The sequence below is a fragment of the Gallinula chloropus genome, assembly GCF_964237585.1.
Source record: "Gallinula chloropus genome assembly, chromosome: 1".
Lineage (NCBI taxonomy): Eukaryota > Metazoa > Chordata > Aves > Gruiformes > Rallidae > Gallinula > Gallinula chloropus.
In genome coordinates, this window is record NC_140085.1 from 1383698 (window position 1) to 1522684 (window position 138987).

Below are 138987 nucleotides of genomic sequence, written 5' to 3' on the forward strand. Positions count from 1 at the left end.
GGGCTGAGTCCCCAGCCCTGGGGGTGTTGAACAGCAGGGGAGATGTTAAACTCAGATGTTTAACAGCTCAGGAATCTGGTTCAGCAGAGGATGGATTGGTTGGACTTGATGCTCCTAAAGGTCTTTTCCAACCTTGTGATTCGGTGATGCTGTAAGAGCAAACTATTGTCTGAGTCTGAGAACCAGGGAGTGCCTTTTGTCTGGAGCAGCCTCACCACTCCTGCTGTCCCTTTGGAGTAGATACCTCTGACCTCCAGGCTTTAAATGTCCTCTAATCACTGCCAGCCACTGTCTTGTCTGCCATCTCCATCTCTCATGAAACGTGCTATTCGTAAGCTGTGATCAGCTTGTACAGTCGAGCACAACCTAGAGCAGGGGTTCCCAAAATAGGGGAAGCAAACAAGCTACAGAGTGAGTGGTGAGGGGCTGGAAGGGGCTGCCCAGAGAGGGGGTGGGTGCCCCATCCCTGGGGGTGTTCAGGGCCAGGTTGGCTGGGGCCCTGGGCAACCTTGTGTAGCTCCAGGCCTGGAGGTTGGTGTTCCTGCCTGTGGCAGGGGGTTGGAGCTCTGTGATCCTTGGGGTCCCTTCCAATCCAGCCCAGTCTGGGATTCTTTGATTCTACAGCTCAGAATCACAAATGCCATCACAATTAAAACCTTGTGTGTGTACGTGGACACAGAGCAGTGCCACAGCCAATGGTTGGTGCACCAGGATCAGACTTTCCTACCATGATCTCTTGAGTTTTTAAACAACAACCCACCAGGACATCTGAACATTCTTCAGAAGTACTGGGAAGCCCCTGTTTGTGTGGTGGTTTTGCTCTCCCACAAGCAAGGAGATCTGAAGCTTTCTAAGATGTGTGCAGAATTTCACAGCCAAAAGCCTCAAGCGTGGTTTACCATGGCTATGTCCTTTTAGTGAGCAGAGGGACTCCACATCAAGCACTGAAGATGGACCCTGCAAGAGAGAGTCAGGCAGTGAGTTCCACACTTCAAGAGGCATTAGTATCATTCCCTCCCAAAACTCTACAGTTTAAGGGGAAGAAGAATAATTAAACCTATGCCCTTATGAAAACAAGTCAAGGTGTGCCATACCTCAGAACATTTCTTTGCAGACAATCACCTATGAAGTCAGGTCCTAACTCTGCCAGATTCCAGGAATCTGGGCTTTTCTGTAAAGCCCTCAAGGTTTCACTGAATCACCAGGTTGGGAAAGACCTTTGAGATCATTGAGTCCAACCATCCCTGTCCTGTGCTAAACCAGCTCCCTGAGCACCTCATCTCCCCTCAGTTAAACACCCCCAGGGCTGGGGACTCAGCCCCCTCCCTGGGCAGCCTGTGCCACAGCCCCACAACTCTGCCAGGGAAGAACTTTGCCCTCCCAGCTGAGCTGACCCTGCCCTGGGGCAGCTTGAGCCCATTGCCCCTTGGCCCAGCTCCTGGCCCCTGGCTGAGGACAGGGGCAGCTTCAAAGATGAATGCCTTGAATATTTAATGGAATCAATGAATTTGTTGGTTGAGAAGAGACCTTTAAGGGTCATCTAGTCCCACCCTGCAGTGAGCAGGGACATCTTCACTAGAGCAGGGTGCTCAGAGCCCCATCCACCCTGACCTTGGATGTCTCCAGGGATGGGGCTTCCACCACCTCTCTGGGCAACCTGGGCCAGGGATCCACCCTCCTCAGAGGGAAGAACTTTTTCTTAATGCCCAACCTAAATCTCCCCTTTTCCAGTTTAAACCATCACCCCTCATCCTACCACTCCCTGCCCTCTGGAGCAGTTCTTCCCCAGCTTCCTACAGGCACCTCTCAGGGACTGGAAGGGGCTGTAAGGTCCCCCCAGAGCCTTCTCTTCTCCAGGCTGACCCAGCCCAGCTCTCCCAGCCTGGCTTCACAGCAGAGCTGCTCCAGCCCTTGGGTCATGTTTGTGGCTCCTCTGGATGTGCCCAAACAGCTCCATGTCCTTCTTGTGCTGAGGGCTCCAGAGCTGGACCCAGCACTGCAGGTGGGGTCTCCCCAGAGCAGAGCAGAGGGCAGAATCCCCTCTCCATCTGCTGCCCACACTCCTTGGGATGCAGCCCAGGATGGGGTTGCCCTTCTGGGCTGTGAGAGCTCATTGGTGACTCCTGTCCAGCTTCTCCCCCATGAGTCCCCCTAAGTCCCTTCCCTCAGGGCTTCTTTCCAGCCCCTCATCTCCTGCCCTGGATGGATAACGGGGGTTGGCGGTATCCCCGGCCCCGGCTCCCCTCAGGCTCCGCCACCCATCGCCCTTATCCCCTCACTCACCTCCCGCGCCGCGTTACCATGACACCCTCCCCAGCCCGCGCATGCTCAGTGCGAGCCCAGCCCGCCCTGGAAGGGGCGTGGTCTGCCGACGCACCTCTCCTCGTCCAATCCGCTGCCAGAGAGCGGTGCGCGCCCCGCGCGGCCGGCGACCGTTACGACCGCCGTTCGCCTGAGGCGCGGAACGGCTTTTCCCGCCTTTATCCTGAGGCGACCGTTGCGCGGTCGCCCCGCGCAACGGTCGCCTCAGGATAAAGGCGGGAAAAGCCGTTCCGCGCCTCAGGCGAGCTGCCACCTTCCTGCCCTGCCGGGTCATGGGCAAGACCGGCCTTCGGTGGGCTGGCTGTTTATGGGCTGAACCCCTCGGGCTGGGAGATGTTCAGTCTCGGCTTCCAGCCCGTGGTGGGGGAGCTGAAGCACACGCCTTCCTCCTCTGTGACAGCAGTTGTGGAAAGCAGAGGGGTTTCTCTTTGTCCCACCAGCTGAGCCTGTGTCCCGCACTGTAGAAAGGCTAAGAAAAAACTCAGACCCTCTGCTTCTGGCTCCACCAAGAGCCACAGCTTTGCACAACAGGCATGGAAAACTTGTGTGTCACAGTTCTCAAGGTGACTCACAGAATTGTAGGGGTTGGAAGGGACCTCCAGAGATCATCAGGTCCAACCCCCTGCCAAAGCAGGGTCCCTAGGACAGGTCACACAGGTCGGTGTCCAGATGGGGCTGGAATCTCTCCAGAGAAGGAGACTCCACACCCCCTGGGCAGCCTGTCCCAGGGCTTCCTCACCCTCACTGGGAAGAAGTTCTGCCCCACATTGGGGGGGAACTCCCTGTGCTCCAACTTGAGCCCATCGCCCCTTGTCCTGTCCCCACAGACACTGAGCAGAGGCTGCCCATGGCCCCCTGGGTCCCACCCCACAGCTATTGAGAGCCATTGATCAGATCCCCTCTCAGGCTTCTTTTCTCACATGGAAATTTGTGTTTGTAACAAACCAAACGATCTCTGTAGCTGCCAGGAAGAGCAGGAAAGCACCTTCCAGTCCCTGAAGGGGCTACAAGGAAGCTGGAGAGGGACTTTTCAGGCCGGCCTGGAGTGACAGGATGAGGGGGAATGGGTTTAAATTGGAAGGGGGGAGATTTAGGTTGGATATTAGGAAGAAATTCTTCCCTCTGAGGGTGGTGAGGCCCTGGCACAGGGTGCCCAGGGAGGGACATGGTGGCTGCCCCCTCCCTGGAGGTGTCCAAGGCCGGGTTGGATGGGGCCTTGAGCAGCCTGGACCGGTGAGAGGTGTCCCTGCCCATGGCAGGGGGTGGGACTGGATGAGCTTTAAGGTCCCTTCCAACCCAAACCATTCCATGATTCTACGATTCTGTGAACCAAGACCCACATTTTCTGTCTCGACAGAAGAAACTGTCACTGAACACGGTGCATTGTCTTTGTGATGAGTCTTGGATGAGCCACAAACAGTTAAACCGTGTATCTTTCCCCAGGTGCTTTTTTTACACAGAGGTTACACAGAGAAGCATATCTCGGAAGTATAACTTGTGGTGGGAGTAAATAGTATTCAAAGATAACAGTTTTACCACCCTCTGCCACTCAGACATGCAAGGGAAGAATTTGTATTCCTGTTCTCTACCACAGTGAAAATAAAAGGCACTGAAAAGCCATGGGAGCCTTATAGTGTTGTGAGCTTGCATGGCAAGGTTTTGGGGGTGCTGGTGGGGCTGAGGGGTGGCTTCTGCAAGAAGCAGCGAGAAGTTTCCCCAGGCCCAACAGAGTCAGCACCAGCCGGCTCAAGGCCGGACCCACCACTGACCAAGGCTGAGCCCATCAACGATGGCCACAGCACCTCTGGGAATCACAGTGAGGAGAAAAAAACCCACAAGCAGCCGATTTTTGCCCCAGAGAAGGGAGTGAGATGTGAGAAACTGTGCAGGCACCAGGGCCAGGGAAGAAGGGAGAGAGGAGGCGCCCCAGGTGCCGGATGAGAGATTCTCCTGCAGCCCATAGAGAAGCCCATGGTGAAGCAGCCTGTCCCCCTGCAGCCCATGGAAGAGGATGGGGAGCAGAGATCCCACCTGCAGCTCATGGAAAGGCCCCACTCTGGAGTTGGGGGAGACATATGAAAGACACTGTGACTGTGGGGGACCAGGCTGGAGCAGTCTGGGCCTGAGAGATTGAGAGACATTCTATGACGTTCCATAACAGTGACCCACACTGGGGCAGCTGGGGAAATGCTGAAGCCCTGTGGGAAAGGACTCATTTTGGAGAAGTTCATGGAGGACTGTATCCCCTTGGGTGGGACCCCACAGTGCAGCAGGGGAAGGGTGTGAGGAGTACCACCCCCTAAGAAGGAACACCCAGCAGAGACAAGTCATGATGAACTGACCAAAACCCCCATGCCCATCTCTCCCTGTGCCACTGGGGATGAGGAAGAGAGAGGAAACTATGGATGAAGTTGAGCCTGGGAAGCAGGGAGAGGTGGGGGGAGGTTTAAGATCTGGTTTTATTTCTCATTATCTGACCCTGGTTTCACTGGAACTGGGAAATGGAAATGGAATGAAAGGAAAGGGGAAAGGAAAAGGAAAAGGAAGAGAAAGGAAAGAGAAGGGGAGGGGAGGCAAGGCGAGGAGGAAAGGGAGAGACAGTGCTGGCGAGCTGTCCCCTGTGTCAGGGTACATGGCTCCACACAGGAGTACAGCTCAGTTCCCAGACCCTGGCTTGAGGGGGAAATTTGGTAGGAAAACACAAATCACAGAACCCCCCTGAGGTTTCCAGCCAGTCCTGGGCTCTAGACCCTGGTGCCCACTGGAAATGGCAGTATTGATACAGCATTTCTGCTGCTTAAATACTTCCCAGCCCTTTCAGACGCCTGTTGTCTCTGGTTGGGGGTTGTTCGTTTATTTGTGTTTATTTAAGTGCCACTTCATGTAGCACCAGTAGGCTCTGGGGAGCGTGGGGACATGCTAGGTGCCACTTTCAGAAAGCACTGAAGTCCAGCTGCTGAAACATCTGGAGCTGCAGAGCAGTCCCAGTTCTGGGATCCCTAAAGACATCACCATGCGTCCATTGCAGATCGTCTGTCTATCTGTCTGTCATGCCTTCCTGCTTGGAGAGGCTCTGTTTATTTTTAAATAACTTTTTAACAGGCACAAACACTGTGAAGACATCTACATCCCATAATTCTGTTTTTCTTTCTGAGGTTCCTCCAGATACATCCAAATAAACATCCAATGCATCAGATAGAAGGCCTGTCCCTCAGCAGCAAGAGAGATGGACAAAAATAGTGTGGCCAGTAAGTCTGGGAGATGATTGTGCCCCTGGACTGGGCACTGGGGAGGCTGCAGCTGGAGTGCTGGGTCCAGTTCTGGGCTCCTCAGCACCAGAAGGACATGGGGGTCCTGGAGCGAGTGCAGAGAAGGGCAACCAGGCTGGGGAAGGGGCTGGAGGGCAAATCCTGTGAGGAGCAGCTGAGGGAGCTGGGGGAGTTCAGCATGGCTAATTTCAGTTACATCCCCACACTCAGGGGTATCCTCCCCAAGAGAAACACTCCTGGGAAAATTCAAGTTGGTTTCTGCTCGTTTTCTACCTAAACTGGTCTCCCATGAGGCCACTGGCCAGTCTGCTAGAGGAATGCAATGAGGCACAGCTCCCAAACTGGGGGCCAGACCCTACTGGGAAAAGGGAACTGGGGATATTTTGTACCCAGCAGGTTCAGGCTTGTGCAGCCACAAAGCTTAAGTGTGAGCGTTAAGGATTAGCATGAGCCATGGGAACGCTCAGTGACGTGTCGCTAGATGTCCCCATCGGGCCAGGATCAAGACATGACACATCGCAGGTGTCACCATCGCACTGGGATCAGGACATCACAGGTCACAGATCTCCCCATCAGGCCAGGACTGGGACATGGCACATCACAAATGTCCCCATCACACCAGGATTGGGGATGTCACACATCGCAGATGTCCCCATCACACCCAGCCTGGCCAGGACACCCAACCTTTGGTTAAGTAGCCCATGGGCCAGCACAAAACACAAGCCTGATGCTGCTGATGAGGAAGGTGGTGATGTCCAGGAGCAGGAACCCAAAAGGAGGTGAAAAGTGCTGGTGGAAAGGCACAGGACGGTGGCAGAGGACCAAGACAGCACAGCAGCCACGTGGGATGATCCCAGACTCACCCACACATGCTCCAGAGCAGGGGTTTTATATTCATTTGATCTGGCATAATCAACTCACAGCAGAAAGTGGTACCAGAAATGTGCTGGACCACAGCTTTAGAGGGGTTCATGAGCAGCTTCAGCTCAGAAAAAGTAGGGGAAATCTACCACAGAATGTGTTGGATGGAAAATGACCTTCAAACTCAAAGCCCACCTAGTCCCCCCCTGCAGTGAGCAGGGACATCTTCACTAGAGCAGGGTGCTCAGAGCCCCATCCACCCTGACCTTGGATGTCTCCAGGGATGGAGCCTCCATCACCTCTCTGGGCACCCTGGGCCAGGGATCCACCCCCCTCAGAGGGAAGAACTTTTTCCTAATCCCCAACCTAAATCTCCCTTTTTGAGTTTAATTCCTCAGCAACAACAAGTCAGAAGAGCAAGGGCAGGAATTTTCAGGGCTGGAGGAATGCACAACACACTACTGGGGACAGGGCCCCCCTCTCTGCTGCTTACCAGGCTTTCAGCAGTGAGCCCGGGCAGATCACTGACCGTACAGTGCAGATAATCCAGGACAGAGATGCTGTGGAGAGGCAGGAGAGAGAAGGGACTTGTTAAACCCCAGGGAAACCCAAAAGCAGTTTTTAAAGCCACTCTCATAGAATCCCAGACTGGTCTGAGTTGGAAGGGACCCCAAGGGTCCCAGAGCTCCAACCCCCCTGACACAGGCAGGGACACCAACCTCCAGGCCTGGAGCTACACAAGGTTGCCCAGGGCCCCAGCCAACCTGGCCTGGAACACCCCCAGGGATGGGGCACCCATCCCCTCTCTGGGCAGCCCCTTCCAGCCCCTCACCACTCTCTCTGCAAAGAACTTCCCCCCAGTATCTCAACTCCCCCTTCCCTCCTCCAGCTTCACTCCAGCCCCCTTGTCCTGCCAGTTTCTGCCCTTTAACAAGCCCATTCCCCTCCTGTTCCTCTGCTCCCTTCAGGGACTGGAAGATGCAATGAGGTCCCCCCACAGCCTTCTCTTTTAAGGAGGAAGAAAACAGAAGCAGCTACATTTTTCCCCCAGAGAAGGGCGTGAGAAGGTGTAAGAAACTGTGCAGGGTTCAACAAGGCCAAGTGCCAAGACCTGCACATGGGTCAGAACAACCCCCAGCAGCGCTACAGGCTGGGCGAGACTGGCTGGAGAGCTGCTGGGAGAAGGACCTGGGGGTGTGGGGTGAGCTCAGCCTGCCCAGGAGCCAGCAGTGTGCCCGGGGGGCCAGGAAGGCCAAGGGCAGCCTGGCTTGTGTCAGAGCCAGCATGGCCAGGAGGGCTGGGGAGGGGATTGTGCCCCTGGGCTGGGCACTGGGGAGGCTGCAGCTGGAGTGCTGGGTCCAGTTCTGGGCTCCTCAGCACCAGAAGGACATGGGGGTCCTGGAGCGAGTGCAGAGAAGGGCAACCAGGCTGGGGAAGGGGCTGGAGGGCAAATCCTGTGAGGAGCAGCTGAGGGAGCTGGGGGTGCTGAGCCTGGAGAAGAGGAGGCTGAGGGGAGCCCTTCTCCCCACCTCCCCTGCCCTGCCAGGAGGGTGCAGAGATGTCGGGCTCAGTCTCTTCTCTCAGGTGACCAGACAGGACGAGAGGGAACGGTTTCAACTCCTGTCCCTCACAACAGGTATTTTCTCCCCTGCCCAGCTGCAAAGGGGAGCGATGGAGAGGCTCTGGTGGGCGTCTGGCCTCCAGCCGGGGTCCCACCACCGCACCCGGGCACCCCCAGGCCCCGCAGAGCGCTGCCTTCGCCCCGCACCTCTCCCCCGAGCTCGGGAGGGCCCCGCGGGTCAGCCCCTCACTGCCGCCAGCACCGGCCCCAGCCTGCAGGAGGCCGCGGGCGGGAGCCTGGGCAGCCGCCCCGGGGGTGCGGGCCGGACAGGGGCGCAGGGTCCCGGCCGCCCTGCGGGACGCGGGACACCGGCCCCGGCCCCGGCATCTCAGCTCCCGGCCCGGGGCGACGAGCGCGGGACCTCCGGTCCGCCGGGGGGCGCGGCGCGGCGGGGCGGGGCCGGGCCGGGGGCGGTGGGGCCGGGCCGGGCCGGGCCGGGCGGAGCGGGCGCTGCCATGGACGCGCTGTGCCGGGCCGAGCCCCGGCCCCGCCGGCCCGCTGCCGCCGCTGCTTCTTCCCCGCTGCCCTGGGTCCGCTTCTCCGCCTGGCTCGACTGTGTCTGCGTGGTCACCTTCGACCTGGAGCTGGGCCAGGCTATGGAGGTGCGGACAGGGCCGAGGGGCGCGGGCCGGGCAGGGCTGGGTTGGGCTGTTGCGGGGGGGCGGAGCTGGGGAGGGGTCAGGGGCTGGGGGCGTTTGGGCCTGGGGCTGGGGGGAAATCTGAGCTGGAGGGGGTCTGAGCTCGGGGGGCTGGGGGTCTTTGGATACGGGGGCTGAGGAGGGGTATGGGCTTTGAGAGTCTGACCAGTGGGAGGGGGTCGGGGGCAGTCTTAGCTGGGGGCTGAGGGGGTGGTTCTGAGCCCGGCGGCTGGGGAGTATGAGCTGAGGGGGTCTCGGCTGCGGGAGGGGGTCTCGCCCGGGGACTGTGGGGTCTGTGCCCCAGCAGGGCCGCGGAGAGGGTGGGGAGAGGCAGGGTGTGGGGGAGAAGGCCTCTGAGTGGAGCAGCGAGCAGGCGCGGGGGGCAGAGCAGAGCTGGGGGTGCGGACTGGTGGAGCCAGGGCTGAGTGGGAGGTTGGGAGTGAGCAGGGGGTGCGGGCAGGCAACGAGGATGCTGGGGTAGGGGCGGAGAAGGGCCCTGTGTGGAGGGAGAGCAAGGGAGCAGCAGGGTTGAGTCCCAGGCTCAGGTAGTGGGGGTTGTGCTGGGGGTGTGGGACAGGGCTGAAGGAGCAGGAGGTCCGGAGTGCCCGGCAAGCAGCCAAGCAGGGGGCCAGGCTGCAAGGGCGGAGGCAGTGCCGGCCAGGGAGGCAGGAAGGCCTGGGGAAGGGGTGTGGGGAGAATCCTGCTCTGAAATGATGATGTGTGGAGTCGGCGGGTGCAAGGGAGGGAAGGAGTGGGGAGCTGGGCGGGAAGTGGGGGAGCGATGGGGCGATAATGGGGTGCAGTAGAGCGGGGGGGCTGAGTGGGATCTGTCAGCCTGAGCACCTGCAGGTCGGAGGCTTTGTGGAAGTCTCAGATGCCAGGGGGAGCAGAGGGGATGAACTGGAAGCAGAAAGACTGGGATGGTTTTTCCCTACTCCCTGGAAGGGGGTTCAGGGGGAGTTGGATACCCAAGGCTGGTAACGGGGCTGCAGGCAGGAGCTGGCTGCTGGGCCTGCAGCAGAGCACAGCCCCAGGGGGCCGGATCCCTCTGGGTTATGCTGAGCCTGGGCATCAGCTCAGAGTCCTCAGCACTCGCTGTGTAACTGTGGGCAGAGCTGCTCCCTTCGCCTGTCTGTAAGGAGCTTGGTGCTGGGTTTCAGAGAATGGAGACACCCCGGGTTTAAAGTCATGCTGAGGCAGCTGGCTGGGATGGAGAGTGGCAGAGATCCAGTTGCTGCTCTGTGTTCTGAAGTACTCCACTGTTTCTTTCACAAAGCCTGAAAATAAATTTACAGATCTGCTGGAGACCAACGTTTCACATGCTATTCACTCTTTGCTGCAAAACCAGACCTGATGTACCCTGGTGAGGATGTGAATGCTGGGGGAATAATGTCTTCATTGAGGACCTTGCTGAGGGAACAGCATCCACCCTCAGCAAGTGCTGATGATCCAGAGCTGGGAGGAGTGGGTGCCACACAGGACACTGTGCTGCCATCCAGAGAGACCTGGCCAGGCTGCAGAGCTGGGCAGGGAGAAACCAGATGAGGTTCAACAAGAGCAAGTGGAGAGTCTGGCACCTGGGAAGGAATAAGGGCTGGAATCAGGACAGGCTGGGGGGAGCTGCTGGAGAGGAGCTCTGAGGAGAAGGACCTGGGGGTCCTGGTGGGTGACAGGGTGGCCATGAGCCAGCAGTGTGCCCTGGGGGCTGAGAGAGACAATGGGATCCTGGGGGGCATCAGGAGGAGTGTGGGCAGCAGGTGACAGGAGGGGATCCTCCCCCTCTGCTCTGCCCTGGTCAGGCCCCACCTGGAGTGTTGTGTCCAGTGCTGGGCTCCCTGGGATAAAAAAGCCAGGGATCTCCTGGAGAGAGTCCAGAGGAGGGACAGAGATGCTGAAAGGCCTGGAGCATCTCCCCTGTGAGGAAAGGCTGGGGGAGCTGGGGCTGTTCAGCCTGGAGAGAAGAAGCCTGAGAGGGGATCTGATCACTGGTTCTCAAGAGCTGAAGGGTGGGACCCAGGGGGCCATGGGCAGCCTCTGCTCAGTGTCTGTGGGGACAGGACAAGGGGCAATGGGCTCAAGTTGGAGCACAGGGAGTTCCCCCAATGTGGGGCAGAACTTCTTCCCAGTGAGGGTGAGGGAGCCCTGGGACAGGCTGCCCAGGGGGTGTGGAGTCTCCTTCTCTGGAGAGATTCCAGCCCCATCTGGACACCAACCTGTGCGACCTGGATATGCAGTAATATCCTTTCTTAATCCCTGGAGAGGATTTGTTCTTTTTCTCCCTTTCCTCCCTCTCCCTCCTTTGCCTGTGTGAGTATTGAGGGGAAAAAACATGGCACAAACAACCAGGAATCCTGGGAACATCTCAGTATCTGGATGGAGCACAGATTGTGGCTGGATGACACAACCCCACCGTGGCTTTTCCTTTGGTCTTCTGTCTCTGAGCAGAGGGTTTGGGCAAGAAACAAGGGTCTGTGTTGGGCAGGAGGCCAGGAAAGGATGGGAGGCAGAGGAGAAGCTGCATGATAAAGACCCATCTTTCATTCTTGGTGGGCTGGGTAAATAATAAAGCTCAAGTTGTTACTGTCTTCCAGGGGAATTCCAAGTGGAAAAGGGGAGATGTCACCATTACCAGTAGTCAGGTGGTCCTGTTGCCTTCCTGCTTACTCCCCATTTCCATCTGTCACCGTGGTTGGTGTCGACTGGGCTCAGCTCCTGCAGTTTATCCCCAAGCAGGCTGGTTTCTGCAGCTGAGAGGAGGGAGCTTCATGCTTCAGACTGCGAGTTTTGGGGTTAAATAATTGTCCCTGTGGCACCCAGCCCTGTGGGACTGAAGTCCTGGCTGGGTCTGCGTGGGAGCTTTGCTGTGCATGTTACCAGATCAGAGTAGATCTTGCCAGAGCTCTCTGTGGTTTTGTGGGTGTCTGTATATCCCCCTCAAGAGTTCCTGACACACCCCCAGGGATTGCACGTGGTGGCAGGATGCAGAGACTTGGAGTAGGTTGTGCTGTGATTCGGTGGTGCCTCACGTGCTGGCAGCAGGGTGAGTGGGAAGGAGGGGAAACCCCTCCTCGCTTTGGAGGTTGCACTGTGGTTTTGCATCATCTCTTCTGAAACAGTAAAAGGCATAGCTGAACCTTAGGGTGTCCCTTGCAGTTCAGCTTTAGCTCTGGCCCACAGGGTTTCTGAGCTGGGACCTCAGCATCCTTTCCTGAACATTCATGGAATCATAGACTGGTCTGGGTTGGAAGGGACCCCAAGGGCCACCAACCTCCAGGCCTGAAGCTACACAAGACTGCCCAGGGCCCCAGCCAACCTGGCCTTGAACACCCCCAGGGATGGAGCACCCACCCCCTCTCTGGGCAGCCCCTTCCAGCCCCTCACCACTCTCTCTGCAAAGAACTTCCCCCTGATATCTCATCTCCCCCTTCCCTCCTCCAGCTTCACTCCAGCCCCCTTGTCCTGCCAGTCTCTGCCCTTTAACAAGCCCATTCCCCTCCTGTTCCTGGGGTCCCTTCAGGGACTGGAAGGTGCAATGAGGTCCCCCCACAGCCTTCTCTTCTCCAGGCTGACCCAGCCCAGCTCCCTCAGCCTCTCTCCGTAGGGGAGCTGCTCCAGCCCCCTGACCATCTCTGTGGCTCCTCTGACCCCTCTCCAACAGTCCCACATCTTTCTTGTCCTGGGGCCCCAGCTCTGGCCACAGGACTCCAGCTGGGGCCTGACAGGGCAGAGCAGAGAGGGACAATCCCCTCCCTGTCCCTGCTGCCACCCCTCTGCTGATGGAGCCCAGGATCCCATCGCCCTTCCCAGCTGCCAGAGCCACTGCTGGCTCAGGGGAAGCTTCTCCCCCACCAGACCCCCCAGGTCCTTCTCAGCAGGGCTGCTCTCCAGGAGCTCTTCTCCCAGGCTGGATCTATGGCTGGGATTCCCCCCAGTACAAGATTTGCTCTGGATAAAACATCTCTTCCCTTGCTGCCCCAATCTGCACAGAACCCACGCTGCTGGAGGTGACATCTTCAAACACCCCATTACAGATGGCAGAAACACCAGGGAAGAGGGAAATCATGTTTCTGAGCCCATCCTCTCTGGCTAACGGGTGGTATCCTCTGGGAACATCCTCCCCACCAGCCCTTCACCATCCCACTCCGGAGGAACTCGGATGTCTTTGCTGCTGCTGTCATAGAAACACAGAAAATTCATCCTGGTGGCTCCAAAATATCCCTGTTCAGGGAAATATCCCTGTTCAGCACGACACCAGCTCCTCCCTCCCCAGCAGAGATGCTTTGTGAAGCCAGGTTACTTCAGAGCCACCAGCAGTCATCTTCTGGGCTGTCCATGTCTCTGCTGAGTCCTTGGCACCAGTGCTGGTATCAACAGCAAAGCTTTAGCATGAGGATCTGCTTTCAGCACCATGTATGCATCAAAAGGAGCGAGGCCAGCACATCCCCCCCCTCTGCTCTGCCCTGGTCAGGCCCCACCTGGAGTGCTGGGTCCAGTTCTGGGCTCCTCAGCATCAGAAGGACATGGGGGTCCTGGAGCGAGTGCAGAGAAGGGCAACCAGGCTGGGGGAAGGGGCTGGAGGGCAAATCCTGTGAGGAGCAGCTGAGGGAGCTGGGGGTGTTGAGCCTGGAGAAGAGGAGGCTGAGGGGAGCCCTTCTCCCCACCTCCCCTGCCCTGCCAGGAGGGTGCAGAGAGGTGGGCGATGGTCTCTGCAGCCAGGGGCCAGGAGATGGGACAAGGGGCAATGGGCTCAAGCTGCCCCAGGGCAGGGTCAGCTCAGCTGGGAGGGCAAAGTTCTTCCCTGGCAGAGTTGTGGGGCTGTGGCACAGGCTGCCCAGGGAGGGGGCTGAGTCCCCAGCCCTGGGGGTGTTGAACAGAGGGGAGATGAGGTGCTCAGGGAGCTGGGGCAGCACAGGATGGGATTGGTTGGACTTGATGATGTTAAAGGTCTTTTCCAACCTTGTGATTCTAAACTCAGACCCCAAGAGCAGCTGGGAGCCGCCAGCATCCCCTCCCACTCTCTATTTACCAGCAGAAAGACCCCCCAACAAGGCAGCAGGAGAGTGAGAAGCCCATCCTGCCTCTCATGAGGCCACTATGGCAAACACCATGCTGGGAGATTCCCCAGCTTCTTGATGCCTCCAGACCAGATGCCCAGGTTCCTGCTCTGCTCATCACCACGTGGGAATGAACCTCCCAGGTGTCTGTAGGAGCTTTAAACTCCTCAGCACCACACGAATCCATCGGTCACCTCACTCAGGGAGCAGAGTGGTTCATTCCCTCACCCAGCCTTCACGCTGCTGCCTTGGTAATTCTGCTCCCATCCTGTGGAGAAGCCTTAGCCAGCTGCTAATCAGCAGGATGTTTAATTGTTAATTTGCCTGGCTCTCTGAAGCTGAGGAGCTGCCCTTGCTGGGCAGTCAGGGAAGGGAGCCTGCTGGGTGAGCTCTGGCATGGAGCCACCCTGGCTATTTATAGATGTGAAAGAAGAGCTGGGTGCTGGGGAGAGCTCCTGATTGGAAGCCCTGCTGACTCCAGCAGCAGACCTGCAGAAGCCTGATGGGCAGAGCTCTGTTTTTTGAGCCTTTCCCTTTCTCACCCACCTACCTGCTGCCACCTCCCTGCATCTCCCGGTGCCGTGATGCTGGCTGAGCGATTTCATAGATGGATTTGTAAGTATTTTGGTTTCCATCCTCTGCCTGCTGACCCAGGAGGCTCCTTATTGCTGTGGCTGTGTCATTCCTCACCTCTCTGTGGGACCTTCCTGTCCTGGATCTTGCTGGTGGCTCTGCCCTCCACCCTGACCCCACCATTCTTGCCTTGAGGACTCTTCAGTCAGGTTACAGAAGGGGCATGATCAGCAGTTACAGAGTCCCTCTGCCAAGCCAGAGTCCTTCACTGGAGGCTTTGAGATTCCTGACACCTCTCTTACCTGCTGGGTGGTACGTTGGGCTGTCCCCTGTGTGCTGACAAAGCAGGAATCCTCAAGCCTGTGCCAGACCCACCTCTTCCTGTGCAAAATAACCCCCAGCTTGTCTTTCCAACAACAGATCTCAAGCTGGGGAGGCTCAAACACAGCTCTCAACCCCCTCAGGCTTCTCCTGCTGCCTGTGTTCTGCTTGTTGGCTGCTGTGAACAGCATCTCTTGCTCACCACTTGCTTGAGACCACTCAAGGAATGTTTCTGCCCTGGGGAGGTGGGATATGTGGTACATACCCAAGCCTGGGTCAGACTTTGTATCGTTGCACCTGATGTGTTGGGTTTTAATCCCTTTGTGCAGCTGGAGTCTGTGTCCAGGCTCTTACTATCTTGCTTTCAGTTGGTGCTACATCCTTCCCCCTGCCCCTGAGGACAGTGGATTGCTCTGCTGGTATCCCTGCAGATCCCTGCAGAAGGCTGTGTCTTTCCATGCCCCCCATCTTTCCATACCCCCTCACATGCACTCAGTGCTTCTGGATTTACCTCTCAGCAGCTCGTGGTGCTTTCCAAGCTCCTTCAGGGTCTTTGGTGGCTCTGGTGAATGATAACAGATTTTAGCAGGATTTAAAAGTCAAAATAAAGTCACCCCCCTCCAAAGAACAATTAGAAACACACAAAGCCCCAAACTTCCCACTGAGGATGTTGTTTGGGGCAGTTTGCTGACCTGTGTTTAGGTGCAGAGTTGAGTAGGAATGCTTCCCAGGCTGGGAGGGTGAGCCTGTGTTAAGGTGATTTTGGGCAGTGCTGGAATGACCCTTTCCTGCCCCCTTGGAGGAAACAGCCCTGTGCACATCCTCAGTCTGTCTGGAGAAGCCTCCAGCTGGCTCCTGCAGCTGTTCTGTTGCTGTTCTGTCTCAGAACCTCCATACAGACTTTGGGACAGAGCCCTGGGACAGGCTGCCCAGGGGGTGTGGAGTCTCCTTCTCTGGAGAGATTCCAGCCCCATCTGGACACCGACCTGTGTGACCTGTCCTAGGGACCCTGCTTTGGCAGGGGGTTGGACCTGATGAGGTGATTTTCCCTCTCTGCTCTGCCCTGTGAGGCGCCAGCTGGAGTCCTGTGTCCAGAGCTGGGGCCCCAGTACAAGGAAGATGTGGGGCTGTTGGAGAGGGGTCAGAGGAGCCATGAACATGCTCAGGGGGCTGGAGCAGCTCCCCTGTGGAGAGAGGCAGAGGGAGCTGGGCTGGGTCAGCCTGGAGAAGAGAAGGCTGTGGGGGGACCTCATTGCACCTTCCAGTCCCTGAAGGGAGCAGAGGAACAGGAGGGGAATGGGCTTGTTAAAGGGCAGAGACTGGCAGGACAAGGGGCTGGAGTGAAGCTGGAGGAGGGAAGGGGGAGATGAGATATCAGGGGGAAGATCTTTGCAGAGAGAGTGGTGAGGGGCTGGAAGGGGCTGCCCAGAGAGGGGGTGGGTGCCCCATCCCTGGGGGTGTTCAAGGCCAGGTTGGCTGGGGCCCTGGGCACCCCTGTGTAGCTCCAGGCCTGGAGGTTGGTGTCCCTGCCTGTGTCAGGGGGGTTGGAGCTCTGTGACCCTTGGGGTCCCTTCCAACCCAGACCAGGCTGGGATTCTCTGATTCTATGATCTCTGCAGGTCCCTTCCAACCCTTGCAATTCTGTGAGTCTGTGATTCAGAGCAGCAGGCTGACCACGGTCAGATTTTAACTGGGGAGATGCCCAGTTTATCCCAGTAGGATAAAGTTTGGGGAGGGCACAGCATCGGTGTGGAGGCAGTACTTGCAGTCACAGGGCAGTGGAGTGTCTCACTGGCTCTTCTCTCTTTTGCAGTTGGTGTATCCCTACGACTTCAGGCTGACAGAGAAGGAGGTAACAACTGGCTTTGGTGGTTTGCTTTGGTTTTCCCAGTTGTAAAGATACTGGGCTGTGGCCAGGGTGGGTTTCTTACTGTGTGGTTTTTGTTTCTTGCAGAAAACGAGTATCTGCTACTTGTCCTTCCCAGACTCCTACTCAGGTAGGTCACATCCCTGCCCCTGTCTGCAGGGCAGCTTCTTGCAGCAGGCTCAGGATGGAAAGAGTGAGTCATCATCTCCGCTGCAGCAGAGACTGACCGGCTGCACCTTCTAGAAGCATCACATCATCATCAAAAGGATGATGCATCAAAAGGAGTGTGGCCAGCAGGTCACAGGAGGGGATCCTCCCCCTCTGCTCTGCCCTGGTCAGGCCCCACCTGGAGTGTTGTGTCCAGTTCTGGGCTCAATGGGGTAAAAGAGACAGGGATCTCCTGGAGAGAGTCCAGAGGAGGGCAACCAGGCTGGGGAAGGGGCTGGAGGGCAAATCCTCTGAGGAGCAGCTGAGGGAGCTGGGGGTGCTGAGCCTGGAGAAGAGGAGGCTGAGGGGAGCCCTTCTCCCCACCTCCCCTGCCCTGCCAGGAGGGTGCAGAGAGGTGGGCGATGGTCTCTGCAGCCAGGGGCCAGGAGCTGGGCCAAGGGGCAATGGGCTGAAGCTGCCCCAGGGCAGGGTCAGCTCAGCTGGGAGGGCAAAGTTCTTCCCTGGCAGAGTTGTGGGGCTGTGGCACAGGCTGCCCAGGGAGGGGGCTGAGTCCCCAGCCCTGGGGGTGTTGAACAGAGGGGAGATGAGGTGCTCAGGGAGCTGAGTCAGCACAGGATGGGATTGGTTGGACTCAATGTCAAAGGGCTTCTCCAGCCTGGTGATTCTGTGAATTCATCCCAGTACCTGTTTCTTTAGGACTCATTTCTGGGGTTTCACAGCTTTGCCTGGTCAGTTTGAGTTTTCAGGATGAGCTTCCTCTGGTTTCTCAGAGCTCCATGAACACCCAAGCGAAACATCCCTTTTGTTACAGTGAATTATTTACTATTAGTAGTATCTTCTAGCCCAACCCAACAGTCTTTGCTTCTCTTTGGAGCACAGCACCTGCAGGCACTGGAAAGGGTGGGTGTCCTCTCACCCTCAGAGCACCTTAACCCTGCTCCTGGTGAGCTCAACACCTTGAACCCTCCTCATAACCCACCTCTTTGTACATACCCAACCCTGCTCCTTCTGCCCACCCCATCCAACTGATGGGCACTCCTGAGGGCTTCCTGCCCCTTGGTTTTCTGCTCTGCAGAGTAGGCTTGGTGATGGTCACCTGGAGCTGCCTGGCCATGGGGTTGGCCTCAGTCCTTTGCTAAGACTATGCTGGGGAGATCAGCCTTAAAACAAGTGTTGTGTGTGCTTGGATAAGGCTCTTCACAGGTTTCTAGGAAGGTGGATAAGAAGCAGTGGCTGCAGCTGCTCAGGGCAGGTGATGCTGGCTGATGTCTCCTCAGCTTCCCAGCAGCACCCTGCCAAGGTTTGGCTCGGTGTGCTTGGCTGTGGGGTCTCTCTGTTTTGCACTGGGCTTGGGAGGGGGGGTTATGCAGTTCCCCAGCAGGTTTGGGGTGGGTAAATCACCATCTCTGCCTTTGCCAAGGTTTCTGGCTGAAGGAATTCCCAGCTTGCTTGTTCCTGAAGCTTCCTGCTAAGTGTTTGTGCCCTTCCCTGTCTCAGGTGGGCTGGGGGATACCCAGTTCAGCTTCCGCCTTCGCCAGTCTGGGGGACAGAGGGCTGCTCACTACGAGGACGACGGCGAGTACAACAGAGAAGCTCCCCTGACCCTGCAGGTCAGTGGCATTTCACTCTGCTGCTTCTGCTTCCCAAGCCAACGGTGTGGTGGTGGGTTGGGAGCCAAATGGGCTCCTCATCTGGTTACTCCACGTGAAGATTCCATCATCTCCCAGTGATCCTGGCAGAATGGGGAAGTTCCACTGAACTGGAGGCTGGTAGATGTTACACCCAGATATAAGAAGGGTTGGAAGGAGGATCCAGGGAACTTCAGGCCTGTCAGTCTGACCTCAGTCCTGGAGAAGATCATGGAGAGGGTCATGTTGGGAGCTGTCATGCAGCACGTGCATGATGGCCAGGGGATCAGGCCCAGTCAACATGGGTTTACAAAAGGTAGATCCTTCTGGATTGGGGTTGGACCCAATGATCTCTTGAGGTCCCTTCCAACCCCTATGATTCTATGATTCTGTGATCCTGTCAAACTAACCTGATCACCTTCTATGACAAGGTGACAGGGTGGTCATGAGCCAGCAGTGTGACCTGGGGGCTGAGAGAGCCAGTGGGATCCTGGGGGCATCAGGAGGAGTGTGGGCAGCAGGTCACAGGAGGGGATCCTCCCCCTCTGCTCTGCCCTGCTCAGGCCCCACCTGGAGTGTTGTGTCCAATTCTGGGCTCCCTGGGATCAAAAAGCCAGGGATCTGCTGGAGAGAGTCCAGAGGAGGGACAGAGATGCTGAAAGGCCTGGAGCATCTCCCCTGGGAGGAAAGGCTGAGGGAGCTGGGGCTGTTCAGCCTGGAGAGAAGAAGCCTGAGAGGGGATCTGATCACTGGTTCTCAAGAGCTGAAGGGTGGGACCCAGGGGGCCATGGGCAGCCTCTGCTCAGTGTCTGTGGGGACAGGACGAGGGTGATGGGCTCAAGTTGGAGCACAGGGAGTTCCCCCCCAATCTGGGGCAGAACTTCTTCCCAGTGAGGGTGAGGGAGCCCTGGGACAGGCTGCCCAGGGGGGTGTGGAGTCTCCTTCTCTGGAGAGATTCCAGCCCCATCTGGACACCGACGTGTGTGACCTGTCCTAGGGACCCTGCTTTGGCAGGAGGGTTGGACCCCATGATCTCTGGAGGTCCCTTCCAGCCCCTACAGCTCTGTGAGTCTGTGATTGCCTCATGGCAGCAGGGAGGTGTGGTGCTGGGGCAGCATCCAGAGGAGGTTGGTGCTGGTGGCTGTTGATTGCTCAGTAGCTCTGGGTCTCTCTTGCAGCGGGAGTCGGCTCATTACTTCGGGTACGTGTACTTCAGGCAGGTGAAGGACAGCTCCATGAAGAGGGGCTATTTTCAGAAGGTGAGTCCCCCCCCAGCCCCCCTCACAGCTCTCAGCTGTACAAAGGCACCAACCCACAGCTGTGGAACACTCTCCCTACCTGACACCCACAGGGAACAGCAGAGGTCCCAGAGAACAGGGCTGTGTGGGAAGTGTCATTCCAAACTGACCTGGATGCAGTTGCCATGCTGTGGGAATCCCATGAGAGGTGACCTGCTGCCTGAAGCACAAGATCCCAATGATCCCAAGTGCTCCAACATTGGCTCCAGTATGGACACTGGTGTCACTGGCAGGGAGAGGCTGTCACTGTGGTCTGTGCTGGCTGGGTTGTAGCCCTGCCCTTGGGATTGTGTTCATCTTCCTAGCAGCCATCAGGGAGGGGAATCCCTTCTGACTTACTGGTGTTGCTGGTGCCCTGTCTCCTATCAGGAACTGCTTTGACACTGACAGTGGAGAGGAATGTGGGTTGATGGACATCATCTTTATTTCAGCAGAAGGACACAAAGCTCCTTGTGGTACCCAGATGGACAGGTCCAGTCACTGCCTGACCATTGGGGTCTGCAGGTGTCGAGCAGAGCGTGGCTGGGAGGTCCAGGAGTGGGGTCTGTTCTCTGCTCACCCTGCTGAGCCACAGCTAGGGCTGGGATCCCAGTTCAGGACAGACTGGGAGCTGCTGGAGAGAGTCCAGGGAGGGTATGAGGATGAGGAGTGGCTGGAGCATCTCTAGGGGGTGGGAAGGCTGAGAAAACCGGGGCTGTTCAGCCTGAGGAAGAGAAGACTGGGAGGGGATCCCATCAACACCCACCCATATCTAAAGGGGGGGTCAGGGGAGGGGCCAGACTCTGCCCAGTGTGGCCCAGCGACAGGACAAGGGGCAACAGGCACAAACTGGAGCAGGGGAAGGTCCATCCCAGCAGGAGGAAGAACTTCTTCCCTCTGCCTAGGGTGCCTGAGCCAGGCTACCTGGAGAGGATGGGGAGTCTCCTTCTCCAGGGAGATCCCACTCCAGGGTCCTGGGTGCCATCCTGTGCACCTGGCTCCAGGTGACCCTGCTTGGGCAAGGGTCAGGCTGGGGTCTGGGATCTTGTGGTAACAGAGATCTCTCAGACTTCGAGGGAAGGAAAATACTTGACTTGGCCCCCATTTTCCTCCCTGCATCCATGGGGTTGCCCTTTCAGTAGTGTTCTCTCATGTCAGAAGATAAAATGCCATCCTCTCAGCCAAAGGAACTTCCAACCCCTGCTCTTCAGAGAGCAGTGCTTCATGGTAGATCCAACTGGTAACCCTTGGAAAATGGGGGGAAATGGGGACACCGTTCTGTCCCAGCAGTACCCTTGTTGTCCCTCTCCCCTCCCACAGCAGTGACATGGAGTTTCCTTCAAAGAGAGGTGCTACTACAGCAGTGAGGTCCTTCATCTCCACTAAAGCAGTGGGTTGATCACTCAGAAGAGTTGGAGGAGAGAAGAGATACGGGACAGTGCAGGGAGCTGCTGCACCCATAGTTTATCCCAGTTACCCCAGAAGGACCTGGGGGTGTTGGGTGACTGCAGACTGACCATGAGCCAGCAGTGTGCCCAGGTGGGCAGGAAGGCCAAGGGCAGCCTGGCTTGTGTCAGAGCCAGCGTGGCCAGGAGGGCTGGGGAGGGGATTGTGCCCCTGGGCTGGGCACTGGGGAGGCTGCAGCTGGAGTGCTGGGTCCAGTTCTGGGCTCCTCAGCACCAGAAGGACATGGGGGTCCTGGAGCGAGTGCAGAGAAGGGCAACCAGGCTGGGGAAGGGGCTGGAGGGCAAATCCTCTGAGGAGCAGCTGGGGGTGCTGAGCCTGGAGAAGAGGAGGCTGAGGGGAGCCCTTCTCCCCACCTCCCCTGCCCTGCCAGGAGGGTGCAGAGAGGTGGGCGATGGTCTCTGCAGCCAGGGGCCAGGAGCTGGGCCAAGGGGCAATGGGCTGAAGCTGCCCCAGGGCAGGGTCAGCTCAGCTGGGAGCGCAAAGTTCTTCCCTGGCAGAGTTGTGGGGCTGTGGCACAGGCTGCCCAGGGAGGGGGCTGAGTCCCCAGCCCTGGGGGTGTTGAACAGAGGGGAGATGAGGTGCTCAGGGAGCTGGTTTAGCACAGGATGGGATTGGTTGGACTTGATGATCTTAAAGGTCTTTTCCAACCTGGTGATTCTGTGACTCTCTGATGCTCCTGGGTGAACTCACCAAAGGAGTGGGGCCCTGGGACTCTTCAGCAAAGCACCTTCTCACCCTTGGGTGGGCTTTTTTAAACTCCAGGTCACAAGGTTTTGGGCTGGAAAGGAGGTGTTTGGATGGCTTCTGCTGAACTCACTGGATCCTGATTAACATGTTCACTAATCATTAGAGGAAGGGAATAATCAGCAGTGATGAAAGCCTCTGGTGGGATTGAGTTGGAGAAGTTGTAAAGGACGTTTTAGGAAGTGATAGAAAGAAGCTGAGACAACAACAAAAAGGCCTCTCTGGGAGCCACCCAGCAGGATTCTGAGTTACTTTGCTGCTTCTACCCCAGAATTCCTTCTCTGCCTGATTTCCATTTGGGTGGCCAGCTCCTTCACACTTCTCCATCTGACATCCTTGGGTTGGGAGCTTGGAACCTGGCAGTAATTCCTTCTTCTTTTTCCCCCCAAGCTGATGTTTTCCTGGGTCACAATCTCATCCCTGGTGCTTGCTGTGGTTCCCTGGTAGAAGTTGCCAACTTCATTAACCAAAAAGCTCCACATCTGTGTGGACACCCAGGGTCTCCCAAAGCCTGAAGGCTCAACAGCTCACAAAATTTCCACCCCTAGAAGTGCTGCTTTTGAGCTCTTCTGAGGTTTTCTGAGCAGAGCCCTCTAGGAAGCAGTGCCAATAGGAGCAGCTCAAGGAATGATGGTGCCAGGGGGCTCTGGCTTCTAAATGTACCTTCTTTTTTCAGTCTCTGGTGCTGGTGTCACGCCTTCCCTATGTGAACTTGTTCCAGTCCCTGCTGCAGCTCATCGCTCCAGAGTACTTTGACAAGCTGGAGCCCTGCCTGGAGGCAGGTGAGCACCCACATCTGGGGAGGAGGGTTCCCTTTCTGAACCTTTCTTTGGTTTTCCCAACCTCTCCTCTGAAGCCAGGCTGGGAGAGTTGGGGTTGGTCAGCCTGGAGAAGAGAAAGCTCTGGGGAGAACTTACAGCACCTTCCAGTCCCTGAAGGGGCTACTGGAAAGCTGCAGAGGGGGTTTTTAGGGTGGGCCTGGAGTGACAGGACAAGGGGGAATGGAAGGGGGGGGTGGATTTAGGATGTTAGGAAGAAATTCTTCACTCTGAGGATGGTGAGGCTGAGACCCTGCCCCTGGGGGTGTTTAACAGGGGGGAGATGAGGTGCTCAGGGATCTGGGTCAGCACAGGACAGGGACAGTTGGACTGGATGATCTTAAAGGGCTTTTCCAACCTGGGGATTGTGATTCTGTGACAAAGTGTTTGTTTGGAACTGGCTGGGGGGACGTGGGAGCTGGGAATGAGCAGTAGTTATGTTGGCTGGATTTAGGACCAGCCAAATTATCCATACTGACCTTGTGATGAACCTCTTCTCTTTCCCCCTGTCCCTGCAGTGTGCAATGAGATCGATCAGTGGCCACCTCCCCTGCCAGGACAGACTCTGAACCTGCCTGTGATGGGAGTTGTCATTCAGGTACACCTTGCTGCTGGTCAGCAGGCTGAGCAGATTGGGGGCTGGAATGTGTATTCCCTTGTCTCCTGGCTGTTGAAACTGCTCTTTGCCTGGGTTCTTCCCCTTTGTTATCCCTGTCTGCTGTTCCATTGGAATGGGTGATTGAGGGACCTTCCTCACCTGGATGGTTTAGGGAGGAAAGCAAAGGGTGTGGGTGTGGGTGTGGGGGTGGGTGTGCTGCCTCCATCTCCCTGGATAATCCCTCTGTTCATATTTGGATCCAGGTGAGAATCCCCTCAAGGGTGGACAAGCCAGGATCCAGCCCAGTGAAGCAGTTCAATCAAGAGGTGAGGTGACGCGCGGCGTGACACGCGACACACGTGTCCTTGTGAGTCCTGTGACAGGGAGGGGATTGTCCCTCTCTGCTCTGCCCTGTGAGGCCCCAGCTGGAGTCCTGTGGCCAGAGCTGGGGCCCCAGGACAAGAAAGATGTGGGGCTGTTGGAGAGGGGTCAGAGGAGCCACAGAGATGCTCAGGGGGCTGGAGCAGCTCCCCTATGGAGAGAGGCTGAGGGAGCTGGGCTGGGTCAGCCTGGAGAAGAGAAGGCTGTGGGGGGACCTCACTGCACCTTCCAGTCCCTGAAGGGACCCCAGGAACAGGAGGGGAATGGGCTTGTTAAAGGGCAGAGACTGGCAGGACAAGGGGGCTGGAGTGAAGCTGGAGGAGGGAAGGGGGAGATGAGATACTGGGGGGAAGTTCTTTGCAGAGAGAGTGGTGAGGGGCTGGAAGGGGCTGCCCAGAGAGGGGGTGGGTGCCCCATCCCTGGGGGTGTTCAAGGCCAGGTTGGCTGGGGCCCTGGGCAACCTTGTGTAGCTCCAGGCCTGGAGGTTGGTGTCCCTGCCTGTGTCAGGGGGGTTGGAGCTCTGTGACCCTTGGGGTCCCTTCCAACCCAGACCAGGCTGGGATTCTATGATTCTATGACACAAGTTGGTGATGAGCAGAATCTAGTCTAGTAGGGAAGGGGAGGCTGCAGCTGGAGTGCTGGGTCCAGTTCTGGGCTCCTCAGCACCAGAAGGACATGGGGGTCCTGGAGCGAGTGCAGAGAAGGGCAACCAGGCTGGGGAAGGGGCTGGAGGGCAAATCCTCTGAGGAGCAGCTGAGGGAGCTGGGGGTGTTGAGCCTGGAGAAGAGGAGGCTGACGGGAGCCCTTCTCCCCACCTCCCCTGCCCTGCCAGGAGGGTGCAGAGAGGTGGGTGATGGTCTCTGCAGCCAGGGGCCAGGAGCTGGGCCAAGGGGCAATGGGCTCAAGCTGCCCCAGGGCAGGGTCAGCTCAGCTGGGAGGGCAAAGTTCTTCCCTGGCAGAGTTGTGGGGCTGTGGCACAGGCTGCCCAGGGAGGGGGCTGAGTCCCCAGCCCTGGGGGTGTTGAACAGGGGGGAGATGAGGTGCTCAGGGAGCTGGTTCAGCACAGGACAGGGATGGTTGGACTTGATGGTCTCAAAGTGCTTTTCCAACCTTGTGATTGTGTGACTCTGTATTCCCAGCCCTTCTTGTTTGTAGTTGTTTCCCAAACTCTGCCTTACACCAGGGGAAACTCTAGAAAATGAAGGACTGGACACAGGGAATCTTTCCCATCTTGCAGAGGAGGGATCCTTGGGTGTCTTTTACCAAAGGAAATGCATTTACACCTTGAATGCTCAATCCTGATCTGTTCCTGGCTCATTTCTCCAAGCTTTAGCCCCTTTACTGTAGAAGCAGCTACTTTGTGATTGATGTGGTCAGTTCAGATGGCATTTCAGTCAGGATCCTTCCCTTCACTAACACTTCTGGGTTTCTTTGGTGTTTTTCTTCCCCTCCTTGTTTAGAATCTGTTACCAGCCCCACTGGTTCTCCCCAGTATTCATGAACTGGATCTTTTCAGGTGAGAGCCACCATCCCTGCAACCCTCTCTCCATCCTCTTTCCCCTCTCCCTGCTCAGACCATCCTCTAAACCATAGCAAAAGTGTCCAATGAGCAATCAACCCTGGCTTGTGCAGTGCTTAAACCTGGGTGTGCTGCCCTTATCCCCCTCATGGTGTGCTGGTTAGAGGAGGGGGTTCTTGCCTTGACCTCCTCTCCTGGTCTTCTGAAGTGCAGGCACAGTGTCTGAACCAACCCTGGTGCTGTTGTACCAGCCCCACATCTGCTGGGGAGTGGTGTGGGTGGGGGGGTGTATGGAGAGTGGTGGGATCAGTCAGCTGCTCCACATCCCCATGAGTGTTTCCTTTGACCATGGTTAAACCAGCTGAGCAACAGCACATGCAAAGACATGTGGGGCTCTGTGGTGGGATGCTCAGGCTCCATCCTACAGCTCAGACACCCAGGGACAAGCCTGGGTGGGTGGGTGGGCTTGCAGGGCATCACCCTATCTGCATTCCTGACCTTGGCTTGTTGCTCTTCCTTTCCCTGCCAGGTGTTTCCAGCCAGTGCTGATTCACATCCAGATGTTGTGGGAGCTGATGCTGCTGGGAGAGCCGGTGGTTGTCATGGCACCATCCCCTACAGTCTCCTCAGAAATGGTCCTGGCTCTGACCAGGTAATGCCTTCAGACTCTGAGGTGCAGGTAATGGTAGGAACAAACTCCCACAGGTTTCCACACCTGCTCTCATGCTGGGTTAGGTTTCCTTTCCCAATGAAAGCCAAAGAGCAGAGCAAGAGAGTCTTGCTCAGCTTCCACCAGTGATGAAGTAAAAGTGAATCTCCTGTGAATCTCCTTTTTTTACTGAAAGAGTTGTCAGGGGCTGGAACAGGCTGCCCAGGGAGGGGGTTGAGTCACCTTTCCTGGGAGTGTTCAAAAAAAGGGTTGATGAGGTCCTTAGGGATCTGGTTTAGCTCAGGATGGGAATGGTTGGACTTGATGATCTTCAAAGGTCTCTTCCAACCTTGTGATATGTGATTCTGTGTTGGGAGACCTGATGGTTGGGAGACCTGATGGCTGGGAGACCTGATGGTTAGTCCCCCCAAGGAACTTTGCCTCCCCAGCTCTGACCCCTGCTTTAGTGTAGGGGAAAAAAAAACAAACCTGGAACTCCTGGAGAGTGTTACCTCTGGTAGGATGAAACCCTGCAGTAGGGCACGAGCCTGGTGTCACCTCTGCTGGGTGTACAGGGCAGCTGTTGTGCCTGTTGTTGCAGCTGCCTTGCTCCTCTGAGGTACTGCTGTGACTACCGGCCCTACTTCACGATCCACGACAGCGAGTTCAAGGAGTACACCACCCGCACTCAGGCTCCGTAAGTGCCCCCCACACCCCTGCCACCCTCTTGCCACAGGCTGTGGGAAGGTAAATCCTGAGGGTCAGCCTTGTTTTACCTCTTCCTTCCTCCTCTTTCCAGGCCCAACATCGTGGTGGGAGTCACAAACCCTTTCTTTATCAAAACTCTCCAGCACTGGCCACACATCCTTCGGGTTGGGGAGCTCAGAATGTCAGGTAAGGGTGGAACCAAAGCTCTGTTGTGTTGGTTGAGCTCGTTGGGGGCTGGTGGTGAGCTCCCAGTTGTGGTGGTGGCCATTGTTTCACACATCTTCATTCCCAGGAGAGCTGGGAAGCCAAAGGGAGGTCTAGACTCTGACTGGGTTGATGTGCAGGATGAGCACAAGCCGTGCTGCAGGCAAATTGTTGGGAGGATAACTTGCTGTGGGTTTTTTTTTCTGGAGTATTAAGGAGAGTCCTTCCTAGGCAGGAAAGAGAAAATTGCCTAGAGAAGAGAGAGGTGGAGAAGGGAGATGGATTCTGATCTATGAAACCATGAGAACCTCTAGGTTGGGGAGCTGGGTCTTGGCAGTGCCTCCTTAACACATTCCTGGCCTGGAATTCTAGCAGGGAAGTTCACAGACCTGAAGGTTCCTGTGAGGGTGGGGTTAAGGTGTATGGGGGGAGACTATTTCAGGTGTCCAAGTGTAGGATGGGGTGTTCTCAGGGGGACATTCAGAGCCTGAACATTTGATGTCTTCCCACAGGAGACCTGCCCAAGCAGGTGAAGGTGAAGAAGCTAGCTAAGCTGAAAACCCTGGACACAAAGCCAGGTAATGTTTGGTGTTGGACATCATTTGATTTAGCTTTTCCCTTCCACAGGGGGGGCTTTGCAGGCAGGAAGTGAATGGTGCATGTGGTGTTCTCTGCTTGGTTTGGTGTTGCCATCTTCTTGCCCTCGAGCTGCCACACAGTAGCAGCAACCCCCAGCTCAGACAAAAACCATCATCCTTCTTCCAAGGAGGAAAAAACTCATAGATATTAACAGAATAAGTTATTTAGTGTTGGGAGAACAGCTCCAAAGTTCCTTGAGCCAGTTGAGTGTCCTCTGATCCCACTCTGATTCCTTGAGCCAGTTCAGGGTCCTCTGATCCCAGTCTGATTCCTTGAGCCAGTTGAGTGTCCTCTGATCCCACTCTGATTCCTTGAGCCAGTTCGGGGTCCTTTGATCCCACTCTGATTCCTTGAGCCAGTTCAGGGTCCTCTGATCCCACCCTGAGCACTGGCTGCCTTAACAATTTCACCATTTTTGCAATTATTTTAAATTAATTGTTGTAATTACCTTCCCTCCATCTGCCAGGGCTTGTGTTAGGACCTTCAGCCCCACTGTCCCTGCGCCATGGGATGGATCCTCCATCTCCCCAGGCAGGGATTTGTTTCTAACTCCTGGGTTGGGTTTTTTCTACATTTGGGCTTCTTTTTCCTCTCTAGGAATCTACACTTCCTACAAAACATTTCTGCACAAAGACAAGACCCTGATAAAAAGATTGCTGAAGGTAAGGGCTGCCAACTCCATCCTCCATCCTCTGTGTCCTTGTGGCAGCACATGGAGTTCCCCCCCAATCTGGGGCAGAACTTCTTCCCAGTGAGGGTGAGGGAGTCCTGGGACAGGCTGCCCAGGGGGTGTGGAGTCTCCTTCTCTGGAGAGATTCCAGCCCCATCTGGACACCGACCTGTGTGACCTGTCCTAGGGACCCTGCTTTGGCAGGGGGTTGGACCTGATGATCTCTGGAGGTCCCTTCCAACCCCTGTGATTCTGTGAAACCTCCACTAACAGCTTGGATTAAGCACACAGAATGTTCCAGAAGGAACAGGCTCTTCACAGTGTGCAATGATTGAGACAAGTTAACTTGATGAATGTGCCCAATGTCAGTGTTTCTGTTGAGTATCACAGATCATGTAGAGAAGGACCTGGGGGTGTTGGGTGACTGCAGGATGAATACGAGCCAGCAGTGTGCCCAGGTGGCCAGGAAGGCCAAGGGCAGCCTGGCTTGTGTCAGAGCCAGCGTGGCCAGGAGGGCTGGGGAGGGGATTGTGCCCCTGGGCTGGGCACTGGGGAGGCTGCAGCTGGAGTGCTGGGTCCAGTTCTGGGCTCCACAGCACCAGAAGGACATGGGGGTCCTGGAGCGAGTGCAGAGAAGGGCAACCAGGCTGGGGAAGGGGCTGGAGGGCAAATCCTCTGAGGAGCAGCTGAGGGAGCTGGGGGTGTTGAGCCTGGAGAAGAGGAGGCTGAGGGGAGCCCTTCTCCCCACCTCCCCTGCCCTGCCAGGAGGGTGCAGAGAGGTGGGTGATGGTCTCTGCAGCCAGGGGCCAGGAGCTGGGCCAAGGGGCAATGGGCTCAAGCTGCCCCAGGGCAGGGTCAGCTCAGCTGGGAGGGCAAAGTTCTTCCCTGGCAGAGTTGTGGGGCTGTGGCACAGGCTGCCCAGGGAGGGGGCTGAGTCCCCAGCCCTGGGGGTGTTGAACAGGGGGGAGATGAGGTGCTCAGGGAGCTGGGGCAGCACAGGATGGGATTGGTTGGACTTGATGATTTTAAAGGTCTTTTCTAACCCTGTGATCCTGTGACTCTGTGATCAGTGCTGGTGCTAATGACGACCTAACTGAGACCGATCCCTACCAGAAAAAACGAGCCTGGAAGAGCAGAGTCCATGTGGTGGAACATGAGCAATGTGCTGAGCTGAAGGGGGGGGTGCCTGGTTTGGGTGGTGAGGTTTGCCAGCCTCCTCTGGGCTGGTTGCTTATGGCTGAGGTGTCTGTGAGCTCTGGCTCTGGCTCTGGCTCTGCCGGTGCAGCCGGCGGTGAGGGCGCTGCCTGTGCTTGCAGGGCATCCAGAGGAAGCGCCCGTCCGAAGTCCAGAGCGCCCTTCTGAGGAGGCACCTCCTGGAGCTCACCCAGAGCTTCATCATCCCCCTGGTGAGTTGGGCTGTGGTGGGGTGGTGTGAAGGGGTGGGTGGGGGGGAGCGGGGGGTGCTTGCAAACCGGCTGATGTTAGGAAATCGATGGGAACCCCAGGCATTCCCTATGGAATCACTGGATGTGTTGGGTGGGAAGGGATCTGCCAAGGCCATCTAGTCCCACCCTGCAGTGAGCAGGGACATCTTCACTATAGCAGGGTGCTCAGAGCACCATCAAGCCCAACCTTGAATGTCTCCAGGGATGGGGCTTCTACCACCTCTCTGGGCACCCTGGGCCAGGGATCCACCCCCCTCAGAGGGAAGAACTTTTCCCTAATCCCCAACCTAAATGTCCCCTTTCCCAGTTTAAACAATCACCCCTCATCCCACCACTCCCTGCCCTGGGAACAGTTCTTCCCCAGCTTCCTACAGGCACCTCTCAGGGACTGGAAGGGGCTGTAAGGTCCCCCCAGAGCCTTCTCTTCTCCAGGCTGACCCAGCCCAGCTCTCCCAGCCTGGCTTCACAGCAGAGCTGCTCCAGCCCTTGGGTCATGTTTGTGGCTCCTCTGGACACACTCCAACAGGTCCCTGTCCTTCTTGTGCTGAGGGCTCCAGAGCTGGACCCTAACCCATCCCCTCTAATGCTGGAGCCAAACCCCTTGCCAGGGAGGTCTCCCCTCTGGCTCTGGGAAGCTTTGCTGGAGAGCATGAGGCCTGTCAGCATGGTGATCACCACCACTTTAAGCCAACACTTGTCAAGGCCCTCTAGTCCTGCCAAAAAGCTGCTGGTGCTTTCTGGTGACCAACCCATTGGCCCAGTTTGGCTCCTCTCTCCTTCCTACATCAGCTCTGGAGGTGATGTCCTCCCCTTATATGTGGGGACAGTGCATCTTCTCAGAATCCAGCCCCTCCTGCCAGCACCTTGTTGGTACTGGTACTTGGTACTGGGAAAACTGCCCCTTTCCCACAAGGAATGTTTGGGATTCATGTGGTGGTGGGAAACCACGGGGAACACTCAGGCTCCTGCAAAATGCAACCACCAAGGGGAAAACCAGAGGGTGGGAGGCTGTGGGATTGTGCCTGGGGTGCACTGGGGCAGGCTGTCCCACTCAGGGACCACACAGGAGGCTCCTTGATCCTTGTAACCTCCTTTTCTTTATTGAATTCTCATTTATTTTTTAAAACTTTCCTCTTAGGAGCATTACATGGCAAGCCTGATGCCTCTGCAGAGGGCCATCACGCCGTGGAAGGTACGTACGATGTGCTGGGGGACGGGGAAGGGTTGTGCCATATGCTGATCCTCTGTCCTCATCCTCTGGGTGAACTTCCCTGGCTGAAGGAGGAGGGTTATTACACCCTTATTACTCCCTTATTACTCTGTTATTTAAAAAGAAGCCTGGGCCACCAATGTGGGACTGTTGGAGAGGGGTCAGAGGAGCCATGAAGATGCTCAGGGGGCTGGAGCAGCTCCCCTATGAAGAGAGGCTGAGGGAGCTGGGCTGGGTCAGCCTGGAGAAGAGGAGGCTGTGGGGGGACCTCATTGCACCTTCCAGTCCCTGAAGGGACCCCAGGAACAGGAGGGGAATGGGCTTGTTAAAGGGCAGAGACTGGCAGGACAAGGGGGCTGGAGTGAAGCTGGAGGAGGGAAGGGTGAGATGAGATATCAGGGGGAAGTTCTTTGCAGAGAGAGTGGTGAGGGGCTGGAAGGGGCTGCCCAGAGAGGGGGTGGGTGCCCTGTGTCTGGGGGTGTTCAAGGCCAGGTTGGCTGGGGCCCTGGGCACCCTTGTGTAGCTCCAGGCCTGGAGGTTGGTGTCCCTGCCTGTGGCAGGGGGGTTGGAGCTCTGTGACCCTTGGGGTCCCTCCCAACCCAGCCCAGTCTGTGATGATTCTGAGCCCCAGCAAATTTGAATGTCACTAATGAGGCTGGTTAAGAAGTTCACCCATCTTTATTCTCATCACTCCTGAGGCCGCCCTGGGCAGCCTCTCCCATCCAGCCCCCTGGTTGTTTCAGGAGCTGGGTAACAGGCTCTGTCTCTTGTGCAGAACCCTCCTCAGATCCGGCCTTTCCGGCAGGAAGACTTCATGAAGACCCTGGAGCACGCTGGTCCCCAGCTCACCTGTGTGCTTAAGGGCGACTGGTTGGGCCTCTACAGGTAAGAGCTTCCTCCTGCCTATCCCCAGATAAGAGCTTCCTCCTGCCTATCCCCAGGTAAGAGCTTCCTCCTGTCTATCCCCAGGTAAGAGCTTCCTCCTGCTTATCCCTATAGCAGCAGGTGCAGGTTATGATGGACATCAAATCCCGGCAGGATTGGGAGGGAAAAAGGAATTTCAGGACAGAGACTGGTCAGCTGAACAGTTCATAGAATCCCAGACTGCACTGGGTGGGAAGGGACCTGCCAAGGCCATCTAGTCCCACCCTGCAGTGAGCAGGGACATCTTCACTAGAGCAGGGTGCTCAGAGCCCCAGCCACCCTGACCTTGGATGTCTCCAGGGATGGGGCCTCCACCACCTCTCTGGGCACCCTGGGCCAGTGACCCACCCCCCCTCAGGGGGAAGAACTTTTCCCTAATCCCCAATCTCAATCTCCCCTTTCCCAGTTTAAACCATCACCCCTTGTCCCATCACTCCCTGCCCTGGGAACAGTTCTTCTAAGCTGCCCCAGGGCAGGGTCAGCTCAGCTGGGAGGGCAAAGTTCTTCCCTGGCAGAGTTGTGGGGCTGTGGCACAGGCTGCCCAGGGAGGGGGCTGAGTCCCCAGCCCTGGGGGTGTTGAACAGAGGGGAGATGAGGTGCTCAGGGAGCTGGGGCAGCACAGGACAGGGATGGTTGGACTCAATGGTCTTCTCCATCCTGGTGCCTCTGGGATTCCATGGTTTGGAGGGGTGAAGCATGGCTTCTTGCCTTGGCAGAGGTGGGAGTCTGGCAGGATTACCCCTCTCATCAGTGACCATCTCATGCCACTTAGAGAAGCCACTGGAGAGGACAGGATGCCTGTTAGCTCGTAATCATCTTGTCTTCACCTCTCCCATCTGTGTCTGTGGTGGTGGGAAGGGGACTCTGTGTGGAACAGAGCCAGTGTGTGGCTCTGCATCCCCCTCTGCCCCTTCCCAACCCACCTCACTGTCTGCAGGCGCTTCTTCAAGTCCCCCAACTTCGATGGGTGGTACCGGCAGAGGCACAAGGAGATGACCCAGAAGCTGGAGGCCCTTCACCTGGAGGCCATCTGTGAGGCGGTACGTTCCTGCTGCTGTGAAGGGGAACCCTCCCTGAAGCTGCACAGGGACTTCCACACCAGTATGGGGAGAACTTCTGCCCAGTGAGGGTGAGGGAGCCCTGGGACAGGCTGCCCAGGGGGTGTGGAGTCTCCTTCTCTGGAGAGATTCCAGCCCCATCTGGACACCGACCTGTGTGACCTGTCCTAGGGACCCTGCTTTGGCAGGGGGTTGGACCCCATGATCTCTGGAGGTCCCTTCCCACCCCTGTGATTCTGTGAGTCTGTGAAAGCTGTTCCCTCTCTTTAGAACATTGTGGCCTGGATGAAGGACAAGTCAGAGGTGGAGATTGTAGACCTGGTGCTAAAACTTCGCGAGAAGCTGGTGAGTTTTCCTCCCTTAGAATCCCAGAACCACAGACTGGTCTGGGTTGGAAGGGACCCCAAGGGTCACAGAGCTCCAATGCCCCTGCCACAGGCAGGGACACCAACCTCCAGGCCTGGAGCTACACAAGGTTGCCCAGGGCCCCAGCCAACCTGGCCTTGAACACCCCCAGGGATGGGGCACCCACCCCCTCTCTGGGCAGCCCCTTCCAGCCCCTCACCCCTCTCTCTGCAAAGAACTTCCCCCCAATATCTCATCTCCCCCTTCCCTCCTCCAGCTTTAGGCCTGGAGCATCTCCCCTGTGAGGAAAGGCTGAGGGAGCTGGGGCTGTTCAGCCTGGAGAGAAGAAGCCTGAGAGGGGATCAGATCACTGATTCTCAAGAGCTGAAGGGTGGGACCCAGGGGGCCATGGGCAGCCTCTGCTCAGTGTCTGTGGGGACAGGACAAGGGGTGATGGGCTCAAGTTGGAGCACAGGGCGTTCCCCCCCAATCTCTCCCTTCTCTGGAGAGATTCCAGCCCCATCTGGACCCCGACCTGTGTGACCTGTCCTAGGGACCCTGCTTGGGCAGGGGGTTGGACCCCATGATCTCTGGAGGTCCCTCCCAACCCCTACAGCTCTGTGACTCTGTGCCAGTTTCCTGTCGTCCTGTACCCTGAACACCAAGTCTCCTCTATCATTGGTGAATAGGAGGAGGAACTCCAGAGCCATTATTAACCCCCTGTTCCCTCTCCTCTCCCCGTGCAGGTCAGGGCCAGGTGCCAGCACCTCCCTGTGAAGGAGGAGACTCTGCAGCGCATCAGCTTGTACATCGAGACCATCATCGGCTCCTTGCCCGAGGATCTCCAGGCTGTGCTGCACCACCACTGAGCGCGGCCAGGGGGCTCCCTGGGAGAAGGACTCCTGCTCCCCTCTCCTCCTCTGGGCAGTGGGCAGCCACAGTTGTGTTTGGAAAGGAAGGTTCTTCCCTGCTCCAGCCAACGCGACCCGAGCTGGACCTGGCTCACAACTGGGAGTGATGCTGAGCACGGGGTCAGCACGGCAGCAGAGCCAGGGGACTGTTGTTTCACCATCCTCATCCTCCTTTGAGGGGCTGTTTTGGGGGACTGGACCCCAGGAGCTGTTCCCTGTCTGGCTGGTGGTAGGTCAGCAAGCCCCAGCTGGGCTTCCAGCAGCATGTGATGAGTTGTGCAAGGCGTGTTGCCCTCTACACACCCAGTTTCATCTGGCTCTCAGGCTGGGGGGGGGGGTTGTCACCCTGCCTGGCAGAAGCAGGACCAGCACCCTTGCAGAGCAGCTCCTGATGGTCACACCAGGGATGCTCCTGTGTCCCTCCCCAAGAAATGATGGGAGAGAATCATTGCTGCCTGTTCAGCCACCTCTGAGAGCTCTGGCTGGGATGGGAGTGGGAGGATGCTGCTGGATGTGTCTCCAAGGAGGAGGAGGAGGAGGGGCTGGTGTGTCTGTGAGGAGCAGGACTCCAGTGATCACAGTGGGGTGCTACTGGAGCTCCAGGAGAGGAGCTGGCCTCCAACTGTCACTTGTCCTCCTGGAAACCCCGAGTTTGTGTGCTGGGATGGAGAGCTGGAGCTCTGCCTGGGGCTGTGTCTGCTGCCCTCAGCCTGCACCCTGGGAGAACATGTCCCAGAATCAGATCCTGCCTGTGCCACCCCTGCCTGGGGAGCCTGGAGCTCAGCACTGGCTCACTGAGGGGCTGTGTGCTCACCCTGTGCTGGGATCCACGGGCTCCAACCCCTCCAGCTCTCACCACAGCTGCTTCTGACTGCAGCCCCGCTGCCAGCACCTCCTGTTCACCTCCTGGGAAAGAGAGAGGGGTGGGGACAGAGCCAGGGGTGTGGACAGACAGAGCCAGGGGTGTGCTGCTGGGCTGGGGGGCAGAGTCATGGGGGTGCTGCTGGGCTGGGGGGGAAGGATGGGAGCTCTGCTGCTGCCTTGGTGCCTGTTCTGTAAGAGGCCCCAGAACCCCTGAGAGCCCTGAGAGGCTCCAGAGCATCTGGGACCCCTAAGAGGCCCTAGAGCCCTAAGAGGCCCCAGAGCCCCTGGAAGCTTTAAGAGGTTCCAGAGGCCATGGGAGCCCTAAGAGGCCCCGGAGCCCCTCGGAGTCCTAAGAGACCCTGGAGCCCTGAGAGGCTCAGGAGCCCCTGGGAGCCCTGAGAGGCCCTGGAGCCCTGAGAGGCTCTGGAGCCCCTGGGAGCCCTAAGAGGCTCAGGAGCCCCTGGGTGCTGTGCCATTTCACCACCAGGCTCTGCCCTCACTGCCTTGCCTCTGGGGAGATGGCAGCAGGTCTTGGAGGCACCCAAACCCTTCTGGTCTTTTCCCCTCCAGAGCCAGGCAGGGACAGCCCTGGAGCAGCAGGCAGCAGCTCCCTGTCCCATCACCTCCACCCTGGGAGCAGCTGAGCGAGGAGCTGTGTCCCCAGTCTGTGTGAGGCACGTGGCACCCCCCCTGTACAGTGTATAGTGTGTACATAGAGCTCTGTGTGTGCCTGGGGAGCAGCTCCAGGGTGGCTGGGGGACCCAAAGCACTGGTGTATAGTGGGAGAGAATAGTTTAAAAGAAAAAAATTAAGCCAAACTGTGTCTTGTTTTGGGCTCCCAGGAGATTCACTGGGGATGGTGGGGCTCTGGGGAGCTGCTGCTGAGCCTGGCTGGCTGCTGGTGGCCCTCAGCGTGGGGGGTTCTCCAATCTGTGGAAGAACAGGGCTTTAAATGAGGGAGGAAGGGGGAAGGGGGGATAATGAGGCTTAGCTGGGGTACAGCAAGTAGCCTCGAGCTTTGTACTAGATTCAAAGGGGGGAGAGGGTAAAATTCAAGGAGATACAGAGGGATCATCTGTCATCTAAGGGCTTGGGGATGCTGAAATTCTATAAGACTGTAGGGAAAGACCCCTGAAGTGTCCCATAGGAACTTCTGGGGACTCCTCAGAGGGAGGTAGTAGTGCTGATCCCACTTCCAGAACTTTCTAATGTCCCTCTAGGAAGCACTGGAGGGAAAACTTCAGGTTCCTCCCAGAGGTTTGAGAAGGGGGGAGCTCCTCAGGAAGGGTGGTGAGTGAAAAAGCCCAGCTGAAGTGTCTTTACACCAACACACACAGCTTGGGTAACGAGCAGGAGGAGCTGGAACCGGTGATGTTACTGGAAAATAGTGAGCCAGCTGCTACCACAGAAACATGGTGGGATGAGTCCCACAGCTGGAGCACCCCTCTGGAAGGGGATCACCTTTTTTGGAGGGACAGGCTGGGTAGGAAGGGTGGAGGAGTTCACAGGATTGGAAAAGCCCTTTAAGATCATCGAGTCCAACCATCCCTGTCCTGTGCTGCCCCAGCTCCCTGAGCACCTCATCTCCCCCCTGTTAAACACCCCCAGGGCTGGGGACTCAGCCCCCTCCCTGGGCAGCCTGTGCCACAGCCCCACAACTCTGCCAGGGAAGAACTTTGCCCTCCCAGCTGAGCTGACCCTGCCCTGGGGCAGCTTCAGCCCATTGCCCCTTGGCCCAGCTCCTGGCCCCTGGCTGCAGAGACCATCGCCCACCTCTCTGCACCCTCCTGGCAGGGCAGGGGAGGTGGGGAGAAGGGCTCCCCTCAGCCTCCTCTTCTCCAGGCTCAGCACCCCCAGCTCCCTCAGCTGCTCCTCACAGGATTTGCCCTCCAGCCCCTTCCCCAGCCTGGTTGCCCTTCTCTGCACTCGCTCCAGGACCCCCATGTCCTTCTGGTGCTGAGGAGCCCAGAACTGGACCCAGCACTCCAGCTGCAGCCTCCCCAGTGCCCAGCCCAGGGGCACAAGCCCCTCCCCAGCCCTCCTGGCCACGCTGGCTCTGACACAAGCCAGGCTGCCCTTGGCCTTCCTGGCCCCCCGGGCACACTGCTGGCTCCTGCTCAGGCTGAGCTCACCCCACACCCCCAGGTCCTTCCCCCAGCAGCTCTCCAGCCGCTCTGCCCCAGCCTGGAGCTCTGCTGGGGGTTGTTGTGTCCCATGGGCAGGACTCTGCCCTTGGCCCTATTGAACCTCATCCCCTTGGGCTCAGCCCATGGCTCCAGCCTGGCCAGACCCCTCTGAAGACCCTCCCCACCCTCAGGCAGACCCACACATCCTCCCAGCTCAGTGTCACCCCCAAACTGACTGAGGGAACATCCAATCCCTTCACCCAGGTCACTGATAAAGATGTTGAACAGAACTGGCCCCAGGACTGAGCCCTGGGGGTGCCCCTGGTGAGCAGCCTCCAGCTGGGGTTTGGAGTTGCCCTCTGTGTTAACAAGTGGCTGGACTCAGGAGCTCCCTCTGGGAAGGGGCCAGGAGCAGGGTGAGAGCCTGTGGGTGAGAATTAGGGATGGGACTGACAAAGGACAGGTGGTGAGAGGGGTCTGCTACAGCCCACCTGATCCAGGAGAGATGCTGCAGAGGCTTTACCTCCTTCAGCTGCAGGAGGCATCGAGTTCCCAGACACTGATCCTGATGGAGGGACTTTAACCACCTGGATATCTGCTGGGACAACCCCACAGGGAGCTGCAAGAGACCCAGGAGCCTCCTGGAGTCTGCAGATGACAACTGTCTGGTTCAGGTATCAGACAGACAGCCCAGAGGTGATGCTGGACCTGGTGCTCACCAACGTGGGGGAGACTATTCAAGGTGTTAAGGTTGGAGACAGCCTGGGCTGCAGTGACCATGCCCTGGCTGAGTTTGTGATCTCAAGGAAGATGGGCCTGGCAAAGGGTGGGATCAGGACCCTGAACTCCAGGAGAGCAAACTTGAGGCTGTTTAAGGACTTGTTGGCCAAGATCTCCTGGGAGGTGGTCCTCAGAGACAGAAATGTTGAGGACAGGTGGCTGCTCTTTAAGGATGCCTTTCTGAGAGCTCAAGAGCTCTCTGTCCCTCTGAGTAAGAAAGGGGGCAGGAGACCAGCATGGCTGGGCAAGGACCTGCTGGCCAAACTGAGGGAAAAGAAAGGCAAATACAAGCTCTGGAAACAAGGGGGTGTTGCCTGGAAAGAAGCCAGGGATGCTGGATTCCCAGCTTACATACAGTTTTGGCTCTGCCCTCCAAAAAACACCAAGTCAGGAGTCCAAAAAGCACACAAAAATCCATCAAGAGGCTGGGAAAGTACAGCCAGCTCTTCCTTTGATGCTCTGGATTCAGAAGATCTCAAACAACTTGGACTGGTTTTGTCCATCCATTAGAGGATGAGGGTTTCACACCCCCTCCCAGAGCAGTCAGGGGGTTTGGATCCATCTCCCAGAGCTGGAGAGGAAAATTAGGACTTTAAACCAACACAGCCACTGTTAATCTCACCTCTGTTTCCAGAGGGGTGTGATTTAGAGACTTCCAAGAGCTCACAGAGCTGAAGCAGCTCCTGCTCATGGGATCACACGTGCTGTGCTGGTGCAAACACGTACTAAAGGGGTGCTCAGAGCTCCCCTCTCCTGCTGAACCAAGGGGGGAGGATCGATTTTCAGGCTCCCAAGTGCATGAGGCAGGAGCCATCGCTCTGCACAATGTTCTTCTTTCATGGAGAGGTAAAGAGTGGGGATGGGGACAAGGAGGAGAGGACTTGGGCCACCAAGAGCCGACCACAGGGCTGTGTGAGCCACGTGTGAAGCTGAAGGTGGCACTTGGAATCAGAGAATCCCAGACTGAGCTGGGGGACCCCACGGGTCCCAGAGCTCCAACCCCCCTGCCACAGGCAGGGACACCAACCTCCAGGCCTGGAGCTACACAAGGGTGCCCAGGGCCCCAGCCAACCTGGCCTTGAACACCCCCAGGGATGGGGCACCCACCCCCTCTCTGGGCAGCCCCTTCCAGCCCCTCACCACTCTCTCTGCAAAGAACTTCCCCCTGATATCTCCTCTTCCTCTTCCCTCCTCCAGCTTCACTCCAGCCCCTTGTCCTGCCAGTCTCTGCCCTTTAACAAGCCCATTCCCCTCCTGTTCCTGGGGTCCCTTCAGGGACTGGAAGGTGCAATGAGGTCCCCCCACAGCCTTCTCTTCTCCAGGCTGACCCAGCCCAGCTCCCTCAGCCTCTCTCCATAGGGGAGCTGCTCCAGCCCTCTGAGCATCCCCATGGCTCCTCTGACCCCTCTCCAACAGTCCCACATCTTTCTTGTACTGCATTTCCATGATGCTGCCACACCAAACTCCCTTCCAAGTTGTGTTTATCTTGTATTTAGTTTATCTGGCCACCAACCAGCAGCACCCCTTGGTATCTACAGCCCCAAGAGGCAGGTCAGCTTCCCAAGGGTGCAAGGGAAGAAGAGCAGGGACAAAAAGGAGGCCCCTATAGCTCCCACTTTAGCCTCAGGCCACCCAAAGAAATACTGTCCCCCTTGAGAAGTGGTGCTGCTGTTCCACAGAAAGCCAAGAGCTCTGACCCAGGAGGACAAGCTGCTTCCTTCAAAATCAACACACCTACAGCTGAAGCAACAAGAAGTCTTCCAGAAGCAGGATCAAGCCAGGCTGCCCAGGGAGGGGCTGAGCCCCCAGCCCTGGGGGTGTTGAACAGAGGGGAGATGAGGTGCTGAGAGATCTGGGGCAGCACAGGGTGGGAACAGTTGGATTTGATGCTCTTACAGGTCTCTTCCAACCTTGTGATGCTGTGAAACCACCACAGAGCAGCTCTCTGCAGCCATAGTGAGGAACAAAGGAGAAAAAAGGACAGTTAGAAAACAAACCTTCAGGACCAGAAGGAAGATAAAGAGAAGAAACTGGTTATTTTCTCCTCTTTAGGAGCTTTAGGAGACACACAACTGTTCCCCAAACTACCCAGGAGTAAACAGAGCTGCCAGGTCAGCGCCACGCCGGGCGTTAGCCCAAAGACATCTTTATTACAAAGAGTTCATTAATATAAATTAAAAAGGAAAAGGAAAAACCCAAACCCACCCTCCCTCCACTGAATCCTCTCTCAACCCTCTCTCCAACACTTTGGCAAAGCTGCTGAGCAGCTGCATCTCCACCAACCACCACCAGTTTTGGCTCTCAGAGGATTTCAGGCTTGTTCACACGTTGTCCTGCTCTGGGCACGGCCCAGGAGTAACTTTACAGACACAAATTCCTTTGTCTGGACTGTGAGTTTCTACTGGTGATGGGTTTTACTACCAGTTTCCTCCCTCCCCTATGAAATCAGGTCTATCACCTCTGTCCTGACGCCGTGTCTACACGTCAGCCTTGCCCAAGGGACACCGTTCCAGCTCCCCCAGCCTCACCCAGCACTGGGTTTTCCCTCTGTGGGTTCCTAAAAGGACAAAGGGGCTGCACTGCTCAGGGTTCCCAGAACCTGGAGGTTCCTTTATTCAGCAGCAGAAGACATCACTGCTTATTTCCAAGGCCTGTTCTGGAGGCTGGTCCTTCTGAGGGGCCGAGCGGTGAGGGGGCCCACGGTGCCGGCGGTGCTGGGGAGGCTTGGGGTGCTCCTCACTGCTGTCACCTTGGACTCATGGCCTGAAGAACCATGGCTGAGACGGCCTGGAGGGGGAAAAAGAGTCAATAAAGGCTAATTAGAAGATGTGATGGAGCACAAGGATGGGGTGACTGCATCAGTGGACACAGGTGACACCCGTTGCTTTGCCTATCTGGACTTTCGTAAAGCCTTTGAGACAGTCCCCTCCCCAGCATCCTTCCTTCCTTCCATCCATCCTTCCATCCATCCTTCCATCCATCCATCCATCCATCCATCCAGCCAGCCATCCAGCCAGCCATCCAGCCAGCCAGCCAGCCAGCCAGCCTTCTCTTCCCCCCCAGCATCCATCCAGCCAGCCAGCCTTCTCTTCCCCCCCCAGCATCCATCCATCCATCCATCCATCCATCCATCCATCCATCCTTCTCTTCTCCCCAGCATCCATCCATCCATCTATCTATCTATCCAGCCTTCTCTTCCCCCCAGCATCCATCCATCCATCCATCTATCCATCCAGCCTTCTCTTCCCCCCAGCATCCATCCATCCATCCATCTATCCATCCAGCCTTCTCTTCCCCCCCAGCATCCATCCATCCATCCATCTATCCATCCAGCCTTCTCTTCCCCCCCAGCATCCATCCATCCATCTATCTATCTATCCAGCCTTCTCTTCCCCCCCAGCATCCATCCATCCATCTATCTATCTATCTATCCAGCCTTCTCTTCCCCCCCAGCATCCATCCATCCATCTATCTATCCAGCCTTCTCTTCTCCCCAGCATCCTTCCTTCCTTCCATCCATCCTTCCATCCATCCATCCATCCAGCCAGCCAGCCTTCTCTTCCCCCCCAGCATCCATCCATCCATCCTTCTTTTCCCCCCCCAGCATCCATCCATCCATCCATCCATCCATCCATCCATCCATCCATCCATCCATCCATCCAGCCTTCTCTTCCCCCCCAGCATCCATCCATCCATCCAGCCTTCTCTTCCCCCCCAGCATCCATCCATCCATCCAGCCTTCTCTTCCCCCCCAGCATCCATCCATCCATCCAGCCTTCTCTTCCCCCCCAGCATCCATCCATCCATCTATCTATCCAGCCTTCTCTTCTCCCCAGCATCCATCCATCCATCCATCCATCCAGCCTTCTCTTCCCCCCCAGCATCCATCCATCCATCCTTCTTTTCCCCCCCCAGCATCCATCCATCCATCCAGCCAGCCAGCCAGCCAGCCAGCCAGCCAGCCTTCTCTTCCCCCCCAGCATCCATCCAACCATCCAGCCTTCTCTTCCCCCCCCAGCATCCATCCATCCATCCAGCCTTCTCTTCCCCCCCAGCATCCATCCAACCATCCAGCCTTCTCTTCCCCCCCAGCATCCATCCATCCATCCAGCCTTCTCTTCCCCCCCAGCATCCATCCATCCATCCAGCCTTCTCTTCCCCCCCCCCCCAGCATCCATCCATCAATCCAGCCTTCTCTTCTCCTCCAGCATCCATCCATCCATCCATCCATCCATCCATCCATCCATCCATCCATCCATCCATCCATCCACCCACCCACCCACCCAGCCTTCTCTTCCCCCCCCCAGCATCCATCCATCCACCCAGCCTTCTCTTCTCCCCCAGCATCCATCCCTCCCTCCCTCCCTCCCCAAAGAATCCTCCCTTCTCTCCCCCCAGCAGCCTCCTCTCTAAACTGGCGAGAGGAGGATTTGGTGGGTGGATAAGGAGCTGTTGGATGGTGGCAGCCAGGGAGTAGATGTCCATGGCTCCATGTCCAGTGGGTCCCTCAGGGGCATGTGCTGGGACTGGCTCTGTTCAGCATCCTCAGCAGTGACAGTTTGTGGGTGGCACCAAGCTGGGGGTGCAGTTGACAGGCCAGAAGGATGGGATGGCACCCAGAGGGACCTGAGAAGGGGGCCCAGGGGAACCTCAGGAGGCTCAAGAAGGCCAAGTGCAGGGTCCTGCACCTGGGTAGGGACAATCCTCATTACCAGTACAGGCTGGGAGGGAATGTGCTGGAGAGCAGCTCTGCAGAGGAGGACTGGGAGGTGCTGGGGGATGAGAAGCTGCACATGAGCTGACAGTGAGCTCTCACAGCCCAGAAGGGCAACCCCATCCTGGGCTGCATCCCAGGAGTGTGGGCAGCAGATGGAGAGGGGATTGTCCCCTCTGCTCTGCTCTGGGGAGACCCCACCTGCAGTGCTGGGTCCAGCGCTGGAGCCCTCAGCACAAGAAGGACATGGAGCTGTTTGGGCACATCCAGAGGAGCCACAAACATGACCCAAGGGCTGGAGCAGCTCTGCTGTGAAGCCAGGCTGGGAGAGCTGGGCTGGTCCAGCCTGGAGCAGAGAAGGCTCTGGGGGACCTTACAGCCCCTTCCAGTCCCTGAAGGAGCTACAAGGAAGCTGGGGAGGGACTTTTTAGGCTGGGCTGGAGTGACAGGACAAGGGGTGATGGGTTTAAATTGGAAGGGGGGGGATGTAAATTGGATATTAGGAAGAAATTCTTCCCTCTGAGGGGGTGAGGCCCTGGCACAGGGTGCCCAGGGAGGGAAGTGGTGGCTGCCCCTTCCCTGGAGGTGTCCAAGGCCGGGTTGGATGGGACCTTGAGCAGCCTGGGCTGGTGAGGGGTGTTGGGATGGTGAGGGGGTTGGGCTCAAGATCTACAGAAAGTGGCTGTAACATTACTGCTGGGGCCCTGGGCAACCTTGTGTAGCTCCAGGCCTGGAGGTTGGTGTCCCTGCCTGTGGCAGGGGGGTTGGAGCTCTGGGACCCTTGGGGTCCCTCCCAACCCAAACCAGTCTGGGATTCTGGGATTCCTGGAGTCTTACTGGCAGCATCTGAAGGAATGTGCTCCTCTTCCAGGTAGTACTTGATCTTCTGTAGATCCTCTGCTGAAAATCTCCATTTATTCTCAGCAGGTGCTGGTGGTGCTTTGGGAAAGGTCTTTTTTCGGGCAGACCCAGTGGGAGCTGACAGCTGGCAGGACACGGGGAGCGAGCCGGTGATCAGACCTTCTGGAATCTTCTGAGCAAGGACCTTCAGGCCTGCAGACATGGAGATCAGAGTCACAGAATCAGAGGGGTTGGAAGGGACCTCCAGAGATCATGGGGTCCAACCCCCTGCCAAAGCAGGGTCCCTAGGACAGGTCACACAGGTCGGTGTCCAGATGGGGCTGGAATCTCTCCAGAGAAGGAGACTCCACACCCCCTGGGCAGCCTGTCCCAGGGCTCCCTCACCCTCACTGGGAAGAAGTTCTGCCCCACATTGGGGGGGAACTCCCTGTGCTCCAACTTGAGCCCATCACCCCTTGTCCTGTCCCCACAGACACTGAGCAGAGGCTGCCCATGGCCCCCTGGGTCCCACCCTTCAGCTCTTGAGAACCAGTGATCAGATCCCCTCTCAGGCTTCTTCTCTCCTGGCTGAGCAGCCCCAGCTCCCTCAGCCTCTCCTCCCAGGGGAGATGCTCCAGGCCTTTCAGCATCTCTGTCCCTCCTCTGGACTCTCTCCAGGAGATCCCTGGCTTTTCTATCCCAGGGAGCCCAGAACTGGACACAACACTCCAGGTGGGGCCTGAGCAGGGCAGAGCAGAGGGGGAGGATCCCCTCCTGTCACCTGCTGCCCACACTCCTCCTGATGCCCCCAGGATCCCATTGTCTCTCTCAGTCCCCAGGTCACTCTGCTGGCTCATGGCCACCCTGTCACCCACCAGCACCCCCAGGTCCTTCTCCACAGAGCTCCTCTCCAGCAGCTCCCCCCAGCCTGTCCTGATTCCAGCCCTTATTCCTTCCCAGGTGCCAGACTCTCCACTTGCTCTTGTTGAACCTCATCTGGTTTCTCCCTGCCCAGCTCTGCAGCCTGGCCAGGTCTCTCTGGATGGCAGCACAGTGTCCTGTGTGGCACCCACTCCTCCCAGCTCTGCATCATCAGCACTTGCTGAGGGTGGATGCTGTTCCCTCAGCAAGGTCCTCAATGAAGATATTAAACAGGACCCAACACAAGCCCTGGGGATCACAGGTTACCAGTTCCCACCAGCTGAGATCAGTGATTTTACCACTCACAAAACACTCAGTGGAACCCAACACCCAGCTCTTTCCCACCTCCAGCTCACACAAACCTCACTCTCTGCTCTCCAGCTCCTCACCCAAGATCTCAGGGAGTTCTGCCCAACCCCACTTACCTCCAGATAACATGAAGAGGTTCTCAAAGCCCCTCTCACACATGGTGGTTGCAGCCTGGCTGGCTAATCGCTCATCATTGTCATACAAGATGATGATTTTTCCATGTGCATTTTTCTGGCAGGTGGAAGAGTTAAGGACCTGGGAAGGTGAGCACTGGGACCTTTTAGAAAGTAAAAAAAAAGGGAGACCAACAGACAGGGCTGGAGTCTGAGAGACTCCCTGCTTGATTTAGGAGTACCAGCAGGAATGATTTCCCCTTCACTTGTGCTTTAAAACCCATTTCTCAGAAGCTGAGGCTTGCTGGATGCTGGAAGGACACAGCCCCTGCAGCAAGTGTCCACCAGTGTTTTAGTCACAGTCACAGAACCACCTTCTTTGACAGACTCCCCACTCCAATTTGGTTAATTCTCAGCCTAATCCTAGTTGATAATCCTCTTTCTGTCCTCAAGAGAGACACCAATCCTCATCACAGTGCTGAGAGGAAGCCAAAGGATTTGATAAACATCCCCCCTCCCACCCCAAGACACCCAGCTCTCCAGCAGCAGTGAGGGACAGATGCTCAAGTAGCACAGCTTGGCCTTCCAGCAGCCAAAAATCCCAAGAAATGCCAAATTCAGGCAGCTCCCACCAGTGTCTAGGAGCTTCACAGCCTCAAGGAGCTAGAAGTTGGCACCTGATGGTGGAGGCAGCAGGTTAATGACAGCCAGTGTGAAGGATGCTCCTTGAAAGCCCCTTTTTGCTGGTTAAGCATCATCTCCACCACAGCAACTGTAGTGCCAACTGGTTTGGGAAGCTCCCACCATCACCACCCCCCCTCCTGCCCCCACAGCTGCTTTTTGTTCCAGTAAAGGATACATATTCCAGAATACTGTTTGTGTAGGGGTTCATGGTTCTAGACAGCGTTGCAATGGGGTAGGAGTAAGCTGCAGAGGAGGGGAGAAGAAAGGAGGTCACACAGCAGCTGAGGACCTGGAATACAGCTGGGACATCTGACAGAGGTTGGTAGACTTCAAACCCCACTGAATAAGGGATTGAACATGAGGTTGGTCCCCTCATCCTTTTCCAGGAAGGATGGATGGACTGAGAGTGTGGCCAGCTCTGGAGCCCTCAGCACAAGAAGAATGTGGACCTGTTGGAGAACATCTAGAGGAGCCACAAACATGACCCAAGGGCTGGAGCAGCTCTGCTGTGAAGCCAGGCTGGGAGAGCTGGGCTGGGTCAGCCTGGAGAAGAGAAGGCTCTGGGGGGACCTTACAGCCCCTTCCAGTCCCTGAAAGGTGCCTGTAGGAAGCTGGGGAAGAACTGCTCCAGAGGGCATGGGGTGATGGGATGAGGGGTGATGGTTTAAACTGGGAAAGGGGTGATTGAGGTTGGGGATTAGGGAAAAGTTCTTCCCTCTGAGGGTGGTGGATCCCTGGCCCAGGGTGCCCAAAGACGTGGGGGAGGCTCCATCCCTGGAGACATCCAAGGTCAGGGTGGATGGGGCTCTGAGCACCCTGCTCTAGTGAAGATGTCCCTGCTCACTGCAGGGTGGGGCTGGGTGGCCTTGGAAGGTCCCTTCCCACCCAACACATGACCCCAGCTGAGACCAGGCTGCTCTGGGCCTCTGGCCTCCTCACCTCCAACGATGTGACACTGGTCATAGGCCTCTCTGTCCCGTACATCCAGCAGCAGGAAGGGGCAGTCAGGGTAAGGGGTGTCCTTAGCTGGGGCATCCACCTTCTTGGGACTGTCCTTGTCTATATCCAGTTCACCAACACCACTTATCACACTGCAAGAGGAAAGGAAAGAGGAGGTTATGGTGCAAGCTCTCCAGGTGCTTCTGTACCTCTTCACCAAGTCAGAGTGCTCTCTCCCATCAACTGTTCCCATAGCACATCCACCTCCCAGTGCAACCAGACACCACAGAGGAAAGGACAGAGGTTTCTCCAGGCTTTCTGGTACTTCCTGAGAGTTGGATTTCATTTTTGTCACTATAAAAATGAACAGAGAGAGACAGGACAAGGGGCAAAGGCTTCAAGTTCTCAATATCTGAAGGGTGGGACACAGGGGGCCATGGGCAGCCTCTGCTCAGTGTCTGTGGGGACAGGACAAGGGGTGATGGGCTCAAGTTGGAGCACAGGGAGTTCCCCCCCAATCTGGGGCAGAACTTCTTCCCAGTGAGGGTGAGGGAGCCCTGGGACAGGCTGCCCAGGGGGTGTGGAGTCTCCTTCTCTGGAGAGATTCCAGCCCCATCTGGACACCGACCTGTGTGACCTGTCCTAGGGACCCTGCTTTGGCAGGGGGTTGCACCCCATGATCTCTGGGGGTCCCTTCCAACCCCTGTGGACATACTGTACACTCCTGGACCAGCCAAGTCCAGGAGTTTTAATCAATGTCCTAATTGACTCTGGAACAAGGGGAAGTAATTCCATGAAGCTGACAACCTTGGGATCTCAGCAAGTCAGGCACAAGAAGGACCTGTCAGTCTCTGGCCAAGAAAACAGGTAGCAGGAAGACCCCATTAGAGGAAGCTTTGAGAAGGAAAGGGTTTGGAAATTGGACTCTCAATCAAGGCACAAGCCATTAAGATGACCAGGAAGGGACATCACTGAGTCTACCACAACAGTTTATAATGTGGGTTCTTGAACCCAGGTGACCTGGATCAAATCCCACACTGCTATTTGGACAATCATCCATCAGCAGAGGGGTGGCAGCAGGGACAGGGAGGGGATTGTCCCTCTCTGCTCTGCCCTGTGAGGCCCCAGCTGGAGTCCTGTGGCCAGAGCTGGGGCCCCAGGACAAGAGGGATGTGGGACTCTTGGGGAGGGGTCAGAGGAGCCATGAAGATGATCAGGGGGCTGGAGCAGCTCCCCTGTGGAGAGAGGCTGAAGGAGCTGGGCTGGGTCAGCCTGGAGAAGAGAAGGCTGTGGGGGGACCTCATTGCATCTTCCAGTCCCTGAAGGGACCCCAGGAACAGGAGGGGAATGGGCTTGTTAAAGGGCAGAGACTGGCAGGACAAGGGGGCTGGAGTGAAGCTGGAGGAGGGAAGGGGGAGATGAGATATTGGGGGGAAGTTCTTTGCAGAGAGAGTGGTGAGGGGCTGGAAGGGGCTGCCCAGAGAGGGGGTGGGTGCCCCATCCCTGGGGCTGTTCAAGGCCAGGTTGGCTGGGGCCCTGGGCAACCTTGTGTAGCTCCAGGCCTGGAGGTTGGTGTCCCTGCCTGTGGCAGGGGGTTGGAGCTCTGTGACCCTTGGGGTCCCTTCCAACCCAGACCAGTCTGGGATTCTATGATCAAGTGACAACAGTGTTGGGTTCCAGCTGGAAAACAAACTCCTTCAGGCAGGAAAACCTGCCAACCCTCCCTCCTGCTCACATCCCCAGACCTTCAAAATCAGGCTTTAAAGAGAAATGCACTACAAAGGCACTTTGCAGCACTCTAAAATAACTAGCTGGATAAAGATAATGATCTTCTAAGCCAGGAAGGGAACTGTGTGTTACTGTCAGGCACCTCTGCAGCGTGGACCGGTAGGATTCCCCAGCTCCTGGGCTGTTGAGGAACAGGATGGGACTGGGTGATCCATCAGGACTTCCTTTCCCATTTGTTCCTGGGGTGAGTTCAGCATCTGCATCTGGAGCAGGAGAATCACCATCTGGGGAGAGAGAACGGGGTGTAAAGAGTTAAAAGGCCAGAGGAAATAACCAAGTGGGTTTTAAGCCTGGTTTCTATTCTTAGAAGAAAGCAAATCTCAAGGGCAGCCTTAGCTTCATCCTCTTAGAAGAATGATTTGCCAAGAGCTTCACATTAAAGACCAATAAAGAGCCAGGTGATTTTAAGGGCTCCAGATCTCATTTCAACAATTCAGTAGAAAAAAATGAATTATTCATCCACAATATCTACTGTGTTCCTACAAAGGACTTGGCAGCATGAGCCCTTTCTTAATTAGGAGCCTTTGGGTTTATCATAGAATCCCAGCCTGGTCTGGGTTGGAAGGGACCCCAAGGGTCCCAGAGCTCCAACCCCCCTGCCACAGGCAGGGACACCAACCTCCAGGCCTGGAGCTACACAAGGGTGCCCAGGGCCCCAGCCAACCTGGCCTTGGACACCCCCAGGGATGGGGCACCCACCCCCTCTCTGGGCAGCCCCTTCCAGCCCCTCACCACTCTCTCTGCAAAGAACTTCCCCCCAATATCTCCTCTCCCCCTTCCCTCCTCCAGCTTCACTCCAGCCCCCTTGTCCTGCCAGTCTCTGCCCTTTAACAAGCCCATTCCCCTCCTGCTCCTCTGCTCCCTTCAGGGACTGGAAGGTGCAATGAGGTCCCCCCACAGCCTTCTCTTCTCCAGGCTGACCCAGCCCAGCTCCTTCAGCCTCTCTCCATAGGGGAGCTGCTCCAGCCCCCTGAGCATCTTCATGGCTCCTCTGACCCCTCTCCAACAGCCCCACATCTGTCTTGTATTGCAGACCCCAGCTCTGGCCACAGGACTCCAGCTGGGGCCTCACAGGGCAGAGCAGAGAGGGAAAATCCCCTCCCTGTCCCTGCTGCCACCCCTCTGCTGATGCAGTGGTTCTGTTCCCAAAGTGGAATGGTTACAAGCCACATGTTATTCCCTCCCTCCCCTCAACTCTGATTAATAGACTGGCTGGACACTCAGGACACAGATCCCCACATGACAGAGATCTACAGCTCTTTCTCTTTGTCCTCACAATAAATGTTGTTACCTTCTAGCTTGTGGATCTCCTCATTTGTCACTTCTAAGGTTTCATCAGATAGAGAGGCAACCTGAATGACCTGCAGGAAACAAAAGACAGCAGGGATCAGCTCAAGGAAAAACAAGCCCTGAGCCAAAGTCTGTTTAGCTGAATGCAGCTTTTCCTGGGCTGCAAGAGCACAGACAGGCATGTCTGTGATGCCTGAAGGGGAACTGTGGCCTGGGATTGAACAAGGGTGGTGGGCAAAAGAGGAAGAAGACCTCTCAACCTCAGGGTAAAGCAAAGCCAGATGTGCTGTGCTGGGAATACTGGATATAAGAATGTTTCCTGATGTTGGTTCCATCAGCAGAGGGGTGGCAGCAGGGACAGGGAGGGGATTGTCCCTCTCTGCTCTGCCCTGTGAGGCCCCAGCTGGAGTCCTGTGTCCAGAGCTGGGGCCCCAGGACAAGAAAGATGTGGGACTGTTGGAGAGGGGGCAGAGGAGCCACAGAGATGATCAGGGGGCTGGAGCAGCTCCCCTATGGAGAGAGGCTGAGGGAGCTGGGCTGGGTCAGCCTGGAGAAGAGGAGGCTGAGGGGAGACCTTATTTCTCTCTCCAGCTCCCTGGAAGGAGGTTGTGGGGAGCTGGGGCTCAGCCTCTGCTCACAGATACCCAGTGACAGGACAAGAGGGAATGGCTGCCAGTTGCACCAGGGGAGGTTCAGGTTAGAAATGAGGAGAAATTTCTTCTCCAAAAGAGCAGCTGGGCATTGGAAGGGGCTGCCCAGGGAGGTGGTGGAGTCACTGTCCCTCAGGGTGTCCAAGGAAAGGCTGGATGAGCTACTCAGGGACATGGTTCAGTAGTATAGGAGGTAGGGGGACGGTTGGGCTGGATGATTTTGGAGGTGTTTTCCATCCTCAATGACTCTGTAATTACACATTCAGACTTCATAACTACCCAGAAAACTTTAGACAAATGAAAACCACCATTCCCAAAAGCCAAGAGGCTCTTTCAGAGGCCAGAGAGGGAACTGTACATACCAGCTGGGCCAAAGTTGTGACTTTGAGTCTTTTGAACAGCTCGTCCTTCTTATATCTGTAATCTGAAAAAACAGAAGAGACCAAAGTCAAATGGCAATTACCACCCAGCTTTTGCAAATCCAGGGCTGTGGGCTTAGTCCCAGCTCTTCTCAAAGGCTCTTCTCCAACAAGGCAGGGGTTGGGGCACTAAGCTTGTGCTGAAGGATCTGAGTGGCCAACCTGAAGGCTCTGTGAGGGTAAAATGGTTATAAAGAGCAACCTCACCCAGCTGTGATTACAGAGGGCAGATTTGGTTGCTTTTAGACTCAAATTGATGCTATGTTGTGTTTTCTGCACTCACCAAGGGAAGGAGAGTTCCACAAATACATCACTGCCCAGGAGCCAGCAGTGTGCCCAGGGGGCCAGGAAGGCCAAGGGCATCCTGGCTTGTGTCAGAGCCAGCGTGGCCAGGAGGGCTGGGGAGGGGATTGTGCCCCTGGGCTGGGCACTGGGGAGGCTGCAGCTGGAGTGCTGGGTCCAGTTCTGGGCTCCTCAGCACCAGAAGGACACGGGGGTCCTGGAGCGAGTGCAGAGAAGGGCAACCAGGCTGGGGAAGGGGCTGGAGGGCAAATCCTCTGAGGAGCAGCTGAGGGAGCTGGGGGTGTTGAGCCTGGAGAAGAGGAGGCTGAGGGGAGCCCTTCTCCCCACCTCCCCTGCCCTGGCAGGAGGGTGCAGAGAGGTGGGCGATGGTCTCTGCAGCCAGGGGCCAGGAGCTGGGCCAAGGGGCAATGGGCTCAAGCTGCCCCAGGGCAGGGTCAGCTCAGCTGGGAGGGCAAAGTTCTTCCCTGGCAGAGTTGTGGGGCTGTGGCACAGGCTGCCCAGGGAGGGGGCTGAGTCCCCAGCCCTGGGGGTGTTGAACAGAGGGGAGATGAGGTGCTCAGGGAGCTGGTTCAGCACAGGACAGGGATGGTTGGACTTGATGCTCTTAAAGGTCTTTTCCAGCCCTGTGATTCTGATCCTCAGCTTGCTATGGCTGTGACACCTCTCCAGCCACAAGGTTTAATTGACCTGAACTCTTAATTCCTAGAAATTACAGCAGACTCAGAGCACAGGGGCACTTTAGCTCCAGATGTGTCTTTTTACCTTTTGAGGATGCTGGAAGGGGCTGCCCAGAGAGGGGGTGGGTGCCCCATCCCTGGGGGTGTTCCAGGCCAGGTTGGCTGGGGCCCTGGGCAACCTTGTGTAGCTCCAGGCCTGGAGGTTGGTGTCCCTGCCTGTGTCAGGGGGGTTGGAGCTCTGTGACCCTTGGGGTCCCTCCCAGCCCAACCCAGTCAGGGATTCTGGGATTCAAATCCTAAACCAAACACCTACATCTGGTCCTACTGATTCAACCACTCTGGGTTTTCCTACTTGCCCTGAGAAGCCAATTCCACCTCCTACCCTTTGCTGGCAGGGATATGTAAAGGAGCAGTGGATCAGCACAGCTACCAGCTCAAAATCCCTCCTAATTACTATGGAGGAAGGGAACTAATTGGGTTTTAAGCCTGCAGACAAAGCTCAGGCAGCAGGGAAGCTGAGCAGCCTGTCAGAAGGGCTGGCAAAGCACCAGAGTGGGGATTAGGGGAGCTGAGTGAGTGCTGAGAGGGATGGGGGGCTGATGGCTCACAGGTACTCAGGGTGTACAAGGAGCAGGAGCAGAGAAACCTCCCAGGGTGAAACAAGAGGCTGGAGGCAGCAGGAGGGAGAAGCCAAGAGGAGAATCAGGGGGAAGGTCTCGGTGGGAGAGGCACGGCTGGAGAGGGAGGAGGAGGAGGAGGAGGTGTGGGGGGAGGGCAGCCCGCAGGGGCAGGGCAGGAGCCCAGCACAGGGGCTGCGGCTGCGCCCTGCACGCGGGTCCCGAGGGGAGATCTGCCCGGGCTCGGAGCTGCACAGAGAGCGACCCTCTCCCCACCCCTCTAATCCCTCTCTGCCCCCTGCGCCCTCTCACCCCTCTCTCCACCCCTGCCCTCTCCCCCCTGCCCTCTCCCCTCCTTCCCTCTCTGCTCCCCACCTGCCCTCTCCCCTCCCCTCCTCCCCTCTCCCCTCCTCCCCTCTCCTCCTCTCCCCTCCCCACCTGCCCTCTCCCCTCCCCTCCTCCCCTCTCCCCTCCCCTCCTCTCCCCACCTGCCCTCTCCCCTCCCCTCCCCTCCTCCCCCCACCTGCCCTCTCCCCTCCCCTCCTCCCCTGTCCCCACCTGCCCTCTCCCCTCCCCTCCTCCCCTGTCCCCACCTGCCCTCTCCCCTCCCCTCCTCCCCTGTCCCCACCTGCCCTCTCCCCTCCCCTCCTCCCCTCTCCCCACCTGCCCTCTCCCCTCCCCTCCTCCCCTCTCCCCACCTGCCCTCTCCCCTCCCCTCCTCCCCTCTCCCCACCTGCCCTCTCCCCTCCCCTCCTCCCCTCTCCCCACCTGCCCTCTCCCCTCCCCTCCTCCCCTCTCCCCACCTGCCCTCTCCCCTCCCCTCCTCCCCTCTCCTCACCTGCCCTCTCCCCTCCCCTCCTCCCCTCTTCCCACCTGCCCTCTCCCCTCCCCTCCTCCCCTCTCCCCACCTGCCCTCTCCCCTCCCCTCCTCCCCTCTCCCCACCTGCCCTCTCCCCTCCCCTCCTCCCCTCTCCCCACCTGCCCTCTCCCCTCCCCTCCTCCCCTCTCCCCACCTGCCCTCTCCCCCTGCCCTCTCTCCCCTCTCCCCCTGCCCTCTCTCCTCCCCTCTCCCCACCTACCCTCTCCCCTCCCCTCCTCCCCTCTCCCCTCTCCACCTGCCCTCTCTCCCCTCTCCACCTGCCCTCTCTCCTCCCCTCTCCCCCCGCCCTTTCCCCCTGCCCCCTCCCCACCCCCTCATCCCTGCCCCCTCTTCCCCCTGTCCCCCCCGTCCCCCTCTCCTCCCCACCCTCTCACCCCTGCCCCATCTCCTCCCCTGCCCCCTCTTCCCCCTCTCCCCCCCTCCTCCCACTGCCCCCCCCCTCTGCCCCCTCTCCCTCCCCTCCTTCCCCTCTCTCCCCCCCTTTCTAGGCTTGGAAGCCCCAGCTTATTGAACACACCAACCAATCTAACCCACTTCCACCCTCTGCATGTCCCCAACAGTTTCAGCAGCTGCAGGAGGACCCCCTGAACTACAGCAGAGGACAGAGAACAACCCCAGCCAGCCAGCAGCTCTAACCCCCCTGAACCCATCTGCTGAACACCCCATGGCTTGGCCAAGGGAAGCTGAGGGAGGAGGAGGAGGAGGAGGAGGAAGGGCTCCTGGCCATATTCCTCTAACCCCCACCCACACAGATGAACAAACACCCCCAACCACCCCAAAATGAGCTCATGGGAGGGCTGAAGCTGAGGTGTGTGTAGAGATGGAGCCTGAGATCCCTTCCCAAAGTGAGTGGTGATCATGCTCCTCCCAACACACCTCCTGGCTCAGCCAAGGGGCACATGAAGGTGGCAGAACAGCCCCAAAAAGAGAAATGAGGAGCTTTTATCTCTGGGCTTTCCTAAATTCCCATCCTTCCCTCTTAAATACACTCCCTGAGGAGGCAGCCCAATTCATTTCCAGCCCTGCAGAGCCAGCAAATTCAACATTTCACCCTAGAATTCCTTGTTTTTAGGCTGCAAAGCAACATCTTTCCACTGCACAACTTGTCTCCCCAAGAAACATCCCACCCAACCCCAGGCAGTGCACTGCAGCTCACACCAGAGCCCTCCCACCCTTTGTGGGAGGTAGAAACTGCTCATCAATTCCACTCCAGAATGCCAATTAAGTAGGAAATGACCTTTGATGACCTTGCAAAGTCTCAATTCTCTTCCATACAGCTCATCCCACCTGCCCAGTATAAATCCTGTGAGCAGCTGAAGGGCTGAAACACCCCAGGAATAGCCCCCCTACCCCCCAAAAAAAGCCCTTCAGGCACAGGAAGAGCAAGAAATAAATGAAATTGAGGAGGGTAAATAGAAGCAGCAAGGCTGCTGCACTGCTGGATGCACATACAAACACCCACAAAGCCAGACTGGTGTTGCAATGCTTGTGCCATGCTGCTGGCAGGTGGTTTCTTCCCACCTCAAGCAAGGATTATTGACTCCAGAACCAGCCTTTCTGACCCAAATCTTGCCTTTCAGCACCCAAAATTGTTGTCTAGTGATGAGAAAAAAACCCAAACCAGGAGCAGTTGTTATTCTAAAGCCCAAAGCAGAGCAGCCTGATGAGGATGCCCACACACACCACCCAGCAGTTATCAGTTGCAGTCAGAAGCACAACATACCCAGTTCAGTCCTGGATGGTCCAGAGGGGGTTTCTGACATTCTTTTTCCTTTCAGGGAGCTGGTTTGAAGCTGTTAATTATCATGGGTTCAAGGCTGTGGCTCCTCAGGGCTTCAGCACCAAGCCAAGCAACACCAGGGGAAGGGAAGAGACTTTGGTGCCTCTCCTCCAAAGGACAAGTGGTTGCAGTTCCAGGTCTCTTTATCATTTTGGATTCCAGGGTTGGTGGTATTAAGCCTCCCCCCCCTTCTTCTCTCACATTACACAAGAGACAGAGAGTTGTCTGTGCTGGGTATTTAGAGTTGTGTTCAACTGGTGTCATCTATCCATGAGAAATCAAGGGGGAGAAGTTTCTACACCACCCAGGAAGACAAGGTGTCTATTCAGCTAGACACAATGAGAAGGTTTCTAGTGGAATCCAGAACCAGGGTTAAACAAAAGAACCTTCCCCCCCTCTTCCCTGTGAAAGGAAACCAGCCTCACAACACAGGCTGAGAAGCAACAAGCCCCACACAACAGGATTGTCAGAGGAGATAAACCCCCTTGGCATAGCCAGCCCCTGAAATCTCAGCCAGCCAACAGTGTGTTTGGGAAAGCAAAGCTCATTTCTCTTTGGGTTTTCCCCCCTCCCACCCAAATTTTCAGGGTGTTTGAAGAGAGAAAAGGCAGCACCACAAAAGCAGCCAGCAACAAAGAGGTAATTCTGCACCAAGCCAAGTGGAGAGGCATTGGTGGGGTGGATGAGCAGGACCTCCCTTGGAATCTGCAGGTTATCATCTCAGGAGGGATGCAGTGAGCAGGTCTAAGACCTGTAAACAACATACAAAATCCTAATGAGGATTAATTAATCCTCATTCATGTAGAGAGGGGTTTTTTTTTTATCATTCCAGTTGCTAAGTGTGGGTTTTCACAGCTTCCCTGGCTTGCTGTGTGAGAGTATTTCCAGCTACTGCCTGGGTTAAAGTAGGAAATCTGAGTGAGGATGTTTTAAAAGCACCTATTTTCAGCAGGAAAAGTGGCCAAAAAATCAAGAAATTAATTATCTTTTCATTAGCCAGGATGATTCCAAGGCTTCTACATCAGTGTTTAGTTCTGGTGAAGCCAAGGAGCTCCCCAGGAATGAGTTTGTTGTCTTCCTATCTCAGAGTGTCCTCAGGCTACAGTTCTACAGCAGTGAAAATCTCAAGCTCAATCATTTTGTAACCTGAAAGTGAAAGAAAAGCCTCAGAAACACAGTCTGAGACTTTCTAGATGAGTCCAACCTGCATTTCTTAATCCAGAGAGTTTCTTCTCCCCCTGGTTTCTGTTCAACACCAAAATTCAGCCAAAGAAGGATCTGGAAAGACTCTTAGACCTGCCTGTCCTGTGGAATCTTAGATTAAATCTTAAATTAAGTACTGTGAGAGACAGAGAAACAAGGCACAGGGTGAAGGGGAACACATCCAGCAAAGAATCAAGGCAGAAGCACCCTGCCAGCACACTGCTGCCCATCTCCACAGCTCACACCAGTAAAGGGCTGGAGGAATTACTGGAGCAGGGACTCCTGAGCAAGCAGGGAGCCTGGGATTTGAGCCCCAGTTTTAAACCCAGCCCAAGTTGTGGTCTGGTCCTCCCCAGATACTCACTTCTTTTGATTTCTTCCAACTTCTCAGTGTATTTTGTCAAACTGCTTCCTGCAACAAGGGAAAAAAAAGGCCCATCAGATCATTACAGGGGGGTTAATTAGTTGTTTTCTCCAGCACTCTTAAAGGAAACAACCCCAATAATTAGACTATGATCCAAATGCTCATCATGGATCTGCCTTTGTCACAACAGTAGAGGCAGCTGTGAAGTGAGAAGCACCATGATTGTCCCCTGAGTGCTTTTCTCTCACAGGGAATGCTGAGCTAAACAGCCACAGCAAAGGATCTGCTGCACCCCAGTTGCCAAATGTCTGAGGGAACAAGCAGTGTGCCAAAGCTAAAGCATCCACACAGGGGAGGGGGGGTCTCTGTCAATGCTGGTGAGCAGGAGGAGCTCAGATCTTCTCTTCTCCCAGTGTTCATAGAGTCCCAGAGTGGTCTGGGTTGGAAGGGACCCCAAGGGTCCCAGAGCACCAACCCCCCTGCCACAGGCAGGGACACCAACCTCCAGGCCTGGAGCTGCACAAGGTTGCCCAGGGCCCCAGCCAACCTGGCCTTGAACACCCCCAGGGATGGGGCACCCACCCCTTCTCTGGGCAGCCCCTTCCAGTCCCTCACCACTCTCTCTGCAAAGAACTTCCCCCCAATATCTCCTCTCCCCCTTCCCTCCTCCAGCTTCACTCCATCCCCTTGTCCTGCCAGTCTCTGCCCTTTAACAAGCCCATTCCCCTCCTGTTCCTGGGGTCCCTTCAGGGACTGGAAGGTGCAACGAGGTCCCCCCACAGCCTTCTCTTCTCCAGGCTGATCCAGCCCAGCTCCCTCAGCCTCTCTCCATAGGGGAGCTGCTCCAGCCCCCTGATCATCTTCATGGCTCCTCTGACCCCTCTCCAACAGTCCCACATCTTTCCTGTCCTGGGGCCCCAGCTCTGGCCACAGGACTCCAGCTGGGGCCTCACAGGGCAGAGCAGAGAGGGACAATCCCCTCCCTGTCCCTGCTGCCACCCCTCTGCTGATGGAGCCCAGGATCCCATCACCCTTCTGAGCCATCTCAACTCAAAAGCATAACTTGTTTTGATGATGTTTTGGAGAACCAAGTCATCACCTACAGCAAGTCACTACCTAAACCTCAGCACATCACTGAGCTTTGTTGGGGAGCCAAAATCAAGACTGTGGTGTTCAAATCCAGCTCCCAGTGCCAAGCTGCCCCTTCCCTGACATTCTTGCACTGATCACAGAAAGATCTTTAAGATCATCAATCTTATGAGGAGCAGCTGAGGGAGCTGGGGGTGCTGAGCCTGGAGAAGAGGAGGCTGAGGGGAGCCCTTCTCCCCACCTCCCCTGCCCTGCCAGGAGGGTGCAGAGAGGTGGGCGATGGTCTCTGCAGCCAGGGGCCAGGAGCTGGGCCAAGGGGCAATGGGCTCAAGCTGCCCCAGGGCAGGGTCAGCTCAGCTTGGGAGGGCAAAGTTCTTCCCTGGCAGAGTTGTGGGGCTGTGGCACAGGCTGCCCAGGGAGGGGGCTGAGTCCCCAGCCCTGGGGGTGTTGAACAGGGGGGAGATGAGGTGCCCAGGGAGCTGGGGCAGCACAGGATGGGATTGGTTGGACTTGATGCTCTTAAAGGTCTTTTCCAACCTGGTGATCCACTGCTTCCAGTGTCAGGCTGCCCCTTCCCTGACATCACAGGATTACCAGGTTGGAAAAGACCTTTAAGATCATTGAGTCCAACCACAGCTACTACAGGCAGGTGCTAATAAAAAATTCAACCTCTTTAACAACAAAAACACCCCAAAGCCACCCCCCACCACCCCCTCAAATCATTGTCTCCCTTCACACTCTCATCAAGATAACTGTTGACACAAGCACAGCACCCATATAGATCTCCAGGAGTTGGGATTCCTCAGGGAACTGTTGCAGCAGAGCCCATGACAGACCACAAGGGCAACAGGATTTCCCAGAACCACAGCATTTCAGGGGTTGGAAGTGACCTCCAGAGATCATCAAGCCCCACAGCCCATTTCTGAGAGCCCTGCACAGCTCCCAGGGTGAAGCAGCAGCTCAGGGCAGTGGCTGTTCCCACCCTCTGGGGGGTTTTTTGGGTGCTCCCCCCAGAGGAGGGTCACTCACCAGTGTCAAGGCGGGTTTTGACGTGCTGGTACCTGGGGTTGGCAGGGATGCGCCTGGTTAGATACTGCAATGAAAGGGGAGAGGTAAGGGGGGGGTCAGGGCAGCACCAGCTCCCTTCAAAGGCAGCAGCCACAAAGGGCAAGGGGGCTTTGGCAGAGCTCAGAGGCCAGGGGTGCCCCCACAACACCCACCCTGTTCCCAGGAGGTGGGAAGGAGCCCTGGTTCTCCAGCCCCACATCAAACCCCCCCAACCAAGGGGAGGTTCCCTCTCAGCTAGAGGCAGGGAGCCTGCCCCCCTCCACATCCACCCCCCACCCCCAGTTCTGCCTCATGAGGCTGCACGGGAGCTCTGAGGGTCCCTCACGGCCCCGGGGGCCCCTCAATAACCCTCAGGGCCCCTCAAGGTCCCGAGGGTCCCTCACAGCCCCTCAAGAACCCTCACGGCCCCTCAAGGTCCCGAGGGTCCCTCACAGCCCCTCAAGGTCCCGAGGGTCCCTCACAGCCCCTCAAGCACCCTCACGGCCCCTCAAGAACCCTCACCGCCCCCCAAGACCCCTCACAGCCCCCTCACAGCACCCCAAGAACCCTCAAGAGCCCCTCACGGCCCCTCATGGCCCCCCAAGAACCCCTCATGGCCCCTCACAGCCCCTCAAGGTCCCGAGGGTCCCCCACGGCCTCTCAAGACCCCCTCATGGCCCCTCAAGAACCCCTCACGGCACCAAGGGTCCCTCACAGCCCCTGACAGCCCCTCAAGAACCCTCACGGCCCCTCAAGAACCCCTCATGGCCCCCCAAGAATCCCTCATGGCCCCCCAAGAGACCTCAAGATCCCGAGGGTCCCTCATGGACCCCTCACGGGCCCCTCAAGGTCCCGAGGGTCCCCCACAGCCTCTCAAGACCCCTCATGGCCCCTCAAGAGCCCTTCACGGCACCAAGGGTCCCTCACGGCCCCTCAAGAACTCTCACAGCCCCTCAAGAACCCCTCACGGCACCAAGGGTCTCTCATGACCCCTCAAGAGCCCCTCATGAACCCCTCACGGCCCCTCACGGCACCAAGGGTCCCTCATGGTCCCTCACGGCCCCTCAAGAACCCCTCATGCCCCCTCAAGAACCCCTCACGGCACCAAGGGTCCCTCATGGCCCCTCAAGAACCCTCACGGCCCCTCAAGAAACCCTCAAGAACCCCTCACGGCCCCTCAAGACCCCCTCACAGCACCAAGGGTCCCTCATGGCCCCTCAAGAACCCTCACGGCCCCAAGGGTCTCTCATGACCCCTCACGGCCCCTCAAGAACCCCTCAAGAACCCCTCACAGCCCCTCAAGAACCCCTCACGACCTCTCACTGCCCCTCAAGACCCCTCACAGTCCCTCAAGGCCCCCCAAGAACCCTCACGGCACCCCAAGGCCCCTCAAGAACCCCCCACGGCACCAAGGGTCCCTTATGGCCCCTCACGAGCCCTCACGGCCCCCAGGGGCGCCTCACGAGCCCTCAAGGCCCCGAGCCGCCCCTCACGGCCCCGGGCGGCCGCCCCTCTCAGGAGAGGAGGCCGAGGCCGCCGCCGCCGCTCCCCGGCCCCCGCTGTCAGGCTCCCCCCGCGCCCCGCCCGTGAAGCGAAGGGCCCATCCCGGCCCGGCCCCGCGTCTCACCTGCGGGTCCCCGAAGCTCCTCACGCCCGACATCCCCCCGCACCGCCACAACGGCCCCGGCCACACCGCCCGCCTCTCGCTCCGGTCTCCCCACCCCGCAACTACCTCAGCCCCGATTGGCTGCTGGCTGTGGGCGCGGCCAATCGGACGGCGCGTAAGGGCGCGAGTGGCCGGCGGGGGCTGCCGGCCGTCGCCTGGCAACGGGGGACGCCGCGGCCGCAGGCGCTTGCGACGCGCGGGAAGAGGGAGGGCGGGAAGAGGGAGGGCGGGAAGAGGGAGGGCGGGAGGGCGGGAAGAGGGAGGGCGGGAGGGCGGTCGGCGCATGCGCAGGGAGGGGGGGGCGGGCCCCGCCTTCGGAGCGCCGTGCCGGCGCGCGGCCGCGGCACCTGGGGCAGGTGAGGCGCGAGTGGCTTCCCCCACCCCCTCCACTCCCTCCTCCCTCCTCCCCCCCCCCCCCAGCCTCGCGGCTCGGCCCCGCCCACCGCGGGGAGGGGGCGCGCGGCGGGGTGGGGGGGGGGTCGTGGCCCGCGGGGGCGCGCGCTGCCCTGAGGCGGCGGCGGGGGGGCGGGGCTTGTCCGAGGGGGCGGGGCTAACGGCGCAGTGGGGGGGCTGAGGCGCCGCCCCCCGCTGCCCTGTGAGACACCCCCCCCCCCCCGTAGCCCCTCAGAGCCCCAGAGGGGCACGTGTACCCCCCCGGGGCACTTACATGGCCCTAGTGCCACCTCAGACCCCCAGAGGGGCCCCCACTCTCCCCCTCAGACCCCCAGAGGGGCCCATGTGCCCCCTCAGATCCCCCTCAGAGCACTTAGGGGGTCCTACTCCCCCCTCAGACCCCCCAGAGGGCCCCCACTCTTCCCCTCAGACCCTTAGAGGGGCCCATGTCCTCCCCTCAGTTCCTCCTCAGAGTACTTAGGGGGCCATAGTCCCCCCTCAGATCCCCAGAGTGGACTACATCCTCCCTCAGATCCCCCTCAGAGCACTTATGGGGCCTATGTCCCACCTCAGAGGGCCAGAGGGGCCCCACTTTCCCCCTCAGACTCTCAGAGGGGCCCATGTCCTCCCCTCAGAACCCCCTCAGAGCTCTTATGGGGCCCATGTCCCCCCTCAGACCCCCAGAGGGGCCTATGTGTCCCCCTCAGATCCCCCTCAGAGCTCTTAGGGGGCCATAGTCCCCCCTGAGATCCCCAGAGTGGACTACATCCTCCCTCAGATCCCCTTCAGAGCACTTAGGGGGCCTTAGTCCCCCCTCAGACCCTCAGAGGGGCCCATGTCCCCCCTCAGTTCCCCCTCAGAGCACTTATGGGGCTTGTGTCCCACCTCAGACCCCCAGAGGGGTCCCAACATCCCCCCTCAGTACCTATGGGGCCCAAGTCGCCCTTCAGACCCTCAGAGGGGCCCATGTCCTCCCCTCAGTTCCCCCTCAGAGCACTTAGGGGGCCACAGTCCCCCCTCAGATCCCCAGAGGGGCCTCCATCCTCCCTCAGATTCCCTCAGAGCCCCAGAGGGGCCCATGTGCCCCCCTCAGTTCCCCCTCAGGGCACTTACGGGGCTTGTGTCCCACCTCAGACCCCCAGAAGGGCCCCCATATCCCCCCTCAGTACCTGTATGGGGCCCAAGTCCCCCTTCAGATCCTCAGAGGGGCCCATTTCCCCCCTCGGATCCCCAGAGGGACGCACATCCTCCCTCAGATCCCCTCAGAGCCCCAGAGGGGCACATGTTTCCCCCCAGATTCCCTCTCAGAGCACTTACAGGGCCCGTGTACCCCCTCAGATCCCCCTCAGAGCACTTACAGGGCCCGTGTACCCCCTCAGATCCCCCTCAGAGCACTTAGAGGGCCCGTGTACCCCCTCAGATCCCCCTCAGAGCACTTACAGGGCCCGTGTACCCCCTCAGATTCCCCCTCAGAGCACTTACAGGGCCCATGAACCCCCTCAGATCCCCCTCAGATCACTTACAGGGCCAACATGCCCCCTCAGATGCCCCCCAAGCCCCAGAGGGGCACACATCCCCCCTCAGAGCCCTTATGGGACCCATGTCCCACCTTGGGCCCCCACCCTTTAGAGCAGAGACCACCCTGGGGATGTGCAAGACGTGGAGCTGTGGGGGTTTTGGGGGTTCAGGGGACTTGGGAGGTGGGTTAAGGATACATGAGGTTGGGTTACAGGGATGTGGGGGTTATGGGGACATGGCAGTGGGTCAGGGGGACATGGGGTTATGGGACAAACCCCATGAGAAAGGTGCCTCACTCTCTCCCATAGGATGAAGGAGTGGTGGGTGCAGGTGGGGCTGCTGAGCGTGCCCCTCCTGGCCATCTACCTGCACATCCCACCCCCCAAGCTCTCCCCAGCTCTTCTCTCCTGGAAGTCTTCTGGAGGTTTCTTCACCTACAAGGACCAGAACATCTTCTACAGAGGTGATGGAGCCATGATGAGCCCTGGGGATGCCTCATCCACCCTGGAGCTGAGGGCTCTACTCGTTTTGGTGGCACTGGGGGTGTCCCCAGGGCTGGGTGAGGTGATGACAAATCCATCCCAAAATGTAATAGCATCCAGGGGGAGCCACTGGCAGGATCCAGGGGCAGTGTGGCTGCTGGTTATCAAAACTTAACTGGGTGAAGGCACCAAGGTTGGTGTTTCAAAAGGCTGAGGGAGCTGGGGCTGTTCAGCCTGGAGAGAAGAAGCCTGAGAGGGGATCTGATCACTGGTTCTCAAGAGCTGAAGGGTGGGACACAGGAGGCCATGGGCAGCCTCTGCTCAGTGTCTGTGGGGACAGGACAAGGGGCGATGGGCTCAAGTTGGAGCACAGGGAGTTCCAACCCCAATGTGGGGAAGAACTTCTTCCCAGTGAGGGTGAGGGAGCCCTGGGACAGGCTGCCCAGGGGGTGTGGAGTCTCCTTCTCTGGAGAGATTCCAGCCCCATCTGGACACCGACCTGTGTGCCCTGTCCTAGGGACCCTGCTTTGGCAGGGGGTTGGACCCCATGATCTCTGGAGGTCCCTTCCAGCCCCTGTGATTCTGTGATCCTTGAGCAGCACCTTGGTGTTGGTGGGGAAGAATCCCAAGAGCTTCTGACAGGTCACAGCAAAAAAAAAATACTGGAAAGCCCTTTTTTAATTATAGAATCAGAGAATCCCAGCCTGGTCTGGGTTGGAAGGGACCCCAAGGGTCACAGAGCTCCAACCCCCTGCCACAGGCAGGGACACCAACCTCCAGGCCTGGAGCTACACAAGGTTGCCCAGGGCCCCAGCCAACCTGGCCTTGAACACCCCCAGGGATGGGGCACCCACCCCCTCTCTGGGCAGCCCCTTCCAGCCCCTCACCACTCTCTCTGTAGGAGCTGAGAGAGCTGTATGGAGGAGTCGTTGCCACTGTAGCAACTTTGGTTCCCAAAATTCCTCTTGAGCCAAGTCAACCCCAGGTTTGGATCAAGCAGCAAAGTATCAGAGGCCACCGTGGCTCATCTGGGCAGGTTTCTGAAGCCACACTGGCACTGGGAAGCTGCTGCATGAGTCAAACCCCACTCTGGGTTTTGAGGGAGCAGGGAGGGGAGGAGGAAATTGGTGGAGGGGGGGAAAAGCTGACCCTGAGCTGCTCTGTTCCCTCCCCAGATTCAACCGGCGCTGTGGGCAGCTCTGATGTTGTCGTCCTCCTGCACGGCTTCCCAACCTCCAGCTATGACTGGTCCAAGGTGAGGGGATGGAGTGCATGGTAAGGGGTGGGGATTTTGGGTGCCACCAGCAAACCCCACAGGGCTTTTTTCCCCCCTCCTGGGTAAAAGCAGAGAGACGTGAGCTCAGTGCAAGGTGGGCAACGCTCTGGAGAAGATCCTGCTTGGGGTACCACCACGCTCTGGGGCATCCTCCTCCTTGCACAGCAACCAAGCTCTTTTCACAGCATTGGAGGGTTTGGAAGGGACCTCAGGAGATCATTGAGTCCTTTCATATCCATACCCACAAGAATTTATTGGCTTTTGGGGGGGGATGATCCTGGTTTTTAGGGAATTTCCACCTCCAGCAGCTTTCTTGGAGCTGGAAGACACCGTTTTGTGGGGGGTGGGGAGCAGAGAGGAGCGTGGCCATCTGTGGCTGTGCCTCACAGGAGGCTTTTCCTCTCTCTGCTCCCATCAGCTCTTGGCTGGGGGGTGGGTTTTGAAGGTGTTTCTCCTCTTTGCAGGTCTGGGAAGGGCTGACCCAGCGCTTTCACCGGGTGGTGGCTCTGGATTTCGTAGGATTCGGTTTCAGCGACAAACCCGTAAGCAGCCTGGGGAGGAGGATCTGCTTTTGGCCCAGAGCTTGTCTTGCTGTGCCAGCAGCCCTGGAAAATGAGTGTTTGTGGTCCAATTCCTAATCCCATTTACATCTGGGAAAGGAATAAGACGTTCTAACAGTGGGAAGGGCTGGGGAAGGTTTGTCTTGGACGTAAGCTCTGTCCACATCTTGCCTTTAGTTGGGTTTGATGTGACTCCAGAGCAAACCATGAGCCCTTTGGGGTGTAGGCAGTGCTCCTATGGGTTTCTGCAGGTAGCTGCTGGCCCAGGAAGTTTTTTTACAGAGAGTGGTGAGGGGCTGGAAGGGGCTGCCCAGAGAGGGGGTGGGTGCCCCATCCCTGGGGATGTTCAAGGCCAGGTTGGCTGGGGCCCTGGGCAACCTTGTGTAGCTCCAGGCCTGGAGGTTGGTGTCCCTGCCTGTGGCAGGGTGGTTGGAGCTCTGGGACCCTTGGGGTCTCTCCCAGCTCAGCCCAGTCTGGGATTCCATGATTCCCTATGGAAGCTGGAGCTGGGGGGAAATGATTCCAGGGTTCCCATGAGCCATAGAGCTGGGAAGAGTTTGGTTCTCCCAGGGGATCCATGGTTTAGATGGGATACAAGGAGGAAGTTCTTTGCAGAGAGAGTGGTGAGGGGCTGGAAGGGGCTGCCCAGAGAGGGGGTGGGTGCCCTGTGTCTTGGGGGTGATCAAGGCCAGGTTGGCTGGGCCCCTGGGCAACCTTGTGTAGCTCCAGGCCTGGAGGTTGGTGTCCCTGCCTGTGTCAAAGGGTTGGAACTCTGTGATCCTTGGGGTCCCTCCCAACTCATCCCAGCCTAGTCTGGGGATTCTCTGATCCTACGACCTCTCTGCCCAGGGTTGCAAACTTCTGGTTTCCACCCCATATTCCTCCATTGGGGTGTTTATTCTCTGAGCTGCTGGTGGGTCAGGCTCACACTGCAGCTCCTCTCTCCTGCTTTGCTTCCCAGAGACCCCACCACTACTGCATCTTCGAGCAAGCCAGCATCGTGGAGGGGCTGGTGCGGCACCTCGGCCTCCACCACCAGAGGATTAATCTCCTGTCCCACGATTACGGCGACACTGTGGCTCAGGAGCTGCTGCACAGGTCACTGACACCCCCCTGGAGTTGCTCTGGCTGCTCTTTGTTGCCCCTGGCAAGATGATTTCCAGCAGATAAGTGGAAGGATGTAGGTGCAGAACCCCCTTTCCCCTCCGTCCTTTTAACAAAGGATGGGCACATCCATGGTGGGCAGAGGCTCCTCTCCCATCATCGTGGGACTTGATGGTCTTAATGGTTGGACTTGATGGTCTTAATGGTTGGACTTGATGGTCTTCAAGGTCTTTTCCAGCCTTGTGGTTCTGTGAAATCCCAGCTCCTGGGATGTTTAATTTCCCTCCCGAGCTCCTTCTGATCAAGCCAGGGACAGCAGGGGAGCAGAGGTGATCTGACACCGTTAATTTGACTTGCTGGTTGGTCACTCCTTGGAGACTGGAGAAGGTTTAAGTTGTGTTTCATCATCTTCTCTTCCATCCCCAGGTATGAGCACAATAAAACTGGAAGCATCTTGATCAACAGCCTCTGTTTATCCAACGGAGGTGAGGATTGCTTGGAGCGGTGGGATGGGAGGGATGGGGATCTGTGGGGTGGGGTGGCTGTCCAATCTCCATCCCCTGAGGGAAAGCACCACTCAAACCCCAAGTGATTTGCAATTAAGGTGCTGTAATTAACAGGGAACATCAATCCTTGGGCTGTATTGGGAGGGGATTGTCCCTCTCTGCTGTGCCCTGTGAGGCCCCAGCTGGAGTCCTGTGTCCAGAGCTGGGGCCCCAGGACAAGAAAGATGTGGGGCTGTTGGAGAGGGGTCAGAGGAGCCACAGAGATGCTCAGGGGGCTGGAGCAGCTCCCCAATGGAGAGAGGCTGAGGGAGCTGGGCTGGGTCAGCCTGGAGAAGAGAAGGCTGTGGGGGGACCTCATTGCACCTTCCAGTCCCTGAAGGGACCCCAGGAACAGGAGGGGAATGGGCTTGTTAAAGGGCAGAGACTGGCAGGACAAGGGGGCTGGAGAGAAGCTGGAGGAGGGAAGGGGGAGAGGAGATATTGGGGGGGAAGTTCTTTGCAGAGAGAGTGGTGAGGGGCTGGAAGGGGCTGCCCAGAGAGGGGGTGGGTGCCCCATCCCTGGGGGTGTTCCAGGCCAGGTTGGCTGGGGCCCTGGGCAACCTTGTGTAGCTCCAGGCCTGGAGGTTGGTGTCCCTGCCTGTGGCAGGGGGGTTGGAGCTCTGTGACCCTTGGGGTCCCTCCCAACCCAGCCCAGGCTGGGATTCTATGATTCTGTGATTCTATTCATGGTGCCTTTTGTGGAAGCACAGAGAAGGGACTGGGAGATGTGGAACACACCACTTCCAGCATATCAACTCTCTTCTCTCCCATCCCTCCAGGGATTTTTCCAGAAACACACTACCCTCGCTTCATCCAGAAGGTGAGCTCCTGCACCCCTCAAGCAGAACTCTGACCCCCTGAGTTTGGGCTGTTACCCAGCTCAGATGCCCACTGCTGTACTTGCTTTGGTAATTCCACCTTGAGCTGCTCATGGGGATGGCCAGAGGCTGTGGGAAGTGGTGGGACCTGTCAAGATCCCAACTAATCACCAGTGGTGGCTCACTGTTGAGAGCTCATGGGCATCTCAGCATTGACAAGGGTTGGGAAACCACTGTGATGTGGGAAGCCAGGGGAAAAAAGCCCTCTGAAGAAGCAGGATTGACCCATCTGTATGATACCCAGTGGTGCTGTCTCCTTTTTTTCCCCCTCTGCTCAAGATCCTCAAGGATGGGGGGTTGCTGTCCCCTGTCATCACACGCCTGATGAACTTCTTCTTCTTCTCCAGAGGGTGAGTTGGGTCTCTGTGCTGCTGGGCACAGTCCAGACAGGGGGATGTGGGCCAAGCAGGGAGATGGCCAACAGGAATTAGCATAGCAGGTATTTGGCAGGCGAGCACGTGCCTCAGCACTGTCCCAGGAGAGATTTGCCCCTGGAATTGAATGACCTTGATGTTCTGGGCTGTTCCCTCTCCGTGTTGGCAAAGCTCTTCAGCCTAATAATAAACCACATGGCTTTTTGGTGTCCACTGAAAATCCTCCTCTCCTGTGAGGGCGGGACTTGGAGGTGCAACAGAGGCAGTGAAAGCACTGCCCTTTGACTGCAGCCTGCCCAGGAGCCAGCAGTGTGCCCAGGGGCCAGGAAAGCCAAGGGCAGCCTGGCTTGTGTCAGAGCCAGCGTGGCCAGGAGGGCTGGGGAGGGGATTGTGCCCCTGGGCTGGGCACTGGGGAGGCTGCAGCTGGAGTGCTGGGTCCAGTTCTGGGCTCCTCAGCACCAGAAGGACATGGGGGTCCTGGAGCGAGTGCAGAGAAGGGCAACCAGGCTGGGGAAGGGGCTGGAGGGCAAATCCTCTGAGGAGCAGCTGAGGGAGCTGGGGGTGTTGAGCCTGGAGAAGAGGAGGCTGAGGGGAGCCCTTCTCCCCACCTCCCCTGCCCTGCCAGGAGGGTGCAGAGAGGTGGGCGATGGTCTCTGCAGCCAGGGGCCAGGAGCTGGGCCAAGGGGCAATGGGCTCAAGCTGCCCCAGGGCAGGGTCAGCTCAGCTGGGAGGGCAAAGTTCTTCCCTGGCAGAGTTGTGGGGCTGTGGCACAGGCTGCCCAGGGAGGGGGCTGAGTCCCCAGCCCTGGGGGTGATGAACAGGGGGGAGATGAGGTGCTCAGGGAGCTGGGGCAGCACAGGATGGGAACAGTTGGATTTGATGATCTCGAAAGTCTTTTCCAGCCTTGTGACTCTGTGTGATACCCACGGTCCATGGACACTGCATCATCAGATATATTTATCAGATATTGCAGACCCTCTTTTTTCCCCCAAAAAGCCTTTCAGACTGTCCCATCAGTCCAACCCCAGCTGCTTTAGGGGGATGACCTGCGGTGCTGCGTTGGCACCCGCGTGTTTTGTGGGAAAAGCTTCAAGTCCTTGCTAGTTTTTCACCCTTGGGGAGTTTTCCAGCCCTCTGGTTGCTGCTGTGCTGCTCTGAACTCTTTCCTTCCAGGCTTGGGGCTGTCTTTGGGCCTTACACTCAGCCTTCACAGGCAGAGTACTGGGACATGTGGACAGCGATGAGGACTAACGATGGCAACCTCGTTGTTGACAGGTACGTCACCACTAATTGCTGCCTGAGCTGCTTTCCACCCCTGGAATCCTTCTCTTTGCAGGCAGAGTCATGCAGAGGGTCAGTGGTTACCAGATCACAGCCAGGTCCTTGGACATTGGCTCCCCAGAACCTCCAGCTGCTTCTAGTGGGGTCTGGGATCATTGCTACACCCCCCCCCAAAGAAAAGAGCTGGGGTGTGATGTAGGAGCAGGGATAGCACAAGGCAGGTAAATGAAGGCAGGAGGACCTGAGCCTGCACACAGTGGGAGAAGGAGAAGGCTGGAGATGTACAATGTGAGGTTCTGTTCTCCCTTGGAAATGAGGGGGTTGAATTTGAGGGGGGGTTTGTTAACAGCTGGAGCTGAATGTGGCTTGCTCCAGTTTGGGACTTTTGGAAGGACCTTGGGGTGGTGGTTGTGAGCTCGGTATCCCCACTGAGCAGGGCCTGTGCACGTCCTTCTCCCCCAGCTCCTCTCTCCTCCCACTGGAGACAAGCTCTGGACAAATCCCAGTAAGGACAGAACAGCTCAGCCTCTCCAAAGAGCTCACTAATTGCCTCTTATAACGAGGGATACACACCCAAGCCCAGCACTGGATGCACAGCTGATGCTCTGCCTGCTCAGCAAGTCCCAGCACAACACAGTCGTGCTGGTACCACCTTCACCAGCTGATGGGAAGCTCAGGGCTGAAGTATCTCCAGCCCCTTCAGTGTTGTGTCTCAGAGAATCAGGGCATTTATTTAGGGCAGCTTCTCAGCCTCAGAAGGCTTTTTATAACCCAACTGACCCAAACCTGCTGATTAAATGTGAGTCCCAGCAAGGAGTCTGCTGGCTGGGGGAAGGAGAGAGTCCAGATTTTCACTGCAGGACCTGAGTGGTGCCATTTCTCTTCTGAGTTGCTCCCCACACAGTAGTTCAGTGGAGATTAGTGGGGGAGAAGCTTCCCCTGAGCCAGCAGTGGCTCTGGCAGCTGGGAAGGGCGATGGGATCCTGGGCTCCATCAGCAGAGGGGTGGCAGCAGGGACAGGGAGGGGATTGTCCCTCTCTGCTCTGCCCTGTGAGGCCCCAGCTGGAGTCCTGTGTCCAGAGCTGGGGCCCCAGGACAAGAAAGATGTGGGGCTGTTGGAGAGGGGTCAGAGGAGCCACAGAGATGCTCAGGGGGCTGGAGCAGCTCCCCTATGGAGAGAGGCTGAGGGAGCTGGGCTGGGTCAGCCTGGAGAAGAGAAGGCTGTGGGGGGACCTCATTGCACCTTCCAGTCCCTGAAGGGACCCCAGGAACAGGAGGGGAATGGGCTTGTTAAAGGGCAGAGACTGGCAGGACAAGGGGGCTGGAGTGAAGCTGGAGGAGGGAAGGGGGAGATGAGATATTGGGGGGAAGTTCTTTGCAGAGAGAGTGGTGAGGGGCTGGAAGGGGCTGCCCAGAGAGGGGGTGGGTGCCCCATCCCTGGGGGTGTTCAAGGCCAGGTTGGCTGGGGCCCTGGGCAACCTTGTGTAGCTCCAGGCCTGGAGGTTGGTGTCCCTGCCTGTGGCAGGGGGTTGGAGCTCTGTGATCCTTGGGGTCCCTTCCAACCCAGCCCAGGCTGGGATTCTAGGATTCCTCCTCCATGGGGCACTGAAATGGGTTCAGAGCTGCTGCACCATGTGTGAGCCGAGCATGGGAGCTGCCTCCACCTTGGCTTTCAGCAGATGGATTCCTGCCCCAGTGTTTTTGTAGGATCTCATTGCAAACCTGCAGTTTGGATTTAGGGGGGTTGGGGGTAACTGAGCTTTCAGTGTCCATGCACCAGCTGCCTGCAGCCCACAGTGACTTACTGCAGCACCTGGACCCAGGATTAGAGAGTCACACACACCCTTCTCCAATTCAGAGGACCCACATTTCCTTCTCTCTCAGCTGGGAAGGGTTCAAACTTCACCCTCCCACCTCCACAGATTATGGGCTGTTTCCCCCTTCATAAATGAACTTGTATTATCTTCTAGCAAAACTCTGAGCTGGACTTTGTACTTAAGGGGCAGAGCTCGCAGGGGTGAGACCTGGCCACCAGGGTTGCAACCTCACGTGTACTTCTCTTTGCTGACTATCTGAATAAAACAAACACCTTAGGGATGGGCAGCAGACCAAGTTTTTGCCTTGCTGCTGCCCCCAGGAGACCAGGTGGCTGTGGGAAATGCAGAGTCCAGCTCCTTGGTCTCATCACATCACAGACTCACAGAATTGTAGGGGTTGGAAGGGACCTCCAGAGATCATCAGGTCCAACCCCCTGCCAAAGCAGGGTCCCTAGGACAGGTCACACAGGTCAGTGTCCAGATGGGACTGGAATATCTCCAGAGAAGGAGACTCCACACCCCCTGGGCAGCCTGTCCCAGGGCTCCCTCACTGGGAAGAAGTTCTTCTCCAGATTGGGGGGGAACTCCCTGTGCTCCAACTTGAGCCCATCACCCCTTGACCTGTCCCCACAGACACTGAGCAGAGGCTGCCCATGGCCCCCTGTGTCCCACCCTTCAGCTCTTGAGAACCAGTGATCAGATCCCCTCTCAGGCTTCTTCTCTCCAGGCTGAACAGCCCCAGCTCCCTCAGCCTTTCCTCCCAGGGGAGATGCTCCAGCCCCTTCAGCATCTCTGTCCCTCCTCTGGACTCTCTCCAGGAGATCCCTGGCTTTTTTATCCCAGGGAGCCCAGAACTGGACACAACACTCCAGGTGGGGCCTGACCAGGGCAGAGCAGAGGGGGAGGATCCCCTCCTGTCACCTGCTGCCCACACTCCTCCTGATGCCCCCAGGATCCCATTGTCTCTCTCAGCCCCCAGGGCACACTGCTGGCTCATGGCCACCCTGTCACCCACCAGGACCCCCAGGTCCTTCTCCTCAGAGCTCCTCTCCAGCAGCTCCCCCCAGCCTGTCCTGATTCCAGCCCTTATTCCTTCCCAGGTGCCAGACTCTCCACTTGCTTTTGTTGAACCTCATTTGGTTTCTCACTGGACATGGTTTCTCCAGGCACATGGACACATGTTGCCTGGAGAGCAGTTTCCAAGCTGTGCAGCTCCTAGAAGCACCATCTGGTGCATAACAACAGGTTTCTCCTCAGTATTTTGCAGTACATAAACCAGAGGAAGAAGCACAGAGACCGCTGGGTTGGGGCTTTGATGTCCACCTCTGTCCCATGTGAGTAGGAATCCCCTTTTCCTTGATTTGCTGGTGGTTCTCCTTGATTTCCTCAGTGGGGTGTTGGGAATCACCCCCTCCCCTAGCCCACATGCAGGGGGAACGTGGTGCTGGCTCCATCTGCTAATTGCTGGAGCCCCTGATTGCTCTGATGAGGATGATGTGACTCAATGGCTTGTGCAGAGGGTAGCAAAGTTCCCTGCTCCAGTTGAAGGCTGGGTTACAGCAGAGAGCTGTGAGATTAAGAGAAAAGGGGGTTGAGCAGAGGGAACTTCACTTCAGAGGTCTCCAGTTTCTCCAGCTGCTGCTCCCCAGGGAAGCCAAGGTGCTTTTCAAGCTCAAGAGAACTTGCAACTCTTCAAGGAAAGGTTTGGTGTTTGGAGGAGGAGGGTTTGGAAGCTGAATTCCACCCCAGGGCAGAGAAGTTCAGAGCCTTTTCAGCTGCTGGTTTGCTCAAGGCCCTGCTGAAAGCTGCCAGTGCAACATCCTAAGGAGAATGGATCTCCAGCAGGTCTCCTGTGCTGGGTTTTGGGATGTCCTCAGGAATAAAAGCCTGCTCTGTGCTTCTTTCTTGCAGTGCATCTCATCTATGGGCCCCTGGACCCTGTGAATCCACACCCAGAGTTTCTTCAGCTTTACAAGTAAGCAGAACCACACAAGTGATGTTTCATTTTAAGGGAGATCTTGTCTCAGACTTCTCCTTCCCCTCTCTTTTCATGGTGGAGGCTGTTTTTAATTCCCACCTGTCACCTGTGCAGTGGTGCAGCAGAAGCCTTCTGCAGTTTGGGAACTGCTTAAAACAGGGAAGAATCAGTGTCACAGCTCTCAGTCCCATCCATCATGGGCTTAAACCACATCAGCCAGAGTTAAGAGTTACTGACTCAGGTAGACAACTCCTCCAAACCTGAAGTAAATCCAGAACTCAGAAGGGTGATCAACTGTAGCTGCTGCTGGGGTGGTTTTTCTGTGCCAAAACCATGTTTCATTCAGAATCCCAGCTGCACAAGAGGGCTGTCCTCACTTCTCTGGTAGCATCTTCTCAGCTGCAATTCTTGTGCTTAAGCCCTTGCTGCATTCTTCCAACAGAAAAGTGCTTCCCACCTCCACAGTGTCCGTGCTGGATGACCACATTAGCCACTATCCCCAGCTGGAGGATCCCACAGGCTTCCTGAATGCCTATCTGAACTTCATCAACTCCTTCTGAGCTGCTGCAGCTTGGTTCTTGCTCTCTGTTTATGAATTGGGCTTCAGGGGGCAGGAAGAACCTTGCTGTTCATCTCTAGATCCACCACTCTGCACCACCACCCAACTCTCTGCCCACCAAAGTTTGGTATTTAGACAGTTAAATCCTTTGAACACCAGAAAAAGGTGAAAACCATCAACCTGAGGAGACTTAGAGGACACTGACAGCTCTTCCAGCCGTGTGCTCACCTTGCTTCTTGACTGACCCATCTCTATGTAGAACCAAAAGGACTCAAAGGAGAACAGGAACCCCTGAGGGAAGGCACAGCATGTATGGCAGTCCAGGAGTCCTTCCTTCCCTTCATCTCTAGCTGTGCTGCATGCCTGGAGGAGACAGGACTGCCCACAGCCAAGGATTGATGTGGAATTTCCCAAGATGGATGTTGGTCCATGGGTTTTTTTGGAGTTGCTGTGCTGGCAGTTTCAATTCTAAGTGTCAGAATTCCTGGCCAGCTTGTCAGGACTGAAGAATTTTGGTGGCCCTGCCTGTGGCAGGAGGGTTGGAACTCTGTGATCCTTGGGGTCCCTTCCAACCCAGACCAGTCCATGATTTCAGAGTTTGAATAAAGCAGGAGAAATGGATCTGGAATCCCCCAAACCATAAGCACTGGTGCTCTGCACCAGTAAATAGGGCTTTAGGCACTACAAGCCCATCTTCAGCAATCTCTTTTTAGTGGCCAGTTAACCAAAGGCAAACTCTAAACCTCCAGGTTTTATTTTTCAGTTCAAAGAGCAAGAGCCACTCACTGACACCACACCCTTGGGACTGTATCTCAGGAGGTTCTACCACAGCAGGCTTGGACCTGTTTTACTAGAGCAGGCTGAATACACAATGCTGGCACTAGAAAAAGCCATGGTTTTATTCTAAGCAATAGCTATTCCAGCCCCAGGGATCTGGGATGGAAGTTGAAATTAGTATTAAAACAGTCTGCCTTCCTTCCTTCTTTCCCTCCCTTAGAATCAAACTGGTCTGGGTTGGAAGGGACCCCAAGGGTCACAGAGCTCCAACCCCCCTGCCACAGGCAGGGACACCAACCTCCAGGCCTGGAGCTACACAAGGATGCCCAGGGGCCCAGCCAACCTGGCCTTGAACACCCCCAGGGATGGGGCACCCACCCCCTCTCTGGGCAGCCCCTTACCACTCTCTCTGCAAAGAATTTCCCCCTAATCTCTCCTCCCCCCCTTCCCTCCTCCAGCTTCACTCCAGCCCCTTGTCCTGCCAGTCTCTGCCCTTTAACAAGCCCATTCCTCTCCTGTTCCTGGGGTCCCTTCAGGGACTGGAAGGTGCAATGAGGTCCCCCCACAGCCTTCTCTTCTCCAGGCTGCACAAGCTGAACCCTTCCCTCCCCTGATACCCAAACACCAGTTCATCAGCAGAGATGCAGAACTTCCCTCACAAGAAGGTCACAACAAGGTCCTTCCATCCCCTTCTCTTCCCAACTTCTGGTACATTTCCCACCTTTGAGCCCAGGAAAAAGCTGCAGTGTTGTCTGGTATCATCAGAGAACTGCCTGAGCCTTCAGAGGTGAGGTTTAATCTGTGTTTAGCAATGTTTCTGCATGGAAGAGGGGAGAAACCCTCACACCAGGCTGGCAGACCCTGCACTTCCAAGGTGGTTTAACTGCCTGTGTTTGAAATTTAACAGCATCTCATTAGGGATGTAAATTTAACAGCATCTCTTCAGGATAAGGGGCTTCTGCTGAATAAACAGCCATTACAGGCTACTTTTTCTGTACTGAAGAAGAATAAATAAGAAGAAATTTCTATTTTATTAACAGTAATTGATACAAATTCCACCACTTGGATCAGTGTTTATTTTCTGTTAATAAAAATCTGTTTTGACAAAAGTCTGATGCTGTTTTTTAATCACCACTCACGTTGGTTTTTCTTCTGACATCTTCCCTCCTCTACTGCAAGTGGTCAGAGATGCAATAAGTTAGATGGGAATGTGTGAGTGCAGAGGGAAGGGAGATGGGAAAGGCTCAGTACCAGCCACTACCACCACTACTGTAACATCATAGAAAAGGTTTAGCAAATTGAGGAGTAAAAACTTCATGCAGAAGGACAGACAGACTGCTTGATAGCCAGGAAATACCCAACTGCTGCTTGCCAACGTCTCCATGACAGGATGTGCTGCAACACTCAGCCTACAGAAGCCAGGATGACATCTACAGGGGTTTCTTCCTTGCTCCTAACAGTCACCTGCATGGTCACACCATCTCCCAGGGCGAGCCTGGACCGTACCAGCACGTCACAGCTGCCTCTGTAGACACCTGGGGACAAAGCCACGTTGACAGGTTACTCAGAGAGGTTCACTGAGCTGGTCCTAACTCAGGAGCCAAGAACCCAGTGAGTGTGGGACAGCTCCAGTCTCTGGCCAGCTGCAAAGAAGGGCTGAGACCAACAAGATGAGGTTTAACAAGGCCAAGGGCAGAGTCTTGCACATGGGACATGACAACCCTGAGCAGCACTACAGGCTGGAGGGAGACTGGCTGGAGAGCTGCTGGGAGAAGGACCTGGAGGTGTGGGGAGAGCTCAGCCTGAGCAGGAGCCAGCAGTGTGCCCAGGAAGGCCAAGGGCAGCCTGGCTTGTGTCAGAGTCAGCGTGGCCAGGAGGGCTGGGGAGGGGATTGTGCCCCTGGGCTGGGCACTGGGGAGGCTGCAGCTGGAGTGCTGGGTCCAGTTCTGGGCTCCTCAGCATCAGAAGGACATGGGGGTCCTGGAGTGAGTCCAGAGAAGGGCAACCAGGCTGGGGAAGGGGCTGGAGGGCAAATCCTCTGAGGAGCAGCTGAGGGAGCTGGGGGAGAATGAAGTTGAAGCAATGAAGTGTTGTAGAACACTTGGCTTACAGGAACTGCCCAAAGCTACACCTGGAGTGGAGTCACTGAACAAGAAGCTGTGGGTACAGCGGGCCAATTCAGGGTGACAGGAGGTAGAAAAGAAGATGGGTCTAGGAACTTCCTTCTGAGATAACACCAGGCAAGGAAGTTAGTTAGGTGTCTGCTCTGGAAGTTCTTCATTCAAAGGACAGGTAGAATTTCCCTGTTCCAAGACACAGAGCCTAGGCCCCACCTAGAGTGTTGTGTCCAGTGCTGGGCTCCCTGGGATAAAAAAGCCAGGGATCTCCTGGAGAGAGTCCAGAGGAGGGACAGAGATGATGAAAGGCCTGGAGCATCTCCCCTGTGAGGAAAGGCTGAGGGAGCTGGGGCTGTTCAGCCTGGAGAGAAGAAGCCTGAGAGGGGATCTGATCACTGGTTCTCAAGAGCTGAAGGGTGGGACACAGGGGGCCATGGGCAGCCTCTGCTCAGTGTCTGTGGGGACAGGACAAGGGGCGATGGGCTCAAGTTGGAGCACAGGGAGTTCCCCCCCAATGTGGGGCAGAACTTCTTCCCAGTGAGGGTGAGGGAGCCCTGGGACAGGCTGCCCAGGGGGTGTGGAGTCTCCTTCTCTGGAGAGATTCCAGCCCCATCTGGACACCGACCTGTGTGCCCTGTCCTAGGGACCCTGCTTTGGCAGGGGGTTGGACCTGATGATCTCTGGAGGTCCCTTCCAGCCCCTACAGCTCTGTGATCTGCAACAGCTGGCTCCTAAATCTCAACTCCCTGGTTCACTTCAGCTTTCTGTAGAGAAAAAAAGCCTCTCAAAACAAGAGGAGAATCTCCTAATTCCCATCATTTAGTTAATTAACTAAAATGGCAGTGGAAACATGGAGCTCAGTAGCACAAATACTCACCAGCTAAGTAGAGCGTGTGAGAATTCTTGTTCTCTGGCACTTTATCTGACCTCTCACAGGGCTGCATGCCCAAGAACTTGATGATGTTGTTGACAGCTTCTGCATTCAGAGAGTGAAGAAGAAAATTACCTCCAGGTTGGTGCCAAGTTTTCTGTGAGAATTCATTCCCATTTACAGACCATTCTCTTAACCCTTCCCATTTGTTAACTTGTTCACAGCCACACCAATGCATCTCCTTTGCCATGTCCCTTCTGCTGTTTTAACAGACTGGGAATAAATCCAACCAGCCTCAGGCAAGGGAGCACTGCCAAATCTCTGCTCCCTGTAATCCCAACACCTTGACATAAAACTGGGGCAAAATGTCATGCTGAAAGGTGACCAAATTCTCAACCACCAAACTAAGACTATCTCCAGTATGGCTGATTTTTAGAGAGGAGCTCTGTGGAGAAGGACCTGGGGGTCCTGGTGGGTGACAGGGTGGCCATGAGCCAGCAGTGTGCCCTGGGGGCTGAGAGAGACAATGGGATCCTGGGGGGCATCAGGAGGAGTGTGGGCAGCAGGTGACAGGAGGGGATCCTCCCCCTCTGCTCTGCCCTGGTCAGGCCCCACCTGGAGTGTTGTGTCCAGTGCTGGGCTCCCTGGGTTAAACAAGCCAGGGATCTCCTGGAGAGTCCAGAGAAGGGCTACAAAGATGATTAAGGGCCTGGAGCATCTCCCCTATGAGGAAAGACTGAGTAAGTTGGGACTGTTCAGCCTTGAGAAGACTGTGGGGGGACCTAATTAAAGTTTATAATTATCTGAAGCAGGGGATGCAGGGGGAATCAGCCAGCCCCTTTTCAGTGGTCTGTGGGGACAGGACAAGGGGCAGTGGCTGCAAGTTGGAGCACAGGGAGTTCCCCCCCAATGTGGGGAAGAACTTCTTCCCAGTGAGGGTGAGGGAGCCCTGGGACAGGCTGCCCAGGGGGTGTGGAGTCTCCTTCTCTGGAGAGATTCCAGCCCCATCTGGACACCGACCTGTGTGACCTGTCCTAGGGACCCTGCTTTGGCAGGGGGTTGGACCTGATGATCTCTGGGGGTCCCTTCCAACCCCAATGATTCTGTGATTTACTGGGATTACTCTGTGGGTCACCATTAAAAAAGGAGAAATCATCTCACCATCAAGGGTTTTAATTGAACTTAGTGCAAAGGTTTCTTCTTTCTCAAAGTCATCTCCCACTTCTTCCCATGCAGCTGCAAAGTTTGGCTTTAAAACCTTCTGCATATGATCAGACACGGTCACCTCCAGATCTTCCAGCTGAGGGAAAAACAAGGGAGATTTTCAGGTGCCAGTTACCAGAAACAATCCTAAACTTCAAGGAACATTTTACCAAGAAGATTCTAGCACACTTGGCTTTAATTTCAGGAGAAGCACAGTATGACAGCGATTAAAAAATAGGGAGGAAAGTAGTATTTATGGTGGTCACAGGTGAAGCTTAATAACACTGACACAAAACTATCAGTGAGAGTCAAGGAGAGCAGGAAATAGAGCAATCACTGTGAGAGCCAAAGCCCCTTCTCACCCTTACTTGGCATCAGAGAAGAAAGACTCTCAGAATCCAGGAGGAGCCTTTATTTCATAGAATCCCAGCCTGGTCTGGGTTGGAAGGGACCCCAAGGGTCACAGAACTCCAACCCCCCTGCCACAGGCAGGGACACCAATCTCCAGGCCTGGAGCTACACAAGGTTGCCCAGGGCCCCAGCCAACCTGGCCTTGAACACCCCCAGGGATGGGGCACCCACCCCCTCTCTGGGCAGCCTGTTCCAGCACCTCACCACTCTTTCTGTAAAAAACTTCCCCCTAATATACAATCTAAACCTTCCCTCCTTTAGCTTTAGTCCATTCCCCCTTGTCCTGCCATTATCTGCTCTTTTAAAAAGTTGAATCCCCTCCTGCTTATAAGCTCCCTTCAGGGACTGGAAGGCTGCAATGAGGTCCCCCCACAGCCTACTCTTCTCCAGGCTGAACAAGCCCAGTTGCCTCAGCCTCTTTGTAGGGCAGGTGCTCCAGCCCCCTGATCATCCTTGTGGCCCTCCCCTGAACCCTCTCCAACAGTTCCACATCCTTCTTGTATTGGGGGCCCCAGCTCTGGACACAGTACTCCAGATGGGGCCTGGGACCCTCAGCTCAAGAAGGACATAGAACTCCTTGAAAGAGCCCAGTGCAGGATCATTAAGGTGATGAAGAAAGTGGAACCCCTTCCTTGTGAGGAGAGGCTGAGGGAGCTGGGGCTCTTTATCTTGAAGGACTGTGGGGTGACCTCATTAATGTTTATCAGTATGTAAAGGGTGAGAGTCAGGAAGACAGAGCCAGGCTCTGCTCAGGGATGGCAGTGATAGGACAGGGGGCAATGGGGGTAACTGGAGCAGAGGAAGTTTCATGGGAATATAAGGAGAAACTTTTTCCCTGTGTGGGTCTGGGACAGGCTGCCCAGAGAGGGTGTGGAGTCTCCTTCCCTGGAGACATTCAAACCCTGTGGTCCTGGAGACATTCCTGTGTGATTTAGTCTTGGTGATCCTGCTCTGTCAGGGGGGTTGGACTTGATGCTCTTTTGAGGTCCCTTCAAACTCCTGACGTTCTATGATTCAGAATTAATGAAAAGGAGAAGAAAAAAAGACCCAACCAGCCCTGAACTTACCACATATTCATCCTCATAGCCATCTTCTTCTGGCACCCCTGTGTTTGGGTCACAGTCTCGAACAGTGAACTTCATTGTGCAGCTGAAAGTACAAGCAACTGGGGAGAAGAAAAGCCCCTATGGGTTAGCAGTGCAGCTTCTTGGTTGTGAGCCCTTGCTTCCCAAAAAGGGACTGGTGCTGTAGCTTTCCTCAGAAGAGATGATATGGTCATGGGCAGAACATTTTTCAACTTCAAATAGAATTTGAAGGCCAGAAGATCTCAGGGGAAAGGTGTATGGCACAGCCAGAGCATAACAGCACAGGTCCTCTGCAAACAGCCAGCACTGGCTACGTGGAGAAACTCTGCAAGGGGGTTCTGACAGGTGGATCATGGTCCCAAAACACCATTCAGGGAGCTGAGATGAGTTCTAATCTCTGGTATTGGAGCAATAACCACGAAATCCCCCTCGCTGATGAGCTGAGTCACGTTAAACCAACTGCAGAGCCAATGGAGTTTCTTTTAAGTGTGACTAATAAAAGCAAGTTTTATGCCCAAGAAAATCTCTCATTCCTAAATTTCACAGTTGTTTCCAATTTTCTAGGGAGAAACAATTGCATTCACCAGATGTGTAAAGGCTGAAAATACCCATTTTTTTTCCTACTTGTATTTGCTTTCTACCAAATCTGTTCCTGACTGTGACCAGTGAAGATCCATGTTCTTCATGGTGCTCCTTTCATCGACTCAAGATTCCTTTTCCTGTATTACCTGCATGCTCTCTGATCCTTTTTACAGGACTACAGTGTATACTGCTTGGCATAAACACAGGTTCTACCTAAAACCCAGCATGCGTGTCACCTAAGAATCTGACTCACCAAATCCCACACCCTAAATATTTGATTATCTGTTCATCAAAACCTTCATGTGAGGGATTTGCCATGTGGAACTCCTCCCTCCCAGTGGGTACCTGCAGTGGGGTCGTCCTGGGGAATCTGGACCAGGGTGTAACACATGCCAGGCTGGTTGTAAGCCAGGCTGGGAGCTGGGATGCAGCAGATCACGTCGTAGGCGTCTGACGGCTCCATCTGCACAGTGACTCTCTCCAACAGCTGATCATTCAAGGTGTTTGTGCAATCAAACTGCAGAAGAAGAAATGGAAAAGGAGTTGAGCACAGAGCAAGTGTTTTTAACTGAGGATCTTCCCCCAAATCTGCTACAATGGCCCATGACATAGAGCAGGCATCTTTCAGCAAGCCTGACATTCTAAACAGCTTCTCCCCAACTTTTCTAGAATCCTCTAGCAGATGGGATCATAACCCTCATCCTTTTTTGAACCTGGAGGCAAGCAGCACACACCCTCTTAACTCTTCCTTGCAAGTCCTGTAAGAGAGAAGCTGTCCTCTGCAGGGCACAGCAACAACACTGATTATACCACATGCAAGGCCACCTCCTATTGTCCCCTGGCACCCAACTTCTCATACCTGGAACACGATGTGGTTTGTGAACACGTGTTTAATGCAACGAACAAAATACTCTGTTTCTGCTTCTGTCAGCTGCACTGGTTCTGAAGACTTGAACAGCAGACCCAAGCTCTTAAACTCTGGAATGGCTGCAAGTTGTTCTGCATGGAGAGGAGAAGATGACACTCAGTGACAGGCTTGTGTCAGCCTTCCCCAGCACTTCAAGCACTAGAGACCCACCCATCTTCTCTCATACCTTGGAATATATCCTGACGTGAAGGTGCAACTTTCTCAGGCTTGCTGGTCACTAGGGCGATCTCTGTGAAGAAACAAACCCAATGATGAGCTGCCAACACCACCATGCAGGAGTTTGAAAAGCCTTTAGATCACCACTAAAGATTCCTTAACTTTCTGCTGCAAACCTCTGGATCCTCAAGCACACCAATATATCGCTTCTGGTGAGTGATATGGGATTGTACAGTGAGAAGAGAAGGAGAAGAGAGAAAAATCCCCCCAAGCCCCAAACCTTTTCTTAAAAAAGTTGTTCAAAGTCAAAATGGAAGGGCAGTTGTGGAGGAGAGCTAGAGAAGTGACTGAACACTTCTGGAACATGATTTTTTCAGAGAATCATAGAATAGAATACCTTGAGCTGGCAGGGACCCCTAAGGCCCATCCAGTCCCACTCCTGGCTCCACACAGCCCCAGCCCAGTCAGAGGTGGCACTGAGGGCATCGGCCAGGCGCTTCTTGCCCTCAGCCCAGCTCGGGGCTGGGACCCCTTCCCTGGGGAGCCTGTGCCAGTGCCCGACCCCCCTCTCAGCACAGAACCTCTTCCTAACAGCCAACCTGACCCTCCCCTGGGGCAGCTTCACGCCGGCCCCTCGGGTTCCAGCCCTGGGCCCCCAGAGAGAGGAGAGAGATCGGCGCTGCCCCTTCGCTCCCCTGGGCAGGAAGCCACAGACCCCATGAGCTCTCCCCTCAGCCTCCTCTTCTCCAGGCTGGACAACCCCAGGGCCTTCAGCCTCTCCTGGGGAGACTTCCCCTCCAGCCCCTTCCCCATCCTGGCTGCCTCCTCTGGACACTCTCCAAGAGTTTCCTGTCCCTCTTGTCCTGTGACACCCAAACCTGCCCCCAGGACTCGAGCTGAGGCCGCCCAGCACAGGGCAGAGCAGGACAATCCCCTCCCTGGCCTGGCCGTGCTGGATGCACCCCAGGGCAGGGTTGGCTCTCCTGGCTGCCTGGGCACACCGCTGGCTCATGGGTACTTCACTGTCCACCAAGACCCCCCCAAATCCCTCTCAGCACAGCTGGCCTCCAGCCTCTCATCCCCCAGGCTGGATGCCCAGCCAGGGCTGCCCCTTCCCAGGGGCAGAATCCAGCACTTGCCCTGGTTAAACTTCACACCGGTGGTGCCTGCCCAGCTCTCTGATCTGTCTGGGTCTCTCTGTGAGGTTTCTCCACTCTCAACAGAGCCAACAGCTCCCCTCAATTTGGTGTCATGTGCAAATTTACTGAAGACACCTTCTCATCCTGAGTTCAGGTTGTTTATGGAAATGTTATAAAGAACTGGGCCTGAAATGGAGCCCTGGGGAACCCCACTAACAGCTATTAACTAATAAATTCTGATGCTGTACGAGCTCCTCTCTGCTCACAAGATCAGCAGAATGATTAATGGCATTCTTGCCAGGCCATTCTCCTTTGGAGGAGGCACTGTCCTGCTTGATCTGTGAGGATCAGGCAGAATTCCTCCTGCAGAGCCAGTGCCACCATAACCTGTATGGTATTCAGCTGAGTCAACTCCTGTCTTGGCCTGACCTTGCCAGGACAGCAGCCAGTTTACAGACATCAAGGATCATTATGGGAACCTGAGTTTGCTTGAACAAAGGCTGAGTGTTACCTGCTTTCTGCTCAAAGATGGGGGCAGTCGCCAGTGGAACTGTTTTCATATCAAAAGGTTTCTCAGAAGGTTCCAGTGTATATTGGTGCAGGGCTTTCTCCATCCCAGGAACAGAGACAGTCAACCCTGTGGAGCAGAAGCAAAGGCAGAGAAAAAAAAAGACCAGTTTTAATAACAGGAAGTGTCAACACAGGGTTCACAGCTGAACAGTGTGAACTCTGGATCACCTACTGCCCCAATACCAGTAAGATCTGGGTGGGGAGGAAATGAAAACAACCCCAAAACCAAACAACTTTGTCTGTGTCTCAGTTACCTGCCTCCTAAAACGTAAGTAAAGAAGATTATTTAGAAGATTATTGGACTTTGGCTAATGAAAAAAAAAAAGTAAAAGCAATTTTAATTTCTCAGTAAACACAAAACACACTTGAAGGACTTCAAGATATTGGATAGAATAAAAACCCTAATCTGATAATACAGAAAGATTGACAGAGGTTCCCACAGTCTGAACAGTTTGCTCAGGTCTCAGATAGGGTCAAAGAGTCCAGTGGAGGCTACGAAGATGATCAAGGGCCTGGAGCATCTCCCCTGGGAGGAAAGGCTGAGGGAGCTGGGGCTGTTCAGCCTGGAAAGAAGAAGCCTGAGAGGGGATCTGATCAATGGTTCTCAAGAGCTGAAGGGTGGGACACAGGGGGCCATGGGCAGCCTCTGCTCAGCGTCTGTGGGGACAGGACAAGGGGCGATGGGCTCAAGTTGGAGCACAGGGAGTTCCCCCCCAATCTGGGGAAGAACTTCTTCCCAGTGAGGGACCCCTGGGACAGGCTGCCCAGGGGGTGTGGAGTCTCCTTCTCTGGAGAGATTCCAGTCCCATCTGGACACCGACCTGTGTGACCTGTCCTAGGGACCCTGCTTTGGCAGGGGCTTGGACCTGATGATCTCTGGAGGTCCCTTCCAGCCCCTGTGACTCTGTGATATGTTAAATACTCCGTTGACGCAAACTTTCAACTACAAACACTACAACATGTTCTTATAACCAGCTCTGGCACAAGATGCAAACCTCATTCTGTAATGGGGAAGATGGAGCAAAGGTTGAGAAAATTGCCCAAGGGAAAGAAGATAGAATGATGAAATAAACCCAACCCATACTCCTGCTCCCCTTCCTAAATAACCCTTCACACATTTTCCAAAGTCTGCCATTCTCACTTAGCCAAGTAATTCACAGGGAAGTGCAAAGGCCAGAGGAAAACCACAAGGTTCACAGACTCACAGAATCGTAGGGTCTGGAAGGGACCTCCAGAGATCATCAGGACCAACCCCCTGCCAAAGCAGGGTCCCTAGGACAGGTCACACAGGTCGGTGTCCAGATGGGACTGGAATCTCTCCAGAGAAGGAGACTCCACACCCCCTGGGCAGCCTGTCCCAGGGCTCCCTCACCCTCACTGGGAAGAAGTTCTTCCCCAGATTGGGGGGGAACTCCCTGTGCTCCAACTTGAGCCCATCGCCCCTTGTCCTGTCCCCACAGACACTGAGCAGAGGCTGCCCATGGCCCCCTGGGTCCCACCCTTCAGCTCTTGAGAACCATTGATCAGATCCCCTCTCAGGCTTCTTCTCTCCAGGCTGAACAGCCCCAGCTCCCTCAGCCTTTCCTCCCAGGGGAGATGCTCCAGGCCTTTCAGCATCTCTGTCCCTCCTCTGGACTCTCTCCAGGAGATCCCTGGCTTTTTGATCCCAGGGAGCCCAGAACTGGACACAACACTCCAGGTGGGGCCTGACCAGGGCAGAGCAGAGGGGGAGGATCCCCTCCTGTCACCTGCTGCCCACACTCCTCCTGATGCCCCCCAGGATCCCATTGTCTCTCTCAGCCCCCAGGGCACACTGCTGGCTCATGGCCACCCTGTCACCCACCAGGACCCCCAGGTCCTTCTCCTCAGAGCTCCTCTCCAGCAGCTCCCCCCAGCCTGTACTGATTCCAGCAGTCATTCCTTCTCAGGTGCAAGACTCTCCACTTGCTTTTATCAAACCTCCTCTGGGTTCTCCATCAGAAGAGAGGTGGCAGCAGGGACAAGGAGGGGATTGTCCCTCTCTGCTCTGCCATTGCTAGGCCCCAGCTGGGAGAACCTGTGTGAAGTTCTGCCTGAAAGTTCTGTCCTTTCTGGTTATTCTGACCCAAGTTATGTTACAGAAAACTACTCTTACACCAACAAAGCCCACAGACAATACAGCACATGAAATAACAGCTCAGATTCCTTCCCTTTCCATCACTGACCATTAAATATATAGGCAGCATTCAGGGCTATCTGTCTCTGCTGCAGCACATTCAAGTAGAACGTTGCTCTGTCCCGAACTTCGTCATCGCTGTCCATCATGCATCTGGTTCAGGAAACAAGAGGGGAGCAGTCAGCCAGCTCAGGGTATCATGAGAGCTGAGCTCACAACAGCACTGCCCACATCAGGCTCAATACCACAATGACAGTCTGAGATCCCTCAGTAAATTTTCAGGTTATGGGGAAAAAACAAAGGAAAAAAGTGTTTATACAACAGAGGAAGTTTAACCTGTAGTTGAACTTGCAACCAGCACATCAGAAAACAGATTAAAGGAGCTGTGTGTGTGAATTAATGCCTTGCACTCTTGCTAGATCATAAAATAATGATTCTGATGGGGACCATGTAGTTGCAGTAGGCTTTCTTTTTTCTTTTTATAGCATTCCTTCACAATAGGGGAAAAGCAGGAGAAATGAGTATTAAAAAATATGTTAAAAGCTGCTTTGTGTTTCACAGAATCCCAAGGTTGGAGAAGCACTTTAATATCATCAAGTCCAACCATTCCTGTCCTGTGCTAAACCAGATCCCTGAGCACCTCATCTCCCCTCTGTTCAACACCCCCAGGGCTGGGGACTCAGCCCCCTCCCTGGGCAGCCTGTGCCACAGCCCCACAACTCTGCCAGGGAAGAACTTTGCCCTCCCAGCTGAGCTGACCCTGCCCTGGGGCAGCTTGAGCCCATTGCCCCTTGGCCCAGCTCCTGGCCCCTGGCTGCAGAGACCATCGCCCACCTCTCTGCACCCTCCTGCCAGGGCAGGGGAGGTGGGGAGAAGGGCTCCCCTCAGCCTCCTCTTCTCCAGGCTCAACACCCCCAGCTCCCTCAGCTGCTCCTCAGAGGATTTGCCCTCCAGCCCCTTCCCCAGCCTGGTTGCCCTTCTCTGCACTCGCTCCAGGACCCCCATGTCCTTCTGGTGCTGAGGAGCCCAGAACTGGACCCAGCACTCCAGCTGCAGCCTCCCCAGTGCCCAGTCCAGGGGCACAATCCCCTCCCCAGCCCTCCTGGCCACGCTGGCTCTGACACAAGCCAGGCTGCCCTTGGCCTTCCTGGCCCCTCAGGCACACTGCTGACTCCTGCTCAGGCTGAGCTCACCCAACACCCCAGATCCTTCTCCACCAGGCAGCTTTCTGGCCCCTCATTTCTGACTCTAAAAAGACCTGCTGCACCTCTGAAGCACTCTCTAGTTTTAAAAATACAGCAGGTGGTTTATAAAAGATTCATTCTCCTTCCTGGCAACTCCTTCCCCTCCCCATGTTCCTCCAGACAGTTCTCACAGTTGTAATTCACTTGCACCTTCTGCCTAAAGCACTTAACCATTTGAATTATCCCCCATAGATGCCAGGGGTGCCATGGCTTTATGCTATAGTGATATACTAATGAAGAACATGGGTGTTGACAGTTTTAGGAGGCTGGATGCTCTGAACCAGAGACATGAACCTGTGAAATGGAAAGTCCTGAGATCACTACTCAAGTGCACCCACAAGTTAAGAGTTACATAGAAATGTATTTTCTTGCTTTGAGGGATGGAAAAATGAATAACATACTGAAGCAGTGAGATTTCTGACCCTCTGGGGAACGTTCTCAGATCAAATTACCATCAGATGTTTTCATGACTAACCACATCCTTCATTTGTTTATCTCCAGTGGTGCTACACTCCCTCCAGCCAGGGAGAGTAGAAGACAACCACCTCCCCATTCCTCGACCGGTACGTTATGACAACTCCAGTGCAAGTTCTGACCTCACTTCTTCTGTGGGGACAGAACAAGCGTCACCAACAAGCTCAGCACATGCAGAGCAGGACACACTCACCTCTGCAGAAGCACCAAGATGCTGGGAAGAAGGTTCTCATTCTGGGCACCAAACTTCGCTAGCGCGCTAACAGCGGCTGGAGAAGAAAGCAGGGAGATGTCAGAGGTGCTCAAGCTACATCCCAACACATTCTCATGCTCAGATTCAAAGCACTGTGTGCACTCCTGTCCTGAAATTGCACGTTACACAGGTTTTCACTTCCACACCAGATCCCTAGTGTTATGGACAGATTGAACCGTTTTCTCTGTTTTCAAATGGAAATCACAGAATGCCAGAACGTTGGGAGTTGGATGGGACCTTGAAAGGTCATCAAGTCCAACTCTCCCCTGCCAGAGCAGGATCATCTAGACTAAATCACACAGGAACACATCCAGGTGGGGTATGAATGTCTCCAGAGGAGACTCCACACCCTCTCTGGGCAGCCTGTCCCAGGGCTCCAACACCCTCACAATGAAAATGCTTCTCCTTATATTCCCATGGAACTTGTTATGTTCCAGCTTGCACAATGAAATAGTTTCATGGCAGGGGATACCAGAACAAGATCAGCTGAGCAGCCCTGCAATGACATTTGGAGAGGTCTCTATCAAGCTCCATGGCCCATTCCTGTTGTCAGCCCCTTCTGTGGCTTCACACCCCCAGATCAATCTGCTTTTCACACACAGGGGTGAAACACACCCAGCAGCGACCAGGGTCAGACTGCAACCAGTGACTCTGTGAGGAGCTAAAAACCCTCAGGAACCACTTTGAGCTTCTCATCCAAACTAATTTCAGCTTAACATTGGTTTAAAGAGATCCCATGTATGGTAAGAACAGAAAGCTCTACAAAGAAGTGCAAGTTTTATGGCCTTGGCAGTTGAAATATAACCTGACAAAAGCTTCCCTACAGTGTATGGTCTCTGAGAGATTCTCTTCACGTGTTCCCAGGTCACAGTTAGGAAGCTGTCACCAAAAATCAAAGGCAAATCTGGATCAGGCTGAGTTTGTGAGCTTGTTTTGCTTCCTCCACCCCAGCAGTACTTTGTCTTCTAACACTCAGGAGGATCAAGCCAACGCCAAGTCCCAAGTATGAGGCCAAACACACTGAAGGATTTGTTGTGAAGGCTCCATGGGAAGCAAGAATCAGTCTGCAACATGCTTCCAAGGAGGAATTTTTATCTTGGGGGGGGGAGGAAGGGGGATTTCCATAGAAAGGGATGATGGAGTATAGCAGATGGTTATGATAAATAGGGAACTAGCAGTGACCCCTCCTCACATGTTACCTCTCAGCTTCCAGGAGACACTCAAAGAAGGGACTAGAAGCCAATATATTGCTTAGATTCTGTGATGCTAAGATATCAAGAGTTTAAACACACTACAGGATAAAAAAACACCTTCCCAGCTGATGCACAGAAGAGCCAGCTCTGCACAGTGCTTGGGGACTAACCCCCAAAGCCAATTTCAGCCCTGAGATTCCAAACCAGAGCTCAGATGTGAAAGGATGAAGCTTCTGAGCTGAACTTACCAGCCCTCACAGCCTCGTTCTCCAGCACCACCCTGTTGAAGATGAAGCGGATGTACTTGGATGGGGATGGAGTCCTGGGACCCTCTTTTCCCAGCAGGTGCAGGATCTTTGTGGCCAGGACAGTGTGTTCACAGTCTTCAATGAACTCACAGAGGTGAGCCAAGCCTGATTCTTTACTCTCAGGATTCTCCTCAATGATGCTGATTATACAGTCCACAATGGCTCGCTTGTATTCGAAGCCACCCTGGGAAAGGAAAATCAAGGACACTGACCTGGCAGGCAGAGCTCAGGCCACAGAGCTGCTCACTATCCCTCATGCTTCAAATACTTCTTCCCATTGAGAAAAACAAGTGTTTGTACATAGAGAGAGAGGAGAAGATGTGCTGGAGAACCTATTAGGGTCTCCCCAGCCCCCAAACTACCACCTGAACATCTCTTCAGATCAGGTTTTGATGTACCAGCTCTAATTCAAAAGCACATTTTGGACAGGTCTGACCCAGAAGATCTCAGGAATCAGTCAGGCCCATCACTGCTGGGTACCCACCCAGATAAGACAGAGGAGACCCTTCCTACTACCTATGGGAGCCTCCTGCCAACAACTGCACAAAGAAGGTTTCACACTTACATCATCCCTGAGCATATTGGAGAGGAAGGTCATCATGACGCTGTGTTTCCGAGGGTACTTCTGGCACAAAGCACTGATAGCCTGTACCACCACGACCTGCAAAGCAACAGAGAAGGACCTCAGGCACCTGCATTTATTTATCTATGAAAAAGACAGGCTTCTCAGTGTCTCAAGTCATCACCTTGATAGATTAAATTCATGTATAAGACTGATATAAATCACAGAAGGTTGGGAGCTGGAAGGGAGCTTGAAAGCTCATCTAGCCCAACCCCCCTGCCAGAGCAGGATCACCCAGACTAAATCACACAGGAACATATCCAGGACCATGGGGTTTGAATGTCTCCAGAGAAGGAGACTCCACACCCTGTCTGGACAGCATGTCCCAGGGTTCTGTCACCCTCACAGGGAAAATGTTTCTCCTTATATTCCCATGGAACTTCCTCTGCTCCAGCTTCCACCTGTTGCCCCTTGTCCTGTCACTGCCATCCCTGAGCAGAGCCTGGCTCTGTCCTCCTGACTCTCATTCTTTACATATTTATAAACATATGTCACCCCTCAGTCTCCTCTTCTCCAGGCTGAAAAGCCCCAGCTCCCTCAGCCTCTCCTCATAAGGAAGGGGTTCCACTTTCCTCATCACCTTGGTGATCCTGCACTGAGCTCTTTCAAGGAGTTCTGTGTCCTCCTTGAGCTGAGGGGCCCAGAACTGGACACAATATTCCAGGGGTGGTCTCACCAGGGCAGAGCAGAGGGGGAGAAGGACCTCTCTTGGCCTTCTAACCACCCCCCTTCTAACACACCCAGGATGCCAATGGCCTTCTTGGCCAGGAGGGCACATTGCTGGTCATGGTCATCCTGCTGTCCCCCAGGTCCCTCTCCCCTACGCTGCTCACCCACAGGCCAGTCCCCAACATATTCTGATACCTGGGGTTGTTCTTCCCTGGATGCCAGACCCTCTGCTTGCTCTTGTTAGTGAGATATAAACTTTTCCCCCCCAGCTCTCCAGCCTGTCTCAGTCTTGCTGAATGGCAGCACAGCCCTCTGTGGTGGCAGCCACCCCTCTCAGCTCTGTGTCATCAGCAAAGGTGCTGACTGTGCACTCTATTCCCTCATCCAGGTCATCAGTGAATATACTGACCAGGACAGGTCCCAGTACTGACCCCTGAGGGACTCCACTAGATCCAGGCCTCCAGCCAGACTCTGTCCCTCTGATCAACACTGTCTGGCTTCTCCCCTTCACCCAGCTCTCAATCCACCTCACTACTCCACCTTCCAGACCACACTTCCTCAGTTCAGCCTGCAGGATGCTGTGGGAGTCAGTGTCAAATGCTTCACTGAGTTCAGGTGGTGGAGTCTCAGCACAAGCATGTTAACAGCTGTATGGCAGCACGCTGCAAGACCCAGCTCTGCTAGGATAACTGAATTTTAGGATGGACTCCATTAATCCAAAGGCTTCCCCTGGCTTCCTCTGCCCAGTGACCATCCTGTCCTAATTCTAACTTAACTAGTTACATTTTGTCATTAAAACTCTTTGCAATTAAGACCTGCCTAATACCCATTTCCTTTTCCCATACAAAGACCTTAAGACCACTGTGTGCTAGTGGACAATGACTCTGTAGAGACAGACTGAGCTACTCAGGGCAACTCCACAGCATAACAGGGATGGATACAAGTGAACTACCACCCTTAACAAGTTACTACCTGAGTTTACAGTGACCAAACTTGATACATCAGGTAGAAATTTAACAGTTTGTTACTATTTATGTATCAGACTGAAGTGAAATAGACTCAATCAGAACAGTTAAAATCCTTCTTCCTCTCCAAGGAGGTGGCAAGAAGGTAGTACAAAGATTTGCAGGGTACTGTCCAGGAGCCAGGAATCCACCAAAGGACATGTATCTTTTCTTGGAGTGGTGGGAGGAAGCAATATTTAAGTTGGAAAAAGAGGACTAGACCTTCAGAACTTCAGGCTGGGTTTGCTGATCAGGTAGATTAAAGCTAAAATGGATTAACCAATGGGAAAAGCTTCATAAAAACAAGAATGGGAGAAAAACCTGCAGCTGGCAAGAGCAGAGGCCTCCAATGCCACACCTTAAACTCATCTGATATTTCTGACACGAAGGAAGAGATCTGTTTCATGAGCCTGTCTACACTGCTCTCACTCCCTGTCTTCAGCAGGGTGGTGATGGCGAGGGTAGCGATACTGCGGTTGGAGTCGGTGATGAGGTTCTCCAGGTCCAGGTTGCAGGCAGTGACTGCAGATGGGTGTTTCATGGCCACCTGTAAAGGGTGCAATTCCAAATTACACAGGAGCAGTAACATCCTACAACTCAAAGAATAGAATCAGAGAATCATAAGGGTTGGAAGGGACCTCCAGAGATCATCAGGTCCAACCCCCTGCCAAAGCAGGGTCCCTAGGACAGGTCACACAGGGAGCTGTCCAGATGGGGCTGGAATCTCTCCAGAGAAGGGGACTCCACACCCCCTGGGCAGCCTGTCCCAGGGCTCCCTCACCCTCACTGGGAAGAAGTTCTTCCCCACATTGGGGGGGAACTCCCTGTGCTCCAACTTGAGCCCATCGCCCCTTGTCCTGTCCCCACAGACACTGAGCAGAGGCTGCCCATGGCCCCCTGGGTCCCACCCTTCAGCTCTTGAGAACCAGTGATCAGATCCCCTCTCAGGCTTCTTCTTTCCAGGCTGAACAGCCCCAGCTCCCTCAGCCTTTCCTCACAGGGGAGATGCTCCAGGCCTTTCAGCATCTCTGTCCCTCCTCTGGACTCTCTCCAGGAGATCCCTGGCTTTTGTATCCCAGGGAGCCCAGCACTGGACACAACACTCCAGGTGGGGCCTGACCAGGGCAGAGAAGAGAGGGAGGATCCCCTCCTGTGACCTGCTGGCCACGCTCCTCCTGATGCCCCCAGGATCCCATTGTCTCTCTCAGCCCCCAGGGCACACTGCTGGCTCATGGCCACCCTGTCATCTACCAGGACCCCCAGGTCCTTCTCAAACCACAGCTGCTTGTAGCCCTATGGTCCAGAAATGCAGAAACATAGCTTGAGTGTGGGAAAGATTTCTGTCACACCAAATCTGGTATGGAAAAGGCTCCAACACAGGAGTATTCCCAAGTAGTGTATCCACAAGAGCAGGCACTCTACTTTAGTTAACACATCATCAGGCACTGAAGTCTGGCTTCTCTTAATGCTCAGAGATTTATGCTTGTTCAGATGGTTTTGGAAGCACTCACTTTGTTAAGAGTCCGTACAGCTGCGTATCTCAAGACAGGTTTGGGAGAACTACAGAAAAGCTGCAGCACTGAAAATAATCATTAAAAAAATAAGTTAAGAGAAGTAACTCAATAAAACGTTACAGAATCATAGAATCATAGACTGGTCTGGGCTGGAAGGGACCCCAAGGATCATAGAGCTCCAAGCCCCCTGCCACAGGCAGGGACACCAACCTCCAGGCCTGGAGCTACACAAGGTTGCCCAGGGCCCCAGCCAACCTGGCCTTGAACACCCCCAGGGATGGGGCACCCACCCCCTCTCTGGGCAGCCCCTTCCAGCCCCTCACCACTCTCTCTCCAAAGAACTTCCCCCAATATCTCATCTCCTCCCTCCCTCCTCCAGCTTCACTCCAGCCCCCTTGTCCTGCCAGTCTCTGCCCTTTAACAAGCCCATTCCCCTCCTGTTCCTCTGCTCCCTTCAGGGACTGGAAGGTGCAATGAGGTCCCCCCACAGCCTTCTCTTCTCCAGGCTGACCCAGCCCAGCTCCCTCAGCCTCTCTTCATAGGGGAGCTGCTCCAGCCCCCTGAGCATCTCTGTGGCTCCTCTGACCCCTCTCCAACAGTCCCACATCTTCCTTGTCCTGGGGCCCCAGCTCTGGACACAGGACTCCAGCTGGGGCCTCACAGGGCAGAGCAGAGAGGGACAATCCCCTCCCTGTCCCTGCTGCCGCCCCTCTGCTGATGAAGCCCAGGATGCCATTGGCCTTCCAATATAGAGAATAGAGGCTGTTGAACAAAAAACAGCTCCCAGTGGTATAATTCAAGGCACCTGTAATGCCTGGGAAGAAGGTGAGGGCCCTCACGACCATGAGATAAGGAAAGGGAAATTGCCTCATGTCGGCACTTTGATATCAAGAGGTGCAACCAGCTCAGTCAGAGCTCACAGCAGCAGCAAATCAGATCTGGGCTCTTTCAAAGAAATGCAGGAGAGGGGAAAGTCTAATATATTCGTGTTCAACTACAGGCTGCTAAACATTCATGCAGCTCTATTCATAATTTATCAGTAGGTTCCCAAGTGAGTTAAAAATAACCTCCTGCTTCTCATCCTGTAGCAGTAATAGGTGGTTTGAGCAGGCATCTGTGGTACATCTGTGCTATCAAGCTGTCCTCTACCTTCCCTCCCACCTCAAGCTCCTGCAGTTGGAAAAAGGCAAGGAACAACCTGTGGTGCCTCTACTGCCCATGTTTGAAAGCTCTGGGTGACACAGGAAAAAGGGATTAAGCTGCTTGTCATGCAGAAGCCCTGTAACTTGGGGACAATCAGAAAATTCAGGTTTTGAGCTTGGTATTCTGGTTATACTGCACTGTCTCTGACAGGCTTTACCACCCCTTCTTTCCTCTGCATCAGTGGTACAAAGGATTCTGTGACCAACCTGAAACAGCCGGTGCCAGCTCCCTGGCTGTGCAGTTTGGGAGGTGGATGATTGCAGAAGCAGCTTCATAAATAACCATCTCATGCTTGTTCCTCAGGCAGCTCTCAATGAAGTCAAAGAGGGGACTTTCATGGCTACAAAGAGAAGATGTTTCACAGCGTGATGCTGAGTGATGTACAAACCCCTAGTACCACAGTTCTGAGGTCTGAATGCACAGTCAGCACAGTCATCTTGCATCTCTTGTGCCACCACATCACTCAATTCATATTTACTGTTATTCCACCCATCTGCCTGTTACCTTCAAGCTAGAACCACTGCACTTGAGAAATAAATACTTTACTATTATGCATGTATCACATCACACTAACAAACACCTCCACTGATAAAAGAATTTCATCAGAAGGTGAATTTCTCCTCCTCTGCTAGTGTGAGATCAGAACATGACAGACACTTTCACTCAGGCAGCTTTTCACTGCAGAGTGAACATGAGTCAGCAGTGTGGCCAGGAAAGCCAATGGCATCCTGGCTTGTGTCAGAGCCAGCGTGGCCAGGAGGGCTGGGGAGGGGATTGTGCCCCTGGACTGGGCACTGGGGAGGCTGCAGCTGGAGTGCTGGGTCCAGTTCTGGGCTCCTCAGCACCAGAAGGACATGGGGGTCCTGGAGCGAGTGCAGAGAAGGGCAACCAGGCGGGGAAGGGGCTGGAGGGCAAATCCTGTGAGGAGCAGCTGAGGGAGCTGGGGGTGTTCAGCCTGGAGAAGAGGAGGCTGAGGGGAGACCTTCTCCCCCCTGCCCTGCCAGGAGGGTACAGAGAGGTGGGCGATGGTCTCTGCAGCCAGGGGCCAGGAGCTGGGCCAAGGGGCAATGGGCTCAAGCTGCCCCAGGGCAGGGTCAGCTCAGCTGGGAGGGCAAAGTTCTTCCCTGGCAGAGTTGTGGGGCTGTGGCACAGGCTGCCCAGGGAGGGGGCTGAGTCCCCAGCCCTGGGGGTGTTGAACAGAGGGGAGATGAGGTGCTCAGGGAGCTGGTTTAGCACAGGACAGGAGTGGTTGGACTCAGTGATCTTAAAGGTCTTTTCCAACCTTGGGATTCTGGGATTTATATCACCACAGTATAGGTTGAACCTTACTGCATTCAAAATGCATCTACTTAGACAAAGTAGAAAACCTCTTCAGAGATTATTCTGCAGTTTCAATCCTGCCCTTGGTTAAATCATGGTGGAATGGTGCCAAAACAGTAATGCAAACCCCATCATACAACTGCCACACATAGCACCACTCCATTCAGTCAGCATTCTGCTCCTACCTCCACTCCCACACACACTAAAACCCACACATTTCCCAGTTACTATTTACCTCAAACCATAACTCGCTTTCTAATTCACATGCTGCCTCCTACTCACCCCTCTTCAGATTCCTTCAGGAGTTTGCTTGCAATCCGGATCAGCATGCAGTATGCAAACTGGGACTTCAATCCAGATTTAGTGAACTTATTCAACATCTTGGAAACAGCAAGGCGATCGGTTTTTCTAAGGTGATAGAGCAGCCCCAAAGCATGATACTAGGAAATGAGAAGCAGAGCCATGCAGGGATTGAACACACACTGTGGCTGGAAAACTCAAGACTGTAAGGCATAAAAGCAGGCTAACAATCACTGTTTCCTAGCAGAAAATACCTTCTAACCTCAAATGATTTGAGTTTCCTGGCAAGTTACAAAGACTTGTCCACCATAAGACAGTCTCACCCTATTCCTGAAGATCAAAGGAGCCACGAAGTTTGTTTCCTCCCTTCTCTTCCCATTAAATGTCAGAACTTCAAAAGGTTTCAGCTCTCTGAATTATATCACACAGTAACACTCGTATTTCTAGTGCACTCAATAGCCAGGATATCCCAAGGCCTTCAATAGGACAGCTGACCTTCCAAAAAAACCACAAAGCCTTTCTGATGAAAGTACAAAGGAACATTTCTACTTGTTTTGCCAACTTGTTTTGGGTTTATGGGATTATTTTTTGCCTTAAGACTGATTCACAGTAATGCAGCTGCTAACTGGGCAAGAACAAAGGTTGTTTAGCAGATTTATTCTCATCATTAGTCTGTAGCACTGATTGAACATACAGAATGTTGACATTTCCATGGCTGTTTGGAACATCTCTGCAAAGAATTTGCTAATATTGACATTTTACTCATATTTAGGCTAATCTCTGTGGTTCTGGAAAGCTTTTTGAAGTCTAAGATGAGATACTGGTGTTTGGGGAGAGAGAATTTCTTGAGCTTTTGGAAAACTCAGATTCAAAGCCCTTCAACAGCTACTGGAAAACTCAGATTCAAAGCCCTTCAACTGCTACTGTGAAACAGTCAATTGCATCCCAGCTACAAGAAGGTTAGCAGGGAAAGGGCAGAGGACTGTGCTAGAGAGCTAACCCTGAGCTAAGAATCTTACAGTAGGATCATGGAGGAACTCCAGATTGTTCTGAAACAGTGGAATCACTTCCCTCCAAGTCCCAGTTCTTGTGTTCAACAGACTAAGGGCAAAGGAAAACCACTTACTTTATCTAAGCTTGTCTCAGGAACTCACAGAAACCCATTAAAATCCTCAAACATACCTGCACCATGACGTTGTCACTAGAAGCTGCTTCTTGAGCTTCATTGATCCACCGTTTGACCACATCATAACTGATCTTCATCATATGCTGGAAGAAGTCACAAAGTGAAACTGCAGACAGACTAACATTAGAAGCACAGCGAAGTACCACGAGCTCTGTTTGCTAAGTTTAAAGATTTGGAGACAACCTAGGGCTTTGCTACACACAACAGGTGACAAAGAATAACCCCCAAACACAGTGTGTACAAAGAAAAAGAGTAACTCAAGAATAAAAGTAACTCAGACTTTTTTATCTATGTTCAACCAGGTCAGAAGACAACACAAGGACAATTCACCTGCCCATGGTTAGTCCAGCAGGAAGACTTCAGTTTTCTACTGATACAGCTACAGCTTTGTTTGCACCCACAGGGTCCTAACACAGGCTCTACCCCACTTCATCTGCTGCACCTCTTACCTACTCCTCTGCCTTTCCAATTTACCAAGGCAGCCAGTCTCTGCATCCCATGCACCTAGAAACCACAGGTTTTCTTACATCTCAGGCTCAGAGTATCATGTTTTCACTTGTATTCCCCTCTTCAATAAAAACATTAAGCTAAGGAGATCTTCTGCAGCCTCTTCTCCCAAACAAGGGAGAAAAAAAACCAGTGAACTCCCTCTTGCCCTCGTGTCGTGGAGCCAGGAGATGGACTCGATGATCCTTATGGGTCCCTTCCAACTCAGGATATTCAATGACTCTTTATATTACCAAAAATAATCTTGAATTGCAGTTTTATCAGGGCAGCACTCTCATGGATTTGCTTTCTTGCAGAGGGCAAAGCAGACTGCTCTTAATGCCTGTGACACGACCCACATACTCTTTTGCTGTGATCAGCAGGAGCTCTTCCACAGAAGAGGTTGTTTCTACTTAGGCTCAAGCTGATAAGCACTTTCCAAGTCATTAATGTGATGACTTCCCAAAACAGACAAGGCCCCAAGGCCCTTCCCCAGAGAAATTAATTTCCCACTGTAACTGCCCAAAGATGACTGGATACTTTGTGCCTAAACTTATTACATCTGATGTATCTAAAGCAGAATATTAAGGAAGGAATTGGAGAAGACAGAGTTTGCTTGAGACAAAAGAAACTCTGCTGATGCTACTTGGTGTTTACTTCCCAGTGTGGAGATGACAAAAAGAGTCACCTCAAAGGAAAAGGAGGTGAAGAAAGAACAAAACAGAGGCCAGGCAGAGCTACACATGCAGCAGATTAGCCTTCCCAGCCACAACACAATCCAGAGATTCTCACAATCATTTGCTGCTTTACTTACTAAGGAAGACACCAGTGCAGAGCTAGACACGCTGGGGACTTTGTCCACAATGGCTTGCTTCATGTACCTCTCAATGGCTTGTAACATTGTACCCTAAGAAAGGGAAGAAAAGGGGTAATACTTTGGAGACAGAGAGGAAAAGCAGCATAAGGCAAATATATACACACAGCATGTTGGAAAGGGCCTCAGAAAATCCTCTTGAGCTAATGATGAAAATGCATCTGCAAGGGTGATGCATATCAACTGTCCTGTCCTGAAGGTTCAGTGAACTGATCAAAGTCCACAGCAAAGCAAGCTCTGATCAGAAACCGGAGTGCCAAAGCCTTCCAACTCCATGTTTATAGCACTATGGCTCCACAGGGCTCCTCACATCTGTCAAGGACTTCAGAGCAGTCCTTAAAGCAGCAGTTCCATTACTACTGAAAAAATGCACTCTGTGAGAGAGTCATTTTTCTATTTTAAGTACACTCATCATCTCTCCCACAAGAGCAACGTGATTTGTACTCACATCAGTGATCCTGCAGAGCGCTCTGATAGCTGGGCCTCGGTACACATCTTCCTTCCCTGTCATGTCCTTTGTCAAGCTGGAATAATCAAAGATACCCTGTTAATACTTCTTTAATATCTCCATGTCTTGATCCTTTTGTGGCAGTCACCTCATCTCATGCTTGTATCAGACACAGTACATCCAAGGAAGGGATTGTGCCCCTGGGCTGGGCACTGGGGAGGCTGCAGCTGGAGTGCTGGGTCCAGTTCTGGGCTCCTCAGCACCAGAAGGACATGGGGGTCCTGGAGCGAGTGCAGAGAAGGGCAACCAGGCTGGGGAAGGGGCTGGAGGGCAAATCCTCTGAGGAGCAGCTGAGGGAGCTGGGGGTGTTGAGCCTGGAGAAGAGGAGGCTGAGGGGAGACCTTCTCCCCACCTGCCCTGCCCTGCCAGGAGGGTGCAGAGAGGTTGGGGTTGGTCTCTTCACCCAAGCAACAGGTGATGGGACAAGGGGAAATGGCCTCAAGCTGTGCCAGGGCAGGGTCAGATCAGATGTGAGGGAACAGTTCTTCACCAAAAGGGTTATCAGGCACTGGAACAGGCTGCCCAGGGAGGTAGGTGAGTCACCAACCCTGGATGTATTTAAAAGACAGGCAAACAAGGTGCTCAAGGATATGGTTTAGTAGAGGATGGGAACAGCTGGACTTGATCTCAAAGGTCTTTTCCAACCTAGTGATTCCCTGACCTCATTTAGCTGTTCCTCCAGCTGCTACCACGTAACTCCTATGCTTTAGCTTTGGCTAGGAACGACTTCTTGCTAATTAGCTATTTGAATATTATTAACAACTTATTTGCAGGAAATACAGAACATTATAATATGCATAGTCCATAACACTGCTTCACTACAGGTGTGGTTTATTTAGCTCAGCCATTCTCCTCCTCAGTGATGTGCTTCTTTCTACCACATGAACCTTTTGTTTAGGTAACAGAGAAGTTTCATTTGCTGAACAGCTTTAAAAGAGTCTAAAACAAAGCAATGGCTTAGCACATGCCACACATCAATTTTTGCACTTACAACTACTGTTCTGTCTATTCTCAAGTCAGAAATATGGGAAGTTCAGCTGGCAGACTGAACTGAGCTTTACTCTGCTCTGCCCTTACTGCTCTGACAGCAAAATGAGACAGAAAGCACAGCTGAAGTTGTCACAAAGCTCTTGAGTACCAATAACTGAAAGAAAGAAGAAAAAAAAAACAAAGAAAGAGAGGGGTAAAAAAAAAGAAAACAAAGTAGTAACCAAGTGGCAAACTAGGCCAAGTTCTTGCTTTTTTAAGAAAAACATGATATCACATTTGGAAGGAATTAACATTTCATATGGTGATACACAGGCTGTATGACCACAGAATCACACAATTGGATCATCGAGTCCAACCATCCCTGTCCTGTGCTAAAACAGCTCCCTGAGCACCTCATCTCCCCCCCTGTTAAACACCCCCAGGGCTGGGGACTCAGCCCCCTCCCTGGGCAGCCTGTGCCACAGCCCCACAACTCTGCCAGGGAAGAACTTTGCCCTCCCAGCTGAGCTGACCCTGCCCTGGGGCAGCTTGAGCCCATTGCCCCTTGGCCCAGCTCCTGGCCCCTGGCTGCACAGACCATCGCCCACCTCTCTGCACCCTCCTGGCAGGGCAGGGGAGGTGGGGAGAAGGGCTCCCCTCAGCCTCCTCTGCTCCAGGCTCAACACCCCCAGCTCCCTCAGCTGCTCCTCAGAGGATTTGCCCTCCAGCCCCTTCCCCAGCCTGGTTGCCCTTCTCTGCACTCGCTCCAGGACCCCCATGTCCTTCTGGTGCTGAGGAGCCCAGAACTGGACCCAGCACTCCAGCTGCAGCCTCACCAGTGATTTGTTTGCCCCAGACTGTATCTGTTATAGAGCACAATTACAGGAAGCCACAGGAGCTAAATTGCATTCAGACACAGTCACTCCTTCCAGAGCTCTGACCCTGTGTGTTCTCTAGGTTCTATTACCTGCTTGTAACAATGATGACGTCCTCAGAAATATTTGCCATCTCTTTGATAGTGAGGTAACACATTCTTCTAAGGGTTTGCTGTGAAAGCATATCACAGAAAACCATTAACCCCAATGGCATTTACAAATAAACACTTCCTAGAAGTTTTAAAAGTTAACTATTGAACTTCTAACGTATTTTTTTTTGTTGATAGAACACCCTCTTCCCCATTTCCATAAAAGTTCTAAGCAAACAAAACTATGTTGAATTACTGGATAACAGACCTACTCCCTGTTATCAAGCAATCCAGGAAAAGAGTAAGATATCTCTCTCATAAAATGATAAGATTAAAAAGAAATAAAATAATCCACACATTGCTTATGAAAAGTGATACATCAGGTTTGTATGCAGCAGCATCACAATTACTGGTTAAAAGGTTTAAAAACAACTTCCTCTGATCTATGTCTTACTGTAAAAGAGAAAGAGAAATATAGAGCACTGACACTTCCTTTCTTGAGGAGGAAATGACATTTGAATTAGAAGTTCCTACTTTCTAAAACACAGGCATGAGAAAGGTGCTAAACACTCTTCATTCCACCTTTCAACAGTGACAAGTGCAAGCTTCTTCAGCCACATCTCTAAACACACAAGGTGTCCATTCATTTTTAACAAGAATTAATGAGACCCCCCAATTAATAAGATGAAGCAGTTCCTTTGAGTTCTTAACATCCTTTACAATAGAGATCAGAGAAGGATTTTACATTAGGCAAAATCCAAACTTTAATCCAGCATTTTTAGGATGCTCTCACCCCTTCACTCCACACTGATTCATGAATCAAGCTGTTTGAGGGAACAGCAGTATTACAAATTCTATTTTGAGTTAAGCCAATGGGGATTATTTGCAAGTGTAAGAAAGAGTCATAAAATTACACCAATTTGTATGTTAAAGCCTCATTATTCACATTAATTACAACAAAACACCCCAGCACCAAATCAACCAGCAGAAGTAACCACACATTATTATTCAGTCATGTTTATAAACGTGAATTGCCTTCAGCAAGTACTTGGCATACAGAGCTCCTTCTCTGAAGTACTTTGCCTCACCCTTCTCCCACATCCCAGTATCCAACTGGTTTTTAATCACTGCAAAGCCAGATAAAAACCAGGGAGACAGCAAGAGGGAAGGACTACTTACATCATTAGACTGAAATAATCTGGTCATTGCAAAAAAAGCTTCTGTGGCTTCAGTGGTTCCAAAGTGTTCACCCTGAAAACAGCATCAAAGAAGCAAGAGAAAAAACACCCTCATTACCCAGCCACCTCCACCTTTCAGCCCCACGTAGAATTCTTACTCATGCACAAAGAAATCCTTTCTTTGAAGACTTTTTCCTCATGTGAGAAGCAGTCACTCCTTCACCTTGTGTGTCCTGAGGAGCATGTGCCAAGTTTATACCACAAATGAACTACTCACTTTCAATAGGAATGTCACCCACAGGGCTGGAATAGTTGGACAAGCTGCCTGTGAACCCTCTTCTGCCATTAATGTGTCAGCAGTCGTGTCTGTGTCATGCTTGTTAACTACAATTACCTCCTTGCTTAAAAGGGATCTACTGAAAAATGACTGGTGCCAATCCCTCCTAACTGGTTGTAACTCTAGGTTAAGCATTGCCTGACATGAAGGAAACCTCAACTATGCAGAGACCTAAAAAAAATTCTCCTTCCCCATCACACTTCTAACTTCTCCCCAAAGAAAAAGATACTTCCCATTTCATCACATCCTGGTGTGTTGTAGAATCCCAGCATCTCCTGAGCTGGAAGGGATCTGAAAAGACCATCCAGTCCCACTCCTGGCTCCACACAGCCCCAGCCCAGTCAGAGGTGGCACTGAGGGCATCGGCCAGGCGCTTCTTGCCCTCAGCCCAGCTCGGGGCTGGGACCCCTTCCCTGGGGAGCCTGTGCCAGTGCCCGACCCCCCTCTCAGCACAGAACCTCTTCCTAACAGCCACCCTGACCCTCCCCTGGGGCAGCTTCACGCCGGCCCCTCAGGTTCCAGCCCTGGGCCCCAGAGAGAGGAGAGAGATCGGCGCTGCCCCTGCGCTCCCCTGGGCAGGAAGCCACAGACCCCAGGAGGTCTCCCCTCAGCCTCCTCTTCTCCAGGCTGGACAACCCCAGGGCCTTCAGCCTCTCCTGGGGAGACTTCCCCTCCAGCCCCTTCCCCATCCTGGCTGCCTCCTCTGGACACTCTCCAAGAGTTTCCTGTCCCTCTTGTCCTGTGACACCCAAACCTGCCCCCAGGAGTGGAGCTGAGGCCGCCCCAGCACAGGGCAGAGCAGGACAATCCCCTCCCTGGCCTGGCCGTGCTGGATGCACCCCAGGGTGGGGTTGGCTCTCCTGGCTGCCTGGGCACACCACTGGCTCATGGGTACCTCGCTGTCCACCAAGACCCCCCCAAATCCCTCTCAGCACAGCTGGCCTCCAGCCTCTCATCCCCCAGGCTGGATGCCCAGCCAGGGCTGCCCCTTCCCAGGGGCAGAATCCAGCCCTTGCTCTGGTTAAACTTCACGCTGGTGGTGCCTGCCCAGCTCTCTCATCTGTCCAGGTCTATGTTCTTACCTCACCTCAGCCATTCCTACTTTAGCTGGACAAACACAAGTGGCTCTTTAATTACACATCACTGTGGTGATCACAGACCAACCAGCAGCTCTCACTTGGCACTCAGTAGTCTTTAAAAGCTTTAAAGATACATATCTCACTCATCTGAGCAGCAAAGTCAGAAAGGAGAACATAATACTACAGCAAAAACACTCAATTTCTGATCTCTTTAAAAGCAACCTCCCAAATCTGACAGAAAGAGGTTTAAATCTTTCTTTTAAAAAGAAATCAATCAGAAGTTCGCCTCAGGAATATTCATTCTGGTTGGGAATAAATTACAACAGTTACCTGGTTCAGCAAGTAAAGGATTTTGGTAAGGATGTGCAGGCATCTTCGTGGATTTATTGGGGTCTCATTAAAGATACGTGCCTACAAACACAGCAGAGATACTGTATTACAGACTAACCCAACAACAATAACAATTTCTTTATCACCATATAAAATATAAAGCATTTTGTTTTCAATCAAGTAGCTTAAACATTTTTCACTCTAAAACACGTGGCAGCAAATGTTCATGCCTGTTTAGTTTGCTTCATGACTCAGTCTACCACCTGGAATTAGCCAAAATATTTAAAATAGAAGCAATCACAGAGCTGTAGGGGTTGGAAGGGACCTCCAGAGATCATCTCCCAAAGCAGGGTCCCTAGGACAGGTCACACAGGTTGGTGTCCAGATGGGGCTGGAATCTCTCCAGAGAAGGAGACTCCACACCCCCTGGGCAGCCTGTCCCAGGGCTCCCTCACCCTCACTGGGAAGAAGTTCTGCCCCACATTGGGGGGGAACTCCCTGTGCTCCAACTTGAGCCCATCGCCCCTTGTCCTGTCCCCACAGACACTGAGCAGAGGCTGCCCATGGCCCCCTGGGTCCCACCCTTCAAATATTGATACCCATTGATCAGATCCCCTCTCAGGCTTCTTCTCTCCAGGCTGAACAGCCCCAGCTCCCTCAGCCTTTCCTCCCAGGGGAGATGCTCCAGGCCTTTCAGCATCTCTGTCCCTCCTCTGGACTCTCTCCAGGAGATCCCTGGCTTTTTGATCCCAGGGAGCCCAGAACTGGACACAACACTCCAGGTGGGGCCTGACCAGGGCAGAGCAGAGGGGGAGGATCCCCTCCTGTCACCTGCTGGCCATGCTCCTTTTAATACTAATTCAACTGTTAATACTAATCCAACTCCTTTCATAGTATCTGTAGGCCAAACAATCCTTAGCATTGGTCTCTGGGAACACAAATTTGCTATTCAGCTCCCAGTTACAGCTCTTCACACCCACCAGAATACCCCTTTATTTAACCACAAGGTCACTCCCTACTGGAGCACACAAAGAGCAGTGGGGAAAACCAGTTACACAGTATGTTGGATGAGAGGAGAAAAGCAGGCAGGTCACCTCTTCAGAAAGAGCACCACAAGATGCCACGTGTCCACTTGGAAAGCAGCAGCTACGTGTACTTCAATCACCACAAGGTAACCCCTCAGTGTAGTAACTTCTTGTGCACTTAATTTACACACCCTGGGATTTTAAATTTTACAAATTTAGTTTGTAAAACTACCCTGTGCTGCCAGCACTTACTGATCAAAGAGTTCTAACAGCATTACACAGTGACTGTTCCTACCTCCTGAAGCACGGCGCTCTTCTCCAAATGCTGGAAAGGGTTAGAGCCACTACCTGAATGACAAGAGAGATGGCTCAGTGAAGGAAACACAACTGTTTAGAAACACCAGTAACTAAACAGGAGTGAAGAAGAACAGCTCCCCAGCTTTACAGAAACACCTCAGTGCTACAGGGACATTCCTCTTGGAGTAACTCTGAATAATGTTCTCCATCAGCCACTTTGAATCCACTTTCTTAAACTGTATATTCAGAGTCACAGGAGGAAAAAAGCAGCACTTTCAACTTTTATAGCTCATTTATTCTTCAGTTCTCACAGTTCTCTCAAGGAAACTGAGAGTGAAACAAACTTCAACCCATCTGACCACATCCTGCCTCAGAAGACCTCTAAGTAGCAACAAGAGAGAATCCAACGCAGCCTCAGTTACTTCAGACAGCCTGAACTTCATTTCCAGCTGATTTTGTGAAGAAAAAACAGGAGGCAATAGATTCAGCCCCCCCTATCCATGCCTGAAGTGATGGGAATTTTCCCACCTGCCTGGTCACAGAATCACAGAATGTTTGGAGTTGGAAGGGACCTTGAAAGATCATCTATAGTCCAACCCCCCTGCCAGAGCAGGATCACCCAGACTAAATCATGTGGGAACGTGTCCAAGACCATGGGGTTTGAATGTCTCCAGAGAAGGAGACTCCACACCCTCTCTGGGCAGCATGTCCCAGGGCTCTGTCACCCTCACAGGGACAAAGTTCCTCCTTATATTCCCATGGAACTTCCTCTGCTCCAGTTGCACCCGCTGCCCCTTGTCCTATTGCTGCCATCCCTGAGCAGAGCCTGGCTCTGGCCTCCTGACTCTCATTCTTTACATACTAATAAACATTAATGAGGTCACCCCTCAGTCTCCTCTTCTCCAGGCTCAAGAGCCCCACCTCCCTCAGCCTCTCCGCATCAGGAAGTTGTTCTACTCCCTTCATCACCTTAGTGGCCATGTGCTGGACTTTTTCAAGGAGTTCCATGTCCTTCTTGAGCTGAGGGGCCCAGAACTGGACACAACATTCCAGGGGTGGTCTCACCAGGGCAGAGCAAAGGGGGAGAAGGACCTCTCTTGGCCTTCTAACCACCCCCCTTCTAACACACCCCAAGATGCCATTGGCCTTCTTGGCCACGAGGGCACATTGCTGGTCATGGTCACCCTGCTGTCCCCCAGGTCCCTCTCCCCTACGCTGCTCTCCAGCAAGCCAGTACCTGCGCACACCCGCTCCTGACAACACCTGCGTGTGGGCACGGCCGCTGTCCCCCTCCCAGGCTGAGACGCAGACCCCGCTCACAGCCTGTAACCGCCGTGCCAGAAGCGGGAAGCGGCCGGTACCGCAACCCGCAGGGCTGAAGGGAACCGCTTCCCTCCCAGCGCTGCCTGAGGCGGGCCCTACAGCCAGCGCACCACCCTGAAGGACCTGGGCAAGGCTGCTGAGGAGGCCGGGACAGCGGTAAAGCCGGTGGGGTTCCCTCCTCAGCAGCCGTTACCTCAGCGCCCGTCACTCCCCCCCCCCCATCGCCTCAGCGGCTGCTACAGGCCGCGACGCGCTCTGGACGCCCAACGATCAGTCCCCACAGGGCCACACCGCCCTACCCACACCCCTAAGCCCGCCCCAAGCTCCCTCCCCGCCGTTCCAGCCCCGTACCGGACTCCTCATCCTTCTTGTCAAACTTCTTAATCATGTCGCCGGCAGCCGCCCCCCCCCCTTCTTCCCGGGCTCCCTTCGAGCGCGGAAGCCCCCCCCGCAGGAAGTCCCGCCTCCTCACCCTGCAAAACCTGCCGTCTGATTGGGCGGCAGAGCAGTCACTCAACCCCCTTCCTTCCCGCGCAGGGAGCCGCCCGCCTCTCCCTCAGCTGAGGAGGCGGGAGCGGGCGTGTCTTAAAGGGGCCGCGCCGCCATTTTGTGAGGGGCGCTTCGCCTCGGTCGCCTCGCCGGCTGAATGACGCCCCGACCTTCTGACCCCTTTGGCATACAAATAAACACGCGTTTCACAGGGCAGGGTGTGGGTTGAGGGTTAAGGGGGGGCGTGAGGCAGCTTTGCCCAAACGCTGAGGTATTTCAGCAGCAATGGCAGCACCTCCCTGCTGTGCTTCCCTCCTCCCCACCTCTGCTATAAGGAATAAAGCTGAAAAGGAGCCCTTGGTGGGTGAGGGAATGGCAGTTGATGTTATCTGCCTGGGTTTCAGCAAAGCCTGAAGTGCTGTCTCCCCACAGCCTGGAGAAGGTGGTGGCAGGTGGCTTGGACCAGGCGGCTTTTTGCTGGGTTTTCAGAGTCACAGAGCTGTAGGGGTTGGAAGGGACCTCCAGAGAGCATCAGGTCCAACCCCCTGCCAAAGCAGGGTCCCTAGGACAGGTCACACAGGTCGGTGTCCAGATGGGACTTGAATATCTCCAGAGAAGGAGACTCCACACCCCCTGGGCAGCCTGTCCCAGGGCTCCCTCACCCTCACTGGGAAAAAGTTCTGCCCCACATTGGGGGGGAACTCCCTGTGCTCCAACTTGAGCCCATCGCCCTTTGTCCTGTCCCCACAGACACTGAGCAGAGGCTGCCCATGGCCCCCTGTGTCCCACCCTTCAGCTCTTGAGAACCAGTGATCAGATCCCCTCTCGGGCTTCTTCTCTCCAGGTTGAACAGCCCCAGCTCCCTCAGCCTTTCCTCCCAGGGGAGATGCTCCAGGCCTTTCAGCATCTCTGTCCCTCCTCTGGACTCTCTCCAGGAGATCCCTGGCTTTTTTATCCCAGGGAGCCCAGCACTGGACACAACACTCCAGGTGGGGCCTGACCAGGGCAGAGCAGAGGGGGAGGATCCCCTCCTGTCACCTGCTGCCCACACTCCTCCTGATGCCCCCCAGGATCCCATTGTCTCTCTCAGCCCCCAGGGCACACTGCTGGCTCATGGCCACCCTGTCACCCACCAGGACCCCCAGGTCCTTCTCCACAGAGCTCCTCTCCAGTAGGTCACAGAGAGCTGTGGTGGACAGAGTTAAATCCAGCTGGCTGCCAGTGATAATGGTGTCCCCCAGGGCTCGGTCTTGGGGCTGGTGTTGTTTGATGTCTTTACCAATGGTCTGGGTGAGGGGATTGAGTGTGCCTGTAGTCGGTTTGTAGATGACACCAAGTTGGGCAGGAGTGTCCATCTGCTCGGGGTTGAGAAGGCTTTGCAGGGGGATCTGCACAGGCTGGATCGATGGATTGGGGCCAACTGAGTGAGCTTTAACAAAGCCAAGGGCTAGGTCCTGCATTTGGGGCACAACATCCCCCGGCAGCACTAAAGGCTTGGGGCAGAGTGGCTGGAGAGCTGCCCAGCAGAGAGAGACATGGGGATGCTGGTTGTCAGCTGGCTGAACATGAGCCAGCAGTGTGCCTGGGTGGCCAAGAAGGCCAATGGCATTCTGGCTTGGATCAGCAATGGTGTGGCCAGCAGGACCAGGGCAGTGACTGTCCCCTGTACCGGACACTGGTGAGGTTGCCCTTCAAGTGCTGGGTTTGGGTTTGGTCCCCTCACTACAAAAAAGACAGTGAGATGCTGGAGTGTGTCCAGAGAAGAGCCACAGAGCAGGGAAAGTTTTGGAGCAGAAGTCTGATGAGGAGCAGCTGAGGAAACTGGGTTTGTTTAGCCTGGAGAAGGGGTGGCTGAGGGGAGACTTCATCAACACCTATAATTACCTGAAAGGAGGTTGTAGAGAAGTGGGTGTTGGTCTCTTCAGCCAGGGGACGGGAGATGGGACAAGGGGCAATGGGCTCAAGCTGCCCCAGGGCAGGGTCAGCTCAGCTGGGAGGGCAAAGTTCTTCCCTGGCAGAGTTGTGGGGCTGTGGCACAGGCTGCCCAGGGAGGGGGCTGAGTCCCCAGCCCTGGGGGTGCTGAACAGAGGGGAGATGAGGTGCTCAGGGAGCTGGTTTAGGATGGGAATGGTTGGACTTGATGATCTTAAAGGTGATTATCATACTGTCATACTACTAAGTGCCCTAGTCCAGCTGTTACCCTGCTCCTTCCAGGGAGGGACATTTGAGTCTTCTGGGGCTGAAGTTCCTGTGCTGTGCTGGGGGAGACTCCCAGCACAGCCCACCTGAGCACTGTTTAAGAGCCAGGAACAGCAGGCATGGTGGCCCAGGAGAATGGTCAGCAGAGGGGGATGAGAAGCCATAGAAATACCTAGGCTAAAGCATCAGCGAAGACGAATTCTTTCTTGTCAGTAAAAATTAGTTGAGGATCTTAATTACCATTGAAAAATGCTCAGATAGCTCCCTTTTCTCCTTGCATTTAGGAGTGGCAAATCACAGCTTTGCTACCTGCTCCAGAACTGTCTTAGTCTCAGATCAGTTACAGGTTATGAGATTCATACAGTGCTCTGGCAGGAAAGCAAAGGGTTGGAAGCCATCCAGAGGGATCTTGACAGGCTGGAAAGGTGGGACTGGGTGAACCTAATGAGGTTCAACACTGGGAAGTGTCAGGTGTTGCACTTGGGCCAGAGGAATCCCAGCCATGGATCCAGCCTGGGAGAAGAGCTCCTGGAGAGCAGCCCTGCTGAGAAGGACCTGGGGGTTCTGGTGGGGGAGAAGCTTCCCCTGAGCCAGCAGTGGCTCTGGCAGCTGGGAAGGGCGATGGGATCCTGGGCTCCATCAGCAGAGGGGTGGCAGCAGGGACAGGGAGGGGATTGTCCCTCTCTGCTCTGCCCTGTGAGGCCCCAGCTGGAGTCCTGTGTCCAGAGCTGGGGCCCCAGGACAAGAAAGATGTGGGACTGTTGGAGAGGGGTCAGAGGAGCCACAGAGATGCTCAGGGGGCTGGAGCAGCTCCCCTATGGAGAGAGGCTGAGGGAGCTGGGCTGGTTCAGCCTAGAGAAGAGAAGGCTGTGGGGGGACCTCACTGCACCTTCCAGTCCCTGAAGGGACCCCAGGAACAGGAGGGGAATGGGCTTGTTAAAGGGCAGAGACTGGCAGGACAAGGGGCTGGAGTGAAGCTGGAGGAGGGAAGGGGGAGATGAGATATTAGGGGGAAGTTCTTTGCAGAGGGAGTGGTGAGGGGCTGGAAGGGGCTGCCCAGAGAGGGGGTGGGTGCCCCATCCCTGGGGGTGTTCAAGGCCAGGTTGGCTGGGGCCCTGGGCAACCTTGTGTAGCTCCAGGCCTGGAGGTTGGTGGCCCTGCCTGTGTCAGGGGGGTTGGAATTCTGTCATCCTTGGTGTCCTTTCCAACCCAAATTTGTCTGATTCTATGAAATACACTGAAACATAAAATGTTTCCCAGACATTTTTCCAAGGAAAGGTTGTCTTTGGCTCCATCAGCTCCCTCAGTTGTGCCTTCAGCCAGGGAGAATGAATGTGACTCTTGGAATCAATCCCCAGCATGAGAAAGGATAATGAAACCATTAGATACACTGAGGCAACTTAGAAACATTCACCTTAACACAGGAGAGAAGCTCCTAGCAGTTGTTCAAAACAATAGAAAGAGAATATAAAGAGCTTTTCTGTCAGGAATGAGGAAGGTGAGAATGTAAAAGTAAGTGGAGTAACTGCTAAAGAAGGGAATCGATGGAGGTCAAAGAGGCTGAGCTGTCAGTAGGCAACAATGCAAGCCATCCTCATGCATGCAAGTGTGTTTTCCAAAACTCTCATGTGAAGCCAACTGAAATATGTAAGTAAACCCACTTTCAAAGGAGCTTTGTTGTTTTCTGATTTGCTGTTTGAGTTCTGTAGCTTCTCTCTGCTGACACAGAGACCAAAAATCAGTTTTCAAGCAAAAACCTCTACGGTCTTTGTCCAGTTCCATGACCCTGAGGCTGGAATTCATCTTGCTTAACTTCATCTGGTTTAAATTTAGGCATCTGGTCTGAACTGGTCATCCAGATTTCTGCTGTATTGAGTAGGAGGTGAGAGAGGGAGACACTGCACAGTGTCCCCTTTGGAGGTGGGGACACAGCCACATGATAGCTCTTCTCTAGAATTAAACTTAAAATGAAAAGCTGAAGTTTGAGGTGGCCATAGTTACACTAAATGACTCCATCACTTAGCCATGAGAGACTGAAAACAGCTTTTGCCAAACCTTGCCCACTTTTCAGTATGGTCCCCACATTCTCTCCTGCTCCAGTGTTCCCTCCCAGTGCTGATTCTGTCCCCCCAGACCATGGAGTTCCTCTGCAACGTGTTTACCAGCACCCAGCTAGCTGTGGCATGACCACGTCGCATCCTTTTGTCACTCTCCTTGCCCAAGACACTGTCTTTGACACAGTCTCCCAGGGTGTTCTCCTGGAGAAGCTGGCAGCCCATGGCTTGGACAGAGACACTCTTTGCTGGGCTAATAACTGGCTGGATGGTCAGGCCCAGAGAGTGGTGGTGAACAGAGTGCAATCCAACTGGTGTCCAGTCACAAGTGGTGTTCCCCAGGGGTCGGTACTGGGGCCCATCCTCTCTAATATCTTTACTGATGAGTTGGATGAGGGGATTGAGTGCATCCTCAGTAAGTCTGCAGATGACACCAAGTTGGGGGGGGGAAGTGTGGATCTGCTGGAGGGTAGGAAGGCCCTGCAGAGGGACCTGGACAGGTTGGATCAATGGGCAGAGGCCAATGGGATGAAGTTCAACATGGCCAAGTGCTGGGTCCTGCACTTTGGTCATAACAACCCCAGGCAATGCTACAAGCTTGGGGCAGGGTGACTGGAGAGCTGCCCAGAGGAAAAGGACCTGGGGGTGTTGGTTGACACTCACCTGAACATGAGCCAGCAGTGTGCCCAGGTGACCAAGAAGGCCAAAGGCATCCTGGCTTGGATCAGGAGTAGTGTAGCCAGCAGGACCAGGGAGGTGATCATCCCCCTGCACTCAGCTCTGGTGAGGCCACACCTCAACTGCTGGATTCAATTTTGGGCCACTCACTCCAATAAAGACATCAAGGTCCTGGAGTGTGTTCAGAGAAGGGTGATGAAGCTGGTGAAGGGTCTGGAACACAAGTCTTACAGGGAGGGAACTGGGAAAAGAAGAGGCTGGAAAAGAAGAGGCTTAGGAAAGACCTTATTTCTCTCTCCAGCTCCCTGGAAGGAGGTTGTGGGGAGCTGGGGCTCAGCCTCTGCTCACAGATACCCAGTGACAGGACAAGAGGGAATGGCTGCAAGTTGCACCAGGGGAGGTTCAGGTTAGAAATGAGGAGAAATTTCTTCTCCAAAAGGGCAGTTGGGCATTGAAAGGGGCTGCCCAGGAAGGTGGTGGAGTCACTGTCCCTGGGGGTGTCCAAGGAAAGGCTGGATGAGCTACTCAGGGACATGGGTTAGTGAGTAATACAGGAGGTAGGTAGGGGGATGGTGGGACTGGATGATCTTGGAGATGTTTTCCACCCTTAATGACTCTGTGATTCTGTGACTATGCCAACAGGCATGGAAATGAGTGAAACCCCAGGCTCAGCACTGTTCCAAGCAGCGATGCCCAAGTTTGTTTAGACTCTTGTTATCTCTGTCTGCAGCCAAGAAATGGAAGAACATGATAGCATGATGTGCTGCCAATCCTACAGGAGATGGAGGCATTAAGCTCTGTTTTGATCATAACAAATAAGTTTTATTCGTTTATTTTTGTTTACCCTGGCTGTGTTATTGCCATGTTATCTCCACAAGGCTGGTAGCAGGCAGTTGAGCTGCCCAGCCAAGTGGATGATGCAAAGTTGAAGGCAAAGAGGAAAAATGGAGTAGGAATGGCTTGTCTGAGTGGTCTGAATGGGATGGCTTTACAGATGCTGGGTGTGCTCTCTCAGCCAGACCCCATCAGCTGGTTGTGTTTCACGTCTCATTTCTGGATGCACAAGTGGACCCTTGGGTGGGCAAAAGGCCAAGAGTGCAAGAGGGATGGTGGCATTCAGAAATGATGCTGAGTTCTCTATTCCCTGACCCTAGCAACAGGGCCAACTTTGTGTATCAGAGGTCTTGTGTTGAGTGCTGTGCAGAAGGAGCCATTCAGGACAACTGAGCCAAGGACTCTGAGAGGGGCTGTGTTATACTGTGTGTTCTTTAGGATAGTTCTGTTCTTTCAAGGCTTTCTACCAGGCTGCTCTGTAGCACTAAAAAAGATCTGAAGCTCTTCTGCACCTTTAGTCTCTCACATTTTGAACCTACAGTCAGCCAAAACTGAACTCACAGTCTGTGGGTATGGCTTATCATAGAATCCCAGACTGGTCTGGGTTGGAAGGGACCCCAAGGATCACAGAGCTCCAACCACCCTGCCACAGGCAGGGACACCAACCTCCAGGCCTGGAGCTACACAAGGGTGCCCAGGGCCCCAGCCAACCTGGCCTTGAACACCCCCAGGGATGGGGCACCCACCCCCTCTCTGGGCAGCCCCTTCCAGCCCCTCACCACTCTCTCTGCAAAGAACTTCCCCCCAGTCTCTCATCTCCCCCTTCCCTCCTCCAGCTTCACTCCAGCCCCCTTGTCCTGCCAGTCTCTGCCCTTTAACAAGCCCATTCCCCTCCTGTTCCTGGGGTCCCTTCAGGGACTGGAAGGTGCAATGAGGTCCCCCCACAGCCCTCTCTTCTCTCCTTGCTTTGTTTAATACAGTTCATATGAGAAGCTCCCAGAAACCCACCTCCTCTTCCCACTCCTCTCTCCATGCTCTTCGCCGACTCCGCTGCGTATCAAGGCTAAGGGATCAGCTCATTGTTTGTGGGAAGTGACCCCGGTGTCTACACTTTGACTTCCATTAAATCATTAATGTGACCTGCTGTACTCAAAACCACACAGTCACCCACCCAGATTTAATAATCAGCACCCCAGTGCCCTGAACATGACTGCCTTCCTCACAGCTGTGACTCTGCAGTCCTCACGAGACCTCCTCTGGAGTTTAAAAATTAAGCTCATTCCTCCTCTATTGATTAGCTGTGGAGTATTTTCCCATTCCAAGCTGTGCAGTATTTTACAGTTCAGCTCAGGGAGGGGGTTGTTTGGTTGGGTGTAATGATTGCTGTGGCCTTATCAGGACTGAAGAGTGAAGATAGGACCATAACTGCCACGTGTCTGCTGAAGCCACTGAGATGCTTCTGAAGTGAACCGCTGTTGAGCAGCATAATGTCTCTCTCCTGTAACGGCACAAAAAGGGACACCTGAATTAGAGACACCAGCCCTGTATGTGTAGAAGTAGGAGAGTTTCCCTCTTGCACCAACTTTTGAGTTGCCTTGGACTACTTTTTGCTGAGGGGACAGCTTAGAGAGACCCCCGTCTCCAGCAGAAGCACACAGAGTTAAGAGGAATTACCCTCACTCCAGTTCTCACCAGGTTTAGTGATTTCCATAGTTGGATTGTTGTCTTTAATAGAATCATAAAATCATAGAATGTGTTAGGTTGGAAGGGAACTTCCAAGCCCACCTAGTCCCACCCTGCAGTGAGCAGGGACATCTTCACTACAGCAGGGTGCTCAGAGACCCAGCCACCCTGACCTTGGATGTCTCCAGGGATGGGGTTTCCACCACCTCTCTGGGCAACCTGGGCCAGGGATCCACCCCCCTCAGAGGGAAGAACTTTTTCTTAATGCCCAACCTCAATCTCCCCTTTTCTAGTTTAAAACCATCCCCCCTCATCCCATCACTCCATGCCCTCTGGAGCAGTTCTTTCCCAGCTTCCTACAGGCACCTCTCAGGGACTGGAAGGGGCTGTAAGGTCCCCCCAGAGCCTTCTCTTCTCCAGACTGAACCAGCCCATCTCTCCCAGCCTGGCTTCACAGGAGGGCTGCTCCAGCCCTTGGGTCATTTTTGTGGTTGTCCTCAGTACAGGCTCCAACTGGTCCCTGTCCTTCTTGTGCTGAGGGCTCCAAAAACACTGTTTATCTCTCTTGTGAAGCTGTTTAGATAATATTTGAACCAACCTATACTATCTGTGACAGCCGTTCTTCAGGGGATGCCACCTCAGGGATGAGGTGCTGTGTCTGCTCTTGCCTGCCTGCTGGAGTAAGTAATACTTTATCTCAGAGTAGCATACGTTACACCCTCAGTTACACTGATGAAACAAGCTCTCATGGGTGGCAGTTCAGCAAGCTTTGATCCTAGGACTTCCAGACATCAGTAGAGGAAAAAAAAAGCCCCAAAGAGTATTCTCCCAGTCCATTTGCTTTCAAAGGATCTAATCCCAGGGCATTTCTTTTTTATTCCTCATTTTTTCATTGCATCTTTCTTATGTAGACTTGATGGAGACAGCAACTTTAATGGGGAGTAGTGTGAAAATAGAACCCACCTCTTGTTGGGTCACACAGGGAAGGACCATGTCCTGAAACATCCAGTCTTTCATCCACAGCAAAGATCTATAAAATCAAAGCTCACATGTCAACCCGGTAGCTACCTGGGACTGCACAAATTGCCCCTGGATTGAGTTCTGTGTCCTAAAAGGTGATGAATTAATATCAAAGGTGGCACTCAGGATGCTGCTGCTTCCAAGTTGAAACAGCAGGAATAGCTTTGCAGAGCTGGGATGTTAATCCACTGGCATTCCCAACATGTTTGCTAGCAGAGGAAATGATGCTGCCTTCATGTACCAGGTTGGGAACGTTGGGGTGCTGTAAGGAAAATCTTTTCATGCTTGTCACCTTTGGAGGAAATGAAAACAAGGGGATTCATTAAGAGGAAGAGGAGAGGAGGCTGAGGGGAGCCCTTCTCCCCACCTCCCCTGCCCTGCCAGGAGGGTGCAGAGAGGTGGGCGATGGTCTCTGCAGCCAGGGGACAGGAGATGGGCCAAGGGGCAGTGGGCTCAAGCTGCCCCAGGGCAGGGTCAGCTCAGCTGGGAGGGCAAAGTTCTTCCCTGGCAGAGTTGTGGGGCTGTGGCACAGGCTGCCCAGGGAGGGGGCTGAGTCCCCAGCCCTGGGGGTGTTGAACAGGGGGGAGATGAGGTGCTCAGGGAGCTGGGTCAGCACAGGACAGGGATGGTTGGACTTGATGGTCTCAAAGGTCTTTTCCAACCTTGGGATTCTGTGATTAGCAAACATGGTAATCAAAGCCTGTATCCCTCAGCAGCCACAATGGGTGATAGAACAGGTTGAGATGATAAAACTTGAAGTCTTGATTCCATTTGTAGGCAATTTTCTTGTCCAAGTTGGACTTTTTAGCTACACAGTCATGAAAGAGGTCTTAATTGCATCACAGTTTTCTGATTTCTCCTGCTTATAATGCTCTCTCCTTGCCTTTACATGGGATTTTTCACAATCAGGGACATTACAGACTCTTCTATGGTAGGATGTAGGTATTTCTACTCAACCACGGTTCTTTCATGGGCCATTGAGGTGCAGCCCATTTTAAATGAGAAGGTTTAATAATCCAGACAGTAATTTCAGGGCAAGACCCAAAGAGTAGAGGGGCCATTCCTAAAATGTCCTGATCAACTCCTCAAATGGGAACAAAGCCAACTTCTGACATTATTACTTCTTCCTAAGGACGTCCCAGAGAGAAAGTCAAGTTAAATATAGTTGTTTTCCAATTAAAAAAAGGAGACAAATAAACCAGAGAGATGGTGGAATTAATTCAGTGTCTTTTCCCCCAGAACTTTGAAATGCATGAGAAAATAATGTTAAAACCCTGACACAGTCACTTATAGTATCTGGTTTTCCTTTCCCATACTTTGTCTTTAGTATTTTTCTCTCTCTTAAGCATCTCTGGTCCAGAGAACTGTCTCACATTACATTCTTAAATTATGAAAAATGATCTGTGGTGCTGCAAAATAAGCAGTACAGCTCAGAATCTCAGCTGCCACTTTATAGAACTGCTCGAGTAAACAGGAAACTTCTTTCCCACCAAGAGCTGCCATGTACTTTACACTTCTTTTGCCAAGATAAAGATGTTGGCTGCATTCAAAAATCTGGTGGCTTTTAAGAATTTAAGCCCCTTAGAGTGTTTTAGAAGCTACTGAAACGTCTAAGTTTAGAAGTTAAGAAGTTTAGAAGTTTTAGAAGTTTGTGAAACTTCTAAACTAGTTGAGCAGTTAATGAAACCTCGTTACATAACGTGCATCTTCAAACACTTGAGGATGTGGACCTGGCATATAGAATCAGAGACTGGTTGGGGTTGGAAGGGACCCCAAGGATCACAGTGCCTGTCCCTTCTCCTCCTGCTCTCAGTCTTGTGTCTGCACATGTCGCTGCAGGAGCATCTGTGCTGTGTCTCTCTTCCTTTCAATCCTTTTATTATTCCTTAATCATAGAATCCCAGACTGGTCTGGGTTGGAAGGGACCCCAAGGGTCACAGAGCTCCAACCCCCCTGCCACAGGCAGGGCCACCAACCTCCAGGCCTGGAGCTACACAAGGTTGCCCAGGGCCCCAGCCAACCTGGCCTTGAACACCCCCAGGGATGGGGCACCCACCCCCTCTCTGGGCAGCCCCTTCCAGCCCCTCACCACTCTCTCTGCAAAGAACTTCCCCCCAATATCTCATCTCCCCCTTCCCTCCTCCAGCTTCACTCCAGCCCCCTTGTCCTGCCAGTCTCTGCCCTTTAACAAGCCCATTCCCCTCCTGTTCCTCTGCTCCCTTCAAGGACTGGAAGGTGCAATGAGGTCCCCCCACAGCCTTCTCTTCTCCAGGCTGAACCAGCCCAGCTCCCTCAACCTCTCTTTGTAGCAGAGCTGCTCCAGCCCTCTAATCATCTTCATGGCCCTAATTTCATTAAACTCTTTGTCTTCCACATTACAGGTGTTCTCCAGCTTGGCACAAGGTGAAGGCTGGGCAAAGCAGCTCAGATGTCTCAGCATCCTTTAGTCCTGTTACCGTGCATAAAGGATCAGTAGTTACCTGTCAGTGTTTCCACTGAGTAACCTCTGGCTTTGTGTTTTTGCAAGTTTTCTGCATAGATTTTGGTGGCAAAACTGTGGGATTTTACCAGTTAACATCAAGGATGAATATATCTGTGCTTAACAGCCTTTGGGTTTGGTCATATGAGCCAGCAGTGTGGCCAGAAAGGGCAATGGCATCCTGGCTTGTATCAAAACCAGAGTGGCCAGTAGGTCTCACCAGAACAGAGGGGCAGATAAATAAATAAATGAATGCCATTTTACTGGTCCTCTTTTTCAAAGATCTATTTGGTTTGTATACCACCCACCTGCCTATCTAGAAACCATCTAGCAGACCAGTTACATAGCCAGCAAAGCTATGTTTGCTATCAAAACCTTCCAGCACAGCAAAACCCTCCCGATGAGCTTGATTCACACAATAAAACCCATCACTCCCCCTCAAGAACTGAATTAAAAGGGGAACTTAAGTTCTCAGTAGGCCTGCTTTCTAGAGAGCTGCTTCTTGGTACAGAATTTAAAAAGGGAAGTTTCTGGATCCTTCCAGGAGGTTTGAGATGGAATGCCAAGAATCATTCTTCTTGTGTCCTTTCCAGCAGAGCAGCACGATGGTGTCACGGAAGCGGTGTCAAGAGGAGCCAGCTGGGAGGCAGCCAGAGGAACTGTGTAATGCTCCACAGCTGCCTTTGCTTTGCTAACACAGCACGACCAAAGACCTTAATTTCATAATTGAAAGAGCAAATTAGCAGAGTGGAGGAAGAACAACCACAAATCTGCTCGGAAGCCTCAGTCACAGCTGATTTACCATCAACCAGGCAACTAGGACTGTCAGAGCTGCACCATGGTGGCAGGTATCTATTTATTTGGCTTGGTATCCCAGGAGATGTCAGATGGATCAGCTTCAGAGTGTCCCATCTGCTATCAGGTCCCTGGTAGTGGCCAGAAGGAAGAAGGTGTACCCTGTAAAAGGTTGTTGTGGATAATCTGCTCCAAGAACAGCCCTCATTTTGGCCTCTAGAAAACCAGAGGCTGGTTTAAACCTTTGGAGTAGGTTTACTCTTTCAGACAAAGGATTTCTCTTTAATTCCATCCATGGGCAATGCAGAGAAGTGACCAACTGGTTCTGTGGGCAGATTTTTGTCTGTAAGGACTACCCCTAAGAGTCTGTTGAGTTATGTGGCTTCCCCTTTCTCAGCTTCTGGCTTTACTACTTTCTCCTCCCAGTTCAGCACGCCGTGAAACCTCTGCACTCTTCCTGCTTTCTCACAGTCCTCTCCAATATCTTCTGAGAGCTTTCCTGTGTCTCCAAGCCTTCAAAATTGCTGTTCTCTACATTTCCTTAGGGTCACATAGCCTGCAAAATGGGATGACCAGTACTGCCCACAGGGAGCAGGCTCGTTTTCCAGTTCACAGAATCAGAGGGGCTGGAAGGGATCTCCAGAGATCATCAGGTCCAACCCCCCTGCCAAAGCAGGGTCCCTAGGACAGGTCACAGAGGTTGGCATCCAGAAGGGGCTTGAATATCTCCAGAGAAGGAGACTCCACACCCCCCTGGCGAGCCTGTCCCAGGGCTCCATCACCCTCACTATGAAGTTCTTCCCCATATTGGTGCATAATTAACGCTGAGAGGTCACACTTAATAGTTCTGCTTTCCTGTGAAATCCAGCAGAGAGAGATGCAGAACAAGCTGCATTCTTTCAGTTGAAAGCTTGAATTACCACTCAAGTGTGATTAATTTCTCCAAATCCCTTGGTACTGAGCTTGGAACTGTGCTTTGTCTTCTGAAGGAACTAGGATCCAGTGGTGTCTGCTCGGGGCTGGGGTGTCGCAATCACAGCTGTTTGTTTTACTCTTCTGAGCAGCATGATCATCAACAACAAGCAAAGCTCCTTGGGCTCTGAAGTCAGGGTGGGTAAAGGATGTCTTTGCCTCCTTCCTGTCGTTGTAAGATGTGCTGCTGGATGAAGATAAAGGGTGGTGTAACCCCACAAAATGATATCTTGTGGGATGGAGGGAAAGAATAAGGTGCTTGCAATCCTCCTAGGTGCTTATAGAGTCTTCATATTTGAGGGGAAAAGGATTCAGGATCTTCCATGGACTGAGACCACATTACATCATGTGTACCCTCTCCTACTACCAGGGTGACATTGAGTGTATTGAGTCACAGTGTGTCTTGATTCTTGTCCTAAAATCCCAGTCTTGCAAAGTGTGGCAATAGTGGTTCTTTTTCTGGAGGCTATTGCAGCTCCAGCATCAAAATCCCTTTTGATTAGACTTTGCCATGGGTGTTAATTCACAGAATGTTAAAATGTTAAGGGCTTCAGCTCTGGAGCCCTCAGCACAAGAAGAACAAGGACCTGTTGGAGCATGTCCAGAGGAAGCCACAAAAATGATCCAAGGGCTGGAGCAGCTCTGCTGTGAAGCCAGGCTGGGAGAGCTGGGCTGGTTCAGCCTGGAGAAGAGAAGGCTCTGGGGGGACCTTATAGCCCCTTCCAGTCTCTGAAAGGTGCCTGTAGGAAGCTGGGGAAGAACTGTTCCTGAGGACATGGAGTGATGGGACGAGGGGTGATGGTTTTAAGCTGGAAAAGGGAAGATTTAGGTTGGGGATTAGGGAAAAGTTCTTCCCTCTGAGGGTGGTGGATCCCTGGCCCAGGTTGCCCAGAGAGGTGGTGGAAGCCCCATCCCTGGAGACATTCAAGGTCAGGGTGGATGGGGCTCTGAGCAACCTGCTCTAGTGAATATGTCCCTGCTCACTGCAGGGTGGGACTAGGTGACCTTCAAAGGTTCCTTCCAGCCTAATGCATTCTATGGTTCTATGAAAATGTGTCTCTTAAAATACATTAGTCCATTTTGTGAAAGATAGGGAGAGCTTTCCTTCTGTAAGGTGAGGGAAAACAGCATTTGATGGGGCAGTTGCCAGCCAGCCCAAGCTTTGTAGATCTAAATCTCATCATCAGCTACATACCAGGCAGTTGGCAGGACAGAGCAAAGGGCTTCTTCCCAGATTTCCAAGCAAGTCTCTGAAATGGTGGCTGCAAATAGTTAAATACCCCTTCCTTTGTCTCCTTGCAAACTGTCCTGATCTCCTCAAGAACCAAGACTTCTCCTTCTGTTCATGTGAAAGCTCTGGGAGTTAAAAGATGAAAGAATTTGAAATCTGTGCAGATATTTCCTAATGCTGACCAGGACCTCTAATGGAAACCAGCTCCATCATATCCAGAAAGTGACCATTTCTTCTCCAGAGGATTTGAAAGCATCTCCATCAGGTGAGATTATCAACACTGGAGGGGTGTAAAGATGGGGGAGACCTTCAAAGTTATTCTCTTCTTGATCCATTATCAGGCACAGCACAGAGAACTGACACCTACTCAAGCTTCTTCAGCAACTAATTCCCCACAGGAGAACCTGCAGGTAAGGGAGGAAATCTGTGTGTAAGATGGTGGTGGTGGGTTGACCCTGTCTAGGGGCCAGGTGCCCACCTAAGACACTCTATCACTCCCCTTCTCAGCTGGACAGGGCAGAGATGAAATGAAAGGCTCATAGATGGAGGTAAAGGGAGGAAGAGATCATTCAGCACTTGGTTCCCTGGGCAAAACAGACTCAGCTTAGGAAAAATAATCTAATTTAATGATCCAAGCAAAAGAGAGGAATGAGAAATAAACACAGATCCTAAAAACCTTCCCCCAACCCCTCCCTCCTTCCCGGGCTCAACTTCACTCCCCGTCTCTCTCCCTCCTTCCCCTGAGTGGCACAAGATGATGGGAATGGGGGTTGTGGTCAGTTCATCATCTCTGCTCCTTCCTCCTCCTCAGGGGATGATTCCTCACCCCCTTCCCCTGCTGCACCGTGGGGTCCCACCCATGGCAGACAGTCCTCCAAAAACTTCTCCAACGTGAGTCCTTTCCCGTGGGGCTTCAGCTCTTCCCCAGCTGCCCCAGTGTGGGTCACAGCTATGGGTACAGTCATCAATCACAGAATGTCTCTCAGGCCCAAACTGCTCCAGCCTGGTCCCCCATGGGGTCACAAGTCCCCCCTCCAGCAAACCTGTTCCAGTGTGGGCATCCCCACGGGCTGCAGGTCCTGCCAGGGGCTTGCTCCAACATGGGTCACAGCATCTTCCACATGTCTCCACCCATTCCACTGTGGAGCCTGTGCTTCCCGTCCTCTTCCATGGGCTGTGGGGGGACAACCTGCTCCACCATGGGCTTCTCCACAGGCTGCAGGGGCATCTCTCCTCCAGCATTTCTTCCCTGTCCTTGGTGCCTGCAGTTTCTTACATCTTCTCACTCCCTTCTCTGGGGCCAAAACCTGCCTCTCAGTTTTTCTCCCCTTATAACTCTGTTATCCCAGAGGTGCTGCCACTGTTCCTGGTGGGCTTGGCCAGCAAAAGGTCTGTCTTGGAGCTGGCTGGGATTATCTCTGTCAGACCTGAGGGAAACTTTACCAGCTTCTCACCCCTGGAGCCCCCCACTACCAAAACCTTCCCATGCAAACCCACAGCACTGCTGTAGAGCAACTCTGAGAGCTGGTGTGATGTGGTTTTAACCCTTGATTCAAGCAAAGCAGGAAAACAATTTGAAACATTACAGATATTGGCCAAGTAGTCCAAAAATGTGTTATTTTCATTTATTTTCTGTGTCTAATAAATCCCCATGATTTATGTGCATGGCCAGGCATGTTTTAAAAACAACCCCACGTCCTTGGGTCTTGATAAAAGCTGAAGGAAATGTAAGAATTGGACAGTTTTCAAGACTTGAGTTCTTCACCATGACAAATAACTGGTTCCAATAGAGTTGAGTGATTATTCCATGGCTCAAATTTTAATCTGTCTTTTCCTACTCACTCTGTTACCACATCTCCATGGATCTAACCCCAGCAGAAACTCCTGCTCCTTTAAATATTGTGTTTATTTATTAATGAGTGTCAGGTTTTCCATTTTTACCCATGCACTGGAAATGGCTCGTGGTGTCAGACAAGGCATCTCATTCCAGAACTGTGGATTCATGAAAAATAAGTCAAGTCTGAGGCTTTTCATCAATTACTCTTCTCTTCTGCTACTGTTTTCAGAATCCCTGTCATTCCTTGACTGAAACCTAATCCTCTGCACCAGTTCATCGCCTCCTCTCCGAATTTAATTCATTAATGGGACTTTGCTACTCCAAGCCAAGGTCCTAACTCTAATTTCATCCTCTTTGGCTGGCTAGCTCCAGTGGTAGCACTCCCCAGCTGTCACATGGGTGGCAGAGCTCCACAGATGTCTTTGAAATGCTGTGCTCACCATCTCCCCACCTCTCTTGAGGTCTCCCCTCAGCCTCCTCCTCTCCAGGCTCAGCACCCCCAGCTCCCTCAGCTGCTCCTCAGAGGATTTGCCCTCCAGCCCCTTCCCCAGCCTGGTTGCCCTTCTCTGCACTCGCTCCAGGACCCCCATGTCCTTCTAGTGCTGAGGAGCCCAGAACTGGCCCCAGCACCCCAGCTGCAGCCTCCCCAGTGCCCAGCCCAGGGGCACAATCCCCTCCCCAGCCCTCCTGGCCACGCTGGCTCTGACACAAGCCAGGCTGCCCTTGGCCTTCTTGGCCCCCTTGGCACACTGCTGGCTCGTGTTCAATCTGCAGTCACCCAACACCCCCAGGTCCTTCTCTGACAGCTGTCTAGCATCTCTACAGACGCCCTCAACTCTGGCCACGGAGGTTTAGCATCCTGGAAAACCATTTCAACTGATAGTTTCTATCCTTGCTGCCACATTTATGCCTTACTGAAGCTGTTACACGCTGAATCCAAGTTTGATGAGGGCATGGTTACACCTCTGGTGGCCTTCAGGAGCAGCAGCACTGGCTTAATCCTCTTCTGGACAATGGTTGGAGGAAGGATATGAATATACTTGTGCAAAGAGTTTTAGCAACTACCTGGGTTAATGAGTCAGCTTGTAGGCTACCTTCCCCTCCTTACTTGCACACCACTACGTCTCCAAAACCATGATTTAGAGAGAATCATCTGTAAATACCAAGCTTGGAGCCCTTGGCTGGTTTCTTCTCAGCCTCTCTGCAACCCCCCAGGACGCCTTGGGGAAAGGCATTGCTGTGGGTGGACAACGCACTCGGTCAGCACGTTCAAAACAACCATCCTCCCAGGAAGGACAAGGAGTGGCAGCCCCCTTCCTCCAGCCCCTCAATGAGCTTTTCCTCCAGTCTTGCCCTAAAGCCCAGTCAGAGCTTCCAAAACCTTGGCTACCTGCAGACAGGAGAAGGTTTGCAAAATAAAACCCAACTCACAAACATGATTTTTCCCCCTTGATTTTAGTTGGCTACAACAAGCTATTTCTTTCAACTACTGGTAGAGGTCAATGAGAATCTTCCTACTTTAATTAGAAGGAAGGACAACGTGGTTTCCTGCAAGCCCTTCCAGTAATGCAGGGCAATTTGCTCTCCACAAGGCTTTTAAAATCAAGATTTCTAACCTACCCTAATTTACAGCCTTCAATGTCAACCAGGAGCACACTGAATTTTACAAACACCAGGGTTTTTTTGGGGGGGTTGGACTTGATGATCTCTTGAGGTCCCTTCTAACCCCTACAGTTCTGTGATTTAAAGATGAATGTATGGAGAGGATCTTCCCTACACTGTGACACAACCTGCCCATGATTTATTGTGCTGCCTAGCAGCAGGCAAATGATATTCCACACATTTTGTTTCACCCCAGGGAAAGGAAAAAGGAAACCAGCCCCATGTGATAGACATTTATGTGCTCCTAGAAAGTGATGCTGTAAATCTTCCATCCTCCTCTTAACTATCAGAGATTAAGGAGAATTAATTTTGCTTTAAAAGAAATCCTCTGGGGAATGTGACAGGCAAAAGGGGATGTGTCCAACCTCCAGATGGAAATTTTACAGCCTTGTGTTTCATCAGTGGCTGCAGTTCTGGTATAAGTAACTCTTGCCTTGTAGGATTGGAGTAAATAGAGTAATATAGAGGCTTGTGGAAAAATACTCCTAGTTGTCTTTGAGAAGAAGCAGCGGTGCTTCTCCCTGCTGACCGTACGAACTGAGAACTGAAATTGCCAAAAGTCAGGAAAACCAGAAGTTAAGACCCAAAACAACCCCAAGGCAGAAAAGCCCCTTTTGTGGTTTCATCAGCACTTCCTCCTCCACCAGCTCTTATCACTCCAAGTGGAAAAGGAGCTGAATCTCCAAAAAATTCCCAGCGGAGATTCCCTGAGAGCCCGAACGCTGTGCACACCCTGCCCTGCCCCTCACCCGCCCCCAAAGAGATTCCTCAGCAGCAAAGTCACACTTCCAGAGACTCCAACATGAGTAATTCATCTGGTTGAGCTCAGGAGCAGCTTCCAGAAAGAGAGGATCCTCTCCAGCCAGATGAAGCAAACACAACATGGGGCTCATTCATACCTGTCATCAGGGTGTCCCTCTGGGCAGCAGAGCCACTCTGTTTGGACCAGTTCTACCAATTTCTGCCCCAAAAAGGGAAGTTTTCAATGTGCATCAATGTGTAAAAGCCATTAAGTGTGGTGTGTTTTAGCTTTTGCCTGAGAATGGCCTTGCCTACAATGCTAAGCACTGAACCATCTTCTTCTTACTTAATTTTCTTCATCTTCATCCACTTCCTCTTCTTTGTCTTTGTATTCATTTTCTTCATCTTCTTCAACTTGGTTGTCTATGTCTTCTTTGTCTTTGTCTTCATTTTGCTGTTATTAGACTATTACACTCTTCACAGAATCAGAATCACAGAATTACAGGGGTTGGAAGGGACCCCCAGAGATCATGGGGTCCAACCCCCTGCCAAAGCAGGGTCCCTAGGACAGGGCACACAGGGCGGTGTCCAGATGGGGCTGGAATCTCTCCAGAGAAGGAGACTCCACACCCCCTGGGCAGCCTGTCCCAGGGCTCCCTCACCCTCACTGGGAAGAAGTTCTGCCCCACATTGGGGGGGAACTCCCTGTGCTCACACTTGAGCCCATCGCCCCTTGTCCTGTCCCCACAGACACTGAGCAGAGGCTGCCCATGGCCCCCTGGGTCCCACCCTTCAGCTCTTGAGAACCAGTGATCAGATCCCCTCTCAGGCTTCTTCTCTCCAGGCTGAACAGCCCCAGCTCCCTCAGCCTTTCCTCACAGGGGAGATGCTCCAGGCCTCTCATCATCTCTGTCCCTCCTCTGGACTCTCTCCAGGAGATCCCTGGCTTTTTTATCCCAGGGAGCCCAGAACTGGACACAGTTATTAGTTACTGTTCTTCCTACCACTATTAGTACTATCCAACATCTTTAGCTCTTCCAACTAATCTGCAACACCCATACAATAAGATCATTAAAAATAATAAAGGTCATCATAAAGCATTTATAGTCTCCTGGATGGGAAGTGCTGTCACACCAACCTCACTTAGTCCCTGCAGGTGTAGAGCACACTTACTTTTGCCTCTCAAAACCCCATGCCTTCTCTGAGCATTAGCAGCACAGTCCCAGCAGGGATAATTATTATCACACCACCAGAAAAACCTTCTGCTTCTTTCATTAGAGAGGCTCAAGACTTTTTGTCCCTCCCCTAATACAAAATGTTATCACTGTAATTTCTTCCTGGTTAACAAAAAACTCCCATATCAGTTTAATTTGGGGGGGGGTTAGGTTTTTTCCAGGGTTATATTTTGATTTTTCCAAGCAGAGTGAGCAGCACTGCTTTGGGAGAGAGGAGATGGGCTCAGACAGCTTCTTGCCTGCACTGTTAATTAGCAGGTAAGATAAAATTAAAGCAGGGATGCTAACTTGATGGGGAATCATTCCAGCTCATAAACTTAATCTTTATGAATGGTTTGCTGCCAGCATTAGTACCTTAGCATATGCAATCAGCAAGAATGAACCATAGTCCCAAATATTCCTGGGAGATAAGACCGTTTTATGATGAACTCACATCCCGAGTGGGTTATAGGCGCTCGGTACAGGAACACACATGTCAGAGCTGATAAGAAATGAAATCATTCCTGGCAAAGTCCGCAAAGAAAAACAAAAGCAGCTCAATGAATTGTTGGATCTTGTGCTGTGCCGCTGTATAAGGCATTGTTTTTGCCCAGGAAGGTGGTTGCTCTTCATTCCCCCTGTGCTATGAGCAGTTTGTCCTCAAAGACATTGGACTTACCTCTTGTCCTGACCTAGAATCCAGCTGTTCTTACCCCAAAATCTTCAGTTCAAGAGTCACGGTCAATAGTAAAAGCCTTCCACATGCTCCATCCAAGGAGAAATAAACAAAAGCTCAGCAGAATTCCTAAACCACTTCTGCCTGACCTTCCCAAAAACAGCAGGAAGGAGATAGCTCAGCACAAAAAATGTTTCTCACATATTCAAAGCAGTTGGAAGCAGACAGCTCTCAAATGGTTACCTTGGAAGTGGGATCACAGAATTGTAGGGGTTGCAAGGGACCTCAAGGGATCATTGAGTCCAACCCCTGAAACCCTCTGAAAATACAGAAGCTGTGCTCAGCTCTTGGTTATGTCCCGCTGTGAGGGATGCTTTGGGGTCACATCCATACACAGAATCATCATAGAATCCCAGACTGGGCTGTATTGGAAGGGACCCCAAGGATCACAGAGCTCCAACCCCCCTGCCACAGGCAGGGACACCAACCTCCAGGCCTGGAGCTACACAAGGTTGCCCAGGGCCCCAGCCAACCTGGCCTTGAACACCCCCAGGGATGGGGCACCCACCCCCTCTCTGGGCAGCCCCTTCCAGCCCCTCACCACTCTCTCTGCAAAGAACTTTCCCCCAATATCTCATCTCCCCCTTCCCTCCTCCAGCTTCACTCCAGCCCCCTTGTCCTGCCAGTCTCTGCCCTTTAACAAGCCCATTCCCCTCCTGTTCCTCTGCTCCCTTCAGGGACTGGAAGGTGCAATGAGGTCCCCCCACAGCCTTCTCTTCTCCAGGCTGACCCAGCCCAGCTCCCTCAGCCTCTCTCCATAGGGGAGCTGCTCCAGCCCTCATGTGGGTCAGTGACAAAGTGGGATGGATCCTCTGATGTTGTGTGATGGGGGACAATGTGTGAAGGGGCTTCCTGAGACAGGGCTCAGCGAGGCAGTGCTGGAACTCATTCATGAAGTCATTCAGCAGCTCTGACATGCTGAAACTGCGCCCTTCTCAGACATTGCAGTTCTCCAGTTTGGCCTATCTAACCCCTCACACATCATTTGGAAGATCAGTAGATACAGAAGTTGTTTTTACAAGGATTGCAATAAATCCTCCCCCAGAAACAGCGATGACAGGATTGGGTTTGGTATGGCTTTTGAAGGAAAGGGAAGAAGGGTAAAGTTTGGTGGTGGTGTGACCCTGGCTGGAGGCCAGATGCCCACCAAAGCTGCTCCATCACTGCCCTTTGCAGCTGGGCAGGGGGGAAAATAGATATCAAGAGGCTCAGGAGTGGAGATAAGGACAGGGAGAGATCATTCTGCAATCAGTGTCATGGGCAGAAAAGACTCAACATGGAATAAAGGACAGAAAACTCTCTAATTGATGACCCTGCCCTGCACCCCCAGTGACACCAGAGTCGGGTGATGAGAAGTGTGACCAGATCTTAAAGCACCTCCCCCCAGCCCTCCCTTCTCAGCAGACTGCACTCCAGTCAGGATTTCACTCCCTTCTTCCCCCCATTGTGGCTCAGGGAGGGGCAGGGACTGGGGGAATGGGGGTTTGGGTCAGTTCCTCACCAGTTGTTTTAGCTTCTTAGCTGGGGGGGGGGACACATTCCTCACCCCCTTCCCCTGCTGCACCGTGGGGTCCCACCCACAGCAGACAGTCCAGGAACTTCTCCAACCTGAGTCCTTTCCCGTGGGGCTTCAGCTCTTCCCCAGTGTGGGTCTCAGCTATGGGTGCAGGCAGCAAGCACAGGGTGTCTCTCAGGCCCAGACTGCTCCAGCCTGGACCCCACAGGGTCACAAGTCGTCTCCCCCCCAGCAAACCTGCTCCAGCGTGGGTCTGTCTCCTCTCTGTGTCTCTGCAGGTCCTGCCAGGGCCTTGCCCCAGCGTGGGTCCCAGCATCTCCTGTCTGTCTCCCCCTGCTCCAGCCTGGGGCCTCTCACGGGCTGCAGGGGGGGTCTGGGGCTGGTCCACCCGCTCCACCATGGGCTTCTCCAGGGGCTGCAGGGGCATCTCTCCTCCAGCACCTGGGCTGCCTCCTGCCCTCCTTCCCTGCCCTTGATGCCTGCACAGCTCCTCACACCTTCTCACTCCCTTCTCTGAGGCAAAAAGCAGCTCTTTGTGGGTTTTTTCTCCTAAATGTGATCCCAGAGGCGCTGTGACCATCACTGATGGGCTCAGCCTTGGTCAGCAGCGACTCCAGCCTTGAGCCAGCTGGTGTTTGCTCTGTGGGGCCTGCAGAGAGCTGCTGGCTGCTCCTTGCAGAACCCACCCCTGCAGCCCCCCTCCTCCACCAGCACCCAGCCACACAAACCCACAACAAGCTTTCCCAGGCCATATTTTCTTTACCAAACCCCAGTCTTGTTACCCCATCAGCCATCCCTTGCGTAAGCCGTGGGCGAACTCTAACCTACTGATTGCTTTTCATAACGCTCATCATGTGAAACCCCAACCTGTCCAGAGTACATAGATTATAGAGTGTGCTTAATCACCTCAACCTAAACACCGAGCCCCAGGTAGCTGAGGTCTGGCTTAACTGGGGCATAACTGGTGCATCGTTTCTATCTGCATGACCCTGGATGTTTCTATCCCATAAGTTGTTTGTAAAATTCACTTGACAGGGTCAAGTGCTTTGTCAACGGGTTGGGTCACCTTCAATGACTCTCTTCTGCTTCAGGGCAGGTTAAAGGAGGTTAATGCTCTCTTCTCCTTGAGAGGCAGAGGGAGAATTGACCCACTTTTCATGAAACAAATGGCTAATTGGCCATGAAATTGTATCCCCCCAATAGCCCTTTTTCCTTCCCTCTTGTCATCGGGAAGCTACGTTGTGATACTCACTGCCATGACAAAATCACTTGGGATCAAGAGAAGGGGAAAAACAGGGTGGACAAAGCCAGGGGGCCAGGAGCAAGCACCCATGGGGCAGTTTAGGGAGGATTTATTGTCAGCAGGACCTGCGGGGAGCAGCACTGCCCCAGGCACGGTGCAGGCTGGAGTCCAGTGTAGGAGCTCTGTAGATCTTCCAGGGCCTTGAATCGTAGCTGGACTTCCAATTAGAAGGTTTGCCTGGGGACCAGCAAGCTCCAGCACCGTGATATCTGCATCACCATGGACCCCTGAGCATTGCATCACCCCAGGATCTCTCTCTAGGGGTATCACATCCCTGCCTCTGGGCATTACCTCCCACTCCCTGATACCTCATCCCCCTGGGAAATGCACACCACTCCCTTCAGATATCTCATTTCCCCACCCCCTGCCCTGGGTATCTCATAACCTGCCACCCCCCCACCTCCCTGCATCTCATACCCCCTGGATATCACCCCCCCTCTCTGCATACTGCATCCTCCCTCGGGTACCAAATCGCATCCCCCCAGGTACTGCATCCCCTCCCTGGCTATTGGGCCACCCACCCCCCCAACCCTCCTCTACTGCATCCCACAGGTATTGCACCCCCCCCACCCCCCCTTGCAGGTATCTCACCCCCCAACCCCCCCCGGCAATGAATCCCCCATCCCCACCCCCAGTATTGCATCCCCCCCCTTGCAGGTATCTCATCCCCCCCCCAGGCAATGAATCCCCCTCCCCCCCCCGGTATTGCATCCCCCCCCCCCCAGGCAATGAATCCCCCATCCCCACCCCCGGTATTGCAACCCCCCCCCCCCCCCCGGGCAATGAATCCCCCACCCCATCCCTCCCCCCTCCCCCCCGGTATTGCATCCCCCCCCCCTTGCAGGTATCTCATGCCCCCCCCGGGCAATGAATCCCCCTCCCCCCCGGTATTGCTTCCCCCCCCTTGAAAGTATCTTATCCCCCCCCCCTGGGCAATGAATCCCCCATCCCATCCCTCCCCCCTCCCCGGTATTGCATTCCCACCATTGCAGGTATCTCAACCCCTCCCCGGGCAATGAATCCCCCTCCCCTGGTATTGCATCCCGCCCCTTGCAGGTATCTCATCCCCCCCCCAGGCAATGAATCCCCCTCCCCCCTGGTATTGCATCCCCCACTTGCAGGTATCTTACCCCCCCCCCCGGCAATGAATCCCCCATCCCATCTGCCTGCTCCCCCCCCCCGGTATTGCATCCTCCCCCTTGCAGGTATCTCATCCCCCCCCCCCGGCAATGAATCCCCCTCCCCCCCGGTATTGCATCCCGCCCCTTGCCGCTATCTCATCCCCCCCCCAGGCAATGAATCCCCCTCCCCCCCGGTATTGCATCCCCCCCCTTGCAGCTATCTCATCCCCCTCCCCCGGCAATGAATCCCCCACCCTCCCGGTATTGCATCCCGCCCCTTGCAGGTATCTTATGCCACCCCCCCCAGCAACGAATCCCCCATCCCATCCCTCCCCCCCCCGGTATTGCATCCCCACCATTGCAGCTATCTCATCCCCCACCCCCCCCGGCAATGAATCCCCCATCCCATCCCTCCCCCCCCCGGTATTGCATCCCCCCCCTTGCAGCTATCTCATTCCCCCCCCCAGGCAATGAATCCCCCTCCCCCCTGGTATTGCACCCCCCCCCTTGCAGGTATCTTATGCCCCCCCCCGGCAATGAATCCCCCTCCCCCCTGGTATTGCATCCCCCACTTGCAGGTATCTTATCCCCCCCCCGGCAATGAATCCCCCATCCCATCCCTCCCCCCTCCCCGGTATTGCATTCCCACCATTGCAGGTATCTCATCCCCCCCCCCCCCCCGGCAATGAATCCCCCATCCCATCCCATCCCATCCCATCCCATCCCATCCCATCCCATCCCATCCCTCCCCCACCCCGGTATTGCATCCCCCCCCTTGCAGGTATCTCAACCCCTCCCCGGGCAATGAATCCCCCTCCCCTGGTATTGCATCCCGCCCCTTGCAGGTATCTCATCCCCCCCCCAGGCAATGAATCCCCCTCCCCCCTGGTATTGCATCCCCCACTTGCAGGTATCTTACCCCCCCCCCCAGGCAATGAATCCCCCATCCCTCCCCCCGCACCCCGGTATTGCATCCCCCCCCTTGCAGGTATCTCAACCCCTCCCCGGGCAATGAATCCCCCACCCTCCTGGTATTGCATCCCGCCCCTTGCAGGTATCTTATCCCCCCCCCGCCGGCAATGAATCCCACATCCCATCCCTCCCCCCACCCCCAGTATTGCATCCCCCCCCTTGCAGGTATCTCATCCCCCCCCCCCCGGCAATGGATCCCCCATCCCATCCCATCCCATCCCATCCCATCCCATCCCATCCCATCCCATCCCATCCCTCCCCCTCCCCGGTATTGCATCCCCCCCTTGCAGGTATCTCAACCCCTCCCCGGGCAATGAATCCCCCACCCTCCCGGTATTGCATCCCGCCCCTTGCAGGTATCTTATGCCACCCCCCCCAGCAACGAATCCCCCATCCCATCCCTCCCCCGCCCCGGTATTCCATCCCCCCCCTTGCAGGTATCTCATCCCCCCCCCCCCCGGCAATGAATCCCCCATCCCTCCCCCCCCCGGTATTGCATCCCCACCATTGCAGGTATCTCATCCCCCCCCCCCCGGCAATGAATCCCCCATCCCATCCCATCCCATCCCATCCCATCCCATCCCATCCCATCCCATCCCATCCCCCCTCCCACCCCCTGGTATTGCATCCCCCCCCTTGCAGGTATCTCATCCTCCCCCCCAGGCAATGAATCCCCCATCCCATCCCTCCCCCTCCCCGGTATTGCACCCCCCCCCTTGCCGCTATCTCATCCCCCCCCCAGGCAATGAATCCCCCATCCCATCCCATCCCCCCTCCCCCTCCCCGCTATTGCCTCCCCCCCCCAGGTATTACATTCCCCGGGGCATTACATCCCCACAGGGGTACCCCCATCCCCCGGGCGTTACACCCCCCACCCCCTCTCCCCTACCCCGGGGTACCCTCTCCCTCCCCGGGGGCTCCCCATCCCGGCTGGGCGGTGCGTCCCTCTGGGTCGCCCCGGCTCGAAAGCGAAAGCGAAAGGGGAAGGGGGGGGGCCGGGCCACGCCGGGCATGTCCGGCGGCGGGGCAGCGCCGCGGAGCCCCCGCGGGAGCCCTGAGCCCCCCGCTCCGGCTCAGCCCCGCCACCGGCTCCTCCAGCCCATGGCACGGCCGCTGCTGCCTCTCCTCTGCGGTACCGTCGCTCTCCTGCTGCCCTGGGCCGTCGCTGAGACCGGTAAGCGGGGTTCCCCCGGCTCCCCCCGACCCGCCGCCGGGATCCCCGCGCCCTCCCCCCGGGGTGCCCCCCGGCCGTTCCTGGGGTGCCCACCCTACTCCCCCCCGCAGTCCTCTCCTCTCCCTCATTTCTCTCTAGGTGCCCATTGCAGCCCCTCTGGGGTGCCCACGCTGCACCCTGGGGTCCCCACACTCCCTCCCCCCCCCCCCCAAAAGGTGGCCACGTTGCACCCATGGGTGCCCAGGCTCCTGCCAAGGCACCCACACCGCTCCCCATGCTCCCTGCGCCGCACACCCCACGTTCCCCTCACACCCCACCCTGCACCCCAACCAGCTCCCCACCTCCCTCCCTGGGTACCCACTTCACCTCCCCACCAGGGAGACTGGGGCGGGGGGGGGGGCTGATTTTTAGGGTCCAGGGGATAGACCCATGGGGAGCTGCATCACTGCAGGGTTTCACCCTGGGTGGGCTGTGTGCCTTTTCCACGGGACTGGGACTTTTCCAAGGCTCTGGAACGTTACCACGGGACTGGGACTCGTATCATCACCAGACCGGGATCATCAGATCCCATCTCATGTTTCCAAAAGTAACTTGGGGAAAGGGGAGAGAGGGAGGTGGGGGTGGGGGTGTGTGTGTGGGGGGGAAGAAATCCCCGTGGCAGCTCAGCGTGGATGGTGGAGGAGCCACGGATGCTGACAGCTCCAGGAAGCCGCCGGCGGCAGCAGCAAGTCCATAGGAAACACTCAATTCACTGGAATTGTGAAGGATTTCCACTGGAACTCAGGAAATAAGGGTGGAAGGGATTTGCAGAGCCTTAATACTCTCCCTTTGCCAGGCTCCTGCCTGCTGATGAAGCTTCGGTACCCTCCCCAAAAATGAGTTGATTCCTATTTCTAACGAGCTGGCAGGTGCAGCGCCGGGCTGGAAAGTTACTCCAGTGGCAAAAATAAGGAAGAGCTGCCTGTGCTGCCAGGCAGGTTCCAGATCCAGCCTAAAAATAGCTCTCCCTGAAGGCAATACCCTCCAACGGTCCCGTGCTGGACCTGGTGGCTGTGATGCACTTGGGACCATCGTTTTGGGGCAGAAAAACGGGGTGATCTGAGGTGTTTGAGGCCATGTTCGCCCAGTGTGCGGGTTCTCTGCTGTCTGGTTGGGGTTGTGCAGCCTCCTGCAGCCCCGTGAAGCTGGGATGACAGTGCAGAGCAGCATCTCCACCATCCTTGGGATCATCCTGGCTTCCAGCCCGGAGTGTTTCGCTTCCGGACGTGCTGCGACAAGCTCCCCCCTCGCCGACATCATGTGAGATCCCTGGCACAGAGCACAATGCAAACATCAATTAATCAGGCAAACAGCAAAGGACCCAGTGAATCACAGAGTTGTAGGGCTTGGAAGGGACCTCAAGAGATCATTGGGTCCAACCCCCCCTCCCCTGCCAAAGCCCTGAGTGCTGCGTGTGTGTCTCCACCTGGAAACTCATCAGTGGGATGTGGAGGATTGGAATGGAAACAGGAGGTGTTTCCCCAGGAACGCTGGTACCTGGCACCCCAGCTCCTTTGGGATGGTGGCTAATGAGTCCTTGGGCTGCCAGATCAATGGGGAAACTCAATGGGCAAAGCTGGAAGGGAATGGAGATGAGCAGAATCATCATAGAATCCCAGACTGGGCTGGATTGGAAGGGACCCCAAGGGTCCCAGAGCTCCAACCCCCCTGACACAGGCAGGGACACCAACCTCCAGGCCTGGAGCTGCACAAGGTTGCCCAGGGCTCCATCCAACCTGGCCTTGAACACCCCCAGGGATGGGGCACCCACCCCCTCTCTGGGCAGCCCCTTCCAGCCCCTCACCACTCTCTCTCCAAAGAACTTCCCCCTAATATCTCATCTCCCCCTTCCCTCCTCCAGCTTCACCCCATCCCCCTTGTCCTGCCAGTCTCTGCCCTTTAACAAGCCCATTCCCCTCCTGTTCCTCTGCTCCCTGGATGGCTGCAATGAGGTCCCCCCACAGCATAGAAAAATGCTCATTTTAGGCTGTTCTAGGAGAATCTTGTGAGCTTTTCCTTGAATTAAACAGGAAAAAAGAAGATGGGTGTTTGTTTTCCGTGTGCCAAGTCCTCAGCGGTGCCCAGGTTCAAAGAATTAATCAACCTGCCCAAATAAATAAGCAAACAAGAGAGGGAGAGGGTTGTAGTGGCTGCAGATCTCCTTGTTTGGAAGCAAGAACTTTATCACAACTTGTCCATCTGTGTTTTACACCATTTCCAATTCGCTACCAAGGAATAAAAGAAAGTCTCTATCTTAGCCACGCAGCTCTGGGGCTGTAAGATGGAATTCCCAAAGATTTCCTCCCTTTCTCCTCCTTGGCATGTGTTTTGTCTCTTCAAACCAACCAAAATCCCCACAGTGATCCCATGAGATGCTGGGGTCGGAGTCTCAGAGGGCAGCGAGTTTGGGCCATCAAAGGCAGAGAAGGACTTGGGGGTGTGGGGTGAGCTCAGCCTGCCCAGGAGCCAGCAGTGTGCCCGGGGGGCCAGGAAGGCCAAGGGCAGCCTGGCTTGTGTCAGAGCCAGCGTGGCCAGGAGGGCTGGGGAGGGGCTTGTGCCCCTGGGCTGGGCACTGGGGAGGCTGCAGCTGGAGTGCTGGGTCCAGTTCTGGGCTCCTCAGCACCAGAAGGACATGGGGGTCCTGGAGCGAGTGCAGAGAAGGGCAACCAGGCTGGGGAAGGGGCTGGAGGGCAAATCCTGTGAGGAGCAGCTGAGGGAGCTGGGGGTGTTGAGCCTGGAGAAGAGGAGGCTGAGGGGAGCCCTTCTCCCCACCTGCCCTGCCCTTCCAGGAGGGTGCAGAGAGGTGGGTGATGGTCTCTGCAGCCAGGGGCCAGGAGCTGGGCCAAGGGGCAATGGGCTCAAGCTGCCCCAGGGCAGGGTCAGCTCAGCTGGGAGGGCAAAGTTCTTCCCTGGCAGAGTTGTGGGGCTGTGGCACAGGCTGCCCAGGGAGGGGGCTGAGTCCCCAGCCCTGGGGGTGTTGAACAGAGGGGAGATGAGGTGCTCAGGGAGCTGGGGCAGCACAGGATGGGAATGGTTGGACTTGATGATCTTAAAGGGCTTTTCCAACCTTGTCATTCTGTGATTCTGACTTGGGCATAGTTTTTGGAAGAGGGAATTCTTTTCCTGTGAGATCAGCTGGGCTGGACTGGGATGGTAAGATCAGGCTTAAAAGCCGAAAGGCAGCAGGAAGCCTCTTGGGTCCCTGCTTTTCCTGGCTGGATTTTCCACTGCATTCCCCTCTGCAGATGTGGCTGTCTTGGCTCTGGGAGGGCTTTTAATGGCTTTTATGGCATGGCTTCAGGTCTGGTGACGTGTGAGGCTGTTGGGAAACAGCCCCGCGGCGTTTCCTCGAAGCGCCAAAGCCTCCCCACTGCCTTGAGAGGCGGCTGAGACCCGACCTGCTCAGCACACATGTGAGGCCACCACATCGCTTCTGCCCACCAGGCACGGTGGCTGCAGCTCTTTGGGGCATCCCAGTATGGGACACACACACACACACAGAGCACAGACCCACCCAAGCACCGTAACGCAGCAGACACCCCTGGGGTGCTTGGGGGTGCAGAACAAATGGGGGCAAGGGATTCGTTAAGATCAAGGAGCTGGTTTTATCTCTGGGTGGTTTGGGTGCTTGGGGGAGCAGGTTGGGTGCCTGTCCCCATCACCATGGTGCTCCTGTCCCCTCTGTGCCCCTTTCCCCACGGTGCCCCTGTCTCTACGGTGCTCCTGTCCCCACAGTGCTCCTGTCCCCACTGCCATCACTCCCCCTGTCCCCAGCAGGTTCCTGTCCCCATCACTGGTGCATTCCCATCCCTGTCATGCTCTGGCCCCACTGCCACCTCACTGCCATCCCCACCGTGCTCCCATCACCATCCCACTCCCAACCCCAGCCCAACTGCGCGTCCCTCCGTACGGAACGTGCTGGGCACCTCTCCATCCCAGCTGGGTGCTGGACATCGAGTCAGCCTGGCTGTGCATCACATCCTGGCTGTGCACAACCCCCCAGCTGTGCAACGCTCCATCCTGGTTGTGAATCTCTCCATCCTGGATGTGAATCTCTCCATCCTGGATGCAAATCTCTCCATCCTGGATGTGAATCTCTCCATCCTGGATGTGAATCTCTCCATCCTGGCCATGAATGACATCCCAGCCGTGCATTGCTCCATCCTGGATGTGAATCTCTCCATCCTGGTTGTGAATCTCTCCATCCTGGCCATGAATGACATCCCAGCCGTGCATTGCTCCATCCTGGATGTGAATCTCTCCATCCTGGGTGTGAATCTCTCCATCCTGGTTGTGAATCTCTCCATCCTGGATGTGAATCTCTCCATCCTGGTTGTGAATCTCTCCATCCTGGCCATGAATGACATCCCAGCCATGCATTGCTCCATCCTGGGTGTGAATCTCTCCATCCTGGTTGTGAATCTCTCCATCCTGGATGTGAATCTCTCCATCCTGGTTGTGAATCTCTCCATCCTGGCCATGAATGACATCCCAGCCATGCATTGCTCCATCCTGGGTGTGAATCTCTCCATCCTGGATGTGAATCTCTCCATCCTGGCCATGAATGACATCCCAGCCATGCATTGCTCCATCCTGATTGTGAATCTCTGCATCCTGGTTGTGAATCTCTCCATCCTGGATGTGAATCTCTCCATCCTGGCCATGCATCGCTCCATCCCAGCTGTGCATTGCTTCATCCTGGCCATGAATGACATTCCAGCTGTGCATTGCTACATCCTGGCCATGAATCTCTCCATCCTGGCCCTACATAGCTCTGTCTCAGCCATGAATGACATCCTAGCTATGCATCTCTTCATCCAGGCCATGCATCTCTCCATCCTGGCCATGCTTTGCTCCATCCCAGCCGTGCATCGCTCCATCCTGGCTGTGCACAACATCCCAGCCATGCATCGCTCCATCCCAGCTGTGCATTGCTTCATCCTGGCCATGAATGACATTCCAGCTGTGCATTGCTCCATCTTGGCCATGAATCTCTCCATCCTGGCCCTGCATAGCTCTATTTCAGCCATGAATGACATCCCAGCTGTGCATCACTGCATCCCAGCCATGAATCTCTCCATCCTGGCTGTGCATCACTCCATCCTGGCCATGAATGACATCCCAGCCCTGCATCTCTCCATCCCAGCCCTGCATCTCTCCATCCCAGGTGTGCATCGCTCCATCTCAGCCACGAATGACATCCCAGCTCCATCTCACACATGCACCACATCCTGGTGATAGGTAGCTCAATGTCTTTGTGCAGCATCCCAGCTGTGCATCCATCCAGCCCAGCTGTGGACCGATCCAGCCCAGCTGTGGACCAACCCAGCCTGACTGCATCTTGCTTTCTCCCGCTGTGCATCGCTCCATCCCAAGCACTGGAGCATCACCTCTCCACAGCAGCTCATGTTGGGAGGGACAGGAGGTGGCACTGGGGGTGAGGGGTGGTGGATGAGCTGTTCCCACGCTGTGGAAGGTGTCTGGGTGCAACCAAGAGACTTTCTCTAGTGTGTCAGAGAAAAGAAGTGATGCTGTAACACCCTCTTGCAAAACTGACCTCAAATCAGGGCCAAAGAGGAAACAACAAGCTCTTTTGGGGATAAGAAAAGCTGAAACCCAGAGCTCCTCACAGCCACATCGCTCAGACAAGTGATGCTCAGATTCCAGCCCCCTCTGAGGCTGTGGGGCTGCAGCTTCTGGTGGGGGAAAATAAACAAACCCTGGGAAATGGCTGGAAGACTCACACAGCACCTGGAATTTTTCACATCTGGCTGGAAAAACAAGCAGAGAAAACAAAGGGGGGGGGGGGTGAGCAACTGGGGCTGTCGGCCTGGGACAGCGTCACAGGGATGAAATGCTGGGGAAAAAGCTTTGTGGGCTGGAGGAGCTGCAATAAGTGGCTGTAAATGTGCCTGAAATATAGTTTTCCTCTTCTCCATCCTGATTTTTTGCAGGCTGGGTGAAGCTCTCCCAGCCCTGGGGCAGCACCAGTACCCCACTCCCACCCTTTGGCAGGATTTGCCCCTTTTGGGTGCTGTTCAGCACCTCGAGCCGTGTTGAGGAGAGCATCTAACCTCCCTGTCCTGCTCTCCATCTCTTTCTCCCTGTCTCTTCCCCTCCATCCCACCTCTAGCACGATGCAGCCGCCCCAAGGATGTGGCCAACGCTCACATCGAGGTGGGAAACAACACCCTGCTCAACACCAGCCTGCGCTACACCTGCAACCCGGGCTACAAGCGCAAAGCTGGGACCTCCAGCCTCATCCAGTGCACCCTCCATCCTGGTTCCACCAAGCCTGACTGGACCCTCACCTCGCTGCAGTGCATCCGTAAGCGCTCGCTCGGTGCTCGGGGTGTAGCAGGGCCTGGGGAGGGGGCTAGAAGTGGTAGGGGGCTTGGGGAGGACTCTGTCACTGGGGGAGGATGGAGAGTGATGTGGGTGCTGCTGTTGATGGTGTTTCCATGTTGTGTCTTTCCCCAAGGGGACCCAGCTCTACCTCCACAAACCCCCAGCCCTGATCTCCCGCTCACGCTGCGCACGGAGGGGACAACCCAAAAGGGTGAGGAAGGAGGGGGGGGACACACACACAGCCCAGGGAGGTTGGTTTTGGGGGGGCTGCTGTGGCTGATGTCACAGCTGAACCATGACCACCGTGGTGTGGCAAGTGAGATCTGTCAGGGCTGTGATGGAATTAAGTCAATTACCTGAAATCCAGCCTTGTCCTGGCTGCTGGACCAGCTGTAGCATCCTTGCCATGACCTGCCCAAAGCAGGCACGAGGCTGAGCACTGAGATACTGGTGCCACCTGGAGTGTGACTCTTCCATTTGCCTAAATTGGAATGTTTTAAACCATTTTCCCCAGAGGAA

The 138987-nt window shown here is 54.6% G+C and overlaps 4 protein-coding genes across 5 annotated transcripts; 2 read left to right on the top strand and 2 right to left on the bottom strand.

Annotated features, from left to right (window-relative positions):
* Positions 1-8528: 8528 nt before the first annotated feature.
* Positions 8529-33971, top strand: DENND6B (DENN domain containing 6B; the record flags this gene model as incomplete). The annotated part of the gene is made up of 20 exons (XM_084279577.1): positions 8529-8675; positions 16473-16511; positions 16614-16656; positions 18192-18304; positions 19501-19581; positions 22487-22592; positions 23147-23226; positions 23490-23552; positions 25068-25123; positions 25656-25778; positions 26377-26472; positions 26575-26669; positions 27200-27265; positions 27924-27988; positions 29313-29402; positions 30580-30633; positions 31427-31536; positions 32513-32615; positions 32904-32978; positions 33725-33971. The coding sequence occupies 20 exons, from the start codon at positions 8529-8531 to the stop codon at positions 33845-33847; spliced, it is 1728 nt and encodes a 575-aa protein (XP_084135703.1). The 3' UTR covers positions 33848-33971.
* A 5915-nt stretch (positions 33972-39886) lies between these two features.
* Positions 39887-60237, bottom strand: CEP41 (centrosomal protein 41; the record flags this gene model as incomplete). The annotated part of the gene is made up of 11 exons (XM_084279226.1): positions 39887-40446; positions 43211-43426; positions 44560-44674; positions 45416-45483; positions 46180-46331; positions 48050-48191; positions 49259-49328; positions 50270-50331; positions 56151-56198; positions 58269-58332; positions 59914-60237. The coding sequence occupies 11 exons, from the start codon at positions 60235-60237 to the stop codon at positions 40298-40300; spliced, it is 1410 nt and encodes a 469-aa protein (XP_084135352.1). The 3' UTR covers positions 39887-40297.
* Positions 60238-62172: 1935 nt separating this feature from the next.
* MEST (mesoderm specific transcript) lies at positions 62173-72718 on the top strand (the record flags this gene model as incomplete). Its single annotated transcript, XM_084264225.1, has 11 exons — positions 62173-62326; positions 63521-63600; positions 64086-64163; positions 65143-65279; positions 65712-65770; positions 66610-66650; positions 66988-67058; positions 68256-68357; positions 71438-71514; positions 72092-72155; positions 72601-72718. The coding sequence occupies 11 exons, from the start codon at positions 62173-62175 to the stop codon at positions 72716-72718; spliced, it is 981 nt and encodes a 326-aa protein (XP_084120351.1).
* A 2170-nt stretch (positions 72719-74888) lies between these two features.
* On the bottom strand, positions 74889-105786 carry COPG2 (COPI coat complex subunit gamma 2). 2 transcript variants are annotated; one of them, XM_084264206.1, is made up of 24 exons: positions 105723-105786; positions 104047-104099; positions 102727-102807; positions 100982-101053; positions 99806-99885; positions 97810-97885; positions 97302-97394; positions 95998-96084; positions 94798-94955; positions 93402-93535; positions 91990-92057; positions 90837-91025; positions 88749-88844; positions 88124-88367; positions 86623-86698; positions 84761-84864; positions 82498-82623; positions 80858-80920; positions 80623-80762; positions 80109-80280; positions 79164-79261; positions 77644-77782; positions 76489-76587; positions 74889-75029 (listed from the first exon to the last, which is right to left on the bottom strand). In XM_084264206.1, the coding sequence occupies exons 1-24, from the start codon at positions 105757-105759 to the stop codon at positions 74899-74901; spliced, it is 2616 nt and encodes an 871-aa protein (XP_084120332.1). In that variant the 5' UTR covers positions 105760-105786; the 3' UTR covers positions 74889-74898. The 2 variants fall into 2 exon arrangements, with proteins under 2 accessions (XP_084120332.1, XP_084120333.1); XM_084264207.1 differs by having other exon boundaries at positions 80858-80897; positions 82466-82623.
* Between the last annotated feature and the right edge of the window lie 33201 nt (positions 105787-138987).

What these genes read in the sequence shown, in the direction of transcription:
- COPG2 (XM_084264207.1), bottom strand. Translation starts at nt 105,759, where the DNA reads ATGATTAAGAAGTTTGACAAGAAGGATGAGGAGTCCG. An exon ending in ATCTTGGTGCTTCTGCAGAG is followed by an intron (nt 84,865 to 86,622) that starts GTGAGTGTGTCC and finishes TTCCTGAACCAG; the next exon opens with ATGCATGATGGACAGCGATG. An exon ending in ACGTCAGGATATATTCCAAG is followed by an intron (nt 80,763 to 80,857) that starts GTATGAGAGAAG and finishes CTCTCCATGCAG; the next exon opens with AACAACTTGCAGCCATTCCA.